This window comes from Bos mutus, chromosome 23, assembly GCF_027580195.1.
Source record: "Bos mutus isolate GX-2022 chromosome 23, NWIPB_WYAK_1.1, whole genome shotgun sequence".
NCBI lineage: Eukaryota > Metazoa > Chordata > Mammalia > Artiodactyla > Bovidae > Bos > Bos mutus.
Genome location: NC_091639.1, coordinates 75792 through 218407, shown reverse-complemented (window position 1 = coordinate 218407; position 142616 = coordinate 75792). Strand labels below are relative to the sequence as shown.

Here is a 142616-nt window from a genome sequence, read left to right as displayed (position 1 = left end):
CTTCTCACGTGGCCCCTTTCCTCGGCTCTGAGTATCTTTCTCTGGCCCGGGTGAGCGTCAGAGGGCTGAAGGAGCGGTTGATCTTTCTTAAACTCCCAGCCTCCTTGAGCCCTCCCTTTTCCCACCAAGGACCAGTGCTGTCTTTCTGCCGGGGAGTGAGCCAGGCGGGGTGTGGGGGGTGTACACAGTGGGGCAAGAAACGCCTCCAGAAGGGCCACGGTCGGAGCTGGGCCCTGGGTGAGGGGCAGCGGCCGGGCAGCCAGGAGAGGCTTTCCGGGAGAGGAGGCACCAGGCTGCTGTGCGATCCTGACCCGGAGGAGAGACCAGAGGAGGCAAAGACCCCTTATCTGCTGAGACGATTCTCTGCGAAGCCACCGTCATGCCCACCTGATGGGAAGGCAGGGGCAGGTGGTGGTAGGTGGGAAGGAGAATGGTAATTTCTAAAGAAGTGAAGCAACAGCTTTCAAAGATCATAAGATGTCCACAGATTCCAAACTTCTGACCATTAGCTCAAGGACTGGGATAAAATGAACCTTATAATATTTTGGACCAGACGCCCACTGACAGCTCCAGGGTCCCCACCCTCCAGAAAGTCTGCCCAGACAGCTGTGGGCCACACGCTGTCCCCTGGCAGACGGGGGTCACTGAAGAGTTCCTGGCTCACCAGGTGCCCGGAACAGCCCAGGACTCATAACTAATTCAGAAAACACTGACCCAGTTGCCCAGGTCAGCTCAGGGACAGCATCTCCTGGAAAAAGATGACCTCACTTGACCCCTGGAGCTTCTTTGCAGAGAGATGACATGGAAGATGATGATTCTCCCAGCAGAGGCATGCTTCATGTAAAAGGAAATGCTTGTCGAGGAGACTGAACCCGGACAGCCAGACCTGCCCTGTGGGTGGAGAAAGGCTTACCCCTGTGGTACCTGACAGATGCGGAGAATCACCTGAGACTAAGCTCAAGGGCACAGAATCCCTTGAAAGCCTCTTTCAGATGTAACGCACAGACAGGCTGTTTGAATAAAACTTGCTGTGAGACTAAGTCCACCTACAGTTTCTGAGCAGACAGAGCCCCCAGAGCAGTGTAATAGTTTATTTCCCCATTATTTTGATTTGGTTACCACTTAGCAAATCTGAAATTATTCAGATCTAGCATTCTAGGATTCCTAGATGCGAAGGACACGTAGGCTTCTGAGAGCATCGCACAGTCTCCAGCTGCAAGGATTTTAACAGCACAAGCCGGGGCAGGAGCCGGGGGCTGAATATCTGGGGGAGGGGCGCAGGCCCTGGGGTGGGGTTCTGTCTCATCTGTGCCCCCCCGCACGCAGCTTATCACTGTCCACGGTCTGGATGCTGGTGAACTGACACCCCCTTCCCGTTAGCAACAGCGACGAAACAGAAGGAAGCGTCGACACAGGTCCTCAGCTCTGAGACCCTCACGGTGGTAGGGAGCGAGGCGGGGTGCTGCTTGACACTGGGACGCGTGGCAGGGTGTGTGTTGTTTTTTTTTTTAAACAAGCTGAACATGTGAGATCTGATTTTTGGGAGGCTCACAGCAACCAGGAAGGAAACAGGCTGCCAAATGCAACAGAAGGAGGAAGTATTTAAAAAGCTATCAAGATGAGGGTTTAATAACACACACAGCCCATAAAAGACTGCTTTTTAAAAAAATCTTTATTAAGATTCTAAAATATCACAAATATAAATCTGCTTTGAAAAGCAATTTACAGCAAAATTCATGACAAGATTATGTACGACTGTCCAAGGACTGTTCAGCCTGGAGCAGTCCCAGGAGGGAGGTTGGGCTGTGGGAGGCCCTCTGCACCTGCAAAGCCCCCTCCCCAAGAGGCCAATGGCGAGTCTGCCCTGGAGGAGGCTGGCCTGTCTCTCCTGTACTTCAGCTGTGCTCCACACACTTGCCTTCTTAAAAGCCGTGAAAAGAGAAACCGGGAATCGGCCCTCACAGTCTTCCACATCGGGAAACAGGGCTAGACGAGACCACCCCCCACACACTGACACGTGTCCAGCTCCGAGTTGGGGCCCGAAAGGCGAGTTGCAAGATGATGCACACGGCAGGATAGACCGTGTGAGCTACACCAGTGAGCTCCAGCTATTTAGGGAGACAGGTAACAAAGATGCTGAGCTTGTGGAATCTCAGCACCTTCAGAGGAGATTTGCCTGTGGAGAAAGGGGGGTGATGTGACCGCAGGAGAATGGAAGGGCTTACGCTGTGTCTGGATTTTCACGAATAAAATGATTCACAGAAATAAAAGACAGTCACTGGTGCAGGCTTCCCTGGGGATGCAGTTCGGTCACCAGCCTGAGGACACAGCCCATGTCAGACCTGCACCTGTGCTTGCTCGCAGGGACCTGGGAAGAGAGCCTTGTTCACAGCTGAGCCCACAGATGCCTCTCTGCTCATGCTGGGTACAGCTGGACTCAGGTGGTCCCCACGGTCGTGGGCTTGTTGGGCACGTGGAACAGCTCCTCCGTTGCAAAACAACTGCCTGGCTGGATCTCCGCAAGGTGACCGAGGAGCTTCCGAAGCCGTGGTGTGAAGGAGCTCTCCGTGGTGCTTCAAAGACACTGGTGTCTGCCCGCGGTGTGCCCAAACCTCAGGAACAAGAAACAAGCCAGGGGTGCCCCCGAGACCTTCCCCGCAGACCTAAAACTCTTCCAAATAACAAGGGCCTAAATTCGACAGCATCCTCCACTAACAGCAGGCTAGACTGAACTGCTGAGCCCACGTCGGGGTCCCTCACCCAGACTGCTTCCTGGTTCATCTGCTGCCCCACGCTGTGGGTCCCCCAGACCACAGAAAGCCACCACACACATGCGCTATGCATGTGGACGGGCTGTGGCCCCAGCCAACAGCATCTGCCAGACACGGAGCTCGAGTCAGAGCAGTTTCATGTTGGAAAAGGAGACGAGGGAGCCGCACGTCTGCTTAGAGGGTGGGGTGCCGGCCACGCAGCAGAGCCACGCAGTGGGCCCGCGGTCTCCTGCCCCCTGGGGGTAATGTACCCCAGATGCTCACATCTATAAGATGCATAAGTCACTGTAGCCCACGGAGTGCAATCTATTGTCAGAAGGGGTTCACTCCGCGTGGCTAATGAACTGCTTAAACTGCTCTGAGGGCCTCAAGGTGGGCTTGGCAGAAGTGCCCCAGAGCAGATGAATCTGCACGTGTGGGGGCACGAAGGACCCCTGAGATTTTTTAAGTTTGTGTGTTTCTGTAGAAAAGTAAAATCTGTTGGAAGAATCAAATTCTTCTTGTGGGTACCTCTAAGGAGGAGAATTTGGATTGGCAAAGGGTTTTGCCTTTCTATACTGTCTAACATTTCCGTAGTTAATATGTATTATTTTATCCCTAAAAACGCCTGCCAAAAAAAAAAAAAGAAAAAGAAGAAATGACATTTCCAGGCCTCACTGCTTACTAAGCTGGATAAAAGCGACAATCTGTCTAATGCAAGTTTGCTGAATGACTTAAAGACACAGACTAGGATAAGAGAATGTTGGTTCGAACACCGAGCCTAGAAGTCATGGCAATTACTTCCTGCTGCTGCTGCATCGCTTCAGTCATGTCTGACTCTGTGCGACCCCATAGACGGCAGCCCACCAGGCTTCCTGTCCCTGGGATTCTCCAGGCAAGAACACTGGAGTGGGTTGCCATTTCCTTCTCCAATGCATGAAAGTGAAAAGTGAAAGTGAAGTCGCTCAGTTGTGCCCAACTCTATCAACCCTGTGGATTGCAGCCCACCAGGCTCCTCCGTCCATGGGATTTTCTAGGCAAAAGTACTGCAGTGGGGTGCCATTGCCTTCTCCAATTACTTCCTAGCAGGACAAAAATAAGCTGCTACACCATGGTCCAAATATCAGTACTTTTCCAAAAGGAACAATGAATAAGTGGTCAGGTTCACTTAAGCAAGTAGATATCTTAGTAATTCTATAAAAAGCTGTGTTTGGAAAAAGCCCAATAATTTTAAGGCCCTGTCAAACTGCCACTGGCATGAGGAAGCGTATAATATACAAAATAAGCAAAAACAGCTCCCTGGGCCTGCAGTTGCTCAATCTGCAGAGCCCCGTCCTGCCCTCGCTCGGGGCCTCCCCCAGGCCAGGCGAGGGCTCCTCCTCGTAGTGTTGCCACGGTAGCCGGTCTCCTAACAAACAGGACAAGAGGGGAAACGCTCACCAGGCTGCAGAAGCACATCTTGGGCTGTTGATCTGTCAATCTTTCTCTTTTTGCTATAGCAATAATTTCTATAGCATTAGAGATAAAAAGACAAACAAAAAATATCTTAACCAGTCAGTACGAAGTGACAAAACACGGTGCTCAGGGTGGCCCTAATGCTTTTGGCTTGAGAAACACCACAGGGTCACACCAGCTGCGTTCTGGGCCTGGGGGTTCGGGGATTGCAGACAGGAGGTGGTGGGCCACCCAGGTGGGGACCCCCGGAGCCGAGTCTGTCCTGCCGTCAGCGTCCCGAGGCACGTCAGCCACAGCGGCTGGCGCACTCCTCCTCTGGGCAGAACGGCCTCACACGTAGGTTCTACTTCCCTGAGAAACAGGCTGGCACTTGGGCGCCTTCGTGCCATCCTAGTGGTCAGCGACGAAGCACAGGTTTCTCGGTCTTCATGAAAGAAAGAGTTCACATCAGACTGAAGACTGCAAGTCAGTAAATGTAAACCACATGACGATGAGTTTTCACATTGTCATCAGGGTCCACAGAAGACCCTGAAAAGCATTCTTTCTTCTGGAAAAAGCTCATGTGTCAGGTTGATTTTCTACCAATGTTCTCCTCAGGAGGAAGTCCCCGTTCCCACATTTCACAGAGAAAGAGCAGGGGCCCAGCCAGCTGCTCTCCTCGCGCGTATTCACGCGCGCGCCGTCTCTGGCCCCGGGGCTCTCACTCCTGGATGGAGGAGTGGCGGGGGGGCCTGTGGAAGTCCTCCGGGCCGCCGACGTGCTCGGGCAGGTCGTAGCCCCTGAGGAAGTGTCCGCTGTTTTGCTGAGCAAAATAATACAGCTGTCTGGCCAACAGAGGCTCAACCTGCAGTGAAGATTGAACAAGACATCATGGCCATCTGGCAATAACCCTCCACACCTAAGGACACGGTCACACGTACAGTCAGGTGCTGCGACCGTGAAGACGTGTCACGTGAGGAGCCTTCTGGAGGACACACCGACCTACAAACAGGATCTACTGAATTCTACGCTTCAGGTGAACGGAAAGGTAATAATGCTGTTTGTAAACCAACTGCCGCTTGAAATTTACACTAAACTAGAACTAAATGAAGCACATTGGTAAAATGACCACATTAAGGGTGGATTCACGGTGCGTGCGTGCTCAGTCACAGCCGTTGCGTCCAACTCTTTGCAACCCTATGTTCTGTAGCTAGCCAGGCTCCTCTGTCCATGGGGTTCTCCAGGCAAGAACACCAGAGTGGGTTGCCAAGCCGTCCTCCAGCGGATCTCCCTGACCCAGGGATCAAACCTGAGTCTCATTAAAGTTTAAGGTAATCCAGTAAGTTAGACCAATGGACTTAATTTTCCACATCTGCCGTTTAACAGGGATGGTGGAAAAAGAGACGTTAACTGACCCCAGATGCCTCTAGTCTCAGTACGAGGGTGGAGCACATTCACCGAAGAGTATTCAGTGCTCAGCTTCTTCTGAATCACAGTAAGAAACGAAGCACATTCGTCCCGGCAGGTGTGCGAGTCCACATACAGTGGCTCGAGCATAACTCATCTGAAGCCACTGAAGCAAATCCAACTCATGGTAAGAGGAGCAAGGCTCCTGGGCGCACCCAGGGTGCCGGCCGACTCAGGCCAGCGCGTGCCAGCCCCGAGACTCAGACGCAGGGCTCACCACCGTCTTCCGAGGTGTTGTGTGCCCGCGCCGAGGTCATCCAGGCCTTGGACAGTTGTTAACAAGAAGCCGTTATCATATCAGTAACTGTTGGCCAGTAAGAGTTCACGAGAAAACTCCAAAGGTTTATGGGGACTACATTTCTGCTGGTTGGTCAGTTGTTTTTTGATTTTATGACCAAGAAGCAGGGGTTGTGTGGATACATATACATGTATGGCCAAGCCCCTTTGCTGTCCACCTGAGACTATCACAACATTGTTAGTTGGCTATACTCTAAAATAAAACTAAAAGTTTTTTTAAATTTTAATTAAAATCTTTCTTAAAAGACGTGACCTGAATTCTATTATTGTTTGGTGTGACTTTCCCTGCTGCTATTTGTCACCTGGGCCTGTTAATAACTTTCACAGGTCACAACCACACAGACGCTTCAATTTCAAATTTGAAAATCCCAAGTACTCAAAACTCTGCTTTCTGTGGCCAATCAATGCTACATGTTATTTCTCTAAACCTTCCTCTTTCCTTTTCTGTGAAAGGTGTTTACTCGGTGCAGGTGAGCCCACGCTAGACTCTGCTGGAAAGCGTGACCTGGCCTGAGCTGCCCAAAGGCCATAAGAGATTCCGCTCCACCAAACACACACAGCCCTCAGCTCCTGACAATTAAATAAATTCTAATAACCAGAAATAAAAGAGGATGGGGGCCTTTTGGAGGGGGCTTACACAATACTCAAGTCAGGGGGAAAGCTTCCCCTTAAGGGAAGATCAGCTAGAAGGCATTTTTAAAGTAACATTAAATGTCAAGAATTTTAAAGGGCAACTTTTAGCCCCATCCTTTTAAATCCCTATGAAATGGGAATATGACTATTTCCTTGGAAAGCAAAACAGATGGGACGGGTACAGTACAGGCCAGAGGTCACCCCCAGTGGTGATGGGCAGGTGTCCAGGGCGGGGAGGCTCTGCTCGCTGGACACCCTCCCTCCCAACCCGCCCAGGGTCCGGAGCGCTTATTTCCCATCTGAACTCCTCTAAGTGGGGCCCTGCCCTGATTCACGCGAAGGTAACCGGACACTCACGTGGGCAGTGATGAGCTTGCGCTGCCTCTGAGGATCTGGGAACTCCTCCCCGAAGCACAGAGTCACCTGGAACCTTGGCAGTGGCCGGCCGTGGTGCGCGAACGCCTGCAGCTCTGCAGACCAAGGAAGAGGTTCAGAGACCCACACGCTGGACACGGGGCGGGGATGGGAGCCCACGCAGATGTGGAGGCCAGACAGCAGTGAGGGCGGGACCAGAGGCGGGGTGCACATGAGTGTTCCCACGGGTCTCCCCCTGCGCATCACCTTCACCTCTAGGGGGCTGCACCCCAAGAGGGGGTGCTCGTTTTGCAGCTTTGGACCCACAAGGAGGCAAAGGTCTTAGAAGGAGTAGGGGAGCCCGAAAAGGAAATGGAGCTATGTTGAGCCAAAAGAATCGTTTACACAGAGGAGAATCTACTTTTTCCAAAAAATCAGAAGTTTCTGATTTGACCCAGAACCTCCAAGCCACAGTCTGTGGTGCCCACGACCTCCGACACCGCAGAGTGCAGGATGTTATCTTGGAGACCCAGTGACTCTGAGCTGCTTCCCTCAGAAGGGAGGGTGGGATGAGGCCCCGGCCCCGGGCCACACCGGCCCACGTTCACCAGCGCCCTGGCCCCACCCCCAGAGCACATGTCAGTCCGCAGAGGAGAGGCTCACATGGGCGCGGCCGCGTGTGCACAGCCGTGGTGGCCTTATCAGATGTGCGCGCGGGCTGCGGGGCTGTCCCCAGGAGGTTGCAGATCCTGAATGGGTAGATATCAAAGATTTCCACTGTTCTCTTCAACCGAAGAAGTTTCTAGCTAACTCAGTGGACCATTGACTTCCTGCTTTTTTTTTCTTCCAGAATTCAAATCAAACCTAACTGACTTCAGCAGAACATGTGCCAGGCTTCCACACTGCGAGGGGGTGGGGGTGACACCCACGCCTCTGCGTTGGCTCAGTTCTCTGAAACAGTTGGCTGAGAGGCCTGGAGGCTCGAGAAGGTTCGCGGGAATCCCTGACTGGAGGGGCCTGTCTGCACAGCTGCAGCTTTTAGTTCACAGTTTCCTCCTCGAACCTCAGAAAACACTTCAGACAGAGGTTGCACCAGCACAGAGCACAGCCCTGGGTCACAGGGAAAGAGCAAAACCGAAGCAGCTCCTGGTCGGAGACAACATGAGGGATGCACAGCCCCACATGAGGACATGAGGGACACACAGCCCCCCATGAGGGACACACAGCCCCCCATGAGGACATGAGGGAGCACACAGGCCCCCATGAGGGAGCACACAGCCCCCCATGAGGACAAGAGGAAGCACACAGCCCCCATGAGGGAGCACACAGCCCCCCATGAGGACATGAGGGAGCACACAGCCCCCCATGAGGACAAGAGGGAGCACACAGCCCCCATGAGGACAAGAGGGAGCACACAGCCCCCATGAGGACATGAGGGAGCACACAGCCCCCCATGAGGACATGAGGGAGCACACAGCCCCCCATGAGGACAAGAGGGAGCACACAGCCCCCCATGAGGGAGCACACAGCCCCCCATGAGGACATGAGGGAGCACACAGCCCCCCATGAGGACATGAGGGAGCACACAGCCCCCCATGAGGACAAGAGGGAGCACACAGCCCCCATGAGGACATGAGGGAGCACACAGCCCCCCATGAGGACATGAGGGAGCACACAGCCCCCCATGAGGACAAGAGGGAGCACACAGCCCCCCCATGAGGGAGTACAGCCCCCATGAGGACATGAGGGGACACACAGCCCCATGAGGACATGAGGGGGAAACACAGCCCCCATGAGGGAGCACACAGCCCCCCATGAGGACATGAGGGAGCACACAGCCCTCCATGAGGGAGCACACAGCCCCCCATGAGGACATGAGGGAGCACACAGCCCCCCATGAGGGAGCACACAGCCCCCCATGAGGACAAGAGGGAGCATACAGCCCCCCATGAGGACATGAGGGGACACACAGCCCGTCATGAGGGGGCGTATAGCCCCCCATGAAGAAGCACACAGCCCCACATGATGGGGCCCATAGTCCCAGAGGCTGACAGCCATGTCCAACAGAGCTCCCTTCCTACAGCTGCGGGGCCAGAGACACCCCAAGAAGTGAGGACCCCTTCTCCAGGATGAAGCCCCTCCCACCCACAGTGAACCTTCTGAATCCAAGACCTGTTACCTCAAAGAGACCCAGAGCCAGGCTCTTTCAGACTTGGCCACGGACCTCAGACTCCCGGCTCCTCCTCGAGCCCCGCGGCAGGCGGTCCACACGCTGGGCCCAGGGTGGACAGCCCCATGTGTCGCGAGGCCTGGGGGTTGCTGCCAGGGACCAGAGGCTAGCTCTCCCTCCTCCTCCCGGTTTGCCTCTGGGGGAGGGTGAGTCACCAGGGACATGTTTGCTTGGGCAACGAAAGAGAATCTAGAGCAGCCTCAGCAAATGTGAGCCACGAACCCTGGAGCTGAGCATGGTCTCTGCTGGCAGACTGCAGGGGCTGTGCTCCAGGTGAGCTGAATCAAGAAGCAGCTTTGGGGAAGGGGAGGCCCAGGAAAGCCCAGACACAGGCTGTTTCTGAAGGAGGTGCTTATACAAAAAGAGCTAAGGATGAGGGAGAACCAGCTCTCTGCCCAGAAGAGGCCTGATGATGGGGGCAGCCGAATGGGCACAGGACGGACTCCCCCACAAGGTGGCCCAGGACTCACAAAAGCCCAGACCCGATTTAGCTGCCACGAAATCAATACTAGGAAAACAAAACCTGGTGACTCTGGAAAATGTGATTTGAAATCTAGAAACAACTCATAATTTCCCCTCTGCAAAATCAGTTCAGCACACTCACCGGGGTCCCACCTGCTGGGAGACATCTGCTGAGGGTGACACATCTCACAACCATGAGCGTTGGCGACACAGCTCTACCTTAAACTTTTCTAGGAACCGTAAAAGAGCTGAAACACCAGCAGATATGCTTGCTGAGACCACTTGTGCCAGTAAAACAGGAGCCTTATTGGCCGGTGAGGAGTAGGTACATCCTAAAATTTTAAGACCTCAGCCTGAACCACAGCCCCGGGACAACCTCCCACTGTCCCCAGGCCCCCGCAGATGGGGTGACAGGTGAACCAACAGGAGACCTACTCCAGAGTCGGGCCTGGTGGGTGCAGGGCCGCAGAGAAGGAAGCCCTGCTGAGGGACCTGCTGCCATGACCCTCGCGGGGGCACACCAACCATCAGCAGCTCCACACTCCCAGGCCCAGCTCGCACAGGCGCCCCATTCCGGCCAAGCCTCTCCACCTCACCTGACAGGAACTGCTGCGTGTCAAACAGCTTGCAGGTCTGGTCTCTCTCCAGCTTGTTGGGCCGGTCGCTGCATATCGCCAGGGGCCCGTCCCAGTAGATTCTGCTCTGGCACAGTCTCTTGGCATAAAGCCCATCGGGGGCCATCCAGAGGACCACGCCCCTCTCCAGGTGGCTCAGCAGCTTCTCGATGTTCTTCCTCTGGCTGTTGTCCTCTGGGTAGGGAAACAGGACCTGGTCCAGGCTGCTGGCGTCGTAGGTGTGGCCGTGGGAGATCCGGCAGCCCTCGGGGCTGGATGTGGTCAGCTCCTTGACCAGGACTTCCCGGTAGTAGAGGCAGATGTGGAGCCGGCAGTCTGCAAGCACAGCGCTGACGGTCAGTGCGGGCTCCGAGCCTGGGGCTGATACTCAGCAGGGGGCCAGGCGACTGCCCGAAAAGAGCATCCTTGGTGGGACGCCTGTACCAAGGAGTCTGGGGGGAGACACTGCAAGGCCTATGACCCTCTCTGAGCCTGAGCCCGCCCGATGGTGGAGGACTTCTGCATCAGTCTGTGACGCTCTCTAACCCAGCATTTTTCCAAATGTGTGGGACACAGAATCCGGGGGAGAGCTCAGTAGTGGTGATGACAGCATTCATGTCTAACGCACCACGTCACACGCCACCAAACAGAGGTCGTTTTAAGCCTGGCCGTCAGTTTTGACTTTGGAAGAAGTACCCTACCTTAAATAATTCTTATTAGCAAAAAAGTACAATGGTCTTTCAGAAAAAAGGCAAATATGTCCACAAATCCAAAACTACACTAAAAACATCAGTATGATGTCATTTAGGAAAAGAAAATCACACACATAGAAACACACTGAAGTCTGGGGAAGGACAAGCCTCGATGACTGGTGAGCTCTGAGTGGCGGGACTGTTTTTATTTCACATTTTTGCTTTGCTGATTTTTACCTTATTTTCCCACTGTGCATATTCTACTCTTGTTATAAAATTACCTCGTGGAGGAAACAGCCCAAGCGTAAAGGCAGCTGAGACGCACCTTGCTCTCTGTTTGAGTCTGAGGATGGCTCTAGAGTCGTGCTTTCTCCAAAACTAAACAATATGAGCTCATTTCTGAAATATTGCTGATTTTAGAATCCTCTCTAAAATCTGACCAATGGCCTGAAAGGACCAACCTGGTTTGCCGAGGGCCCCAGACCTGAAATACGAGGGGCAACCGTGTGGGGCTCAAGCCTGAGTGGGTGGCCGACCTTGGATAAACGGCTAGGATGGTAAGCTGTACTGAGCGCAGCCAAAGAAACCCACGAAAGCCTCTCATTCCTCAAGGGTAGGTTTTGAGACTCAGACAATCCACATTACTGCCTCCAGCCGCCTCTGCCACTCCTGCCGCTGTGAACCCCAAGGAGTGGGTGTTGGCTACCCAGGGTTTCATTTCGTTGAACGTCATCCGAAATCACGAGGTCACAGGGATATAAATAGCTGTTTATTTCCTACTTTCTAGGCACACACTCAAGTCTTAGGTGCTTAAGGAAAGGGTTTGAAAGTTTCTAAAAACAACACAGGCCTTTCTGCTCAGACACCTCCGCTCCCTCCACCATCCAGGAGCATCTGAGAAAGGCAGCAAGCCTTCTTCAGAACCTCAGAACCAGAAAGAGCCCATTGGCCAGCCCAGCTCTCCCAGGAGCAAGGGAGGGCCCCAGCTGTGCTCTCTTGAAACCTGGAGAATCCAGCTTGTTTCCTGTCGCTGATTTTCAAAAAGGGCAGGGAGCAGGGTGAGAATTCCAAAGCATAAGCTACTCATTTTTAACAATGCAAGTCTCATTTTAAAACAATCAAAACATTATCTAAAAGATAAATATACATATATCACACCTGCTTAGTACAGCTCAAGGTGTTTTCCATAAAACAGGTGAGATGGCTGAGATCCAGGCCTCTTTTAGAGATGAAACTCTAAAGACCAGATCTGATCTGGATTTGTTTGTTAGACACACCACACTCAGAGGAAGAGCAAGATGCTGGTTGCGAAGGCACCGTACGTGATGGGGAGAAAGAACCCAGAGCTAGCATCCTGGGAAGCCCACAGGCCACCTGTCTGCAGCTAAGCCTGCAAGGACGATGAGGAGCCCTGCTGTATGGTATGAGAAGCTGCTGAAGGGTGGGGGGCCCTTGGCAAATGGAACTGGGGCAACTGCACATTCCTGGAGAGCTGACACGGCTCAGATCCACCTGGAGAAGTGGGCCAGCCTGGGAAGCTGGCCCCGGATGCTAACTCTTCTACCCACTCCAGACCCCAGCTGCGCTCACGGACCCCTCAAATCCACCCAAAGTGAGAGGACCCTCGCAGACGCCGCCTCCGGGGGGCCCCACTCACCTGAGAGGGCCAAGGCTTCGGCAGACCTTATGCTTGGCTCTATGGGGATCCCGGGGGCCTGGGACTCAGGCGGGGCACAAGCATAAAAGGTTCCTGTGACCTGGCAACCTGCATTTGCAAATAAAAATCAGATGCCGTCTAACAGAGTCCCTCGGACACAGAGGGAAGTTGCCTCTGCCTGAGGGTGGTCCGTCAGCCCCGGGGGTGCACCAGGCTGGGAGGGAAGGGCCTGGGCCCTCTAGTGCGACACTGCCCACCCACACACACCCCTCCCGAGAGGCGAGGAGGCTGAGGTCCTACTGAAAAACCGAGGCTGAAGAAGGACGGAGCCTTTTCGTAGCCGTAGCCGGAAGGAACCTTGGCGTTGCCTCTGCAATCTTCCTCCCTCTCTCCCTTCCTTCCTTCCCTGCTTTTTTGTCATTAACCCCTCCAGCGCCTCACAGTCACCTGTGTGTGTGTGAGTCTGCTGAGAATGTTTGAGACCTACTGTCCTGGTCACTTTCCAGGCCACAGGGCAGCGTTCACCGTGCACGCCAGGCTCAACCCCCAGGTGTCACTCGTCTCCTGGCTGGAAGGCTGTGCCCTGTCCCTGCACAGCTGATGGGCAGGGTGACTGAGTCCAGAGGCTGTGCGATTCACCCCATGTGCACAGCGAGCTCACCGCAGAGCTGAGCCCAGGTTTCTACATGAGTTCCAACCTCCAAAACCCTACACGTTGCTAGGCCTGGTTCATTAGTTGCTGCTCCTGGGTTCAGGAGGAAAGGGAACCACGTCTCCAGCCGGCACAGCAGCTGTATTGCGTGAGGTTAACAGAGAGTGTGTGCCAGAACCTCAGTTGGCTGGCGCATCATGTAAGGTCACTTATGTGTCAAGATTTGTCCACCAGCCTGCCCTCTGCACCAGGGTCACTAGTTCAGCGGAGCTGATGCACCAGACCCGGGTCTGAGCTGCATAAACCTGTCCAGCATCAGCTGACTCTCCCACCACAATATGGAAAACCGACTTTTGCTTCAAATCACTCCTAAAAAGCTAATAAAACCAAGTTTTGTGATTAAAAAAAAATATGTCACTCAAAACCAATCTTAAATCATAGGCTACTTCTTCAATTCCATAAGCCAAGAGTGAGCTGGACATGACTGGGAAAAGGAGCCGATACTACCAGAACATTCAAAAGATCTAGGTGTTGACGGGTCTCAGGATTGCTGTGTAAACAACTAACTCACAGGTCCTGACGGCTTCTGCTCTGATGCCCTGGACACACTGCGTGGAATTTTCTCTGCACTTAGCAGACGAGTGCTTCTGAGACGGGCCTCGTTCTGAGGGTGGGGGAAGGCCTCCAGGGGCCACGGCGTCCAGTCCAAGAGCAGCACCTGCCAGGCCCTCTTCTGCAGAGACCTTCTGTGTTTCCTTCACAGGATTTACACGGCCCTTTCCTACTATCACCTCTAATCCCAGGAACGAATGCCTGGACACACCGCTGCTTAAGAGAAATCCTCTGGGTCCCTGCGGGCTGACCTGGGTGCAGGAGGGCTGGGCCACAGCTGTGGGATGCCAGCTTTACAGATGTGTAGACAGAGACAGTCAGGATTAAAGGACGGTCCAGCCTTCTCTGGGAACACTAACAAAATCAACTACTTCTTGCCCAAGATTAAAAATAAAATTTAAGATTGTTCAAGGAGGGAGAAACATGTTAGCTTACTAAACATAAAGTCGGCCAGTCTGAATTCTGATGTTCCCTGTCCTGTGTAGCTGGGCTCTGGGGTCAGGGGACCTGGAAGTGGTCCCCAGCCCTCAGTCTCACTGGGCAGCTGTGGGCATACTGCTTACATTCTGTGAAAAGCAGGGCAGCTTCCTGGGGCCTGGCGTGACCCCTGGTTCCATGACGCAGCCCCGAGTCTGTCCAGGCACACGGTGGGCTGGGCACCGTGGACCTGGAGTCCTCTGGGACACGTGCCCTCCTTTACCGCATGCAGGGCCCTCCCCGGCAGCTCTGAGCAGGGAGAGAGCCACGCGACTGCCCTGAGGTTAGGCCAGGAGGGGCCCTCTGGCCACAGGCCCTGCCCTTACCATTTTCACAGGCTGGGCCTTGCCAGTGGTGGCCGCGGGGTCCGAAGGTCACGGGACACTGATACGGGATCTCTGCGTGCGGCTGGTCTGGGACGAACTCCCTCCAGCCCCGGTCATGGGGCGGGATCATGTAGTTGTGAACCTGCTGGAGGAATCAGAGGAGGGCTGGGGTGGAGAGCGGCCAGCTCAGGGTCAGCCTGGGGGAGCCCTCCAGACTCCTCGGGGACCGCTTGTGTGGGGGACAGCCAAATCCTCTTATTATCAGAAAAGCTGTGGTGGAAACTCGCCACGAAGAATCGAAAGCACAAATGAGACAGTGCTGTAAAGCGACGCTTTATGTGAGGCTTTATGTGACGCTTCATCATATGGCTAAACCAAGAGCCCTGCTGGGGGTTCTGCCTCCCTTCCAGCAAAGTGAATAAAACAGAGCTGGAATTCACATCGAAAAGTCTGACGGGGTCAGCTGCCCTGTGGTTTCACATGATAAAGCACTGCTTCCAAAATCTTTGGCTTCCACAAAAGGTCTGTTTCCCAGAAGATTTCAGAGTCAATGGGGAAATCTAACCAGCAAGCAGATACACCCACCCTCATCTCCCTCTCCTCAAACCAGCAGCACCAGGCAGAGACTGAAACATTCATCCAGTGACCTGGGATGTGGCTTGGCAGTTTGACAAACAGCAAAAACAGAGTTCTGTTTGCTTCTGTTCACAGGTCTCTCCCGCACGTAGGGTCTGGCCCAAGTGCCTCTCGCAGGCCGAGTCTCCCCTGCCCCTCCCATACCTGAGCAGGCAGTGAGGGGTAAGGAGTCGGCATGCTGTACGGGTGGCTCATGGGCATCTGCGGGTCCTCCAGGGTCAGCTGCTTCGCTCCTGAGGGTTTGGGGAAAAGGGAAATGCACAGTGTGAAAAAGGAACTGACAGGATGAAATGCCAAATCTTAGAAAAATACCTGAGAGTCTAATTCCTAGAATGCATAGCACAGTGTTGACAAATAAGGCATTTTTCTGCAATTCCCTTGGGCAATTGTTTGTCTGGGCCATTAAACTGGTTCCTACAAGGTGCCACAAAGCGAGCACAAGTAGAGAAGCCCGAGGACGATGGGCCTCGTGGCACGAGCTCCCCCAGCAGATGTCCATCTAGTGAGGTCACCTGTGGTTTGTTAAACTGGGCCCTGCTCTGGGTCAGAATCTTGGAAAGTGGGAACCTTAGTTTTAACAAGCAGCCCAGTTGACCATGGCAAAGTCTAAATGTTGACACTTCTCTTACTACAAATGGTAACGATGTGTAGATCATGAACCTTCCCTTCCTCAAAATGGCTAATCACGAGAGACAGATGAATAAGTAAAGCTTCAAACAGCTTTCCCATTTTTGGCTTGGAAATCTGGCCCATATCTTGGGAGAACAAACTAGAAAACACACACATATGCACATGCACAGCAGGAGACCAGGAGTCTGAGACATTATCCTGCACTGACACCACGGGAACTTCAACTTGTGACCCAGAGAAGCTGGGAAAACCGCCTGCCAGGCTTGAATGGGAGGCTACAAAAGCGGCAAAACAGGGAACCGTCGGGAGGCACAGGTGCAGGCGGCCCCGGCCCGGGAAGCCCACCTTTCTTGGCTCCCTCGGGGACGATCCGGTACACTTTGTAGGGGTCCGAGATGTCCAGCTGGCTCCGCTCCACCAGCTCCTCGAAGTCGTTGCTCTTGTTCAGAGCACACCGCAGGCGTGTCTTCCAGGTGGGAGGGTCTGGCTTGTCGATGCCTTCTCGAAACTTCCCTTTAAACAGTGCCCAAGCCTGGTGGGAAAGAAGTGGGGAAAAGTTAAAATGCAGGTCTTTCAAAAAAGAATCTGGAAATTGTATTTCTAAAGGAAAGAATGGCGGCAGGGGTTTCAGATCCACAGGAATGTGGGACAGAGACACACACACAATGTGTTTATGAAAGACAGGTAAGATTGAGGACCCGCAAGGCCCACCCACCCACTGGAGCAGTTAGGCTGGAAGCAAGGGCAGAGCTGTGGGCTGAGGGACCACCACATGGCACCTCTGGACGTTAGGGAGCCTGAGGCAAGCCTTACTCTTCGGGCAAGTTCCCTGAGGAAGTCCCCTCCACGCTCTGCCCACAGGTGGTGGGGCTGGGCCTTAAAGCACTGGCCGCTGGGTGAACTGCCCAAGGGGAAAACGGTCAGGACAGGGACACACACACAGGGCAAAGAGAAACCCCCAGAGAGAGGCCCAAAGGAGACCCTGAGAGGGAGAGAGAGGAGAAAGAGGAAGGGAGACACGGAGAAAACTTTCCAGGGAGATACTCGGGAAGAGGGAGTCACACAGAGACAGTGAGGTAGAGGGAGAGACGCGGCCGAAGGACTAGAGAGAGCCTTTAGGAGAGCGCTGGCCAGAGAGGGGGCCCGAGGGAGGGACAGCGTGGAGAGGGGCGCAGCGCACACGCCTGCCCGCGCGCAAGGAAGAGAACAGTCGATCCGCGGAGGCGAGGAGGTATCCAAAGTTCCAGAAAGAGGGCCCCAGGGAAAGACAGGCGCAGCCTTGGCCCACCCCTCTACCCGGCGGGAGCGCGGACGGGCATCTGACTCCGGGGGACCGCGCGCTCCACGCGCTCAGGCGTGGCACCGGGTCCGCCCTCTGCGAAGTTACCAGAGGAGCCGCGGGACACCCGCGCTCCCGCACGAGGCCCGGCGCGCGCGGCGCGGACCGGCCCCCGGAGCCCGGGTCGGGCTGCGCGCGGGCCCTGGCCCCTCCCAGTCCCGCCCTGGGCACCTTGAAGAGCGCGGCGTCCTCCTCGCGGTTGTAGTCCTGCTTGCCCGCGTGCTTCCAGGGGATGCGGAAGATGCTCTTCTCCTCGTTCTCCCACACCAGCCCCGGGTACTTGCCGCTGTCGATCTGGTCGATGAGCCACTGGCGGAGCTTCCCGTTGCCGCAGCTCACGGAGCTCATGCCGAACTCGCCGCCTCGGCTGCCGCCCTCCAGGTTCATGCCCCGCGCGCCGACGCTGTCCCTTCGCAACCCAGGCTCCGCTCCGGCACTCGCTCTGCGCTGCGGGGAGAGGAGGAGGCCCTCCGGCAATGACCACGAGGCCGCAGAGTCTCGGAGGCGGCGAGGCGCGCGCCGCTGAGTCTGTGACGCCGAAGACCCGAGAGAAGGCCCTTCTCAGCCGCCCCGGCTCGTGCATGCCCTTGGCGCGCCGTCCTGCCGCCACCCTGAGCCCGTCCGCGACCTCACCTTCTGGACGCTCCACTCGCATTTTCCCCCGCGGCCCGCGCGCTGCCCAGACTCAGGGCTCTGATCTTCGCGCACCCCCGAAATCCGGCCGCCACCACGCGTGGCCCTCCGTTTGCTCACTCGTACTCCCGCTCCCCTGCCCAGGCCCAAGCCGTGGACGGTCCATTTCCCCTGCCACGGTCAGTTTTCGCCCGCGCCCTCTCCCGAGCCCCCACTCCCGGGTGGCCCCGCGTGTTCCGCACGCGGGCTCCCCTGTGGCCTGGCTTTCCAGGTGCCGGGCGGCGGCAGCTCCCCCGCGGCTCTCTCTGAAACCCGCGCACTCTTTGCCCCAAGAATGCCCCGGAGCCCCAGGCAGGTAGCAACGACCAGGTGGCCCGGGAGCCACATGCGACAGAGGGACCTGGCCTCAGGCGGCGAGCGCAGCCTAGTCGTGGGGGATCCCCGCGCCGAGCATCAGCCGGGCAGGGAGGCCCGCGGGCGGAGCGGGGGCGGGAAGGTGCCGGGAAGGCGGGGGTCGCGGAGCGCGGGGCCCCTAGTGGCCTGAATTTGGAGCGCCTCCTCTTCCACCACCGGTTGGGAAGCCACGAGCTCGGGGCCGAGGTGAGTTTGAGCCCAAGAGCGAGGAGCAACAGAAACAGCCTCGGGAGGAAGAAGGGTCCGTCCCCCGCGGTTAAGCCTGCCGCCCGGTGTGGGTCCCTTCGACGACCCCCTCGGCCGCTGATGGCCCGGCGACCTCGTTATCACATCCGGTCCCGCGCGTGGCCTCCCGGGGCCCGGGCTCGGCCGACCCACGGACGCTGGGGCCGCGGGACTCCCCGGCCAAGAGCAGATGGGGTGGGCGTCGGGGCTCCCTCGAGGGGCGTGCTCTCTCCTGGCGCCGACGCTGGGGTGCCCTGCGCTGCCCCGAGGTGGACCCCGCACGGCTGGCCTCGCGCCGGCTTCCTGCGTTCCCCGGCTCGCAGCCCTGGTCCTTCCCGACCCAAGTCTTACCTCGCCCGGACTCGAGCTGAGGGCAGCGGTGAGTCCCAAGTCCAAGCAGTGAAACTAAGCCTCCGAGGTACGAAAGAGGAACTTTATAAAGCTTAAAAGCCGCGCTTGGGGCGGGGCCTACGCGGGGCGGGGCCAACCGGGGCGCCACCTGGCGGGGTGGGGGCTGCGGGCGCAGAGCTGGGCGCGCGGGGCTGGTCTGGGGGTTCCGGGCAGAGCGCCGGGCGCGCGGGGTGCGGCGAGGTCTGCGGACAGAGAGCCGGGGGCGCGGGGCCGGAGCTGGGCTAGGGGCTGCGGACGCAGAGCGGGGGGCGCGGGGCCGGGTCGGAACCCGGGCTGGCGGAGCGCCGGCTCCCAGCTGGGCTCGCGGGGCTGGTCTGGGGGCTCTGGGCAGGGAGCCGGGTGCGCGGGATGGGGTAGTGGGCTGCGGACGGACAGCCGGGGGCCCGGGGCCGGGCGGCGCTGGGGACGCACCTCGAGTCGGGCGCACGGGCCAGGGGAACCTCACTCGGGCGGTTTCCTGCCGAGGGCAAGGCGCGAGGGGACCTCGCCTCCGCGCCGGGACCGCTGAGCAGCAGCTCAGCTACGGCGGCGCTGTCAGGGCGGGAAGTGGGGGCGTGCAGGAGCGGGAATCTGGTGCGAAGGGGACTGGGCTTGCAGAGCTCGTAACCAAAGACAGAGGACTGTCCGTGTCGACCGACCGTGGGTGGGTGGGGGGCACCCTTGGCTGTCACCGAGAGCCCCGCCCCTCCGCCGTGTTTAGAGAACATCACACTCATTGAAAAGAAAAAAGGAAATGGCCCAGATACCTTGAGCTATAAACTGCGCTCACACGCTGTCTGCTCTTGAAATGCTCGCATCCTGCTGGTCGGCTCAACTGGAGGACTTCAGTAACTGAGACAAGCACCCCCAGAGCTTTAGTTGCGGCAGCAGGAAAGAACTGGAAGTGCCCTGGTCCACCTCTCAGTGGCATAGTTTTAACCTCAACGTGGGAGAAACAGTTTACAAGTGGGAGTTTAAATGGCCAGAATAAGAACAATATTTAAACAGAGGGATTTTACTTAATGTTCCAAGATCTAACCACCTCCCCCCCACCCCCCACAGCATCTTGAATGCTTCAGCATGTTTGTGTAGTTACCAATTTCAGGTAAACCGTCAGATCACTGGTTTCTATATGATTTTAGACCACCACCACCCTAGGTCAACTCGCAACTTTTGAAAAGCTTTTGATTTCACTTATTTCTCAGTTTTTCTTTTAAATATCAGGCCACTGTCTCCCATCCAAAGAAACAACCAAGCTCAGCCTAGAGCAAAACAGCCATGAGGTACAGAGTGGGTAAGCTTTTCCTCAAACTAACGACTTTCTCAGAAATTAACAGGATGCTCTGTTTTTATTCACTCAAGTAAGTTTTCCACTATCAGAGTCTATGTAGTAAACAACAGGGTATTTTTCAAAGAAAATTCTGGTCACGGCGGTTTTCCTTCCTTTCTTCTTTCATGGATTCATTCATTCAACAGATATTTTTGGGGCCCCTCTACCTGTCAGGAGCTGAGCTCAGCACTTGGATACTTCAGCCAACAAAGTGGACGTGGCTGCCTCCCCGCTGCCTTGCGCTTTAACCAGTGGATTGCTTTCCCCAGCGTGCTCACCAGCAACAGAAGGGAGATTGCTCAGAACAAATACGGCCAGCTAGAGCTTTCTGCGCTTCGCACACGTGTCCTCTGCCAGGACTCGGTTGTCTCACCGTTCCCCTCGTGCACTTTCAGACACTGAAAACCACATCGGCCTTGTTTTAAAATGTGATTGCAAACCTTCAACGCCATCTTCTGGCTTACTCCTGTGTCATAGTGATCTACCAGAAGTGGTAGTTTCTCTGTCATGATGAGGTGGATACAGAGAATCATGTGTTCTAATTATTGAACTCTTGAAGTCCTCACTGCCCCAGGAGGTGGGGAGGGAGGGCTTGGCCTCACCAGTTAGCTGCTCACTGCAGACTTTTCTTAGTCACGGCTGAAACAGAAGGGACAGAAGGTTTAGACTGACCCTCCCCCACACGCTTGAGGAGATCTGAGTGCCCCTCAGAGAAGACTAGACTTTACCTTCAAATGGCGCAACCTGTGAAAAGGTGAAAGCAAGTAGGAAATCAGTTAGTTGAACGTGCATCCGAAACAGAGCCCATCAGCGTGTTCTGTGAGGGGTTATTTGCTTCAGCCACTTGTCTGGATGTCCAAGTGCTGTCGTAGACGGCGCCACAGGAGCTCAATTTTCACTTCACATTTATCATAGAGAAACCATAAAAAAAGTTGAATTTACCTAAATTCAGTAATTTAGAAATCAATCTTTAAAATTATACATTCACATGCAAGAAAAGTATTTTAGAAAAACTCATACTAGATACAAAAAAAAACTTGTTTTGGATAAAACTATTTTCTCACTAATTTATTTTTCAAGAAGGGAGGAACTGTTGTTCAGTTGCTCAGCCGTGTCCGACCCATTGTGACCCTGTGGACTGTAGCCCACCAGGCTCCTCTGTCCATGGAATTCTCGAGGCAAGAATACTGCAGTGAGTTGCCATTTCCTTCTCCAGGGGATCTTCCTGACCCAGGGATCGAACCCACATCTCCTGCATTACAGGTGAATTCTTTACCACTGAGCCACCAGGGAAGCCCAAGGAGGGAACGACAATGTATTAAAAACAGTGCAACTACGTGTATCATTGAAAACATTTATAGGGCAGTGGTTTTAGGTGCTTATAAAAATCCAGGAAAATACTAAAAATGTTTGGTTGTTATGATGTAGTTCATTTAGATAAATATCTCCTCTAACACTCTTTGGCTGTTTGTATGCTGCTACTGCTAAGTCGCTTCAGTCGTGTCTGACTCTGTGCGACCCCATAGACGGCAACCCACCAGGCTCCCCCGTCCCTGGGATTCTCCAGGCAAGAACACTGGAGTGGGTTGCCATTTCCTTCTCCAGTGCATGAAAGTGAAAAGTGAAAGGGAAGTCACTCAGTCATGTCTGACTCTTAGCGACCCCATGGACTGCAGCCCACCAGGCTCCTCCGCCCGTGGGATTTTCCAGGCAAGAGTACTGGAGTGGGGTGCCATTGCTGTTTGTATGCAGTGCTAATTATTACCTTTGACCGTGGCACCCTATATGACAGTATTTTTATGTTATTATTGTATTATTAGTAATATATAGTAGGCCATGGAATTCTCTCGGCCAGAATACTGGAGTGGGTAGTCTTTCCCTTCTCCAGGGGATCTTCCCAACCCAGGAATTGAACCAGGGTCTCCTTTACCTGGCAGATTCTTTACCAACTGAGCTATAGGGAAGCCCCTGAGTTGGTGATGGACAGGGAAGCCTGGCATAATGCAGTCCATGGGGTCGCAAAGAGATGGACACGACTGAGCGACTGAACTGAGCTGATTGGTTATACATGCTACGTGGTAGCACAGTAACACAGTGTACGCCACTGGCGCAGTGCGGGGACGCCTCTGTGTGTGCTGGGCAGCACACCCCGGCCCTCTAGTGAGGCTGTGCGCGCGTGTTATGGTGCTCGAGTAGTAGACCGTCTGTGCCACTAAGGCATCACGGTGCTCTGTGATGGCATGGGGCTGGATTCTGCAGACAGTAACGTTTCTGTGTGGTGTCATTAACAACTCGACGCTCGGGCACGGAGGCAGCAGCCCTGGCTCCGACTCCCGAGGCCGGAACTGACCGAGGTTTTCCCTTCTGACTTCAGTGGCGCTCCTGGCTTTCCTGTCTCCCAGCGTCCTGCGGGAACCCAGGCCTGACACACCCTGTGTACAACCCGTCAAGACTCTTGTCACTTATGCGTCAACATCCAGAGAAACCTCAGAGACTTTTCCTCACTTGATCTCCAGCTGAAGCTGCCCCGGGGGCAGGGCGGGCAGCACCCAGGCTGTGCCCAGCTAAGGAGAGAGAGATGGCCGCCCTCCGAGACCCCTGCGGCTCCCCTCGGCCACGTTCCGTCCTCCCTGCCGCCTGCAGGGCCTTGGCTGCTGTCGAGATGGCTCCTAGGCGGGTCTGTCTGCTGGGGGCAGCACTCCCAGGGCAGCCAGGCCCCTGCTCCGGTGAGAGAGGAGAGGCCTTCCGCTGCAGAGGCTGGCTGCAGGGACCAGGGAGACTTCTCCCAACCCTAAACAACTGTTTCCTCGTCTGCTCTCAGAACCAGCGGCCTTTCAGGTTACAGTGAGTTCAGAGTAAGAAAAACGGCCTTTTCTTCAAGCCGCTGACCTAACTTTGGTCTCCACTTCATTCTTCTCCATACAGCTCCGTTCCACACTCAGAGCATCCTGCTCGCGAATATTTCATCCTCTGGGAAGTCTAACCTTATCAACCACTTCCACAGAACAGGAGTTGCAGTGGAATGCTCTGGATGGAAAAGACAAGAACCTTAAATGCTGTCGCCACCACACACCCAGTCTAAAGGCACTGAGCTGGACTTTCCACCATGACGAATCCCTGGGCAATATCAACAGTACCCCTAAAGCTGATCGTTTTTTATGCAGGTCTGTGTACACTTTTCCACTTAATTCAGTGGCCTGAGCTTCTTCCATGAAACAGAGCAGCCTGGAGCGTTCTCAGAGCCCAGGCCTGGCTGGGGACCCTGTTGCGTGCAGGCACAGAGAACAACCCCCTGCCAGGCATGCAGGAAGATGGGTCTGCGACTTTAATCAATTACATGACAGAAAGTCACAGAATCAAAGATACTGTGTAAACAGCTATTCCCTCTTGTCTCCTCTTCTTGCCAGTGTTCTGAGAAGCCTCTGTGACGTGTCTTCCTGACTCTGCATCAGCAGTGACGTGGCTTGAACAAGGGACCCTGTGATTCTGCCAGCTCCCTTCACCAAGCCAACAAAAGGGCAAATGGTTTGCAAAGACTTTGGGCAATTTTCTGAAAGTTGAAGCAATAGGTGAAAAGCCAATTCCTCCCATTTGCAGCTGGGTTATTCTCAAGCTCACCCCTTCTTCCAGCTGGACACTGTGGGGCACGCGTCACTTGACACATAAGAAGTGTCACCCTGAGCCTTGCGGGTCCTGTCGGGGGCAGGCTGTGATAACTGGCTCTGCCCGGCACCCAGTCCCTCCAGTCTCAGGGTCTTGGAACCACGCAGGCTGCCTCTTGTTTACACGTGGCCATCACCACTCTGAGAATTCAGGCCAAGCAAGCTGCATGCACCCAGAACGTTCCTGGTCACACAATGTAGAGATGGTGCTGGTTCTCTGAGCATTGTCTCACCATGACCCCTGCACCCTTGGTGGGAGGTGAGGACTCTCCATGGAAAGCAGGAGGGCCTGGGTGAGGCAAGAACCCAGGGCCCCAGGGAGAGCAGGGGCTCTCAGTCCAGGGTGCGTGGAGGGTGGTCAGAGGAGGGCAGAAGGGGGCCTGGGTGCAGAGAGCTGGAGCTGAAATAAGGTGTTTCCAGGCACAGAGACTGGGGGTGGGGGCAGCAGGTTTCGGGGTGAAGAGGACACTGGGGGCACACCTCCCCGACATGGTCGCTGGGGGTGATGGCCCCGCTCCCCCTAACTGCTCCCACGCTGGCCCCCTGAGCCACCTGGGCAGCCAGTGGTGAAGACTGTGACGTGCAGGTCCTGCCCTGCTCCCACCGCTGCCCCCTGGGTGGGGCTGTTGCTCTCGCCTCCTGCTTGCGTGTGGCCAGCGTCTCCTGGGGGGCCTCGCTGGGGGTTCAGTCCCGTCTGTCTTAGTTGAAGGTCCCCAGACTGGACGCCTGGTGCCCTCAGAGCCCATCCAAGAGCACTGGCCTGCATCCTGCCAGTGCCTCCCCTGGGCAGGGCTGGGGTCCTCCTCACCCCCAGCCAGGCTGTCTAGGACCCTGACCCCAGTGGCCAGCCTGGAGGAGCAACGGGGCTAAGTCTGAGGGATGCATGTTGTCTGTGTCGATTCCAGATAGGGGAGCAGCAGCCTCGTAGGAAGGGGCGCTCCTGCCTGCTCACAGCTTCCAGGACAGGTTGCAGTTGGGCTCCGCTCAGGGACCCTGCAAGCCCCCTCATCCTCACCTGTGCCCACCACGGGCTGCGCCTGGCCAGCTTCCCTGGGTCTGGAGGCCGGCACCTCTCTGGAGGTTCTAGCAGGGGAGCCGAGGGCGACGGTACAGGAACTCGGGGAGCCTGAAAGTGGGGCCGGGGTCTGGAGGGGGCTTCCATGGCCAGGAAGCAGCCTCGTCCCCGTTGCCTGGAAGTTGTCGGTTCCTTGCTTGCTCTGTGCTTTCTGTGTTAGACGCCCTTGACGCTCAGCTGTTTAGAGGCTCTGTACGCATTAAGTGATTTTAGCTTGAGTTGCTAACCTTAATTTGGATACTAAAAAACTTTCTTTCCGCTACTCTCCACAGCTTAAAAAATCTGAACATATTTTCTCTTTAATGCTCTAAGGTCTTCATTTATGAATGAGGATGTTTCACCCTGTTTCTGAAGTGTGAGGGGGCCAAGTCTGACTGCGTCTGAGGACACAGGTCGTCCACTGAGCCCGCCACGCTCCCAGGGCTGTGGGAGCAGATGCCCTGGGAAGTGCAGTGTGGATTCTCGGCTCTGGGGGGGCCAGGCCTGGGTCTTCCCTCAGAAGATGCACGCAGGACGCCGCAGACCACGCTGTCCTGCCCCTTCCGAGCTCGGTGGGTGGCAGGGTGGCGCCATTGCCTGTCCACGTGCTAGTGGGGAAATGAGACAGGTGTTAGGGCTCCATCTGAGAGGTAGACACTCGTGAGTGGGGTTGGGGCACTGATGCCAACAGGACCTGCTGGTCCGTGAGGCCACGCAGCTTGCTGCAGCCCCCGGCCTCGGATCTGTCACCGGCCTTTCTGCGAGGCCTCCAGGACCTGGCCCTCACGTGCCAAATCCCCGGCTCTGCTGGTCCTGAGGAACAGCTGCCCACCGCCCTAGCCACCCTCCTGCCCTCCCGTGCCTCCCGCATCTGAGCGCTTGCTGCCCAGCTCACCTTTGTCCAGCGACCATGGCGGGAGCAGAGGGGTGGCTGGAGGTGCCCCCCGTGGAGTCCCATCTGGGGGCTGGACTTCCAGCCTTCAAAGGTCTGAACGGTCTGTGTGGCCAGGGAGACAAGGCAAGCAGGGTGCTCATGGCCCCTGGGGAGTGACAGGGGTGGGCTGGACACTGGCAGCTGTCCAGCTTCTTGAGAGCTTGCAGTGGGTGGTCTTCATAAGGCTTACCCCGCCGCGGCCCCGACGCCAGCAGCCAGGGCAGCTCTGTGGGAATGACCGAGGTCCCCGCGGGTGCCCACTCTCCCCCTGCTGGCCCTGCCAGTGTCCGGCTGTCCTCGCCTTCTGTCCTCTCTGCTGGGTGTGGTCCCCCAGCACCCTGGGAAGTCTGACCCCAGCAGCTCCTCCTAGGTACCCCGTGTCCAGGAGGCTCTCATGGGTTACGGAAGTAGCCTGTGTCCTTCCTCCTGTTTAAAGTGAAATTTGTCTTGAAACTCCCCTCAGAAAATCCCTTTCTCTTCTAAAGGTTGTGCTTCTTCAGCTCTTTGCAAAATCGTCATTCAAAGCCAGTAGGCAGGGCACTTTGGATAAGCCCATGGACCTGAGTGTCCCTTTCTGCTCACTGAATTCTGTTCTGTTTTCGGTCGATATTGTCTGGAACCAGCTTATACAGAAGTAAGGCCTCACAGGAGCAGTGCTGTGCACACCCTAGTTACACTTCTTTGGCTCATGCACTTTGCTTGTATCTTGAACAAAGTGTTGCCAGCGTCCCTGATGGTCACAAGTGGTGAATGGATTCTTACAGGTTGTTCTCCGAGGTGTTTGTTCTGGGTGACCCGCATAGAATCTTCGGGAGGCTTAACATTTTGCCAGTTTGTGATTTATACCAATTTTTATTTTATAAATTAATATGTCATCCCTCTGGGGGATACATTTTTGTTGTTCCTTGACTTTGTAGCATCGATAATGAAAGTCTTCTAACCCATTCTTCTGTGCCTCCATCTTTATAAAATCCTTTTTAAAAGTTTACTAAAAAAAAAGCTCAATGAAATTTCCCAATTACTTCAAAATTTCTTCCTTTTGAAAATCAAGTTCAGGGTCCATCAGCAAAGTCCTTATTTGTTTCCTTTGCATCTCAAAGCATCCAGTTGATGAGTGTGTATGAGTGAGTATGATGAGTGTGCTGTTTTTTTCTCTTAGCTAACAGGATAATGCTCAGAAAAAAAAAAAAGCTTATTCTTGAAGCCCTGAAAATCACGCACAGGTCTCAGTGGGTGGTGCTTCAGTCCTTTGTAAGGAGGCCCCATGAACCCCCCATGTCCCTCCATCTGTTCATCCTGAGGTTTCTGTTCTGTTGTCCAGGTGTCTCGACCTGCAGCAGCAGAACCTCAGGCCCAGGCTTGGCCACAGGCTGCAACCCCCACTGTGGGACCAGGTCTCGGAGAAGCAGAAGCAGGTGCCCCAGAGATCCAGGCCCGAGCACCTGTCCAGGTCCCACCCTCCTCCATGGGTCAGGGACGGTCCTCCCCTCGCAGCAGTGGACAGTCCTGCGACTTCAGGGTCCCCTCTCTCAGTAAGATTCTGCTGTGGCCCCTCTCGTGGGAGGCAGGGCTTGTAGAAGCAGGGTCCTGAAATCGGAAGTAAGGACCCTACTCTCCCTTTCAGGCTGTAGTCATACCTTGGATCTCTGCAGAGATCTTCTTCTGAGATTCTCGGGGTTCCTGGAGCCAGGCTCCTAGGAACCCAGGAGGAGGGCCCGCCTGCCCCCAGAGGAAATCTGGTCAGGCCACTGGAAGGGGGCGGCACTGAGGGAACTCAGCGTCACAAAGATGGTGTTTGACCTGGAGCCTGACGGCGTCAGTGTTACAGAGGACGGGAAGGACGTTCGAGCTGGGGCCCTGTGGGAGAGCGTGGTCCGGACGAAGGGGGACTCGGGGAGAAAGGGCCAGGAAGCCCACGAGAGCCTCAGGGAGGGAAGCCGTGGGACCCGCACTGTGTGGGCAGGACCCTGGCTGTCCAGCATCACTGGAGTCCAGGGTGCAGACTTGGACACTGGGCCCAGGAAACTGCATTTCTGTCCACTTGTCTCTGGGGTCCCGGGACCACTCACTCTGGACACAGCTGGGAGAAGGGGGCCGGGGATCAGGAGGCCACTTCACAGCGGGGGCACTAGGGGTCGGAGGAGCCGGCTCAGCGGGCGAGAGATGGGGCGCTGCTTGGCCTGGGGGTGCCAAGACGCAGGCTCAGAGGGTGACCGCATTCAGGGTGGAGGATGGGAGCCGGACGGGGGGTCAGGGCCGTTGGGGTGGACTGTCCTCTGAAGAGCAGTGGAGTCCTCCTCAGAAGCCTGGGGGCGGGCAGAAGCCTGGTAGGCAATGAGGTGGGGGTACTCCAGCCTCTCTGGCATGGTGGGACCCCAGAGCGCTCAGGCTGGGGAGTGGAGGTCAGGAGGGACACGCTCCCCAACGTGGTCCTGTCACTTCCCTTCCAGGAGGTTTCCTGGCACAGCTTTGGGGTGGCCCTGATGCAAGCCACCCAAGGTGACTTCCTTCAAGGCTCCAGGTCCTGGAAGGACACGCGCTGGGGCAGGAGGGAGGAGAGGGTCGGGGGGGAAGGGCAGGGGTGCCCCGAGGAGGCAGCAGCTCTGTGGAGGCTCTTCTCCCAAACCGAGCCTGGACTGTGACGCTGCCCCACCCCGGAAGTGGGGAGCTGGCTGCGTGTGGTCAGGGACCTGCTCCCACGACTGTCCCCACGTGGCCTGCCCGTGTCGGGAGGTCAGAGGTCCCCACAAGGTGAACCTTTGGCTTAGGGGGCCAACCTCGCCTCTGGCCGGCAGCTGCCACACAGGGCTGCCCACAGAGAGCAGGCAGGACGGGGCGGGTGCTAGGGTTCTCCTTAGGGATGAACCCTTGAGATCAGGGGGTGCTAGGAGCACCCATGTCAACAGATGGGCGGGACACAGAGCCCCTCAGCCACCTGCCTCCTGTGAGCGGAGCCCAGTGCGACCGGCATGAAAACCACGGCACAGGAACAGCCCTGGGTCAGACGGTCCTTCAGGTTGGAGACCATTGGCCTCCGCTCCCGTCACTGTTCTGGCCGGTCACCCACGCTCGCTCTCCGGAGGGCAGCCCGTGAGGGCGGGGCGGTGTCCGCACACACCAGATGCTCACAGCTTGATGCCACCTCCTGCCCTGCATGTTCTTCTAGCCCCTCAGTCTATGCCAGCCCCACGCTCCCCTTCTTCTTGCTGTAAAATTCTCCTCCAACGTCTTTGATGCAAGTTATGCATCTTCACGCTGGTATGCTTTCCTGGATTGTCTGAAGTCTGGCTTGGACTGAAGCTCTTGGCAGGGAAACACAGAATTCCACTGTCAGAATTCCAGGATGGTCTTCTGGATGCGTTGGGTATTTGGGCAGAAATACAGAGATTTACTGGGCTTCCCAGGTGGCTCTAGTGGTAAAGAACCTACTTGCCAGTACAGGAAACAATAGAGATTTGGGTTCGATCCCTGGATCAGGAAGATCCCCTGGAGGAGGGAAAGGCTACCCACTCCAGTATTCTTGCCTGGAGAATCCCATGGACAGAGGAGCCTGGAGGGCTGCAGTCCATGGGTCGTAAAGAGTTGGACACGGAGCAACTGAGCATGTGTGCACAGAGATGTAATAAATACAGCGAGCCTGCTGCCCCTGACGCGATCTCAGTTGACCGTCGGTTCTCTGGTCTTCACCATGAAGAAGCTACTTTTATTAATAAACCACCAAGGACATTCTCCTGGCAGAAATCCAACACCCCCTCCTTTTTCTGAGTCTCAGGGCCTCTCGGCTCCCCTGCAGAGGCGGACCAACCCCTCCTCCACAATGGGCTCAGACCTCCTGCTCTGTCTTCATTGCTTTCATCTTCCGCTGGCATCCAGCTAAATTCCTTTCCTGCTTCTCAGCATCTCCTGGCCTCATAGTACTCTCGAATCAGCCCTGATCATCTGACCAAATACTTCGGAGACATCCATCTTCCTGATACAATCACCCTCGTGACCTTGGACCCAACGGCCTATTCTGTTCTCTTTAACCAGAAGCTCAAACCTCACTGATGTGTCTCAACTCCACCACCTCCGTCTCCTCGTGCCCGAGTACTGTGTCTTCTGTGGAAAAAGGCAGGTCTCGCTCCATCCCAGAATACTCTCCTTGCAGCCCAAATTCGAGCATTCACCCACAGCTCTCGACTGCGTCTTCCTGGACTGGCCCTGTCTGTGCTGCTCACTTTTAACAGGCTGTCCCTTTGCTTAGCAGGAGTTCCACCTCAGAGTTCATCTCATGTCTCTGTGCATGGCTTCTGAAAGTCAATTAATTATGTATTTAAATTGTGAGCTGCTATATTGAGGTCTGAATGACTTGTGAAAAGCTGTACCTACTTAATGTATATAACTTGAGTTTGGGAATAAGTGTCGTCTGGGACGTGATCAAGGCCACAAACATATCCATCCCAAAGCTTCCTCCCACCCCTTTTATTATTACTATTGCTACTACTATTGTTGTTGTTACTCTGCGGCAAGAACACTTAATACAGGCCAATCACCTCAGCCAAGTGTAATTGCGTCACGGCGCCGTCAGCCGCAGGCCCCAGGCTCAACACTGACTCCAGGACCTGTGCGTGCAGCTGGTGCCTGCGGCTGCCGGCGCTGTCTGAGCATCACCTGCTCTCCTCCTCTGGCCTCCACGGCCACTCTTCTCCCCTCTGCTGTGAGTGTGACAACTTGAGATTCTGCACACAAGTGAGGCCACACAGGATCTGTCCTGCATCCGCCCGCCTCCCCAGGTACGAGGTCTGCCCTCCTCCCTGGGTTCAGCATCTGCCCACCTCACCGAGTACAACAACCATCGTCAAGGTCCGTCCATCATGTCAAACAATTCCCATGTATGTATATAACACATTTCTTTATCCACTCATCATAAGCATTTTTAGAAATTGTCAGACATTTTATTCATGGATCAAATATTCCTGAGTACCTTTAACAACATGCATGGCACTCCCTGGGCTGTGAGGCCGGCACTGGCAGGTTGGCACCATCTTCAAACAACCGCACGCTAGGGCGCCCCTGGTGGCCCAGTGGTTAAGAATCCACCTGCCAACCCAGGAGACATAGGTTCGCCCCTGATCTGGGAGGCTCCCACATGTCCTGGGGCGATTGAGCCCCCAGTGCTCCAGGACTTCCGAGCCTGCGCTCTGCACATACTGCAGTCTACATGCCCCCGAGCACCCGCTGCGCAATGAGGAAGACCACCGCACGAGAAGGCTGCCCCGCGCCTGCAGACAGGCTGCACTCAGCAGCAGAGGCTGAGCGCTGCCAAAGACGTGCAGACAGCGATTTAACCCCCAACCACTCGCAAGTTGGAGGCTGACGACTAGAGTTAGCAAGTGCTGTAGTTGAGGCAAGTGTGTGGTTAATGATTATAGGCATATTTTAATCTTTGATTTGTATCTTCATCTTGCGATGCCTTATTTCCCCCGAGGTTCTAAGGGTAAGGATCGTGTTTTCTAATTCTTTTCTTTCTCCAAGGACTTACAATAGTGCTCTACACGAAGCAAGTTCTCAGGCAGGCAACAAGAATTCAAGAATTCAGGCAGTTTTTCAAATAAGACTAAATTAATTAAAAAAAAAAACAGACATCTGCGTTTGTACCATCTTAACTGTCCGTCTCCACCTCCACACTCAGGTGCTTTTCCCTCACGCCTCATTTCATCCCGACAGAGACTTTGGGGCCACGTTGCCCTGGACTGGCGAGGCTCCCAGGTGAGGCCAAGCTCAGGCCAGGCTCACGAGCTTCTCTGCATCTCAACCCTCATCATCTCTTTGTTTTTTAGGAGAGCAGATCATTAGAACTTTTCTATGGTTTCTCAACGTTTCCTTGTCTTGCATGCCCTTGGGCTCATGCTCTTGTAGAAAGTGTCAGCGTGAGGACTTGCCTGGTGTTTCCTCAGTGCAGAGTGGTTGAGGTGGCGCATTTCGGCAGGAATCCCATAGAGATGTGCGTGGTCCTCTGCGAGCATCACCTCGGGGTGCCTCTTCTTCCTGGAGATGGGCCTTCCTCACCGGTTACCACAGCTGCGGGTGCTCTCCACGATTCGGACTGTGCGGTTATTTTCTTTCTTTTAAACTGATCAATCTCTGGGGAGCGATAAGTTGCCTGTCTTATCATAAGACGTATCTTTCATAAGAGACTATGAAAACATCCTATTTTCCTCTCAAAGTCCCCTGACTTGTGTCCACGAGCAGATCTTTCCTGCAATGTCATTTACTGTGAAGTTTGCCTGTTGGTGATTCGGCCCTTTCCTCATTTTTTCCACGTTTGTTGGCTTGAATTCTTCTGTAAGGAGGAGCTGCCTGGCTCTGTCCTTTGCTTATCTATTTATGTGTTTATATCCATCACTGTGGACTCATGGACGCTTACTTTGTTCCATAGATTAGGACCCAACAGTTGTAATCCATAGGTTGGAAGCTCCTGTCTGCTGGCCGCTCACATTAGGCGCGTTTGCCTGGAGGTGGGAGTGGCCGGGCTCCTGTGCCGCCACTGTGTTCTCAGCTCCTCCCTCTCTTCCTCAAGCCGGCCAGGTTTCTGGCCCCACGCATCTCATCTCGGGTTCCTGGGTAGTTTCCCCCACTTCGCCCACAGCAGGTCATCTTGCTGGAATCAGCCCTTGGGGCGGTGGGGCTTGAACTTGACTGTTTCTGAGTCTTGTTTCACAACCACAGTTGTGCCCAATCCACACCTCCTCGAGCGAGGCCCCTGCGTCCATCCCTGGCAGAGGTGCCCCTCAGCCCCCACCTCGACCCTTATCCACCCCTCACCCCACCCTCGCCCATCCCCCTCCCCCCACCCCTGCCCGCAAATTGCTCTGGAGCCAAGCCTGCATGTGGGACACAGAAGGAATCAGGCTTTTAGGCAGTTCCAGCTTCTGCCAGCCTGGGGAGCCGGAAACTAGGAATCAAGCGTCTCATAATTCTAAAAGTAGCTGGTAAGGAAACAGAGTCCAGGAGAAGGTAAGTCACCCTGAGCGCTGTCAGAGCAGCCAGGACTCAGGACAGGTGTGTCTTAGGACATCGGCGGGCAGGGCCGCTAGGGCACATAGGCAACAGGTCGTCAGGGCTCCTCTGCATGCTCGTGGGGGACACACAAGCCCACGGGGGAGGCGGGGGTGGTGGTGGCGGGCGTCCAGAGCTGGGGTGTCAAGAGCTTGGGGGCATCCAGAGCTGGGGGCGTCCAGAGCAGGGAGCGTCCAGAGCCTGGGGACATCCAGAGCTGGGGGTCATCCAGAACTGGGGGTGTCGAGAGCTTGGGGGCATCCAGAGCTGGGGGCGTCCAGAGCTGGGAGCGTCCAGAGCCTGGGGGACGTCCAGAGCTGGAGGGTCTAGAGCTGGGGGTGTCCAGAGCTGGGGGCGTCCAGAGCTGGGGTGTCGAGAGCTTGGGGGCATCCAGAGCAGGGAGCGTCCAGAGCCGGGGAGGTGGGGGGCGTCCAGAGCCTGGGGGTGTCCAGAGCCGGGGGGCGTCCAGAGCTGGAGGGTCTAGAGCTGGGGGTGTCCAGAGCTGGGGGCGTCCAGAGCTGGGGTGTCGAGAGCTTGGGGGCATCCAGAGCTGGGGGCATCAAGAGCTGGGGCGTTGAGGGCTTGGGGGCCTCCAGAGCCCGGGGGCATCCAGAGCTGGGGGCGTCCAGAACTGGGGCATCCAGAGCTGGGGGCGGGCAGCCCCAGGAGCGAGTTGGAGGGCGACACACCGTCCTGAGCGTGACTGTTGAATTCACCTAAAATGAAGCACTTTTACTTGTATCTTTATTATTGTGAGACACTCTGATACCGGACTTCTCTAAGACAAGGCCTGAGTGAACCCCACCTCTGTGTGAGGGTGGTACCCAGGGCTCCTGGCGGACTCCTAGGGCCCCGGTGCTGAAGGTGTGAGGCAAGCTTACAGGGCACACGTGCTGTCTGTGTCAGCCTGGCCCCCGATTCACTTTGGGAGGTGAGAGCACAGAAAGCAGAGTTTACACCCCGAGTCTCCCCCTGGCCCCCCATTACTCCCTGCCCATCCAGAGGCACCACTTCACGGCTCAGACTCCATGAGGCACATGTGGGAGTCTGGAAAGCTGCCTGAGCACCCCGCCCCCTAGACTAGACGGAGCTCCGAGGCTTAGCTCCACCCGAAGGTTTATCACCTGGCCCTGTTAGTCTTTGACAGGAAGGTGACTTCTGTCCAAATTCCTTCTCTCTCCCAGTGAGCCTGTGTCAGCACCCGCCACTGCACAGCTCCCTTCTAGGGGCCAGAGCACCGCAGGCCAGCTGTGTGTTCTTAGCAGATCTCCAGATGGGTATGCCAGAACTTCTGTCTGTTTTAACGCAAAGTCTAAACAAAGGCTTCCCTGGTGGATCAGACGGTAAAGTGTTTGCCTGGAATGTGGGAGACCTGGGTTTGATCCTTGGGGCAGGAAGATCCCCTGGAGAAGGAAATGACAGCCCACTCCAGTACTCTGACCTGGAAAATTCCATGGATGGAGGAGCCTGGTGGGCTACAGTCCATGGGGTCACAAAGAGTCGGACATGACTGAGCGACTTCACTTTAAACAAATGAGCTGACTCCTCGCTTAGCCAAGAGAGTGATAGTGGCCCCTCCTAGAGGTGACCAGCATGGGCACTGCAGAGCCCTGTATGTGGATTTGAGCAGACAGGCCCCCAAAGAACTATTAGCAAGAAACTGTGACTGAAGGCGGCAGGAATGAAGAGCAAGCGGATAGAAATGGCAGAGCCTCCTCACTCTAAACACAAGCCTTGTGTCCGCCGCCTTTCCAGGTGAGGAACGTGCAGTGCTAACCTTACAGGAAGTCAGTGCCCACGGGTGAGCTGCCCAGAACGGCCGTTTGAAGCGTCGGTGCCCACGGGTAAGCTGCCCAGAACGGCCGTTTGAAGGGTCAGTGCCACAGGCATTCACGTCTGCAGCCCTGGCCCCCAAGGTGAAGGTGTTAGGAGGCTGGGACTTGGGGGTTGGAGTGATCGGTCCTGAGGATGGAGCCTCAGGAATGGGATTAGCATCCCCACAGATCACTTTCACTTTTCACTTTCACTTTCCACTTTCATGCATTGGAGAAGGAAATGGCAACCCACTCCAGTATTCTTGTCTGGAGAATCCCAGGGACAGGGGAGCCTGGTGGGCTGCCATCTATGGGGTCGCACAGAGTCGGACACGACTGAAGCGACTTAGCAGCAGCAGCAGCAGAGGGGACCAGGCAGCTGCCTCGGCCTTTCCGCCGCAAGAGGACACAAGCGAGGATGGAGGTCTGTGAACCGGGAAGGGGCCTCCCCAGATGCCACATCTGCTGACACCTTGACCCTGGACTTCTGCCTCTAGAACCGGGAGATATAAATGCTTGTCATCATCTGGTCTGTTTATGTTGGGTACAGATTTTAAAGGCCAGATCTCCTTTAGTACTGCTTCTCTTTTGGGAATTTGTATTTAGAGAAAACTCCATTCTAATCTCCACTACTTACCAGCTGTGTGGCCCTGTTAAAATCACTCGACCTCTCTGAGCCTGGGTCCTCAACTGTAACACAGACACAAAATAACTACCTGAGGGTGATGCCTGTGTCTCCACAGTGCTTATGGTCATTCTGAGGAATGTGTGTGCACCTGTGCTGTGCCCACGCGTACTGTGTGCACGCACACGCGTGTGTCATGTGTCATGTGTCTGTACACGTGCCCGTGTGCATACATGTGTGCACCTGTGCCGTGCCCATGCGTACTGTGTGCGCACGCACGTGTGTGTCATGTGTCATGTGTCTGTACACGTGCCCGTGTGCACACATGTGTGCACACATGTGTGCACCTGTGCCGTGCTCATGCATACTGTGTGCGCATGCACGTGTGTGTCATGTGTCATGTGTCATGTGTCTGTACATGTGCCCGTGTGCACACGTGTGCATACATGTGTGCACCTGTGCCGTGACCACGTGTACTGTGCACGCGCACATGTGTGTGTCATGTGGCCACACATGCGCCCGTGTGCATACATGTGTGCACAGCAGCACGTGTATGTTTGCATTTGCCCTCAGTTTACCTCCACCACGTAGTTCTGACGTGAAGGCAGGAGGAGCTGATGAGACCCAGGGGCAATACGGGAGGTCAGAAAGCAGGCGAGCTTCCAGGAGACCCCACCCAGCCTGCCCCGCGCCCTGCCTCGCCTGCGGGGACACAGGAGTGGTCTGAGGTCTGAGCGAGAAGCCACCCAGCGTGGCGGGAGCACACTGCTTATTTGCCAGATACCCAGAGGTGCCCCTGCTGGGGCGGCTTTTCCAGTCGCAGCACTTGAGTCCCCTCTTGCTTTACTAAGCTCCAGAGAACCTTGTTTCCTACTCATCACCACACGAAGCTCAAAGGGACCAAGAGACAGTCCCATCTCTTGGCACCTCAACCGCTTGAGAGGGAAAGTCAAGCAAGGACCCTAGTCTCAGGGAAAACAAAGTATTTCCATTCTGGTTGATTTCCTTTTCTCAAGAGAGGTGTTAGGCTGGGTGATAAGAAAGTCTTCAGTTTTGTTTTTTGGATCTGTCTAACTCCTTGTAAACTTTATTCATTAATGTTAAGAATAACATTGAGATTCAAAGGTCTGGAGATGAAATGGAAAAGTATAACCAGAGTAGATAACGCTGTTATGCCACAGAAATTATGGTGCAATGTTTCCCTAAGTAAACTTAATGTCCTTTATTAAATTCCTTTATTATAAGCCCTCAACGATTCTTGAAGCTCCTAGAATTTAAGCTATACAAGCCACACCATTTGCCCCTTTTCTGTCAATAAATTTTCAGAACCAAGTTGTACTGAGACCTCAACCAGGAAACGAGAACTGTGTACTCCTCTTCCTCCTCTTTCTCCCTGGTGGACAATGCAGCCTGTCGAATAATATTTTTGGAGATTGCAAAATTTTCCCAAATGGTAAAAGAGTATCAGTTTTACAAATGAGTTTGTGTTTTAAACATACATGTAAATTAGACAAACAGAACGTCAGTGATACGTGGTACGCAGGCGATGCTTGGCTTTGAACGTGTGCCTCGAGGGTGAGAGGATGCTTCCTGAGGCTCAGCTCAGGGAGTCTCAGCTTCAGCACCGCTGGCATGTTGGCACAGGTCGCGTTTGCTGTTGGGCTTGTTTATCAGCATCGCCAGCCTCTCCACCAGATGCTGGGAGCAGCCTGCCTCCACACGTGACAGCACTGTGCCCCCAGACATCCCGGTGGAGAACTATCGGTGAATCCTTAACTCTGGTAAAAAGCAAAACAAAACTAAACTAAAACAAAGGCTGTTCAATAAAAAGGGAAGAAACAGCAGCACATGCTACACCATGTATGACTCTCAAAACTTTATGCCAGGAAGGACACCAGACCCAGAGGTCACACACTGCATGGGCCTGTTTATGTGGCACATTCTGCAAGGCAGTTCACAGGGAACGCCAGTGCACGGGTGGGCAGCGGGGTGGGTGGGGGCTGCGGGCTGGTGGGAACGGCGCATCTGCTTTAGGTGACGGCTGCACAGCCAGGTTGGGTTCTCAGCCTCACTGAGATGAACGCTCCAGACAAGCGACGTCTACAGTATGTAAATCTGACCTCAATAAAGCTGTTTTTAAAAAATGGAAAAAAACACAAAACAATAGGAGGGTAAACGCACTGCAGAAGGATGGCAGCCCCGTCCCAGGGACTTCCCTGGGCTCTGGGCCGTGGTCCCCCAAACCGAGGCCAGTCCCCAGCATGCCGCTGACCACAGTGACCGTTAGAGCGAGCAAGATGTTTTTGCCGGTCAAACAGCTGCACCGTCTGTTAGCAGCTGATGCAACTCAACGGGCTGTGTAGTCAGTGCTTATGTGCGTCTTCTATGGAAAACAACGTGCACGCATGGCCACCCATGTCCAACCTGGCCACGAAGAAGACAGGCGACCAGCGGGGTCTGCCCTGGAGGACCTTGTGCATTCTTCACGGGGTGGGGGGGCATTCGTGATGGAGCATGCCCACTGTGACATGAGATGCAAAGGGGAAAAAGGCCTGAAAGCCCCCAGAATCCCCCATGGCAGACTCAAAGCTCTGCCACAGTGAAAAAAAAAGAAAAAAGAAGCCTATCTCCTTTGCTATGTGTTAAACAACAGCTACTGTTGCTATTCAAACAATTCTGGGGCCTCTTCTTGGGGAACAGAAATACTCTCCCTTACCTGGAATCCTGGTTATTCCCAGGGGTTTGGAGCCTTCCTGGTGAAGTTATAATTGCCTACCATAAATACCCAATACATATTCAACCCTCCATGAGGCAGCACTTGACATTTCTAGAATCTTCAGCTCTAATGGACCTGTGAAACGTGAACAGCGAGTTAGAGATGGAGGCTGTTGGGTAAATTATCCCAACACTTCATTGTGTTGGATAAAGGTGCTGATACTGAATTCATCCCCCACCTCCTTTCGCTGGAAGCTGTGGGGACTTTGTGGAAGAGAAGAGATGATTTCATTTTCAATTTAAATTTAACAATTTAAATTTCCCCCAAGGCCTCTCACGCAAAAAGATAACTTTCTGTTTTAATGATTCTACATCTGATATGTTACAAGACAGTGAAATTCTGAGAAGTCCTGTCCCTACTTGAAGGCCAGCAAACTGAGGACATGGGAACTCACACCAGCCCCGATGGAAGGCGCTAGGAGGAGGTTCACCCAACAACGCCTGCCAACGTCTCAGGAAAAGCAACTGAATGAATGATCAATAATTCTGATTAGGCCCAACCTCCAAAGTGAGCTGAGGGCAGGAAGGATGCTGACCTACCGATTAAACCCCACTGCTTTCCTAGAAAGTGTCATGTAGAGTGTTCTCTTTGACTTGCGGATCAGCCACAACAACGGACGGTGAAAGACAGAGGCTGCCTCACGCGTGTCCTGTGAAATACACACAGCGTCACAGGGGGCTTTGCCGAGTAGGGTCCGGGCAACGAACACGCAAAAACAAGCACGTTCTAACGCTGGGGGAGAAGGCGACGTTGCCAGAGCAGACCCAGAGTCGGGGCTTCCTTGCCTACCTCTTTTGGACAGATACATAAAGATAAGCTTCAGGAGTAATTTTGAAAGTTCTCTTTCCAAATGTTGACAGTTGTCGAGTGCCATGACCAGAGTGAGCAGCATGGTCCTCACCGCCCAAGTGATGCAAGCTAGGTGACTCGCTTTCTACGCTTCAAGTTATAAACTTACAGAAACCAAAGCGGGAGGCAGGGTTACTGGTTCAACAACTCAGCTAGGTTTATTCTAGCGAAGAGAATCAGAGATGTAGTCACCACCATACTTAACCCTTGTCCATGAAAATAGTTGCCATTGCCGCTTCAGATAGGTTGTTGTAACTACTTTTCAACTGCCCCATGGTTTCCTTTCCTACTCAAATTTTCTCTTGAAAAAGTCAGTTCTTTTCCATGGACCTGAGATCTATTTTTTTTAAGTTTTAGGGTAAAAGAATTTTGGATAAGAGGAGACCAAGTCTCTGGTCTTAAAGGTATGTTGAGGTATGTCTGATGCCTCGGTGGAGACTGAGGAGCCGCCACTGGTCTAGAGTTGCTGGAGAATGTGTGACTCACGCTGACCTGTCCAGCACGATGGCAGCACACTGCACTCCTCCTGGGCAGCCCCCAGGACCGCGGGCCCCGCTCCTGGTCCGTCCCTCCGCTAGACCAACTCCCCCTCCCTGTCTTTCTGGCTCCCGGGCCGCCTGCCCGCTGCCGCTCCCCTCTAGCTTACTGTCTGCGCCTCTGCCTCGGTTCTTCCCGAAGTGCCCCCAGCAGACCCCTCTCTACCTGCTGCCCTTCTACCCACTGGCTTCTCTGGGCCTCGTCAGTGACACAACCAGCTCCAGTCTACAAGCCTCAAGACAGTTTCAGAGCCTCATTCCTCCAGGAATGACACTTTCCTATGTGAGTGGATCATGTGGAGACCAGGTAACTGCAGCCTGCGATTCTGTGATTCAATTCTGCTTTATTAAATCATAAATCAATCCGCTGGGACCTGGCTGTGTCACATGGCAACACTGCTTCAACCTTTGTGCCCAAATTATTTTGGCGGTCATCTTTGTTTTGCTCACACGGAGAGCCCGTTGGTTCTGACGTGCTGTAGAGCAAAGAGCACTGGACTAGGAGTCGGACCTGAGTTCCAGGTTGCCTGAACGCCGGTGCTGGCCACTACGCAGCTCTGCTGGGAAGATGAATAGGTGAGCCTGCAGGTGCTCTCTGCATGGGAGCATTTTGCGAAGCAAAATGAATTGACCAAGCCAAAGTACTTTTCTGAATGCCATTGTAGATGCCTTTTATGGGCGGGGTGGGGGGTGGATAAATTTTCATAATCTCAGGAAGAACCTGTTGAGAGACAACCTAGACTGTAGACTTTTCCCCGAGAAACCTGGAGAAAAGGGGTGCCGCCATAAAGCAGGCACGTCTGCACGCAGTGACGCAGCAGAGCACCTGGCGCCGAGCCTGGGGCAGCTCAGCATTCCCGCCGCTGACATTGTCCGCGTCTTTTGCAGAGAGGTGTGCAGTGCCAGGACCAGCCGTGCCTCTCCGGAGAGAAGAAACGTGGCTTTAAGCAACCGTTTCAGCTGGTTCCATGAACTTTGTCCAGAGCTAGTTTCACAGCAATCAGCATCACCCTTTTCTGAGAAATGGATATAAATTGTGAGAAAGGCAATGAATGAAGAAATCCAGGAAACAGAACAGGGCTATCAGATAGCAAGTGCATGGATCAGAGTGAAAGGGGACAAGACGAAGGTCAGTGACATTGTAAGAAATACGTAGCTGTGTGTAAAAATCCCAGCCACAAGAACGCATCTGCAGTCGGAGAAGTGGAGCTGGGCTTTGGCTGCAGAAGGAATCCCAGAGGAGACCCTAGCACAGGCCTTTCTGTGCACAGAGCAGCCTGTGCCCTCGGCAGACCCATGGGCTTGGCTGGGCGGGGGCCTGGCCCAGGGCCGTGGGCACACTGGGGCCACTAGTGGTTTTGACTGATTGGCTTACAGAGAAGATACAAACGTGAAACATGTCAGCAGAATCGTACTTTCAGCTTGAGAAGCAAAACAAAACAAGACTCAGGTGCTAGTGGTGTTGCTGCTGCTGCTGCTGCTGCTAAGTCGCTTCAGCCGTGTCCGACTCTGTGCGACCCCATAGACGGCAGCCCACCAGGCTCCCCCGTCCCTGGGATTCTCCAGGCAAGAACACTGGAGTGGGTTGCCATTTCCTTCTCCAATGCATGAAGGTGAAAAGTGAAAGTGAAGTCGCTCAGTCGTGTCCGACTCTTAGCGACCCCATGGACTGCGGCCCACCAGGCTCCACCGTCCATAGGATTTTCCAGGCAAGAGTACTGGAGTGGGTTGCCATTGCCTTTTTGTGAGGCCTTGATAAGAAGAAAGAGGCTAAAATTCAATTCTCAAAACATTTGACTTTTATGTATTTATTTCTTAAAGAAAGGGCTCAGAAATGAACGATGTGGGCACACGGCGGGCTTGGTGCTCCGGGTGGGCTGAACTGGGTCCTGCTCAGATTCCCGCAGTTCCCATGGTGCTAGCTGCATGCAAACAAGGCCCTGAGCACAGTTCTGGGACTGGGCGAGTGGGCAGGAGCAGGGGGTCCTGTCCTCCGATGATGGCTCAGCCCACACTCCAGGAGCAGGGCAAAGGACAGACTGTCCCCTGGGGTCTGGGGACAAGGGGGGCAGGAGCTGGGGCCTGGGGGCTTGCTGACCCGAGGGGCACCCAAGGAGGGGTTTGGGGTGGGGAGTGGGTGGACTCAAGCTCCTACTATGGGCCAGGCCCCACCCCCAAGGAGCTGAGGGTCCCCTGGCCTAGGCTGTACCCACTTCCTTAGAAACGCACCGGTAAGGGACAAGGATTTACCAAACAGCACAGAGATCTCTACTCAGTATCTTGTAATAACCTATAATGGAAAATAAATTTTTAAAAGCATCAATATATAAAATTGAGTCACTCTGCTGTATACTTGAAACCAACACAATATTGTAAATCAACTAAACTTCAATTAAAAAAAGAAGAAATGCATTTGATAATTTCTGACCAAGAGGAAAGGCATGCTTTTAAAATTTTTTTAAAGATATTTATTTTTATTTCTGGATCACCAGGGAAGTCCCAGGAAAGGCATGCTTTATGGCTGGTATTCATCAAAGCCTCATAAACACTTAAATTAGGTTCCAACAGCAAACAGAAGGGCTTTGTGATTTTTGCAGTAGAGGAGATAGGAAGTTGTATGTATGTAGAATGATTATATATCTGAGTCTCTGAAATGCACTGGGAGAGGTGGCAATTTGAAGATGCACTGATAGCAGAGAGGGGGTCCTTCAGCCTCTGTTCACCTCTTGTGAAATGTGCTTTTGTACTTGAGCCTCTTGTGAAACGAACGTTTTTGTACCTGAGTCTCTTGTGAAATGTGTGTTTTTGTACTTGAGCCTCTTGTGAAATGAACGTTTCTGTACCTGAGCCTCTTGTGAAACGTAGGTTTTTGCACTTGAGCCTCTTGTGAGATGCACGTTTTTGTACTTGAGCCTCTTGTGAAATGAATGTTTTTGTACTTGAGCCTCTTGTGAAATGAACATTTTTGTACTTGAGCCTCTTGTGAAATGAACGTTTCTGTACCTGAGCCTCTTGTGAAACGTAGGTTTTTGCACTTGAGCCTCTTGTGAAATGCACGTTTTTGTACCCGAGTCTCTGAGTGGAAGGGACACCACAGGAGAACGCTGCTCAGGAAACAGAGAGCTTTCTCTCCAGGGCCCTCAGAGAGCAACAGTGCACTGCAACTGTCTTTGAAGAAAGGGCCAGAAAAAACAGACATGGGAGAAGTCAGAGACTGTTCAGTCTTTTCACTGGAGCCTCTACAGAGAGTGAAATGGAAGCACGTTGGCCACACCCCAGTTATTAGGAAATATGAAAAAGACAGATCAGAATGGGACTGGCCCCCTCCCCCCGCCACCACAGGCCGCAGTAACCCTGACAGTCTTGGCCTAGGATCCCTAACACAGCACAGACGACCAGGAGTCTCCACGTGATAGCCAGTAACGGTCACGAAATGAAACAAAAAAGAATACGGGACAGGAGAGAAACACGTGCTGTAAAAAACTTCTTATTGAATTTTATATTTATCATCATACCAATAAGTAAACGGGAACAAAATTAAAATAAACGTCACAGTAAAAAGGATAGAAAAAGCCATGGACTAATACTTTCAATTGCAATAAAAATGTATTTTGAAAAATGGGAAAATGCGTATATATATCTCTGTGTTGGTCTGTCACATTAATGAGTAATCATAATTTGTTTTAAAGTCTTAACTTTGGCAAATTTGTAGGTGATTGTGTCAAAGCTAAATTTCTCTTCATGTCAGGTTTTCAGCCTGTCTTTACGCATCGTTGATCACAGACCACTCGTTCTTTAATTTTGAAATTTTTCTTTCATGTTAAGTAACAAATAGGAGAAGTGTTAAAAGGATAAGATTGGGAGATTCAGAAATCCCATTTGATGTCAAATTCCATTAACAGCAAGTCCACACTTCTCTCCTGGAGGCTCAAACAGTAAAGAATCCACCTGCAATGTGGGAGACCTGGGTTCGATTCCTGGGTTGGGAAGACCCCCTGGAGGAGGACATGGCAACCCACTCTAGTGCTCTTGCCTGGAGAACCTGTGGGCAGCGGAGCCTGGTGGGCTACAGTCCAAACGGTCACAAATAGTCGGCCATGACCGAGCACAGCAGCTACTGTGCTTCTTTGGGAGCAATTCTGGTGGCTTTCAAATGCCCCCCAGTCCCAATGTTGTTTAGGTAGGTAACTGTGCAGCGGGGCTGCCCTTGATTACTTCAAATCTACTCTGCATGTTAGAGACCAAACTGTCCCCATGGGGCTCAGATCCCAAGTCTTTCTGAATGAGAAGTGTTAGTGGCTCAGTTGTGTCTGACTCTTTGCAACCCCATGGACTGTAGCCCACCAGGCTCCCCTGTCCATGGGATTCTCCGGGCAAGAACACTGGAGTGGGTTGCCATGCCCTCCTCCAGGGGACCTTCCCAACCCAGGAATCGAATGCAGGTCTCCCACATTGCAGGTGGATTCATTAGTGTCTGAGCCACTAGGGGAGCCTTTTTCTGAATTCACTGAAAAAGAAAAGGACAAGACGAAGGCAGCGTATTCTCTCTGCGCGTGCTGGCTGTTAGGTGGAAGTTCTCCATGTTCACGTCCATGTAGAAGACATTGTTAATTAAAGGATATGTACTTAAAACAACCACGTCTGAGGTTGCCATTATATTATTAAAACTACAGCACACACAGTGGTTACTGAGACTTAGATCAACCACAGAAATTTGGGAGGAGGAGTATTTTAGCACCTGTATGGTTTAGGATTGCTGGCTCCCGGTGGTAACGAAAGACAGATGAACTGTGGTTGTTCATTACTACGAGGCACGTGTCATCACTGCTCTGTAGCCGGTGTGTCTCCCCCTCTATCGGGAGTGGCGGGGTTGTGGGCGGGGCACAAGGACCCTGGACCCAAGTCCTGGTACTGGGTGAGGGGCAGGCACTCAGGTCACCAGGGGCACCCAGTGACCACACGGCCCGGAAGCCCCAGGACTGGAGCCTGGAGTTTGGGTGAGGAGTCCCGGAAGCCCTGACGGGGACTCACTTTGTGCAGAAGTTCCTCCTAGGGTCATACCTCAGCACCAGGTGACGCCAGGGTGCCCCACGCTCTCTCCTGGGCGTCCCCCACCCGAACCTCTGCGGCCCAACAGCCCTCTGTCTGCAGGGGCTGCCCCGCCAGTCACCTCTGGCCCCTGACACTTTCTGCTCTGGGGAAGCCAAACCAGCACTGCCCACCACCAGGTCAAGGTTCCAGGAACCTACCTGCGCACGCCACCTTTCCTGGTGGATTGGTCTTTGGGAAGGGGGCTGTGGGCGTCCCATGGGACACCCACCCCCACAGCAGCTCTTGTCCCCGCCTCCAGCCCACCCTGCTCGTGAGTCACAGCCTCCACACGTCTGCCTCCAGGTCGCCCAGCTGTCCCCCCACGCCTGCCCTGCATGCTCTTCACTGCCCCCTCCCTCGGCTTCCATCCACAGCCAGCATACCCTGCACTGGGGGCCCTCTTGGCCTGCACTTGTGCTTCTAAGCATGTTTGTTCACAGAACATTCTGGAGTGATATGTCCCCAGATCAACCGAAAAGCCTCTGAAGGCAGGGCTGCCAAGCCGCGCTCCTCCCCTCCCCCAGGCAGTCCCAGGCACCTGTGCAGGTGGGCACCGGGGCCTGACCGAGGTCCTGCCCCACCTTCATGGGGCAGGGCACGGTTCCCAGCAGACGTCAGATGACTCCTGACCCCGCTGGCCTTCCCTCGGAGGGGGTCATTCGTCCAGGTGGGCCGCGGGAAAGTACAGGTCGGGGTCCCACCAGGAGGCACGGACGCTTCAGGGACAGTTTCTAAAGATGAGGGCGGTGAGTCACAGGCCGGTTCCCAGCACCACGCTGCTGGGGCAGAGCGTGCAGGCGACCAGGCTCCTCTCTCTGGGATCCACTTTCAGCACCAACTGCCCACACTTACACTTCTTGGAAGCTGGGGGCGCGTCCTCCGTCCTGTCACGGAGTCTCTGGCCCTCCCCTGTGGAGGGCCTGGCCGGGGGGACAGAGTCTGGCCCACAGCGAGCAGGATGCCCGCCAGGTGGCTGCACTTCGGGTTTGGGAGTCAGGACGGGATGCAGCCCTCTGTACTTCTGGTCTCACCAGGTGCTGGCCGCTCCCCACATGGCCTCCTAAGAGCGTGTCAGCAGGGATGCCTGCGCCTCCAGGGATGCTGGTGTTCAGAAGGGAGGCGACCCTGGAGCGGCTGGTCAGGCTGCAGGGCCCCAGGCTCACATGGCCACTTTCTGACCTGAGACTGGGCAACACTCAAGTTCCCTAGAATCTGGCCTCTTCATCCAAAAACTGGGGATAATAGTAAAATCCCTGTGACGAGACTGCTGAGAGGGTGTGACTTCAGGAAAGCATCAGACACAAAGTGCTCAGTGACCGCTGACCGTCCAGAGGCTGGCCATGCTGTCCTCCAGACAGGAGGCGGGGTGCACAAGGGGGTCCCTAGGGCAGCAGGGCGCCAGCCAGCCCCACCCCAGCTCTCCAGGGGCGCTTCCTTCACGCCAGTCTCCCCACGGAGAGGCTCTCCACAGGAGGGAGCTGCCTCCTTGGGGCTTCCCCAGGTGTTCCAGAGACTCCAGGACCCCGCCGGCTGCTTGGTTTCCAGCCCATGCCGCACTCTCCCTACCCCGCACCACCGCCACCCTGACTACACATCTGCACCCGCAGCTCCGAGCTCCCGGCGGTGGACGTGGCAGGAGGGGACACTGTGCCGTGGGAACCAGGACGCCCCCTGTGCCCCCAACACGGAGCTGGCCTCAAGCCTTCCTGCCTGCCGGCCTGTCACGGCCGCTGCGTGCTGCACACACACCGGGGAACGGAACATCCCACAGGAGGGGCCTCTCTGGACACCCTTCTGAGGAAGCTGGGTGCCTGCGGCCTCTTGCCATGAAGGGCGCACCCTTTGCAAAGCAGAAGGTGGTATTTCTCTGGGGCACACGTGGAGGCCTCTTGATTCTTATGTTCTAAACACGCTGCCATCAGTGCCCTGGGGAAACCCAGAGTGACTGGCACAGGACAGAGCAGGCCCGCTCGCCAGGGAGCATGGTTCCTCTTTGTGCCAGCCTGGCCGCGTCTGGGGGCGAGTGGACTCTGAGGGAAGCGCAGAGCTGTGTGAACAGAGCACCTGAGCTGGGCGCCTGCCTGGGTTCAGCTCATCAACCGCCCCTGGCTTGACCCGCACTGTCTCCAGAACCATTCTGCCACCCCGGGAGGGGCTGCTCCCCCAGATTCAGCCCCCCGCCATGCCCGGGTCTCCTAAACAGGCCTGGTACGAAGGACGCTGTCAGGCTCCACCCACACACAGGCAACCTGGCTCCCTTGCCAATTGATGCCGCCCCTCACATCCTCTCAAACTGAACCAGAGGCTTCAGGAAAGGGAACTGCAGACGGCTATCTCCTGGTAATCGACCTCACCTGGGGCCAAAATACCCCATACCTGCAGGTGTTCAGCCATCGACAGTGAGCCCAGCCCAGCCCTGCAGCCCTTGTCGAGGTGGGGGCCTCGGGGGCGGGAGAGAATGCTAACCCCGCTCCTGGCCGAATTGTCACAGGCCATCACTGCAGCTGGGAGGAAACGAGAGGGCAAACGTACCCCAGAAATGCAGCCAGCATCCCTGAATTCAAGCCCCTGACAGCCCAAGGAGACCCCAATATATCCTCAGAAGGGACAGTGAATGTTCTCAAGCCTCAGGGACAAGTCAGAGACCGCTGTTTTTTTTTCTCCCTTCCTCTGGGCCATAAAAAGGAAAGGGAAGAGGAACTTCCCTCCGAGGTCTCGGTGATTTCTTGTTAAGCACATCTATAAATACAGGCATGTTGAAAGCACATTCTTGATAAAATTATTAATAACTCAGTGTCAGCATGGGAGGGGTCACCTAACGTGGGATCACAGGATTTTGTGTCTTAGTGTTTCCCTGTTTTCAAGACTAGATGCTGGTGTGCAGGGCGTCAGGTCATCAACAGCTCTGATCTCCCTTGATGCCCAAGCCACCTGTGCTCGACACGCCCCTTGGCTTTGCACACGTGACTCCCCTGAAGGCTGAGGAATCCTCTAAACTTTAACAAGACACAGCAGTGCCCAGACACTGGGATTCACGGTCTGTCTCTAAGCAGCAGCAACATGAGCACAAGTTGGAGTGGGGGTCCCTGCTGGGACAGACCTGGGGAGCCAGCACGCCATAAATAATAAAGCCCTGCAGGAACCATCGCCAGGGAGAAGCCTGATTAACAAAGGTTAACAAATGCACCCTGAGAGAGCCAGTGTGGGCAGAGGAGCACACACCGGGGTGGCTGCCGGGGGCCAAACAGAGACCTCCGCGGCTGCAGGCTGCGCAGATGCTCCTGGGTGCTACAGCAACAGCATCTGTCAGGACCACCACCCCCGCCCCCAGACCCCAGTCCCACGTCAGGAGGGCAGGGTGATGCCTCAGGACCAGTTCACAAGATGCTTCACTCTTTTTCTCAGCTTTATTGAGATATATTTGACTCAGAGCATTGTGTCCATTAAGGCTCCCAAAAATCCGGTAATGAAAGACAGCCTGGTTAGGGGATAAAATTAGTCTCTATTAACCTAGTATTTTCTCTTTCACAATAAATTAATAAATTGGATATCTAAATTGGATGTTAATCATCACAAGTCTAGTTCCTGGGAGTCAGTTCCGAGTTCATGGACAGACTTGAGCACCTCGTCTGCAAAGCTGGGTCCCAGCAGGGCCAGCCCCGTTCAGTCTGCCTTCAACGTGGTACAGCCCACTGCGGAAGAGGCCGACCCAGAAAGCAAGCCCTTGGGGGCCCAACCCCGGAGCAGCTGCCCATCCCCAGCCTCCCTAAGCCCCCTCGCTCCCTTGGGCCTGTTCATCTCCACCCACAGCCACGCCCCAGGCTATGACGATCACCTGGACAGCCACGATGGCAGCCCCCTGAGCAGCCCCCACCGTGGCCTGTCCACCCTCCCTGACACCCATCACTGCTCGCCCAGAACGCCTGGCGAGATCCCCGCCACGTCCGCAGGATGGAGTCCACAGCATGGCATCCACATGCTTGCAATGCTCCATGTTGGGACCAGCCCAGCAGCTCCAGGGCTAGTTGAGCCAACCAGTCGCTGTACGGCAGCACCAAGCGGACGGACAGCCTGGGCCTGCGTCTGCGGCTCTGTCTGCCCCCCTCACTGCAGCGCATGCCACGCTTGCCCCGGTCACACAGCGGCTGTGCCTTCTCTCCTGTACATGTGCTGGCCCCGCCAGACTCCCCTCCCCGCATGCAGCAATCCCCGCACCTGGGCTTCTGCATCCGTCTCTGGGACACCTTCCCAGGACGTGACCCTCACCCCTCACCGGAAGGGCCTGTTTCCTCCCCAAACGTAGCACCATGAGCACCCACGCTAGTGCTTACGGCCGATTTCCCAACTGTCAACACCACCAACTAGCATTTCTGAGACTCAGGGCGGGTCTGTGCGTCCTGCCTGGGTCCCAGAGCGCCTACTGAGATGAACAAGCATTTCTCAAGCGAACCAGCAAGTGACTGAACAAAGAGAAGCAGTGCAGGTCTCCTCCACCATCGGCCACAATTCCGAGACCAGGCTGGACAGACCTGCGTTTGGAGGACATCACAGAAAAGAGAGCCTGAGGAAGCTGCCAGGGCCACGACCCACTCCGCCTCGAGGCAGGTGGGTCACTGTCCCCCGTCCATGTAAACTAAACACCTGTCTGGGCTTCAACGGAGAAGGGCTTCTACCTCTAACATTTAAGTGTGGTCAACACCATCCCAATGGAAATGTCCATGAGATTTTGATGAGGACAGGAATTGCCTGCCAGCCACCACGCCCCAAACCACCCCCGAGAGGCTGGGGGAGCAGGTAGGAAGCTGTGCTCAGACAGAATGAACATGGCGCTGCCAGCTCCCCTGGGCCTGGGCCAGCCTCACAAGCCCCTGAGACCAAGGGTCAGGGCACCGCCCCCTCCTCTCTCTCACCCTTACACTGAGTCGGGACCAGAAGACCAGGCTCAGGCAAAGCGCACTAACATCTGTAGTTTCTGGTGAGTTCCTTGGCCTCTCTGAGCCTTGTGTGAATGAAATATCTGCTCTGTGGTTTACAAGCTTCACGGGGCAGTGTGACCTGCAGAGCACCAGTCACCGGGCGGCTGCCGTTGGTGCCATGAGCAGCGGGGCCCCAACAGGAGCCTTCCTGCTGCCGTTTGCTCATGCCCTGTGCTCAGCCTGGGTCTTCCGAGGCTCTGCCCCTGCACTTACCCACAGGTGGACCCTCAGGCCTCGGGGCCCAGCACCTACACATGCACTACTTGTGCATCCCCCAAGCAGGCCTGTTGAATCAGGACTGGCGTTTTAACACCATCACTCCACACCTGTCAGGCCTGCACCAGCACAGGGTGCTCTCCGAGACCGTGGCAGGAGCGTGCTGGCGTTGGACACTGAGGGCACGGGCCGAGCCTCCCTCAGCCAATGAGCCCTTGACTCCCTGCACTTAGCCAAACCTTTCCTTTAAGCAAAAATCACATTTCCATCCCCCTTCACCCAATCCCCGCGCCCCCCACCCCCCGCTAGTTAGATGAGAAAACACTGGGAAACCATCTTAAACTGCTGTCCACACCAGTTAACATTTTTGGCTTTAAGCTGAGCTTGGAATGAGAAGTCCCTGGGGAGCCTGGCGCACCCCCTCTCCGATGTCTCTCTGCTCACTGGGCACCCACTGTCTCAGGGAAGGGAGTTCTCATCTCCTGTTGTCAGTACATCTCCTTCTGGAGGAGGGCAGTGGCCTTAAAATACAGCAGGGCAGCCCCCGAACCCGCCTCGTGGTGCCCGTGGCAGGAGCATGTGGGCTCCATACCCGGGCTGAGGATGGGGAGGTGCACGGGGCCACACAGCCCGGGAGACAGTCCCGAGGAGCAGGGTGCACCCGGCAGGGCCCTGAGATAGCCTGGGGGCAGCACAGCTTTCAGCAAAGAAGGAATTAGGCCAAAATCGTTCTCTTGTCAAAGAGAGTGCGTAGCTCCCAACGTGGAGCAACACAAGTGCACATTCACACACGTCTGGACACTTAAACTGAACTCTGGTTGCTTCTCTTCCGGCAGCACCTGAACTCTGGTCATGTTTCAGGAGCATTATGGTCTTCTGAGAAAGGGCCAGAGCTTCAGAATGCCTGGGGCGGCTGTGGAGAGAGAACGTCACAGGTGACAAGCACTGAAACAGCATTCAGGTGCAAGAATGCATCTGGGCATTCACACCACACAGGCACTGAATGTTCACGCTGATTCCTAAATACTCCTGTTCACGTATTCACATTCCTTTTTGGTTTAAGGAAAAAATTACTTTAGAGCAAACTCTCAGCTATTGGTGGGGAACTTGCAGCCAGGCTTCCCTTCCCTGCTGTCCAGCTGGGGTTTGCACACACATGGGGCCCCCGGGGCTCACTGGGCCCGTTCTCTGCACACATGTAGGGCCCCAGGGGTTCATCTGGGCCTGCTCTCTGCAACATGTGGGACCCCAGGGCTTCATCTGGGCCCACCCTCTGCACATGTGTGGGGCCCCAGGGCTTCATCTGGGCCTGATCTCTGCACACGTGTGGGGCCCCAGGGTCTTACTGGGCCTGCCCTCTGCACACGTGTGGGGCCCCAGGGCTTCATCTGGGCTCACCCTCTGCACACGTGTGGGGCCCCAGGGCTTCATCTGGGCCTGATCTCTGCATACATGTGGGGGCCCAGGTTCTCACTGGGCTTGCCCTCTGCACACACGTGGGGCCCTAGGGCTTCATCTGGGCCTGCTGTCTGCACACGTGTGGGGCCCAGGACTTCATCTGGGCCTGATCTCTGCATATGTGTGGGGCCCCAGGTTCTCACTGGGCTTGCCCTCTGCACACGTGTGGGGCCCAGGGGTTCATCTGGGCCCACCCTTTGAAGGCAGGGAAAGCTGTTCTTACTCAGGGTTCCTTCCGTGGTGGGGTTCAGAGAAGGCTGTACAGGGAGAGGCCGAGCATGTTTTTTCGCACAGCTCTGAGTGCTTAGACCACGTGGGTCGACAAAAAAGGGCCACACCCAAGGCCACACTGTGGGCCTCGCCCAGCACAGCCAGCAGAGCCCGACGCCAGCGTCACCACCACCAGGCGCTCCCAAAGCCTGAGTCAGAAGCTTCGAGCAGCCCGGAGATGCACTCCTCTCCCTCTGGCTTCCAAAGCAACTGTGACCACACACTTTCAGCGCAAAGCTGCAGAGACAACTGGAAAAATGAAAAACAGCTTTTCAGAAACGATTTAATGAGGTAGCTGAGATCATCTCACATCCACGGCAGACAGAGGTGCTTAATGAGTTCACAGGCATTTAAACATATTCGTAAACGCAAACTGTGACCGTGCCTGATAACTGCTCTTTCTTCCCAAATCCCAAAGGTGCATGCATGCCTTGCAAAGAGGCCCAGGGAGACAGCGGCAGCAGGCCGGGAGGGAGGAGCTGGACGGGAGCTGAGGGAGGGCATCCGGGGTGCTCCCCACCCAACACCAGTGCAGGCGGACAGAGCCAAGCAGGACTCCGAGAAGGGCAGGGCTGAGTAGGGCCGACACCCCAAAACCACACTCAGGAGGCTGCCCCCATGGCCACAGGGCAAGCCCAGGATGCTCTGGAGAAAAGCTTCTTCACAGTCACCTCCCAACGCGGCCCAGTGGGTCTCAGACGAGGAGAGGCCACGAGATCAGTCTGGACACTGTGGCCTTCACGATGATACCCCAACACGCACACACCCGTGTCACACACATCCATGCATACACACCTGTGTGCACACACACCCATGTCTCACACACACCACACCCGTGTCACACACATCCATGTACACACACCTGTGTCACACCCACACCTGTGTGCAAATGTGCCTGTCACACCAATAACACACCCATGTCTTACACACATATCCCACACCTGTGTACATACACACCTGTGTCACAGCCCACACCTGTCACACACACACCCGTGTCACACACACCCATGTCACACTCATACCCCACACCTGTGTACACACACACCTGTGTCACACACACACCCGTGTTACACACCTGTGTCACACACACACCACACCCATGTCACACACTCATACCCCACACCTGTGTACACACACACCTGTGTCACACACCACACCCACGTCATACACACACCCGTGTCACACACACCCCGGCTCGCCCGTGGGCATAACAGTCAGCAGTGTCTGGCAGCACAGAAGCTGGGGGGCGGCTGGGGGGGTCTCGAGAGGAGCCTGGATCCACTGGACACCCCCTTCCAGTCCTCAGGCCAGGCAGCGACGAGAAGCCAGCGGAAGGTGTCCGTGGCGCCGGCTAAGTCTCTGGGGTGTAGCTGCCGTAGGCCAGGGGGCGGGGCCCGCAGGCCGGCCCAGCGCCGCGCGCCTGGCGGGGGCTCCGCGCGCCCCTGCTCCTTGTATTTACCCAGGATGCTCCTGGCCTCCTCGGCGTCCCGCAGCGGGCTCTCGCCATACTCCTCTCTCAGCCACTGGCGGAACTGGGGAAGCGAGACAGCGGGGCGTCACACCCCCGCGCCCTCACCCTGCCCGCCCGGTGCCCTCACCCAGTCAGCTCTGACGCCGGCCAGTGGGCGCCGAGCGACACAATGACTTCTTCCAGGCTTTGGCCTGAGGATGTGAAAGCCAGCCTCGTCAAGATGACAGCACTCGACCCCAGGCAGAGAGGCAGAAGCTCACCTGGGGCCTGCGGAAGGTGGACGGCTGCGAGGGGCTGGAGGGAGCCCGTGAGCCATCCGGCCTGGGGGTGAAGGTGGCGCGCAGTTACCTGGTGGACCTGGAGCTCCTCGAACTCCTGCAGCTGCCTCTGGAAGCCCAGGTTGGGGTTGGCACACGACCTGCCTGCACGCACGGTGTGCAGGGCGTCCTCCCAGCCAAAGTCGGTGACCGTCATGATGTAGGCGACCACCAGGGTCACGCTCCTGGAGACGCCCGCCAGGCTGCAGGTTGAGAGCCACATGGCAAGGGGCAGTCAGCAGACTCATGTAGGAAGCTGCCTGTCCTCGGTTATGAGTGGACAGCTAGCCAGTGCGTCCTCGGAAATCACTCAGAAGCATACCAGCTCTCTCTGCTTTACCACACTAGGGTCTTGGGCACTCCTCACCCACGCGGCCTCCGTCTCGGTTGGTTGTCTACTGGCTATGGCTCCAGACACTTGGTGCTATGATTCTTTTTCTCCTGACCTCCCCTTCAGATAGTCCCCATTCCCTGGACAGAAAAGTTGTGAAAGGACATCTGGGCACTTGAAGGGTCCAGGAGCCCAGCAATAGTCAGTTATAACCTCAGGCATTCAGACAGCTTCACACTTTTAAAGTCTGATTTTCTTAGGTACCTCTTCCCTGGTGGCTCAGACAGTAAACAATCTGTCTGCAATGGAAGAGAACCAGGTTTGATCCCTGGGTTGGGAAGATCCCCTAGAGGAGGAAATGTAACCCACTCCAATATCCTTGCCTGGGAAATCCCATGGACAGAGGAGCCTCATGGGCAACAGTTCATGAGATCGCAAAGAGTCAGACATGACTAACACTTTCTTAGGTACATAAGGGTAAAGTCTATCACTTAAAAAACTCATTAAATACAGATGCCCTTAGCCAACATTCTCTGATCTCCTCCACAGACCCAAGCAGAGTACCCGCGTGGCACACTCCACGTGCTCTGGGGGGTGGGGGTGGGGACGTTCTGCAGGTGATAATGGCCAGTTTTCTCCAGCAGGCTGAATAAGGCGACCAATTTTAAATGTGCATGCAAATTAAGGTGGTCACAGAGAGGTTGTGCTACGTCAGACTTGGAGTGCTCAGCAACGGTTTAAGATGGGGAAGTTCAGCAAATTTCTCATTTTTAGAAAAGCTTATCTTCAGATTGACACAACCAAATGAAACACGAATTCCTAGAACATCAGCCCTGCACTTATTCAAATATAAATAACAATAAAAACCACTCTCAAGTAGTGGTTCTTCCCTTGGGCTGTGTATCAGAAATACTGATAAATCTTTTAAAAAACTCACATCCTCTTGGGGCGCAGCTGGGGAGATGCTCACCCCCCGAAACAGCTCTGGCTGCACTGCAGAGCGCGCTGGAGCAAATGCAAGCGAGCTTCACAAACCCGCACTTCATGTTTATTACACATCCTGCTCTTTTTTAAAGTAAAATGGAAATCCAGTTTCAAGCGCATAAAACTGCAGAACAACACTGCTAAAACAGGCAGTCTACCCAGTGCCCCTGCCCGACTGGGGGTTCCAGGAGGCTCCCCTGGTCCACACGGCAGGCCCCTCAGCCCTCCGTGGGGCAGCAGCACCCCCAGGGTGGGCCGTGTGACTCCACAGAGCCTCCACTGCAACGGCAGCTTCCTTGGGGGAACTCAGATGACTGAGATTCTCTCGTGAACCCAGACCGAACCTCACTCAGGAGCGAGGGGGCCTGTCCGATCCGTGCTCTAATGACAGCAGCTTCTGCCCCAGAACACCGGCCTCTGGGCCCCTGGATGTGTCACCATTATGAATAGCAGCTTATGTTTTCACTGTTAGCCATGTCTTCAGCATAAGCACTGGCAGTGATGCAATGAGGGCCCGCAGGCCCCTGAGTGCTTGGCTGTGCCAGGCTGGGGGCACTGTCCTTGGGGTCTGCACCCAGCAGCAGCCTTCGCCACAGAACGTGTACACAGGTGTATGTGTTTATACCACACACACGGTGTGTGAATGGAGGCAACAGCTGCATAGACCTGCTGAATTTTAAAAGTCTGTTCAGCTCTGCTTAGAGCCAAGTACAAGCTCCAAACACATAAAAGCCCCAATCTGTAAATGGAGGAGAGATGGTTGTTCTGGTGTGACAGTAACGCAATGCTAAACACCCACATATGCAGCCAAAACCCTCCAGCAAGAAACAGTGCTTTGAATGGCTACTGAGCAGAGCCAAGTTCTGAAAGGATGTTGGGAGAGGATGGAAAAGGGGCTCCTTTTTTCCAGTAACCTTGACAGTCCCTGCAAAAACCTAACAAAAAGCGAAAATGCTAAGTGACAAGGAAGGAACAACTGTTTGGCTCACTTTGCACAAAAGCCAACCATGGCTGACACGCAGCCGGGGTGAGGTGGGTAGGTGCTGGACGTTCAGGGAGACCGTGAGCAGGGCAGAGCAGGCCCTCGCTGTCGGGCAGGGACACACGTACCAGTGAACCAGGCAGCCCTCGCCCTGGAGACGGCACTCATGGATGAATTTAATACTTTCTTTGAAGTGTCGCGTCCTGTGGGGAGGAAAAAAGAGAGAAGTGACATCTCTCTACTTTACTCAACGTATGAGGAAAAGAAAAACCCGCTGAGGTTTCTTGAAAAGGTCTTGAGTCCGCAGGTCCAGATCCCAGTCACTGTCCAGGGCTTTGAATCTGACCCACAGTGCTGAGGCTGGGAGGGGATGGCCCATCCACTGGGATTTTTGGAAGTTCTCTGCAAGGAACCCCTGAAACACGCAGGGCCACATGGACATTGGGGGCAGGTCCGGCCCAGCCCCACGGTCAGTCTGGGCCCCTCAACACCCAGCAGGGCAGCGATCCCCACAGTGACCTGCTTACCACCCACCAGGTGAGGGAGGTACCCACCCAGTGTGGGCTCTCCAGTTCACATCTGACCATCTTGGAGGAGGTCCTGACTGCCCATCCTCCAGGCTGGGGCAGGAGAACTGCAGCCCCCAAGCCCGAGGGGTCTGACTGAACGTGTGGCCGTGGGAACGTCACCTGCCTTCCCTTAGCCTCACTGGGAAATGGGAACTGGGCTTCACAGGCCGGGACAGAGAAACACACAGCAACGGGCTTCGCGGACTCTGAGGTCCCATGTGACCATGAGACTGCGATCTTTTCTCCTGATCCTTAGCTTTTATGGCTTCCCTGGTGGCTCAGACGGTAAAGAATCTGCCTGCAACACAGGAGACCCAGGTTCGATCCCTGGGTCGGGAAGATCCCTGGAGAAGGAAATGGCAACCCACTCCAGTGTTCTTGCCTGGAGAATCCCATGGACAGAGGAGCCTGGTGGGCTGCAGTCCGTGGGGTCGCACAGTCGGACACGACGGAGCCACTTCCCTTGTCAGCAGCTCTCTTCTCCCGCCCCGGTTCACGCCCAGCAGCGTCATCCAGACCGTGCGGTGGGTCGAGGAAAACTCTGAGGGGAACCACAGAGCCTGTGCTTTCCCAAGTCTCCTGCTTTGAAGTGGATTTTGCCCGTGGCCTGAAAGCACAGCGGCTACTGAGCACTGAGCGTGCAGCAGGGACTCTGCTAAGCCTGGAGATCAGAGAGGAATAGAATGTGGCTCGCAGCCACACGTAGGCCTGCGGTTCCATGAAGGCTGACCGGGTGAACAAACCTCAGAGGAACAGGGGATTCAGGTGGGGCACACAGACGCAGCCAGGTGTGGACTGCAGAAGAAACTTAGCAAGCTGCGTGTCCTGGATCTGGGCAGCAGACACAGAGGACTTTGGTGCAGGCATCTCTCACACGGCCTGAGGCTACTGTGCGCAGAGGGGCCAGGGTCCCAGCCACAGACTCCAGACTCTGAGCAGAGAGCCAACTAGACCACAAGGCAGGGTGAGGTGAGGGGTGTTTCTGCTGACCTCCCCGGGCACATGTGCTCCCAGGGTGAGTGCACATGGCAACCTCGGGCACTAAAGCGCCACCCCTAAACTGACGTGGTGTAAGACAGACAAGGGAAGACGCTGCGGTGACCCCGACATACAAAGACCTCGGAGCAGAGGCTGGGCAGAGGGCAGGGAGGGGTGCGGTGGCCCTAGGGGTCAGGTTGCCCAGTGCTGAGCACAGCGTCCACGGTGGGGTGCGTCCATCCCATATCTCAGGTAAAACCCGCCTTGAGCATGAGCTCTTCTGATGGCAAGTGCTGAGGCTGGGGGTGGCGGGGGGCGGGGCGTGGGGAGGGGAGAGGCTCATCCGTCCACACCCTCCCAGGCTGTCAGAAGCTCCCATCTTCCCTGCAGTTCCAGCCACAGAGAAGCAGAGGGGAGGCTGGGACTGGGCTCCAGGAGGACTCCCTTCCTGACAAAAGAAGGGTCTCTACCTCAGGCTTCCTGCAGGGCGCTGGGTGGCCAGCTGGTGCCCAAAGCTGAGCCAGCTGCCCTGTGACCACAGGCGACAGGCCTCGGGCTGCAACGGGGGCTCTGGGAGCTACTGCCCAGACCTGGAGCACTTGTCCTGGGCGTCTTGGGCAGGGAGTGAAGTAAATCAATGTCTTTATAACTTAAAACACTGTCAATCCTACTATTTACAGCCTAACCTGACATCAAAGGTGCAACAATTTAAGGACACTGAGCCTCTCCTGTGGCCGAGGAGCGGCTCCGCCTACCATGGTCTCCCCTGCAGACAAGCCAGCAGACAGGCAGCTCTGACTGTAGGTCCACAGCTGGGCCATGTGCCCGGACCCCAGGCTCATGCCCGCTGTAGCTGGCGGCTGAGGGCAGGCGCCTGTCTCCCAGGCCAGCCATGCTGCGGCACCAGGGTTCCCGAGAGGACTCGCCACACTGAAGCCCACACTCTGTGGTCCTCCACAGGCGGGACAGACCTCCTACCAGCAAAGGAAGAGGGAGTCAGGAGACGAGACACAGTAGCCTGAGCTTGTGAAGGACATGGGTGGCCTCAGAATATGCCGTGAAGGCCATGTCAGGCCAGAGGCTTGTCCTGGGGATGTGTCGGCCCTGTGAGCTCACCGACGTCTTGCACAGGTGACAGCTGAGCCCCCTTCCTGAAACCCTAGGGCAGGGGTGTGGTCAGCAGGGTGATGTGCAGACTGACCTGAGCCCAGAGCAAGCGTGTGAGGGGCCCCAGACGAGGAAGTGAGAGGAGGGTCCCACAGGCCTTTCCTCCGTCACCTCTGTCCGCATCAGGCATCAAGTCCAGGAAAAGCCCACGGACGGCTCCTGCCCACCACGGTGTCGGAACAAGGGCAGGAGAGTCAGGACGCTGATGGAGGGCCTGCTCAGAGCCCAGCCGTGAAACCTGACTCACGGACAGGACCGGGCATGAGGCCGCGCCAGACAGACATTCCTAGAAGCGCCTCTTCCGAGGAAAGCCAGGAGGCAGGCATTCTCAGGGCCCCCAGGGTGGGTCATTTCCAAGGAAGCTCATGACAGGAGCCCAGGCCTGGTCACTGCAGCCCCTCCCCCATCGTGGGAAATCCCCAGGGCTCAGGCCTCGCGTTGCTCAACCCCAGATCAAAGCAGAAGCCCAGATGGAAGCACACCCCCACAGGCGGCAGGTTCCCTATTCCTGGTCTCCGCGATGTCCCTTTACTTCCACGCAGAGACGTGGGGTGCGCTCTGTCGGGGGAGAGCTGGCAGGGTGCGTCCACAAGAAGCATGCCCACGTGAGTGTGCAGCTCCGTCAGCACAGCAGACCTGTGAGCCTGGCGAGCGCTGTCCTCCGTGGGGCTGGCAAACAGCCCAGCAGCAGCCACCACCCCCGGCTCCTCCTCTGTGGTCAGTGCTGGCCCTCCTCATGGCCAGGGCATCCACCCAGAGGCCGAGAGCAGAGCCAGCAGGGTCTTCCTGACCTTCGTGGGTCCAGCACACTCAGGCCACGCCGTGCCACGTGCATCCTCTGAGCCTGAACAGTCACTTCTCACTCCAAGATGGCAGGACCTGTGGGCTGTGGTCCCCACTGAGGGGTCTGTGGCGGGAAGGACTCTGCCTGGGGGAGGTCTGGCTCAGCACCATGTGGGCAGCTGGGCTCCCCCAAAGCCAGCAGAGACAGACCAGGCTGCTTCTCCTGACCCTCGTCAGAGCCCACACATGTGTGTGCACAGTGTGTGTACATGTGTGCACCTGTGTGTACAAGAGTGTATACAAGTGTGTGCAGTATGTATATAGGAAAGCGAAGGAGAAAAAGCCCAGGAAAGGCCAGCATCCTCAGGGGTTTTTCCTCAGAAAAGATGCTGAAAACAAAGTACGCGTGTGGTGCATTCTCCTGGGCGCCAGCTCTGGAGGGCGGGCTCAGGTCAGCGAGCTCCTCTCCTTAGAGCCGTCCAGCCCTGGCGCCACCCCCGGGGCCCTGCACTGACCGTGCAGCTCTCACCGCAGCTGAGGTGAGCAGGACAGAGACACTTCCCCACTCGGCAGACCTCACGGCCTTCAACGTGCTTCTGTCAAGGATTCCCCAAGTCCTGCATTTCCTGCACCGCCAACACGAGAAGAGTCAGGCGAGGCGTGCGTAGTGCACACTTCACTGTGCCGGACGAGGTCATTGTAAAAAGAATTAAACAAAACCCTCTCTACCACCTACTATCTCTTCATTTCACAAAGAACAGTTTCACCTCCAAAAAGAAAGAAACATAGTCTAAGACTAAAAACTAGGTTTCTAAGTTGAATAGGTGAAATCTTAGAAAGCAACACACATTTTCTACACATTTCTCCCTTCTGCTACGGAGTCCTCAGGAGTTACGTATGTGCATTTCTGTCTGGAAATAGGACAGTACTCCAGGGCCCACCTACCTCTGATGTTGCAGAACTGCTTTTTAACATTAAAGAAAAATGTAAATGAGAGAAAAAGAGAGCTGGAAGCACAAGAGACATAAACTAAAGAAAACACACACAAAAAGACAGGAGGTGGGACAGATAAGGAGGGTCTACTGCTGTTTATTACAAGCTCTCTGCATCGCTGACACCTCTTCTCCCCACAAAAACCCCAAGAAATTTAGACCCTGCTTGACTCTCAAGCCTCTGTTGTCATCAAGGCTCTGCTGTGAAGATGCAAACCTGCCAGCTCCTCAAAGAAGACAAAATGATAACTCTTCTCTTATGGTGTCTAAATACAGGCACCAATTTGAAAAATATTAAAACAAGAATGAATAAGCAGCGATACCTCCAACCACTCACTCTCAAGACACGTGAACACTCCTTTCCTGAATAAGCGGAAAATGGAAGCTAATTCTTTGGAGACACTTAGGGTCAGTAAACACTTTCACCACCTCACCTAAAGCTACAGAAATTGTGTGAGATAGACATTTCACAGAGGAGAGAATGAGGTTACAATGACTCGCCCGAGGAAGTACACAGAGAAAGCAAAAGCAAACACTCCCAGAAGCCTTGGTTCACTCAACCACTGCACGCCGGCCTCTGGCAGGAGGTGTGTGTGTCTGAGACAAAGCCTACGGTGCCTCTAATTCTGCAAATCAAGCAGAACACACTGGCCTGGGTTGGGACTGTCGCCACTATGAGAGCTTGAACTTTCCCGTTTCCTGACTTTGCGAGGCAGGGTGGTTGGGGGAACAGAGCTAAAATTCTGATGTGTTAACTGTCATCTCAAACCAGGTTTCTGCAATTTAAGTTCCTGGAAGATCAGAGGGGGAGTTTGTGAGGAGATGGCCAAGCCAGAAAACTGACCTTTTTGGAGCCTCTGCAGTGACTGAAAGCAGTTATTCTCCAAAGGTCATGGCCTTCTGACTGACGTAAGTAGCAAGAAGAATTCCTACAGGGATGTGTGGGGAAAGATTTAGGATACTAACCTTAAATCCTATCCTAAGTTGGAAACAACTTTTTAAATCTGTTTGAATAAGCAATACAGTTTTCTAGAATGTATTTTGTCCCCACATATAAGAACTCTTAGGCACCGAGAAGAAACTGCTCACCTGAAGGACCCTGGTTCTAGCCAGGTCCCAGAGCCTGAGGAGGCTTTGTGTCCTGACTGTCTACACTGGCTGGGGATACAGAAACTGAAGGCTTATGGTCAGCCTTCACATACTCCCCTATCTGGTGAGTAATGAGCTCAGGGAGGAGGTCACACAGTCAAGGGTTCTGCCTGTCAGCGTCAGTAGACTTTCTGTATCATGAACTCATGCTTACCATTAAATTGCAGGCTGTGCTTTCCAATGAAACACCTGTGACAGGCAAGGAGAAACTCAAGGTGTTTCACAGGCTGTCTCTTAAGATATGAACTACACTCGAATTCCAAGCCTAGCTTCACTATCTTCATAGAACTTCACTAAAGCAAGACACGTTTACAGAGCCATGGACACTTATGTACCCAAAGCCTTACTTGTGTGTAAGCTCTGCTATTACCAATGGATCAAAAATAAACATTTCCCCAAAGACACCCACATGCCTACGAGCCTATGAGCATAACTCCATCTCCGATGAATTATGGTCTGGACCCCCTTTCCCAGCTGCAGCACCCACCTGTCAACCACCTTCTCATCCAGATACAAGCAAAGAGTTAAAATAAGGCAAATCACACATCTTACAAGACCTCTGTACATGTCTGGGACAGGGGAGAACTAGTTTAAATCTTATGAGCTAGTCCTCTGGGCCCAGGTTGACTGTCGCTGGGCTGGTTTTGCCAGATTTGAGCAGACCTAGGAGATGCCAGAAGTCAGGGGACGGGCTACGGCAGCCTCAGTCCCCGGCCTTCCTGGGGCACATCCTCCTGAGCACCAGAATGGCCCTTCCTGTGACTCTCAGGCCACACCAATGCACTCTGAACAAAAACACACTCTTGTTTTCAAAAGTGCTTGGAGGTCACAAAGAAGACTTCCACACATGGCCTCATCTCCATAAATGCCAAAGGCAGGCCCTTGCAGACGAGAGAACTGGGGCTCAGGGGCCTTAGAATGACCTGCCCAAGGCTGATGGAGCTGGCCTTGAACCTGAGATTTCTAATGTCTGCACAGGGCAGGGTCGGGGTCCTCACCCCTGGACATCAAGCCCAGTGCTGCCCCCTCCAAAGCACCAAAGCTGGAGCGTCCCGGCAGGCAGCGTGGTCCAAGTACAGCGGCCATCTGCCCTGACTACAGATGCCAAGGGGTGCGGCAATCACACTGCTCCAAACAGAATGCCAATCAAGTATTGACAAGTTCAACAGCATGTCAGAATCTCGGTTTGAGATAAGACCAGAGCAACCATTCTAAAAATAGCCACCAAAACATGGGCAGAAGATCGCTGTGGTCTCGAGAGAAAGGCAGTGGCTCACTTCCTTCCGTACACACCATGCCCCCCAACCACTTCTGTTTCTCGACACGACTAGTAACCAAGGAAGTTCTCTGATACTTCTCCTCCTCCCATATCCAGGCTACTACTGTTTTCCTAGTGACCCTGTAAAGTCTTTCCTCTATCATCTTCAATCTTAAAGATGGATTTTCCTATGAAACATGGAGAGTCAGTGTGGAAACACGACCTTGGGTGGGAACTGCTGCCCCTCACCCAGGCCCCCCTGCCCCTTCCTGGTCAGACCTGCACCATCCGCCCTGCCCCAACCCCTGGTCTTCCCCACATCGGCTTATCTGACGATGCTCCCCTTTTCTCCAAACAGGTAGGATCTCACAAAATTCTTGCATAACCTGAGATGTCTCTGCTCTCCAGCAGTGGAAAACCAAGGCTGGCTGATGTTCAGCAGTGGACAACCTTCAGGGGGTAAGATTTTTATAGTCTACATTTCTGTAATATAGGACTTATAGGCAATAGAGCTTGAAAGCCATGAAAGCTGAATGCTGACAAGCTCTTGGACTCCCAAATCCTCAAACTACACAGGCTCTTCCTGTTGAAACATAGCTGTGTGTCGTCGGGAAGGGTCCTTGTGTCTGACTGAAAACAGGCAGCAAAAACGAGTTGGTCGATGGACGTCTGGGACAGCCATGTCTCAGCTCCTGAGCCTCTCAGCTGTCTGGCTCAAATCCAGGCTCAGGAAAAGGTCAGTTGGTCCACATAACCTCCAGACACCAAGCAGAGTGGTGTCCCAGCTGTTACCTCGTGGGTCTCCAATCCCTGTCCCCCGTCCACCCAAGCCCAGTTCAACGGGCCTCATATGACCGTGAGGATGGGGATCTGGAAAGGAGGGCGATTATGACTCTCTCCTTGGATGGAGATGCTTCCAGCTATGGGAAAGAGAGGGCAGGACCTTCCTAACCAGAAAAGCCTGGTCTCTCAACTCAGACAAGCTTCCCAAGTACTCTGGCCCCTGGGGTAGCCACTGGCCACGTGGGGCTGCTGGACATTTGAGACAGAGCTGGTCCAGATGGAAGGTGCTGTAAGTGTAAATAGCACCCCAGGTTTTGAAGACTTAGTATGAATAAAATGATGTAAAATACCTCATCCTTAAAATGCTGAGCACATGTTGCACTGGTAGTACTTTTGGGTATACTGAGTTGAATACAACGTATTATTCAAATTGTTGTGACCTCTCTCTTTCTTACTTTTTAATGTGGCACCTAGAAAATTTAAAATTACATGTGTAGCTTGCATTTGTGGCTCATATTCTGTTTCTATTGCACAAAATGCAACAGTTTACAGGGAAATGTGAACATGCTGAAGCATGGTTTGAGACACCCTTTACAAAGTCAGTCCCTGACACACACACCACCCGAGCTGCTCAGTGGAAGGACCAGCCACCTGGAGCACAGACGGAGGGCCTCCGGTTCCCAGCAGGGCAGCTGCCAGGCACTGAGGTCCCTCTGCTCTGGTGACTACACGTCCTTTCCCTTTAACATGTCCAGATAATACAGAAAGAAACCAACTTACAGGTTTTGAGATGGTGAATCCGCTGCTGGAATGCACAGGTATTTAACCCCCTGTGGAATGATAAAAACATATATAAAATAAAAAGATGATACTCAGTGGAGAAAAAATTTAAAGGAACTATTTACTCGGGTCAAAATATGAAAAATAAAAAGGAGAAGTTTTTCACTCATCCTTTGTTGCCAAGGAACTGAGGGGAAACTTTAATTAAGGTTCCTGGTTACTTTCCATGACCATATGCACACGAAAAGCGAAATAATTAGAGTACTTCTCAGTAAGTGTCTACTTACCGAGTTTCAAAACTACCACCTCCGATGCACATTCATATTCTCCCTTTTAAATCTATTTCACTTAAGACCCTGAATGGCCAGAAAGGCAGCACTGAGAACAGAAGCCTTGTCATGAAGACATGCTGTGTGTCAGTCCCAGGACAGGGAGAGCCGTAAGTCCACTGAAGAAGTGCTTGGACCTGCACACACTGGAAATGATTTGTTTTGCTTAGTTTTCAGGACAGTAAAAGTTTATATACCAAGCTAATTTTTTTACAAGAATGACTCAGTTTGGAAAAAAATGAACTTCATATTGTTCACTATAAACATCTATAAAAATGTTTATGCAAATTCATGCTATAAGAATCATGCTGAACTCGAATTTTATTAAAACCTTTTCTTTGAAGGGACTTAAGGTACAGTTCCCAAACTCTACAGTGTCAGGTGAAAATACAGAGTTCAGAAATCTCAGCAAACTTTTCAAAGCAATATGGCTCCATGAAGACTTATTAATGAATAAACCACTTTTAAAGCTTTTTCTTGTGATAGCCTAATCAAACAGAATATAGCCACCATGTCATAAAAAATCAATGGGGGGGGGACATACCAAAAACTAGAAAAATAACCGACCGGAGAGTAAATGCAGGAGAAACATGTGGAATCATGGTGCCGCCAACCACAAGTCCCTTAGCATTTGAAGCCATCAAACTATTATTTCTAAGTTATTTGCATTTTTTTGCAGTTGGACACTACAGTTATAGTGTCAGTTCACATGGCTAGGAATTTTGCGTTGCATTTGCTAGTGTTGCCTTGTAAGGAGCATGGGGTCCTCTGTGCTGTCGATCCCACACTCCAACATGGAAGCTACATGGACTGTTTCTCAAGCTCTGCTGCTGGGTGCGGACCTGGGACCTGGCTTCGTCGTCTGACGCACCTGCCTGAGGCAGATCTGGAAACGGGACACGGGAAGAGTCAAGCAGGTGAGGAGCACCTGCCCAGCAGGTGCAGGTGGCGGCCGGGCGGGGAGTGCTGGGTGGGCGTGGCAGCAGGTCTCAATGGGCAGTTGTGTACTGTGGTCTGCATGTTGCCCCTGGAGCTTCAGAAGACAGCCTGTCTGTCCAGCTCTTCTGAGGAGACCACAAGCCTGGACTTTTTCTTAAAAGGCCCCCTTCTGCTGACAGGGCTCAGAGTGGAAGCTGTTGTCTGCAACTAAGAGCAGGCTTCAGTTCAGTTCAGTTTAGTCACTCGGTCGTGTCCGACTCTCTGTGACCCCATGGACTGCACAGCCCATGGAATTCTCCAGGCCAGAATGTTGGAGTGGGGAGCCTTTCCCTTCTCCAGGGGATCTTCCAGACCCAGGAATTGAACCAGGGTCTCCTGCATTGCAGGTGGATTCTTTACCAACTGACCTATCAGTTCAGTTCAGTCCAGTCACTCAGTCGTGTCCGACTCTCTGCGACCCCACGGACTGCAGCACGCCAAGCCTCCCTGTCCATCACCAACTCCCGGAGTTTACTCAAATTCATGTCCATTGAGTCAGTGATGCCACCCAACCATCTCATCTTCTGTTGTCCCCTTCTCCTCCCACCTTCAATCTTTCCCAGCATCAGGGTCTTTTCAAATGAGTCACCAGGGTTAGGGGACACAATTCCCCTGCTTGTCTCCCACCATTAGAGAGGCCAGAAACAACATTTTTCCTGCTTCTCTCTCTCTCTCACATACACACATTTTTAATTTTGAGTCAATCATTATATCTTCTAACAAAGGCCCCTCTGGGTTTTAAAGACGATGAGTTTTATTGCTACTCATCCACAGAGCAGCTCATCACATGGGGCCAAACGTCCCACAGGCGAGCGGGAAATGCAAGGTCAGCTGCAGGGAAGAACCTGAGCCACAGGTTGCCCACCTCCCCCCAACGCCCGCTCGAGCTTCGCCTCGTGGCCCACTGTCTCCTGCCTCTCTGTCCCCTGGCCCTGGGCTCCTCTGCTCGACTGGAAAAAGCGAGGCAACTGCCTAAAGTTCTAACACACCTCCTGACCACAGAGGTCTGCGAGCCCGATGTAAAGAGAAGGAAAAGGGAAAAGGAAACGATACTGTTGGAGGAGTCATTTCACACCTTCCCTCACGGAGGCCACACAAGAGGTGGTGTAGATACACTCGCTGATCAGCTCATAATTCTCCATTGAAATGACTCACTCACTCTTTGCCTTTTGTTCCCGAGGGAGGGTTGGCTGTGGATTGGGCCCAGAAGCTTGTGCGATGCCCCCCTCCCACACGCGTCCCCGCTCCCTGCCGACCGGTCCTCCTGAGCCTCCACTTGCCCTGCTCCTGGCGCCGCTGCTCTGGGCGGCTGGCCACCCAGCCACACGCGGAGGGTCCCTCCGTGGGGCGACAGGTCCCGCTACATGTTCCAACCAACAGCCCCTCGATTCCAGCAGAATCCAGGGCCAGCCCAGCCCACGCATCTGGCGGAGAGAGAGAAATGGAGTGGAGGAAGAGAAGGAGGCGGGTAAACAGCTCTCGGCCCACCCTCGACGCCGGCGTCCACGCTCGACGCCAGCGTGGTGTGCCGGACGCACTCTGCTTCTTCGGGGTTCCCTGACGGGGTCTCCTTCCCTTTGGGGGTGCCCGAGGCACAAAGGGAAAGGGGCCGGCCCCACACGGCAGGAGAAAACCAGGCAACATGGCCAGGGGCGCCCCCTCTGGCCCCACAGAGGCTGAGGAGACTGCTCCTGGCCCCGCGGGGCCCTCGGCCGGGCCAGCTGGGACGGGTGTGTGGCCGCTACAGCATCCCGTCTGTGACGCATCTGCGGAGGAACAAGCAGCCCCGGCCACAAATCTGGGGACCCTCTGCTTCAAAGAAAGGCACAGAAAATATGAAATATAAGACCTTGTTCTTTCAAAGGCAATAACAATAATAATAGCCTTCCCTGGAATGATGCCTGGCACACAGCAGGTACTTACTAATGTCTGGGGAATGATGAGAACACGGTGAAGACCAGTTAACGTGAAGACCATATTAGAAGCATAGTAGAAGGAAAGAAAGCTATTGTGAAGTGCAAGCCTTATTCTGGTGACCACGATACCTAGAGCCCCACCACGTGGGGGGCACACCACACACACACGCTCCAGGTGTCAGCCTCCAGCCCGCCTGCCCCAGCTGCTCACTGTTACCTACAATAGGAAGGGAACAAACTATGCAAATGCAGTGAAGAAAGGAGTCAAAATTGCCAAAAGGCTCAGTTGCTCACCACCCAGGACGTCTACTTATCCTGGCTTAGTCATTAACAAAGCACAAAGCATCTCCTTGGAGGCCAGAGTGCATAACATGAGGTGCCTGAGAGAAGGCTTGTGATGCCTGCACACGTGTACAGTTCAGTTAGTTACTAATTCAGAAAGCAGCCAGGGTGCCGGCAGCCTGAAGGGCCTCAGCGCCAACAAGAAAGCTGGACACACTTGAGATCATCCAATATTAGAGGACAGGGCTCTGCAAATGTTTCAGGATGATGTGGAATAGATTCATCTGCTTGGACCGAAACAAAGGCCCACTCTGTAGTGCTGGAGTTCACAGAGACAGGAATAAGGGCCATGGTGTGTTTAGCTAAGCTATGGAAAGTTTAGCAAAAAAGAAAGGATATCTTATTGTAGGGCAAAATTCTACAGCAATCTGAAAAATTCGTAAGTAATACAAATAGCACCAATGTTTCCATTACTATAGCATCCGTTTGGTGGCATTTCCTCCCTCATATTACCCCTATTATTTTAAAACCCCTAAAATCAATTATGTTTTTTGAAATAAAATTCTTACTAAATAAAAATTCAGTATTTTCAAAAAGTGATTGGTGGAAAGGCAATTAACATTAAGCTTTTTTGGAACTGATAAATGTCAAGTTACAGACTATTAGTGTAGAGAGCTGGTCCTGAAGTGCAAAGACAGATTTCTTCGGGCTCCATGACACTTTGAATGTCCTCACATGTCCTGAGAATGGCATCAATACTGACAAAATGGGAACCAGAGGGAAGAAAAGGCAAAAAGCATATGTGCTGAGTGTTCACAAGGCCAAGTGCCACCAGTTAGCACGACACAATGTAGGGAGACACAGGAGAGAAGGGAGAGTGAGGCGGGGCTGCCAAGGACAGCCTTTTGGATGAAGCTTCTGATTAGGTTTTAAAGGAAGCAGGAATTAGCACTTGAGTGAGAAGAAAGTTCAGAAAGCATTCCAGAGGCTCGTCTTGAACAAAAGGTTAGAGCTTTCTAACTATATTCTCAAAAGTTCTAATACTTTTCAGTTTTCTGTTTCAACAAGCATAGTAACCACCAAGAGTAGGGTTTTCGCCTTTCTTGGGGCCTGAAACTAAAGATGACACTTAAAATGATACATAGGCAAGTACTTGAAAAGCAGGGCCAAGGGTCTGATTTCAGGACTCGTAAAGGGATCAAACTCTCGCTTGTTTCAAGTACAATTTCTAAAACTCACTGCTTTTTTCTTTCTGAAACATCATAAGTAAGAGTCTTCTGAAGAACCTTGCTGACATTTTACTTTTCAAAGGAAAGTCAAGCCCTGCAGAGCTGTCTTCTCTCTCCCAGGAAGGCTAACGGAGACCCCTTAGAGAACACTCCTTTGTGCCTACCTACAACCTATGAGGAAACGTCGGTGGGAGGCGAGGGGGCTCCTATGGGATGGATATCAGGAAATACAGGCGAAACGATGTAATCACAAGCCTCGTTTTCTCATTTCTCCCATTCAGTGTCAGCAGCAGAATGGGTGTGCACGGGGGTCCCCTGAAAAGACCAGGTTTCCTTCGACTGCTCGTTTGGGGGCTGCACTGCAGAGTCTGAGAAAATAAGCTGAGACCCCAGGAGAGCTAGTTTCACCACACTCCCAAAATGCTGAGTCTAGAACAGAAACAGAAAATTAAAAAGAATTCAGCTTGAACTGTCTCACACCTGATCAGAAACAAGCCCACCAATTTAAAAAAAGTCTGTCTCCTTGAGACATGCTCTCCAGTTGTTGTGTGGTATAATATACATAACATAGGATTAACCATTGTAAGCGTACAGCTCACTGGCGTTACATGTGTTCACATTCACATTCCCGCCATCTGTCTCTAGAACATTTTCATCTTCCCAAAAAGAAACTTTCCCCACTAAACACTAACTCCGACCCTGCCTCAGCCCCTCAGAACCTTCTACTTTCTCTACGAATTTGACAGCTTCTGAACTTTAATATAAACCTAAAGGTAGGTAAACCCTGAAAACATCAGTCTGGGCACACTCTTAAAGGTCACAGACCCAAAGGATGGCAACTGCTGACCTGAAGTTGCTTACAAACGGGTCAGGGTTGACGGCCTCGCGTCTGTTACTGCTCACCCGCCCCCGCCCCCGGCAGAGCCTCACTGTGGAGAAAGCCCACGTCCTGGCACATTGATCAGTATTTCTCCTCAGTTTAAGAACTGTCACCAGTTAGTGTTTTAAGGAGAAATAGTACAAATTATATGCACAGAGACTGCATCTGGACATCAGCGTAAAACCCTGAGCAGGGAAGGTCCAGAGGGTGGGGTCCCATGACCTCTCTGTTTAGCTGTTGATACCCCAGCAAAAGTCTCAAAGAAACTACTGTAGAAAACCACGCAGAAGGCAATCCTCCCTTAGCTGCACATAAAACGTCCGAAGTCCAGGCTCTAAACTGACGATGCATTTTCTTAACGTCCCTGTTGGCCACTGATTGTTCTGCACCAGCTAAATTTAGGAAACTCTACCACAAATAACAACTTCCAAGAACTCTGTGGTGCCCGGTGGGTGGGGAGGGGTGGGAAGGTCAGAGTGGAGAGACAAGATTTAGCCTTCAGTTTGATTTTGTGAGAAAAAATGCAAATGAGAGCCCTCCAGCACCTGTTGGCTTCTTTCAGGTTAGTCAAAAGATGACATGCATTTGACTTGTCAGGTCCACAGATGGAGAAACCAAGTGCTTATTTTTGCTCAAACTCCTTTTGCTCAAGTGGGCACAGTCAGTGTGTCCGAGCTCCTTGGGCCTCACGGGTGGGCGATGGGGAGGCCACGCCAGCCACACCACCAACCCTCTTCCAGGTTCTTCCTGCTGGGGGTGTGCCTGACGGGACTCATGAAAACGGAGCATTTTAGGCAAAATCTCCCCAACCGAGCAATTCTACAGGGTCACCTAACAGGTGCTAATGCTACACGACCACGCTGAAAGTCACTGTGGATGAAGCACTCTGGGAGTGATCAGTGGATGGTCGGGCTGTAAGAGACACAAAGGTGGAGCTTCATCTAATTGCCCATCTCAGCTGGTCAAACAGCCCGTCAGCAAAGTGAAGAAGACCCTCCCAAGCCCCACGTTCTATCACAACGCCACCCCCCGCCTCTGCCAACAGCTCGCCTAGCCCACCACCTGGCTGCCGTGTCTCAGGCGCCCTGTGCCCCCCAGGTCCCATGGAACCTTCTCTCCCTCAGGAGTCTCGGGGGCGGGGGTGCTTCCTCAGAAAGCTGTCCCCACCTTGTCTCCCTGCCCCAGGTGGACTCTAGAGACGACTGCCCTAACTGCTGCCAGGACAGGACAGTTTTGGCGTGGGAGGATCGGGCTCCCCGTCAGACTGTCCCTGTCGAGTTGGGTCCTCGCTCAGTTCTTGCTGCAGCCTAGTTCCTCTCTCTCTAGCCATCAATAATGGGTCACTGAAAGAAGGGAGGGGATCCATTTTTAGAATCTTAAACTCCTGCGTGCCTTGAGAGCCTATGTCCAGGGAGCCAGCGCCCCTGTGGCTGGCAGGATGCACAGCCCCGGCCGGGCAACCCAACAGCCTCCATGTGCATGTCCTGTGTGCTCTGAATGGCTCCGTGGGACACATGGGCCGGACCCACTAACCGTGGAAAGCCATCCCTGCGGTGGAGGCAGGCCGGGTGCTCAGGACTTTTCAGGTGTGCATTGCACTGGGGACACAGTAGCCCCAAGCTTCAGGCCTGATGTGGGCTCCAGGAACATGCAGGCTCTGTCACTGAGGTACGCCTGGCTGCGAACCCTGCCACCCAGCTGTAAGGACAGGAGCTGACACACAGGCCCATGTGCATCGGGACACAGCCTCGCCTGCCATCTGCGTGTCACCCACGGCTCCTGTCATGACATGGATGAGAGGAGAGGAAGACAGCACCCTGACGCACTCACCACCTGGCCCTAGCCCTGCTCAGATGGAGACGCTTCCCATAGTTCCGTGACGACCAGGAGCTCGTCTCTCGTGCGGGAGGCGTGGGGACACGGCGGGGTTGCCCGACTCTAAACCACTGCTCGTGCTCAGCCCCGCGCCTTGCTCCCTAGAGAGAGGGGCTGAGGGGTTTCCTTCCAGCACAGGATTCTTTTAAACAAGGAGATGAGATTCAATGTGTGGCACACTGAGTGGCTGGAAGTGCTAGTGAAGGAACAAGGCATGCGTTGTTGCCACCACAGACCAGGCTACAGAGAGGTCGCGGGGCCTGGAGGATCGTGTGCCAGCCGCCTGGACTATACGAGGCCCACCATCCTCACCTTCTGCAGGAAGGACGGTGCTGGATGCTGCCTCGGGGAGGAGCAGAGCGTTTGGGATGCTGTCCGTGCTCCCGCACCTGAGTCCGGACTCCACCCCTCGCAGTGGGACGAGACCTTCCCGCAGGCTGCCATCCTCCAGCGCAATACTGAGCCTCAGAACTTGAGCAGCTTTTCCTAAGCAGCATTCCAGGTCCCTTGGGCATGACGTTGCATCCTCCAAATGGGATTAGACCCCAAAAAGGGTTAGCAAACACGGACCCAGAGCAGGGCATTGTCCCTAGCCTGGCAGCTAGCCAGTCCTGTGGGGGTGGGGTCAGATCAGGACACACAAACGTGGTGCCCGCCAGTGCATGAGCCCATGACTCCCGCCTCCCCTGGGCGTCAGGAAGCGCGTCCTCTCTCTCTGAGGGAGGGACGTGTGGGGGTCAGAGACCACTGAGCTCCCTGGCGCATGGGTCACACTGCAGTGTGGGTGCCCAGCCCCCAACAGGACCGGGGGCTTCTCTTCACTTGGCTCTAAGGCTGATCAGCGTCCCAGGCCTTCCTTGAAGCGCAGTCTTCACCAAGCCCTCCCTCCCTCCCCACCAGCTGCCACTGAAAGCAATCTGACAGCTATTTTTATTTTGACAGCTGCATCCTCTCGCAGTGGGCACAGAGGGGAGAACAGTGTGGGGAGGCCAGCAGTCCCTGGGATGGGCAGGACCTAGAAATGCCTGGCAGAAAGCACTGGTCAAGAAGCCCCAGCGAGCGCAGGGGCCGCAGCAGGTGCTTGGGGAGGGGCCGGTTCAGGCGCACGAGTCGGGAGCGTGAGTGTGTCAGGGCGTCTGTATGAACGCAGCCTGACTTCAGTCACTTCAGGTCCATCTGTGGATCTGGGTATGGCTTCCACCTAGAGGCTGGGGGACTGGTCTGGTTGAACAGGTAAATTCAGGTTGGACCAGGCCCACCATCGCCAGGCCCCGACCACTCTGAGGGCCAGCACAGTCTGGAATGACCTTTAAATGTCTTGGCTTAAGGACAATTCCCCAGACCAGAAGGCCGAAGCTGAGCTCTGGGCTCCACTCTGCTGCCCTGGATCCCAGGTGACCACATGGGTCAGGGGAGCATCCCTCCCGGCTAGGGGAGTAACACTGGATGGCCTCTCCTTTCTCAGGCTCCAGCCGTGGTTCCTGTAGTTGGGACAAGGTCCACAGCTGGCCCTCCAGAGAAGGAGGCTCCCACTCAGACCCAGATGCACAGTGTCCACTCCGGCAGCCAGGGCTGCAGCAACCACGGCTTGCCGCCCCCTCACCACGCATTCACTGGTCTTCCCTTGAACGAGAGGGCAGAGCTGGTGGAGACACCCTGCCCAGTTACAAATGCTGAAATGACATCTGTGCTCCTTGTGGTGACAACTGAAAGGAGAGAAACAGTTTCTCAATCCAGACCTGGGGCCTGACACCAGCCTCTGCCTCGGGGCACACACAGGCTCCAAACCATCCCAGGAGTCAGAGCAAGAGAGGGGATGGCAGGACCTCGGCCACAGCGAGGCAGCCTACCGTCTGGGGCCGCTGCTTCCCCCAAGCTTCGGGCCAGGTGGGCCCGCTTCCCTTGCAGGCCTGGCAGGCTCAGGGCCCACGGGCAGCAGCTACCAAAGAATGAATTATAGGAGCACCTGCAGGTAGCAGATTTGCTTAAACCAGTCTTCAGTATACCAGGCTACATTTAAATTAGTATTTTTCCTGTGGCTAAAAACAACAACGGCCCCCATAGAGCCGTTTAACTCTGCTTTGGGTCTTAACCAACTAACCACCTTTAACTGCTCATTCAAACTTTTGACTGTAGAGTTGAAGGCCCTTCTCCCAAGGAGCCTGTGACACCCGCAACACCCGCGGGCCCGCCGCCGGCCGCCACAACACACAGGACTCCCACTGGTCTACTGCAGTGTCCTGACCTGGACCCAGAAACATGCTGACACTGAGGCCCCACGAAAGTGAGTCCCGTCAGGCTGTGGCCTTTCTAAGACAAGAGCGTGTGCTCCATCAACCTAAGGCATGAGGGCAGCTGCAGCATGCCCGCCGTCTCATTGCTGACAGTCCTTCAGCTCTACTGACTCCCACCTCCTGGGAAGGAAACATGAGTGTGTCACCTGACTTTGTTCATGAATCTTTACTGACTGCTTCACATAAGATGAAGCTCAGACTCCTCAGCTTGACAAATGAAACTTCCCCTGATCATCCCTGTGCCCCCTACAGCCTGGCTCCCTGCAGACCTGCTCAGCTGAGCCCTCCAGCGTCCCAGAGCCTGCCTGTGCCTGCACACCTGGGCCCCCCGCAGGTCCTGCCCCTCCCCAGCTGCCCCCTGCATCCTCCAGGGGCACTCCATGGTGCCGGCCCCATGGCGAGGCCTGCAGGACCCGGCAGGGAGGTGGCCCCAGCCCCTCAGCTCTGCGGCGAAGGCACAAGTCTGCATGTTTTTAGGATTTCCATGCCTATCTCCTGGTGCTGGGCCGCACCTTACTTCTCACTGTCTTACACCCAATCCCTGCTACGAGGTATGTACTCAACCAGCATTTGCTGAATGTGAAGGAATAACGCCCAATTTAGCCAAAAAGAGAACTGAAGATGGCACCACCCTCGTCCCACCATGCTGACCACCCTAGCCACTCGGTACCCAGCCGCCATCCACACGTGTCCTACGTCCCCAGGGCTCATTTCCCCCTTCCTGACCATTCAGGAAGGGCTGGTCCCACTTGAGACACACCTCCCCCGGAACCGGACATACCAGTCCTGCCAGGCTGCCTCATCACTCCTCTTCACAAAGTCTTCCCAACCTCCAGCCCATGGAGCGAGGCTCTTCACGAACAGACCAGCTAGTGCCCTGGCCACCTGCTCTGGCTCTCGCGGGCCATCCTGTTGCAGTGTGTCCAGGCTGCCGTTCCAGCTGGAGCAGCGGGGAGAGGACATGGTCCTCACCTCTCCTGAGCCCTTGGTTTGCGAGTCCCGGCAGACCCTACCCCTGTCATATCCCTCACTGAGGACTGGGAGGGGTCCGACCCAGGAGCACCCCCAACCCCTGCATGAGGAGCAGCGCTTGGCACTAATCTGAGGGCCCGAGCACACAGGGGGGCTCAGCAGGAAACGCTCATGAAACTGGGACTTGAGAGGGAAGTCTAGGAAGGAGAGTGCTGTGCGAAAGTCTTCACTAGAGTGGAGAGGCTAATCGGTAAGTGTGCAAAGTCAAGAGACCACCCACAGCTGAAGGGCAGGGGCTCCAGGGAGCCAGGTACTTAGCACAGCATGCTCACTCAGAGACGAGAAGGCCGCTTTCCTCTCTAGAACCAGTGGCCCCCGATGATTTCTGCCCCTCTGGGCCATCCAAGCTGGGATTCCAGCTCCAGACCTCCACTTGACACAGAGGACCAGCAGCCAGGGGCCGGCATGGGGGGGGGGGGGGGGCCACCGTCTTTGCACTTGACTGCCCCCACACATGGAACTCAGACACAGCTGGATTTAAGAAAGAGAGATTACTAGACAGTTTTCGATACCTACCATAATCATTTCTATTTGAGTCATTTCTATTTAAGTCTGGGGTTGGCTTCAAACAAATTTACCTCAACACATGAAAGCTGCAAACCTTTGGTACAGGACGTGCCACCGAAGCTCAGAGACTTTAGTGGAGAGATGGCAACAGCTGTCAGGCTGAGAACCGCCCCAGGGCCGACAGCGAGCAGCTTTCAAGGCCCTGAACCTCAACAGCAGTGACGAGAGTGCGGCGGCTGGTGATGCCAGTACAGTGACAGAACGCATCCACTCCAGCCACTCCGATCAGGATTTCTTGCCCAGTGTTGAACTTGTATCACCAGGGGATCTGTGAACTCTACAAGGGTATAAACTCACTCAACTGAAACAATCAGAGGAAAAACACAGCTGATGCTGCAAATAAAATGTATATAGCCAGAAAGTGTGTCTCGGCCGTCTCCCCCCTGAAGATCAGGATGGCTGAGAGAGGCGCTTTGTGGGCACTGACCACGGATGACAAGCACGCAGCATGTCTGAGGTCACACGTTTACATGTGAATCCATGGGGGACATTGTTACCAAACACAGAACCCGTTCCAGCCATGCCGAGACATCCAAGTGCAGCCTGCCTGTCACTGCTCTAGACTCCAAGAGGTGGCCACCTGTTTATCTTCCTTTCATGATCCCGCCATCCAAAAAAATACTATGAGGACCCTCCCATTGAGGAAAATAAGTAAGAAAAAAGTGACACTCTGTGTTCCCACCCTCTTCTCTTAACTGACTCCCTTTTGTCAATCCTAGGAGTATGACATGGTCCTTGCAAACTCTTATCTGTGCCTTTACACACACATATGTACGTGTATGCGTGCTAGGTCACTTCAGTTTGTCCAACTCTGCGACCCTAGGGACTGTAGCCCGCCAGGTTCCTCTGTCCATGGGATTCTCCAGGCAAGAATACTGAAGAGGGTTTCCATGCCTTTCTCTAGGGGATCTTCCCGACCCAGGGATCAAACCCAAGTCCCCTGCATTGGCAGGCGGGTCTTAACCACTAGCAGCACCTGGGAAGCCCCGTATGTGTACGTACTGGAGTCCATTATTAATGTAATTCACATAAGTGGGGTCACAGTGTGGGTATTATTCTACAACTTGCTTCTTTTGCTCAGCAGTTAACTGTTTCCTCTGCATACGCATAAGCCCTCCTCTTCTTTTTCAATGGCTGCAGAGTATTTCTTTTCTACAGAGGGTGGGTGTGCAGGTCAGCTCCAGTTTCCTGATTACAAGCAGACCTTGTAATCAGGCTCCCTTACAGGGAGCCTCCTGCCCACGCCTGTGTGCCCGGCACGAGGTGTGTGCTGTCCAACAGGCTCTTGCTCATGGAAATAGTTCCTGTGACTTGAAGGTCATGGACAGGACGGGGCTCGGGGTCCTAAGAGCCAAGCTGGCCAGGTCACCAGGTCGGGAGGAGGGCAGAGCTGGCTCTGCCTAGGAAGCCTCTGAGGAAGACAAGTGGGCACAGGTCTCCCTGTGAATTGGAATGTGGGCCTCAGCTTCCCACGGTCTGCCTCCAAGCCCCCGGAGCCTGAGACGAGGTCTCAGCGAACTCTGCCCCCACCTCACCTGCCTTGATGTGGGAAGTCTTCTTTTAACTAATCACCCACTGTCCGTATCTGAGACTGCACTGTCCTTGTAGGACCAGACTTCTGATGCGGACCCAAGGCAGCCGAAAGACCACTGAGACCTGTCAGGGAGTTACAGGAGCGTCACTCGGTGGCGGGAGCTTAGCAACAGGCTCTTCTGGACTGCAGGCCACACCAACTGCGCGTGCTGAGCATCTGCACACCGGGCTCCCTGACTGTGGGGGTGCCGGGGAGGCAGCCCTGCACCACCTGACCTCTGACCTCACAGAGCGCTGTGGCCAGTGAGACTCCACTCTTCTTCCACACCCTGAAGTCCGGCACATACCCCCAGAGACACGGCTTCTCACCTGGCGGTGAAGCTGAAAAGCACTCGGCATGGAGTCTGTCAGAAGCACACTCAGAAGCCAGAGCCGGGCTGAGCGCTGGGGAGACCAAGAAACCCACTGCCTGCAGTGGCCTAGGACCAGCCCAGGAGGACAGAGGTTAGACAGCCATTTGATGACCACAGACATTACAGGGAAAGGGCAGCAGGCCTGAGGCTGGCGGGCACTGCAGTGTCCTTCTCAGACCAAGAGCTGGGCCCAGCTCTGAGGGATGGGAGGACTCGTCGGGAGCGGGGGCAAGAGGAGGGAGAGAGAGAGACGTGGACAAAAAAGCAAGTCTCTTAAACTTCAAGTGCCACTGCACACCTTGGATGGGCTTGCTTACATCTGGGAAGGCAGCAAAGCTTCTGAGGGCGAGAAACGGAGGGGGCCACCAGACAGACAGGTGGCGGGGGACCAGGCCCCTCCAGGAGCCCCTCAGGCGCTCGGGACCACCGTCCACACAGACCGGCGTCTCTGGGAGACACGCACCTGTACGTACAGACACACAGACACGGGAAGGGTCAGAGCCAGCAGAAGTGGTCAGCTGCAAACAGAACCAACAGCGTTAAATTCTGAGCCTGGACACCTCAAAAAAAATGTTTTTCATGTTAAAGAAAATATAAAACAGAATCACCAGGAATAAATGCTGGCCTATAAAAACATCCTAATCTGGAAAGCAAAAACAAATGCATAAACGGTTCAAAATACAAGTCACAGCTCAAAATGGGAAGAATATCCAGGCTGAACTCAAGCTCAGAAGACCTGTCTGGCATGCACACAGTGCCCTGTTGTGAATATGTGTATGCAAACTATTTTTTTTCTATTTAATCTGAAAATAGAAATCACTTTAAAATTAAATTCTTTGTGTCATTAGCCCAGTGAAGGAATGAGAATACTTTAAAAGTATTTTTGTTAATAGTGAAAAATAGTTGTTTCCTGCAGGTGCTCTGGTTAAATACCAACATGAAAAATGAAACAAACTCTGAAATTCTTACATTAGAGAGACAGGCCTCTGGTTCTTTTCTCAGGGGAAGGGAGAAACCTTTCATTGCTCAATATTACTTCCTCAGCACCTACAAACAACACAGGGTTTCTGATTTGAAAGAGCGCTGTCTTTCTGACAGCAGTTTTCACCACCCCCTCAAATCTGGAGCAACCAGTAGGCGCTGAAGACACAGCTCACAAAAAAGGGAAACGTTTTTAGCAGAAGGCCCGGCCCTCAACGTGGAATCAGAGGAAGGGATGTTCCTCCTTCAATGTTATAATTACGGTTTGGGCTTAATTCCTATTTGAAATTAAGCTACGAGGCAATGGCCCTTCCCCAGCTCTGCCACTTGCTAGAGGTGACGTGCTAGGCCCCAGGTCTGGTTACACCACAGCAGCTAGGATGCTGCCATCGTGCAGGCTGGGCTCCCGGGCCCTGGGGATGAGCAGGTGGTCCCGTGGAGGCAGGGCCATGCCAGGAGGCATGACTTGGCACTCCCCCAGCCAGAGTCTCCAGATCTTTAGAACTTCCACTAGGATGTGACAGGACTAAAACCTCTCAATTTTAGACAGTAACTGCCTCCCCACGTCTAGCCCGCCTCAGCCCGGGTCTGCCCAGAGAAAGCTGGGGTGCATTCCATAAACACTCTGGGCTTTGGAAACCCCAGACAGGGAAGGAGGCGGCGGCTCTGTCATCTCCTGTGTCCTGTCCCACTTGCCCTCTCCAGGCTGGCTCTCAGCACGGCACACGCTCTTCCCTCTCACCCCATCCTGGTCCTGCTCTCCTCCAAGGGTCAGGACCAGCACAGCACAGAGATAACTTCCCAGATTCATCTCAGCCTGGTGAGACTATGGCTTCTGGAACTGAGTTTGAAATTTAAGAGAGACGACTACATTTATGCATCAGGCAGAGGGCTCAGTCAAGGTCTAGCACTCTCAGGACCCTGGCGGACTCCCTCTGTCCACTCCCTGAGGGCGAGCAGGCCCATTCACATCACTTTAATGCCTGTTTTCCCCACTTGTGCAATCAGAGAATCTATTGCTTTCATGTTTAAAATAAGAACATACTCATGAATCACTTGTGAAGTTAAAAATGAATAAAATAAGAAGGGCAGTGATAAACTATGCTATGCTATAAAACAGAGGTCCAACTTGAAGTAAACATGAAATCACAGGAAAGTACTTACTGAGTGAGATAGTAACAGCACCCAAAGCCTGAAACAGGACATCTCCAAATCAAAGAGGCAGTCTCATGGGGAAAAGGCACAGGGTCCCTTGTTTCTCACAGGGAATAAAGAGGATACGCAGTCACGGCTGGCGAGGGAACACAGTTTGCCCAGAGCACTGAGACTTTTACATCAACAGTGTTCTGTTTACACCAGGCTGCAATCGCATGGGCTCCACTCGCCAGCCCTCCAGCCCTCATTCTTGTGTGTAAAGTGGCGGGGGCGGGTGGGACAGGCGAGGGCGGGGCTCTTTCCTCCGAGACTTGAAGGCCAGCTCTGTGGGCAGAAGTGGCAGTGGCACAGACTCCCAGCCGGCTTCCTACGTGACGGCGGCTGTGGGCAGCGGGGTACAATGCCACGAGGCAGCCTGGAGGGTCAGGGTAGGCAGGACATCGATGCAGTTTATTAAAATAAAGGAAACCTAAGCCTCATCTTGGAGAAGGCAATGGCACCCCACTCCAGTACTCTTGCCTGGAGAATCCCATGGACGGAGGAGCCTGGTGGGCTGCAGTCCATGGGGTCGCTAAGAGTCGGACACGACTAAGCGACTTCACTTTCACTTTTCACTTTCATGCATTGGAGAAGGAAATGGCAACCCACTCCAGTGTTCTTGCCTGGAGAATCCCAGGGACGGGGGAGCCTGGTGGGCTGCCGTCTATGGGGTCGCACAGAGTCGGACACGACTGAAGTGACTTAGCACCAGCAGCAAGCCTCATCTTGTGATTAAAGAGCAAGTCAATCATGATCAGCTTACATTTAACTTATCACCTACGCCATAGCTTGGCCATGTGTTTAACAAACTCTTGCTGATACATGGAAAATGGATACCTATTTTCAAAGGAGATGTCAGCCTTTGAAACAACGATGCTTTGTTGCTGTGGTTTCCAATAAAACCATGCTGCAGCACAAATTATAGCACCTTAACAAAACCATGAGACAAAGCAGCAGAGGGAACTGCGAGCTCGGATCCAGAGAAAGAGCCCGTTCACCTCCTGTGGTCCTCTTATGGTGATGTCATCAGTTGAATTGCTTATTATTCTAAGTTCTCATCTTTTTGGATACTGACTGAAATCCGGCAGCTCTAATGGCCAGGTAAAACTGATGACTTTGAAATAAGAATATATTACCTACTCTTGTATAATATGAATTTTAGTGAAAACTGCTTGAATGACGATTCTTTCAGAATGAGCCACACCTCCCTTCCAGTACCCCACCCTGAAATAGAAACAAACACACACACACCCCTCACAACCATATTCACACTATTTTCTGAAAAGAGGTAGCTTGGGCTTTGTCAAGGCTAATAAACAGAGAGAGACTGTGCTCCCAGCCAACAGCTCAAACCATCGATTAAAGTAAAATTGAAGATGTTTTTGGAATCAGTGTACAGGCAGACACATCCTATTTACTTTAAAACCTGAAATACAACACCAGCTTCTTCACTGACCGTCTGCAGAGAGAAGCACTAGAACATCTCTAGGGACAATTTATCCTCAGAGGCCTTGTTTTCCGAAATGCAAATGATTGACAATTGAGCTCAAATGGAAAAAAAAATCAGGAAACGAGCAGCCTGAATTCTTTGGGATTCTAAAACAAGAGGTTATTTTGAAAGAAATGAAAATGGGTTTTAAATGTCCTTAAAATCTAAAGGAAAACACTGTATCAGCCTGTTCTTCGGTGTTCAGCCAAGAAAGCCAAGGTAGTGACATAACAGGAGGATGGTGAGAACAAGAAGCACCCCACTGCCGGCCCGGCCCAGCCCAGCCAGAGGCCCAGGCCCAGGCGTGGCCAAGCACGGGTTAGCACAGCCAGGACACGGAGCTGTTGCTGCAGAGCACAGACTGCCTGGCCAGCTGCCCCACCCAGGAGCACAGCACAGACAGGTGCACAGATCAGCAGCCTCACCTCCAGCATTGGCCTGGCGCTGTCGTGCACAGACAGAATGTGCGTCACCTTGTTCTTGCTCAACTGCTCTGCATCTCTGGCATCTGTCACAGAAGAAAGGGGGGGCATTTTAGTATTTTCTGCAAGTGAATACTCCTTAAGGAAAAAACACAAAATTACTTGCATATTTCTTTCTTAAAAATTCGTAATTGAATTGTGGTGCTTGAGAAGACTCTTGAGAGTCCCTTGGACTGCAAGGAGATCAACTCAATCAATCCTAAAGGAAATCGACCCTGAATATTCATTGGAAGGACTGATGCTGAAGCTGAAGCTCCAATACTTTGGCCACCTAACACAAAGAGCCGACTCATTGGAAAAGACCCTGATACTGGGAAAGATTGAGGGCAGGAAGGGAAGGGGACAACAGAGATGGCTGGATGGCATCACTGTCTCAATGGACATAAGTTTGAACAAACTCCAGGAGATAGCGAAGGACAGGGAAGCCTGGCGTGCTGCAGTCCATGGGGTTGCAAAAGTTGGATACAACTTAGCGACTGAACAATAAAGGGAATCTAGAGTTATTGCTTTTAGGTATTCTGCAGATAACTCAGTTTATTTCTGACTGACAAGTCTTTTGATACAAAGTGGTCATATAAAACTTGAAAAGTATGTAGACGGATAAATATTATAATGATGATTATTGCTGTTTAAAGGAAATGAACCACTAAGTCATGTTGTAGCTGATGCTTATTAAGTTGCAGACCCTCACATTAGCTATTCACATGAAACATGGAAAAAGAAAGATATTTCAAATATTTTTAATTACCTCTTAATGATTAGGAATCTAAATTAAAATTAAATACAAAACAATCTTCTAAGATACAGGAACCTGCCAGAGACTAATCGACCTAATGTCAAACAGCAGGAATGGGACCAGATGCAGGTATGACGTGGTTTACGAATGCACCCACTTACGCTAAACTAAAAACGGGTACTTAATGGAAAGTCCAGACAAAGCAGTTCATAAGTCATCTGGCTATGAAATTATTTGCATGTGAAACTAAGGAGATACCAAATTATATTCCCTTCCTATGAACCCACCCAGAGAAGAAAGCCACGCGAATCCCCTCAAGCTGGAACTTCTGCTAATCTACAGAACAGGGTGCAGCAGGAGACAAGGAGGTCCATTCCCCCGGGACACGTTTTCTAAAGTGATACAGGGTAAGATGATTGAAAACCGAATGTCTGATCATTCTGTTTCTGGAGAATATTAACGCCATGAGAAAACACTCAGGATGTAGCATTAAACAGGGGAAAGGGGAAGCAGGCACCAAACTACAAATACAATATGAACTCAACTTGTAAAAACACATAAAGACAACAAACACAGAGGGGACGCTGTTGTCAGGAATCGGCCTAGACAGTGACCATCTCGAAGAGACAGAATTACGTGTTAAGTTTTTTCTTTATCGTTTGTGTGTGTATATTCAATACAGATGGCTGTAAGAGTTCAACATGCCTAAGAACTACCTGGATTTTTTAAAAAGGCAGATTCCTGGGCTCCAACTTAGTTCAGGGTCTATGGCAGGGCCACATTCCGAATAAGCCTTAGTGAGTAAGAGTAGAAACGAAGAAGCACCGTTCTAAAACATTCTACAATAAGCATATACCACTTTTATAGTCAGGAAAATAATCTTTAAAAGTAATATAAAAATGCTGGCTTTTATTTTGACTCTCTTAATTGCTCCAACCACCTCAAACAGCCTCTCAATCCATTACATGGGGACTCATCTAGCCACCCAGCTCCCAACTACACCAAGTTGTGATCTAGGTGAGCTTTGAACTTGGCAGGAACTGGACTTATTTAGGGTCCACAGACAGGCATCCCCCACGTTTTAACTCAAATGTGATTTTCCAATCCCCACCAGGCTGTGCATTTTGGACAAGTAGTGGAACGGTCAAGCTGGAGCATTAGGCTCCCAGACAAGGTGAGGCAGCCAGCAGGAGGGGTGTTCAGAGCCGCTGGGCTGGGAGGGGCATGGGGAGGGTCTGCACAGTTGGAGGAGACACTGTGGGCCAGGATCTTCCAGATTCTGACTCCACCCAGGAACGAAGTTGGAAAATCAATAATTGTTTTGTTATTATTCAGTTGCTAAGTCGTGTCCCACTCTTTGTGACCCCACGAACTGCAGCACACCAGGCTTCTCTATCCATCACTATCTCCCTGAGTTTGCTCAAACTCATGTCCATAATAATTGTTTACATATATCTTCTTTTTTTCCTTTTTGTAAAAAGCAATGTTATTGAGACAGAACAGCAGTGGATAAACAGACACAGAGGACAGGCCCAAGGACATGGGGGTGGAGAGGGAGAGATGTATGGAGAGATTGAGGTGGGGACTTACAGCACCTCATGCAAAACAGAGCCTATGGGAATCAGCTGCCTGACTCAGGAGACCCGAACAGGGGCTCTGTGACAATCTAGAGGGGTGGGACGGAGAGGGAGATGGAAGGGAGGTTCAGGAGGGAGGGGACACCGATGACTGATTCTTGTTGATGTATGACCGAAAACAACAAAATTCTGTAAAGCAATTATCCTTCAATTTAAAAAATAAAGTGGAAAAAAAAGTGTTACTGAGATAATTCACCCTTTTAAAGTGTACAATTCAATGGTTTTCAGTATATTCAGAATTGTCTAACCATCACTACAACCTAAATTTAGAATATTTTCATCACCCCATGAATATACATTTGTAACACAGATTAAGGTAAACAACAACAAAAAAGGTGGTTTGAAGTCAAAATTACTTTGTTTTGAACATAACCACACTTGGTACCACACATCAGAAAAACTGACTGCTGTGCCCTTAAGAACACAGAAGTGGCTCCTGGAGACGCCCCTGCTCCTTCTGCTCCTCGCATTCCCAGTCCAGTCCGAGCCTTTCTATTCTGCGGTAGCGCCATCCGCACACACACACCGTAGGGCAGCTCTTCCCACAAGCGTGTGTCTGTCCACACGTGTGAGTGCACTACTGATGACGACATCCGTTCTTCAGGACTAGAAGCGGCTGGTGGGCGGCTGTCTACAGCCACGGGCACTGTGGGGAGGAGCACACGCGCAGCTTCTTCAGGACTAGAAGCGGCTGGTGGGCGGCTGTCTACAGCCACGGGCACTGTGGGGAGGAGCACACGTGCAGCTGGAACCGGCCTTGGGGGCTCAGCCCGCCCACCCGCATGCGCACAAGCTCTCCCTGAGCAGGGAGTCCTAGGAGAACTCAGTCCTCTGTTGCTCAAACCAAGGTCTGCCATCCGCAAGTGTGCTGGAACTGCTGGCAGAAGTCCTGAATTTGGCTGGTTTTCATTACAGTTTTTTGATTTGTAAAAATATTCACCCAGCAATTCTACATCCAAGAATTTATCCTAAATTCCATATTGTTTCCAAACTCAAAGACATTCCCCTCTTCCCACGAAACCATTAATAACAACTCATTAAATAACCATAAAGATGTCCATGTATTCCAGCCCAGCTCGCCTACCTGCCACAAAGCACTCGCTGCTTTCTCAGAACAAAAAAGCTTACTAATTTAGGAACTCCAGGACTATTTTTAACACCTTCTAGCAGCGATGAGCAGCTGTCAGTCCAGTGTGCTCAGAATACTCTTTAAGGTCAATTAGCTGCCCTCTGAGCCCAGCGGGGAAGACGACATGAATATCAGGGCAGAGACGTCAGAGATTGTTTTAAGAGTCAATGTGAACCTGAACTTGCAGATTTACACAACCAGAAAACAGACAGGAGTGTGTTCCAGTGCGTGTGTCCAGAAAGGGAGGCGTGGTGAGGGGGGTCTCCCTACCAGCACGGCAGGCTCCTTCCTGCCTGTGTCCGGCCCATCCATGGCAGCACACCTGCCCTCCCCCACACACGGGGGGTGGGGCCAGCCCCTTCCCCCTCCCCTCCCCTCCTCTCCCCTCCCTGCGCATTTTGCTCGGTGGCTTTCTACTCACCTTTGCAACTACAGAGCATTTTGAGACAAATAAGCTAAAAATGAAAAGTCAACAGCTAATAGCATATCAGTAAATATCAAAGAAGTTGCAGAGAAATGTGTGACAAGAATAATCGGCTAGAGATGAAACTGCCACTTATTTTCCCCAGGTGACTAAAAAAATAGGTCTCTGAAAGTTTATTACTAACTAGAAAATAAAAGTGATAAAGATGATAAACAGGTTATATGACTGCTAAGTGTGCCTTTTAGCCATCCTCTTTTGATAGTGAAACTCCAACATGTGTGTACAGTTAAATGAAGGTCAGAGGTCAAGGTGGACCCTGCAGGGCTCTCTACACCACTCTTTGAGCCATGGGCCAAGACGTCGAGGCACAAGGATAAGGCTGCCGGTGGTGTCCAGACCAGACTGCACACACTGAGTCCTCACCTCGACGCCGTCACGCATGAGAGCCTAAAGCTGAGCTTTAAAGAAGCAAGCTCACCACTGGCAAAAGACACCCGTGTCCTTCCACAGATGAAGGGTAACACAGTGTGGCCCATCCACACACGGTTATTCAGTCTTAACAAGGAAGGAAATTACGACACAAGCACAGCAACGAAAGAACAACGTCAAGCTCCGTGAAGTCAGCCAGTCACAAGAGGACCACGGCCACATGAGCCTGCTCACACGAGGCCCCTGGCGCAGTCAGACTCGGAGACAAGCAGCAGGAGGGTGGTTTCCAAGGGCTGGGGTGCAGGGCAGGAAGTAGTGTCTAGTGGGGACAGAGACTCAGCTGGAAAGGAAAGCGTGCTGGGGATGGGTGGAGGTGATGGCTCCACAATAGCAAGAATGTACTTAATGCCCCTGAACTGCCGCTTAAAAAACGTTAAACGGCATATTTAATAGTTTTTTGCATATTCTACCACAATAATGAAAAAAGAGAACTCACCTTTGAAGTTGCCAATATACAGGCCAGGCAGGATCTATGGGGAGAAAGACCAGACAGAAGTGTTACAGGTTTCAGTCTGATGGCATTCGTCACAGAGGCTGGGCCCTCCCAAGGCCTGTGCCCACCACACCTACCTCCCAGCAGCTTCTCAGACAGACCAAAAGGTCTCCTTGTCTCCAGGCCTCACAGTGTTCACCACATTCTGAGTCCAGCCCCAAACCAGAGTCTCCACAGCCCGTCCTCTCGTCCTGCCTCCTGTCCCCCAGCCCCTCTGCTCCGGGCTCCAGCACCCGTCCGCCACCATCTGAGGACTTGCACCTGCTGTCCCTCCCCTCCTGCTCCCCATCCTTCGGGCCTCAGCTCCAACTCACAACCTGGGGAGGCCTGACCTGAGCCCGACACCCGTGCCTAGGGGGCTCCTGCTTCAGTGCCCCCATCCTCTGTGCTCCCCTCACATGAGACTGTCGTGGGCATCACCAGGTGGAGGGCAGTCCCCTCTGCTGGGCTGCAGACCCAGAGCCCAGCCCAGGGCTTGGCCCATGATGACCATTCAGTAGAGAGTTGCTAAATGAGTGAGTGAACTGTCTAAACATGCAAGTTAAGAAGAACACACATTTACTCCAAAACATCTACTTCTTCTAAGGTTCTCAAGCCAGAATCAGATTTCTGGAAAGCCCCAGGGTTGACACAGAGATTCAGCAGATCTGAGATGAGAATGGGTGACTGCAGGTCACAGGTACCCCCACCTTGCAGAATACGAAGCCAACCTCCGCCCTGCAATACTCTGTATGGAAACTCTGAAATCCAAATGCAGACAACCCCCGGGAAGCTACACCGCCATTGTGATTTCCAAGTGTGCACAGCACACTGGCCGTGGTGACACTTCACTGCAAGCCCCGTGCCCTGGCGACACCCCGGTCAGCCACCACCAAACACTCCTCTTGGCCTGTCTGCTTCGCACTCCCTCTTCTCTCCACTCTCAGTAAGAAAGCTGAGAGCAAGGGCAGTAATGTTCATCAGCTGTGTGGATTCTTTCGAGCACTTTCCTGACACCCAGCTGCTGCTAAAAAGTGACTGCGGGGACCTACTAGGACACAGGCTCAGCGTCTGTGCTGGGAACCGTGGGACTAATTGACCAAGATGGGACACTCATGAGAGTGAAAAGAGATTCTGTTAATAATCACTCCAGGACAAGAGGCAAAACCCAGAAGGGACGTGGGCACTGGGCCTTGTGGTCACTCTGGCTGACTCAACAAGCTGGGAGCCAAAACTGGCTTGGAAAGCACCCCAGGGGACTGAAGGCCTGGGTCTGTTGCCGCCTGAAGTCACAGACTGAGGCAGGCAGGACTCTCCCTGGAACCAGGAAATACAAAACTGTGTCTCAGAGGAAACCCCGGCATCCATTGCCAAGGAGATAAAGCACTCAACAGGTCTCTCCTCCGACAGTTTGTGGAACTCTCCTGTGAGCAAGGGTGGAACAGATAGTGCACAATTCCTGTTCTAAGATGGAAGACCAATGCAAGCTCACCCAGGAGACAGCTCAAACTGCATTCCCTGGCAGCTCTTGCCTGTGTGGGGCTTTGCCATTTCCATCCCCAGCCCCCAGGGCCTGTCCTGTCTTTATGAGACATTCGAGGGCAAAACCAGCACAGTTCTTTTCACTGATGGGGACAAAGACAGCCTCCCGGACCAAGCGTTGCTCAGGCTCCTTTGAGTCTCCACTGCAGGCCTGGTCCTTGGCCACACTTAGCAAAGAATCCTGCTAAGCCAGTTGTCAAGCATCCACCTGCTCTTAGTATCAGCCAAGCTCCTCTTCCTCCACCCCTGGCATCTAACCAAGTTCCGTCAGTGATCTTCCATCCATTCATCTGCCCGTTATACTGGGAGTGGAACCCCATCTCTCACTTGTAATGTCTTGAATAAAAATCTTCATTGTCATTTTTAATGTGTTGAAATTATTTTTCTTTCATAATATCGACCACGAAAGTCTCCCAATTCACACAGCTGACAGTTACAACAGACCACACCATAGTCGCAGAGCAGGTCTGCCTGCCCGGAGAAGGCAAGGGCACCCCACTCCAGTACTCTTGCCTGGAAAATCCCACGGAGGAGGAGGAGGAGGAGGAGGAGGACGGAGGAGCCTGGTAGGCTGCAGTCCACGGGGTCGCTAAGAGTCGGACACGACTGAGCGACTTCACTTTCACTTTTCACTTTCATGTACTGGAGAAGGAAATGGCAACCCACTCCAGTGTTCTTGCCTGGAGAATCCCAGGGATGGGGGAGCCTGGTGGGCTGCCATCTATGGGGTTACACAGAGTCGGACTCGACTGAAGCGACTTAGCAGCAGCAGCAGCAGGTCTGCCTGCCCAGAGTAGCAGAACAGGCTCCAGTGGATGGATGGTTTACTGAGCTCTGGTCACACATGGACACCCTCTGGGCAATGGGGATGCAGTGTGACCAAGAGAGACTCGGCCCTGCCAATGTCCCACTTCCCTTGTTGAGCCCCTCGCCCAGGAAGGAGGAGGCACCGTGGCCACTCTGGGGTCCCCAAGGGCCTTTGGGGGCCCCTGATGTCCCAGAGGAGTGGGCCAGGAGACAGGAGGATGGGCAGGGGAACGGTGGAGATGGCCAGCCCTGCAAGAGGTGGGTCTCTCCTGGGAGCGGGCGTGGAGGAGGTGACACGGAGGGTGCAGAGATGGGCAGCCCTGCAGGTGTCCAGGGCTCTAGATCAAATGCCACTGAGATGCTGGGTGTGTGGGGCTGTTAGAAGGAAGTATTTGTATTTACTGTATCTCAGAAACATCCAAATGAGTACGAAGGAACGTGTTCCTTGGTGCTCACCCTGGCGGGGTGCTGGGGTCTGGAGGTCAGGAAGGACGTTTCCATATAGTGCACACACATTACTTCCATTTAGCTTCTTCAGAAATTCAAGTGGGCTATTTGGGGAAAAGATTCTATGACCCATTTTTCCTTCCCTTCTTTGTATTTCTACTATCTTCTCTACTAAACATAAGCAAATACGTTTCATATTATCTTTAAATAGAAGAAACAGGGGTGTGTGAATAGCTCACCTCTGGGCTCTGCTACCCTCGAGCCACGACTCTATGGTTCCTGAACGAACCCCTTGGCGCTCTCCTCCCGAAGCTCAGTCCCCTGTACTCCACTACCCCCAGCCCCGTCGCAGCCCTTGGCCCTTGGCTACGGGGCCAAGGACCCCAGTCTGGAACCTCATAGGCTGCAGAAGTAGCCACTGAACTTATCTATTTCATCAAATTAACCTTTGAAAGTCACATTCTCGTTGGGTCCTCTTCTAGATCAAAATGTTCAATGGCAAACCCTTTCCCAAGAAAATGGAGGCCAAACGGAAACTTTCACCGTGGCCTCCTGCCCCTGAAGGACCCCAATTCTCTTCAGTCTCCACCAAGCCAGACAGCCCAGACTCCCCGACCAGTTCCACCCTGGAATATCGCCTGCTCTGCTCCCAGTATTCTCACTAGAGAGGGCAGAGACCCTCACTGCTTGGGGTCCTTCATCCCATGAGTCTGCTCAAGGGTTACAAACCCTGCAACTGACAGCTGTTTACTGGTTTCCAAGACTTGGAAGCCCCTACTTTGGAGCCTGGTAGGCTGCACCAGCCCCCAGCCCATCGGCTCCCTGCTACAGCGGCAGCAGGCCTCCATGGCTGCTCCAGGCTGGAGCCGAGACAGCACAGCACCCACCAGCACCCTGCCTGGTAGCGGGGGCCCAGGGCTGGCAGAACCCACAGAGCTCACTGGCAGTGGCAGCAGCAGCAGCACCTTGGAGCAGCTGCAGAGACGCTCTCCCCAGGTCAGTCCTAGAATCGGCTCCTGGCAGAGTTGCCTGAATCTGGTTCTCTAGCCCTCCTGGCCTTCTGCCGTTTCAGCTCAAGCAGATGCATTTGGATTCTACTGCTTACAACTAGGCATCCTGATCCAAGAAGGCAATGGCACCCCACTCCAGTACTCTTGCCTGGCAAATCCCAAGGACGGAGGAGGCTGGTAGGCTGCAGTCCATGGGGTCGCTAAGAGTCGGACACGACTGAATGACTTCACTTTCACTTTTCACTTTCATGCACTGGAGAAGGAAATGGCAACCCACTCCAGTGTTCTTGCCTGGAGAATCCCAGGGACAGGGGAGCCTGGAAGGCTGCCGTCTACGGGGTCGCACAGAGTCGGACACGACTGAAGTGACTTAGCAGCAGCAGCAGGCATCCCGATGTAGGCCTTTCAACCCAGAAAAATGCACAAATGTAAATAAACTGCACAAATCTTCAAGCAAGTCACAGGGCAGCAAAGCCCTGCCCACCTGGGAAAGCAGCCCCACCAGCGCTGCAGGGACCACCAGGAGAGTCCGCCCTCCTCTGGGCATCACTCCTGCCTTGGTCAGCACTGGCTTCCACGCCTCCCTGGAATCCCAACCAGTCTGCTCCTCTGGAAGCCGTGGTGCAGGCCTTTGTCCAGCTCCCATCTGATCCACTGACACAACTTCTTAGAGATCCCCTACCTCTGGCTTTGTCCCCCAAAGGGCTCCTGAACCTGCCTTCAAGGTGCCAAGTTGACCATGTGACTCCAGATTAAACTCTTCCCAGGGCTCCAAATAGCTCTGGGAAATTAGATACCTCAACAAGAGCTGTCCTTCAGGGATGGAGGTTTCGATGCCTTTAGCCTCCGCCCCACAGCCCGAGGTGATGAGGCAGAGACACAAGTCAGGCTCCCCAGCTCCAGCACCTAGGTCTCATGGGAAACATCTCCATTTTCAAACACTGTCAACTGTATATTTTTAAAAACCTTAAATACTGTGATAAATGACTATGACCCCTATACGATGCCTGCATCATATCTGTGAATACGCTTTCTCTAAACCTGAGTGGTTGCTGCATGATCGGCAGATCACTACTTAGGTAAATGTCTCTTCAATGAATGAATGAACAACATGAGCCAGGTGGGAGGGGCCACGCAAAGAAGAGAGAGATGGAAAACCACTGTGGATGAGGCCTGAGAGATCCTGCTTTGCCCCTTTCTGCTCTGGGAAGGTCGGTGCCCAGGGCCAAACGACGGCAAGGACAAGAGGTCTGCCCTCACCAACATCAGGGAGGCAACTCACTCGAAACCATGCAAGCTGCACATTTATATGCATTTAAATATTTTAATTGTAAAAAGAGGACAGAGTTGTGTGAGTAAACTTTCAACTCCATTTTCCAGACGAGGAGAATAAATTACAGTTTCAAGGGCTGGAAATAGAAAGCAAATTGCATGCTAAGTTGTTCAGTTGTGTCTGACTCTTTGCGACCCCATAGACTGTAGCCTGCCAGTCTCCTCTGTCCATGGGGATTCTCCAGGCAAGAATATTGGAGTCGGTTCCCATGCCCTCCTCCAGGGGATCTTCCCAACCCATGGATCAAACCCAGGTCTCCTGCATTGCAGGCAGATTCTTTACCATGCGAGCCAACTGCTCAATCCCAATTTCTGTAGTTTCTTCCATCAGTTCAGTTCAGTTCAGTTGCTCAGTCGTGTCCGACTCTTTGCGACCCCATGAATCACAGCACGCCAAGCCTCCCTGTCCATCACCAACTTCCGGAGTTCACCCAGACTCACGTCCACCGAGTCGGCGATGCCATCCAGCCATCTCATCCTCTGTGGTCCCCTTCTCCTCTTGCCCCCAATCCCTCCCAGCATCAGAGTCTTTTCCAATGAGTCAACTCTTCGCATGAGGTGGCCAAAGTACTGGAGTTTCAGCTTTAGCATCATTCCTTCCAAAGAAATTCCAGGGCTGATCTCCTTCAGAATGGACTGGTTGGATCTCCTTGCAGTCCAAGGGACTCGAAAGTCTTCTCCAACACCACAGTTCAAAAGCATCAATTCTTAGGCACTCAGCCTTCTTCACAGTCCAACGCTCACATCCATACATGACCACAGGAAAAACCATAGCCTTGACTAGACGAACCTTTGTTGGCAAAGTAATGTCTCTGCTTCTGAATATGCTATCTAGGTTGGTCATAACTTTCCTTCCAAGGAGTAAACGTCTTTTAATTTCATGCCTGCAGTCACCATCTGCAGTGATTTTGGAGTCCAAAAAAATAAAGTCTGACACTGTTTCCACTGTTTCCCCATCTACTTCCCATGATAGAGTTATAAAACAAGATCCAGGAAAGCTAGAGAACTGGCCATTGACAGGGAGAGAAACTACATTTTTGTTTTCAAGGAGAATAAAAAGCCCATAAATATTTAAATATCTACATCAGTCAGCTTCAACTCAAACTTAAAACTCTAAATATTTGACTGGTAGGTTTCCCCAGTATAACTGGTGCTGGTAATCCCTAAGGACAAAGAAAGAGAAAATGAAATGAAACAATGTTCTAGCAGGCTCAGGCTCCTCCTGGCTCATGGAGGGTGAAGTGGCTGATCAGTGACATCACCGAGAGTTGGGGCTCAAGCCAGAATTGAGAACACAGGGGGAGTGAAGTCATCACCCCATGGCGAGAAGTAAGGACAGGTCAAAGAAAGTCTGTATGTGCCATGTGAGAATGTCCTAGGCTCTAAAGGAAGTCCTTTCCCTCTGCTGAGGGTGTTGACGCCCTATCGTCTACCTGGATGGCTGCTTGTCACTCAGATCTCATTTGAGATGACTGCTCTAGGAAATGGCAACCCACTCCAGTATTCTTGCCTGGGAAAACCCATGGACAGAGGAATCTGGTGGGTCCATGGGGTCACAAAGAGTAGGACATGACTGAGCGACTAAAATAACAACAATAATCTGTACTTTGCAATTTGCAAAAAAGGTCTTCTAGTATATTCTCATCTGTTTCTCCAAGAATCTGGGTAGTAATTGGGGGAGGCAACACTGTACTCATTTTAAAACAAATAAGGAGACTAGCTAAGCAAACCACCATCCCTACGAATCAAGGGCAATAAAGAAAGTGCTGCTTAGGAACACTGAGGGACTTGTTCAAGAACACACCCATGCAACAGCAGAGTGGTGGACACCCCAAATTAGGCTTTCTGACAGCTACGCCCCTTTCACAACAGTGCACTTCTCATAGCAAGGCAATGCAGTCAGGGAAGGATCTACCTCCCACTACCAAGAGCAAGTCTCCCATGAAAGACTAGGGTAGCCTCACTTCTACCAGGTAGGCTGCTTTCCAGGAAAACAGGGCAGTGAGGAAGAAAGAGGTCCCTTAACAACACTGATGAACTGAGCCAAACCTGGTGCTCACAAGCTGCCCCAGGATGGCAGTGCTCCAGCCCACTGTTAGGTCATTGGTTCTGGCTGACAAGATAAAAACGTGCACATTTCTCTAGTATGATGCTTAGCCAGAGAGATCTGATTGTTGTTTTTAATCAGTTATTATTGTACTTAAGACTAATAAGATGAGAATGAGGACTTTTCTTTACAGGTCCTTCCCCAAAAGATGTTGTGGTCAGACCCTGGAGAAAGCTTGGACTCAACTAGGAATTTTCAAAGACTCCACAGAAACACATTTGCTTGCAGCAACCTGTTGAGTTTAACCTGATCCTACTTGAGGCCTTTAGCAGCACAGCTAGGCAGTCAGTATGAAGAAAAGAGCCAGGCCACCGGGCCTTGAGTCCAGGCTCTGCCACTCACCCAGTGGGTGACTCTGGCCTGGGCACCTGTAAATGCCTAGGGATGGAATGGCGGTCTGGGGTTCGATGAGTTACCCTATGTGGTGAAGTTCAAAACAGGCCTTGGCACACACCTTGGCCAGTCTTGGTTGCCTAACCTTCCCCTCTCCTCTTTATCCGTATCAAACATGAAGGAAGACAGGAGATGGCTTTTTCCTATTTTACAACTAATTTGGGACTCTGGGGAGCTCTTTTCAGGTTATTTTCCAGCGTCTTTAGAAATCACTTGGATTAAACTGGCGTTCTAGTTTAAAGTAAAGACTTCTACTATCCTCAAAATCAGTGGCAGCTGGGTTCAAAACCAGTTCCGCCACTTCCTAGCTTTAAGACCTCAGTCATGCCACTTAATCTGAGTGTCCATTTCCCAATCTGCGTAAACAGTCAGATAAGGCGTACTGACCTCCTGGGGCTACAGTGACAAACCGCAGGCACATCATATGAGACTCAAAAGAAGTCCACCAGTGCTGTGCTCTTTTCTTTGTCTCCTCATCATCTTTAATTGCCCAGAATGCAAACACCTCTTCCCCTGCCCCTCTAGAGCTGTGTAGAATGCTATGTACACCTAGCTGACATGGGCACAATATGCTGCCACATAGGAGACTGGCATGTGTTGATGAGAAGACCCTCCACAGGGACATGGATCACAAATAAAAACTGCTGTATTCAAAACAGTAAGAACAGAATCTGCATTGCTTGGTTCATAAGTTCTCCTTGGCCAAGGATGACCGATTTTTGTGAGATGGGAAATAAATCTTGTGCCAGGCACCTCAGGACCCACACACACATTGCAAATTAAGTTTTCAGTTCCAAGGGCATTGTGTTCTAACCTACAAATGCTCTTAGAAAGGCATTTCTGTGGCCAGCACCTTATACTGCTTCCACTAGATCTGCAAATCAACCACTCCTGTTCTTACAGAAGAAATGAAGCCTAGTTCCAAGTCACACAATAACACATGAACACATTCTAGTTAAGGTTTTTAATTTCTGGCTTCCAGCAATCTACTTTGCCACCAAACAATCTTGCAACTTTGAGCAGTTCTTCAGATCTCAGCTTAAACATCTTTACTCCACATGATCCTTGGCCTGCACTGAACGCTGCTTCCAGGCTGTGCTCATCACATCTATTTCTGACTCTATCCTCTGGGGCCTCCACTCCTCTTGACCGTGTGTTTGTTCTCTCTCTCAAGTCACACACACATGCACACGCACACAGGCTGTCATGCAATACAGTAGCCATTAGCCACAGTGACTCTGAGTACTTAAAACGTGGCTAATCCCAAATGAGATGTCATTTAAGTATCAAATATACACCAGACTTTGAAGACTTAGTACAAAAAATATATATACAAAAAGTGATTTTTATCTATTAGTTAAATGTTGAATGACAATATTCACAATATATTTCAGTTAAATAAAATATATTATTAAAATTATTTTTACTTTTTTAATGTGGCTACTGGAAAATTCTAAATTACACATATAGCTCACATTATATTTCTATTGGGCAACTGCTGGTCTCTACTGAAGGTTTCATGAAAGACCTGTCTGTGTCATTTACCACTGCACCCCCCACCTTGGTCCCCACAACCAGCACCTAATAGTAAGCACACAATAAAAACTCACTGATTTAATGGTGTCTCCAAATCTCTACCCATGTTTCCCCATCTCTACCTTGGAGATACTGGTTCTACTTACAATACAAGATGATTATGATAATAACATTAATAAGAAACATACTGCTTTCTTTGAAAGGTAAAAATCATGTATGAAAAAGACAGCTTTGGCTAAAAATCTGAAAATAATTTTGAACACTTAGGCAATGATCTGTATCCCTAAGTATGTTCTTTCAGTTTTAATAGAAAAATACTACAAATTAAATGCTGAAAAAAGTGGAGAGTGAACACCTCAAGTGGAGAAAACTAGGAAAAACACCAAAATAAACCTGAGGCATAATCACAACTAATGGGAAGGCAAACTGAGCCCACTGCCTCGCCGAAGACCCTTCAAGGTTCTGCTTTCACTAAAAAAAAAGTTCATGGTGCCGTGCTAATGGAGACATAATGCAAGTATTTATCCAAGAAACAGTCTCTTTCCAAACTTGATTACTGTCACCCGCCTTCCCTCCAAAAAGCCCTCGCAAGGAATAGGACCCTGGTTAACAAAAACCTCTGGTATGCGGGCCTAAACCGCGCACTCGACCTTTGATAAACTAAGTCTCAATGACACGGTGAACGTGGCAGGTAAGCAGTTGGGCAGGTAGACAGGACACTCCCTGCAGCACCTTCACTGCCTGCCTCGGCCGCGGACACTGAAGGAACCCCGGGGCCCACGAGTCGGCCGTGGACCCACCCAGCAGGACAGCTGAACCTGCACGGACCCTGGGTGAGTGTGGTGCGCGGGGAGGAGAAGAGGACAGTCCACCCTCTGGTCCAGGACCACTTCAAAGACCCGAGAACAGACAGTTTTCGATGAAGGCTTTTTAAAAAAAGTTCTGTATTCTTTTCTTTAAGCCGGCAGTACCAGATCATAAAATCCTTCGCCGTGTTTGCCCCAGGCAGCTGGAGTCCGACCCCCTCCCCGGCAGGAGAGGCACAGCAGGGAGGGGTCTGGGCAGGGAGGGCTGGAGGGCCGGCCGAGCAGAGGCGGGGAGCAGCCGCACGACCGCGATAAAGCAGCTTCGAATCTGTGCCCCACACCGGGCAGTTACAAGCACCCCAGGATTTAGGCTTCTATCAACTTTTCTGTCCGTAAGAAAAAGTTATCCGCACACGGTAAAAAATCTGGGAAGAAGACATTACGGAAGAAGAGACACTTATCTCCTCCTGTTAGTAATGACGTGGGCGGTGATGCTTCAGGAGCTGAGTTGGGGGTGAAGCGGGAGGTGGGGGGACAGGGGGGTGGGGGGAGGAGAAGGGAGAAACCACAGCCCTCCCCGCTCAGGCCGCCGCGCAGGTCGAGCGCCGCCCGCCCGGAAGCGCGGCCCGGCCTCGCGGCGCTGGCTCCCGGCCCCGCCCTCTGGGCCCGGGCGCTCGGGGCGCCCCTCGCCGCAAAAGCCCCGCGCAGGGAGGCCGGGGGGGGCAGAGGGAGGCGCGGGGACACGTTACCTTGTTCATCCCATTCCCCATGGCGGCCGCGCGGTCTGGCCCGGGGCGCGGCGGCAGGCGCAGTCAGGGCATGCGGGGCGGGCGAGGAGGAGCGCGCTCCCGCGGACCAACGGCGGAGCCCGCGGCCGCCCGGCCGGTCCGACCGCTCGGCTCCTGCCTGCCCTCCGCCCCTGGACTTCCCGGCCGCCAGGCAGAGGCGCCAGCGCCCCTGTGGGAAGGGGTTCGCGACGTCCCCACCCACCACCGCCCCCCAGTGAGCTGGGCGCCTGTCACGCCGGACCCCCGGACTTGTGGACACGACTCCTTGGAGGCTGGGCCAGGGCAAAGGGATTTGTCTCCTGGGGACGCTGGGGGGCGGGGACAGGGACAAGACTCCTGGGGTCGGAGGCCTCCGGAATTACGGCTCCTCGGCGGCCGGGCCAGGAGACTGGGGACTGGCGCTCCTCGGAGGCCCGGGCCAGGGCGCACGCGCACCCCAGCCGCAGCTGCCGTGCGCGTTCTGAGTCTGGGCGGGGCCGGTGGTCACGCAGGCGCGCCCCGACCCGGTGGGGAGAGTCACGGAGGCTCCCCTGGGATCACGGTCACCAAAACTCCCGCAGGCCTTTCCCCGGGGAGACTGGGGGCCTGTTACCAGCAGTCACCGCCCTGCCTTGACTGCCTGGGTGAATCAGGTGCTAATCAGAGCCTTGGTCTTGGCAGCTCCCCTGTCTGGGTTTTCTGAGTGCGCCCGATTTAGGCCGGGTGGGGGGATTCCTACGGCCCTGCCCCACCCACGAAGACCGAGAAGGCTCACCCGGTGGCGAAAGGTGGGCTCGGTGACTCATCTCTGGGATGACCTCACCTCCCGACCCCAGCAGAGCAGATGTCCGGATTTGAGACCTCATACCGTGACTTTGGACGGCTAGTGCGTTCCCTTCTTCAGATTATATACTGGCTCGAGTAGGTGCTTGGGTGTGTTGGTTCAGGTGCTTCTGGAAAGCCCCTGCCCTTGCTCAGCACATGGTCATGTCCGCACCGTGTTTCTGCCCGGAGTGGAGTACTCTCTAACACAATTGTGTAAGTATTCTGCACTCCTGCTAAACTCCTGACTTCTTCCCTGCAGACAGAACCCTTGAATCAGGGTTTCATCTTTCTTTTTTATATCCTCAGCAATGCCCTGCACCTAGCGGACGCTTGATACTTGTTAAGTGGACAGATGCATCTCTGGTACGGCTGAGCTCACCGGGATGACCTCATTTCATCCGCTCCTCCTTCCTCCCAGAGTCACAGCCACGCAGACTTTCTGTGTTTCCTTGAACCTGCCACCCTTGGTCTCATGATCACTTGACCTTGTCCTTGAGCCTTTGCATGGCCTGTGCTCTCTAACCAGCTGTCTCACTGTGTCACTGGCTCTTCTCTTCGATGTCTCAGCTCAAATGCCGCCTCCTTAAAGAGGTTTTCCTAACCACCCAGTCCAAAGCAGATCCTCCAGTCACTCTCATATTACTCTGTGCAGTTTTCTTCATAGCACTTAACATGATTAGACACTCTCATATTTATTTATTTTCCTATATCTCACTAGAACACCCTCCAGAGGAAAAGGGCCTGTCTTTTAAGGGTCGGTTTTATTCATATGGCCAGGAGCAGCGCCTGGAACAAAACAGGTGCTCGAAAATATTGTTGAATAAATTAACGAATTCCAGAGGGCTGAGAAAACAGTCGTGTGGTTCTAAGGAGTGCTGACATTTTGCAAAGAACTCCACCTTAGTCATTTCCCCCCTTGTTGATGTCTTCTGGGCCAAACAGGTACCAGAGCCTCGTGTGTAGGAAATGCCCCCTCAGCGTGCTCCCACCTTGTCCCCGTGGGTAGGATGGCACGCAGACCAGACAGCACCCTCCCTGCCCCTTGCTTCTGGAGTGTTCCTTCCCTCCTGCCTTGACATCCTCTTTTCCCTCTGACCTCCCAGTCACCTGGGCAGCTCCTCCTCTGCTCTGTACCATTCTTACTTGTGTAGGCAGCACAGCATGGTTACTGGACTGCCTGGGGAATCCCAAGACCAACCTCTGATCCTAAGTCTCAGAGTGCTATTGGGCAAGATGATCAACTTTTCTGAACTGTGTTTTTTTTTTTTTTTTCCTCCTGAAAATTTACAAAGATCCTACCCTGAAATCAATGAATGACTTTTATTTTCCTTCTCTACTGTGCTATTGAGCTTGTAGTAGTCAGATGAACTTGTGAAATCACAATTCATAAGTTAGTATTTTGCCCATAAATAACAGATCCACACCCAGTTTTTCTTCTGCCATTCACTTGGAACATTTTCTTTCTCTTATTTCTCATAAATTTATTTTTCTAGCTCAGATCAGCTGCTTAGCAATCTCTCTTAAGCTCAGAACCAGCTCTGGCTGCCTCCTAACCGTCAGAAGTGGCACTCTGGCCTACATTCAGTATGGCCCTACAAGACTTACATGCCCAGAGCGCATTTCAAATTCTGCTTTTTGGTTAAATGAGAAAAGGTGAAAGCATTAGCATCAGAAGTCAGAAGAGTCAGTGTGTATGAGTGTGTGTGAGTGTGTGTGTGAGTGTGTGTGTATGTGTGTGTGTGTGTGTGTTGGGGAAGGTTTTCCATAAGAGAGAGTCTCCCTGTACTGCATCCACCTCCTTGAACCTGACCCCACCTAGTAATCGCCATTGTCTTGCAGTTCAAGCTAAAGAAAAGGAAAAGAGAAAGTCTGACCCATTTTGACAAATCCTGGTTCTCTCTCTTCATTTTCATAGACCAGAGATTTTCAAGTTCAGCTCTCATGCTGAGCTGGTATCAAGCAATTTCCAGGCTCCTTCCTGTCTTCCTCCTCATTCCATAAAGCCCCTGATAATGGAAAGAAGGGAGAAACAAAGACACCTAGAAGAAACTGGCTTTTGTCACATTTAAGGTAGAATTTGTTCATTTGTGTTCTCTCTTATTAATAAAATTGTTAAGGCATCATAAGCCTAGTGGAATTTCATGCTGCTGTTTCCCTATCTCTCAGCACAGCCAGCATCACAGATTTTGGCAGCAACTCTCCAACAGAGGTTTCATGTGTGCATAATGTGGAATGGTTACTAGTCATGTGGGCCAACCAGAACCATGCACATGTGGTTAAGGATAACCAGTTAGTGGTGTGTTTAGTGAGCAATAACTTTGAACTTTAAGGTGGGAGTGGGTAAAGGACCACAAGCAGAAGTTCAGCCATTAGAGCCAGCCGAGCCCTTTGGGGTGTTACTGACGGTTCAGAGAATTGAGATAAACCTTGGCGTGGGCAGAAAGTAGTTAAGTATGTTCCTTTGCTTTTTGAACATACTGTGGTCCAGAGTGTCTCAGCCTCGGCATTGCTGACATTTGGGGCTATCTCTTTTTGCCTGTGGGGTTGTCCTGTGCGCAGTGTGGTGTTTAGCAGTGTCCCTGGCCTCTGCTCCTGTGTGCCAGCGCCGCCCCCCACCAGATGATTGTCGGAAGAGTCTCCAGCCCCAGAGAGCAGGTGCGCCTCCTGCCACTACCCTCTGTGCAGTGGGGTTACAGGGATATCTTTTAGGGATGAAATGTCTTTATCGGTGTCTCTTTCCATCTGTTTCTCCCACTGATAACCGCTTAAATACATACTAATAGATAATGTCAACCCTCTGCAGCAGCCTCAGGCCACACTGTCAGATTAGAGCAAAGTAAGAACAAGAAGTTAAAATGAAGAGCTAATTAGCCAAAAACATGACTGAAAGTTTTTTATTTAAAAGCTGGGACCTAATGAATTGTGGACAGAAGTAAAAGGAAGTGGAATCTATAACTACTGAAGCAAAAACACAAAACATTTTCTCTGCTTCTCCAACTGCCTAGAAAGAGAATGGGCATCCAGTTGACTGCTTGATCATGAGGGTGGGCCCTTCAGTGACCTCAGCCTTTAAAAGGTCACTGATTTCCAGCCCTCCACACACACTCTCCTGAATATGAACTTGGTTTCCTCTTTCCACTTAAGAAGTTTGGAGACCTCAGATCTCAGAGCCCTGACTTCTGAAGAGGGTGGTGTCAGGGGAAGACAACAAGAGGAATGAATACCCAAGTAGGTAAACAGGGCAGAGAGACGTGAGAGAGAGCCTGGGAGAGGTAAATGGAGAGACCTTGGCATGCATATAGTTGGGAGCCTGTTGACGTGGAGTCCCCAACAGAGTTGGCAGAGGATGGCCAGCTGTGGAGGAATGGAGCTGTTCAGCAAATTATAGAGCAGAGCACCAGGCAAGGGGGAGCAAGACAGAGCCCAGGTTCCTAACGCTGGAGGAAGGTGACAGTGTTGTCAGCCTACGGTCATAGCATGTTGTGTGTAGGTAGTACTAGGTTTCCAAAATTGCAAGCTTCATGGGAGCAGGGACAAGTTGTCCTCAATCTTACTCTCCAACACCTGAAATAAGCCCTGCTGTGTGGGGAAGCGTTTAGATGTTTGTTGATTGAAGAGAGAAAATACGACTGGGAGATTGTTGCATTTATCCAGCTGCGAGGTTCACAAATAATTATCCCTTCATTTGCCAGCTACTCTGTCAATGCCGTATCTCCCTGGTGGGGCTTTTCTACAGCAGCACAGTTTCCCAGTGGGGTGGCTGTGATCTAGGAGTGACTGAAGTTCTTTTGAAATCGATGTTGTGTCTACTGGAGAGAAAGAGACAGAAGTAGGGAGGCGAAGGAAGGAGATGAAGGGAGGGGAGGCATTTCCCACAGTGTCTTCAGAGTTGCTGTAGTCTTCCTCCTGATTTGCAGCCATAGCTGTGGTCGGCAGAGCCCAGTACAGGCTGCAGTTCCGCCCTTGACATCCTGTGTTCTCTGAGCATTGGTTAGGAAGCATTCCTGGTTTATGAACATCATCTTGCCGCTTGGCTGTGGTTCTTTTTTTTTTTTGTCTGGGATGGTTTGCATTTCCTTCTATCTGGATGGTCTACCTGAGACAACAAACAGGTCCTTTAAAACTTTCTATGGTGAAAAAAAAACAAAGGAGTCTTCACAGTTGAGGATCCCAGCCCAAAGTATCTGACAAAATCTGAACAACCAGTGTCTTTTTAGGTTTAGTCGAATAATTGTCTTTTTCGCCTTTGACGGCTTGGGCCTTGCCTTTCACTCTAGCTCATCCAGGCACACACAGAGTTGCACTCTTTGTAGTTCTATTTTCATGATCTCCAAATCCTCATAAAATCCTATTCAAAATGACCACATGACTGCAATCCAGTGGAAAGGGATAGTCCCTAAGTGTCCCTAGTCAGAGGATCCCGTCTGTCTGCATTTACCACACCTACGTATCCAGCTGCCCTCTTGGAGGCACACTTCTGCTTCTTCAAATGCCTTTGGGGGTTGGGGCAGCCCGAAGTGATAGAAGGAAAGGGCTGCTCCCCTTCAGAGGAACTGACCCCCATCTGCTAAATGTTACTCTGCAGTTCTTTCCTACTGAAGAGCTCATGTTGGTCAGTTTTGTTTGTTTGTTTTCTTCCCCTTTTATGTGAAACAGAAATTGAGTGGATCTGAAGACATTAAAAGGTGTCTGGGTAGGGGGCTGGAGGGAGAAGGGGGTTTCCTCAGAGGATGGAATGTCCCAAGAGAAATCTCACTTATTGTGGGGGGGAAGTCCAGTTCATATTACATAATGGCGTCACTGTTCAACACTCTGTTGACAGTTTATTAATGTTTGTCGGTATTTTGATTAGTCATTCGTCTTTAAAGCCCTGCGCATTACAGAAAGACCATTACACATGAAGTGCTCCTCGGGCTCGATGACAGAGCGGGATCGTTTTCTTACCCACGGCAAGCACTGGTGGCTTCTCACTGACCACCTCTTGGTCTGCAGGGGGCTGTCTGCCTCCACCCAGACAGGACGGGTTCGGTCAGCGCGGCAGCTGCCGTCCAAGCCCACACGTCCAGTGCTGTGTCCCGCACTCTGCCAGCCCTGCCACGCTGCATGCCCTTTCTGTGCAGGGCTTCCACTCCAGGCTGCAGGCACAACCGCTAGCACAGGAGTAGCTGCCGCAGGGAGGACAGGGTTACTCAGTGAACAGGAAGTGAGGGTGTATTTCTCTCACATCCAGTAACCCCTGAACGAGGGCAGGGGGCCTGTGGCCATGCACGCCCTGGTTCACCAACACACAACTTGCACACCGCACAGGCTGGAGCAGCTCTCCATCTAAAAACACCTGTACTTGACTTTATACTGACGTCTTTATACTTGACTTTATGTAGTCTTTATACTTGACTTTATACTGACGTCCATTTCTCTCCCATTCTGCTCCAAAGTATAAGGGAGTGCTTATTTTACCACTCTTGTCATTAAAGCGTCCATGATGGTGTTTTAACCCTATCAAGGGCACAGTTTTGAAGGGGATATGAGATCTCTGTCTCTAAACAGAGAAAACTTTGTGACTTTTAAATGGCAGTCCCCCTCCCGCTTGTCACAGTTCTGTGAGGCAGACCAAGGACAAGTGCACTGTCTGTTAGAGACACAGATGACTGATCCATCAGACAGTATGACCTGTGGATATCTTTCCTCAACGCAGTGCTTTCAAAAACATGTACAGTTTTTTGAAGTATAGAATTTACCATATTGTTTTGGTTTCAGGTGTACAACAAAGTGATTCAGTTTTATATATATATATACACACACACACACACACACAATTTCAGATTAATTTTCATTACAGGCTATTACAAACTATTGAATATCATAAAAATGTGCAATACGAGGTGAACTTTTGCTTTTAAAATCTCACTATTTTCATTGCAGTCATAACAACCAAGCCAGTGGGGCAGGAAGCTCTCTGCTTTGTGGTTGTTTTATTCAAGCCATGTATGAAGTTTCTTTCTGTTATAAAGGTACGTGTGTGGTTTTTTCCTTGAGTAACAGCAACTCTAGAACTTCAGAGTCAGTATAAGTGTTGTTCTGATCGCCAGAATCACACATCTGACGGTGATAGGCTCAGAGTGAAGGGCCTCCTCTGTGGGAGGCAGACTGTGCTCTCTTCTAGTTATTGAATAAAGTTTCACAGAGTGGAGGTAATAATCCCTTAGCCCTCTTTACCTAGTTTCTAAAGAAATACTTGGTCACTTTCTGTTCCTTTTAGTCGTAAACATTTTCTTATTCATAAAATGCTCAGTTGTCACGTAAAGAAGAGGGGAAGTTGGGTCCTTGCACTCGGCGTAGAGTGTCTTTCACGAGCGGACCCTTTTGTCCAGTGTGCCCTGGGTCTCTTTCTTTCTGAAATAGGTGTCCTGCTTCCTAGGAGCCCTTTACTCCTTGGCCGCGGGACAACTGGTGACCCTTGATCTGTGGTGTGTTTGGGAAAACGTACATTGGCTTTAAACGAGAGACAATACTTAATTGTTGTTTAAGCAATTGGTTTAAATTGTTTACACTGGCTTCCTGTTTATTTACAAATGGCTTCCTGTTTGTTTACAAATGGCTCCAGGCGTGCCACGTTGGAAAGGAGCCCTGCTTCCTCCACTACAGGATGGGTCTGGCGGTTTCCAGCAGGCACTGGTCTCTCCTCTGACCTCGTCATTGGCAGCTGGCACTTGCCAGAAGGGAAGCATTGGTTAAAGAAAAGTCAATGTTAGTATTTCTCCCTGAAGAAAAATACATATTGATCTTTCCCAAAACAAATCAATAGTTGTGTTAAGTTCAACTTGAGTATTTGCCATAGAAACTGCCTCAGAGCAACCATGAAAGCCTAATAGATTTTCCTTAAAATATTAAATCGAAGAGATCACAATGCTTTAATGAGTATTTATTTCAAGGGAAATAGGCTCCTAAAAGTGGTTAGATTTTCATAAAGCAGGAGGTTTGAGTACAGAAGTGTTTTAATTCATACCCTTCTTTCTCCTCTCACACCCTCACCGCTTGCTCTCTGTCCTCAGCCCAGTCACTGCTCTGCAGGGAACAGGGTCATACATGTCCTCTGCAGCCCCGTTTCCAAGCACCGAGGTGGCATTTTTATTCGTTCAACTACCATTTGTTGAAAACCTACTATGTTCTACATATTGTGCCAGAAGCTGAGGATACAGAAATAAAACCCAAACTGTTCCCATGCTTAATTCACATTCATTCATAAGTTGTTTGGAAATAGGGACTTAATACATGAATGATTTCCATGTAACGTGGTACACTCTGAGCTTGTAAAGCTTGCTTTTATGGTAGAGGAGGTGCTCAAAACTGCCTCAGTGACTCTTCTTTTCTGTGAACGTAGGTGGCCTTCCATTTCCCACTTCTTGTGTGCGAGTTCTCTTCAAATGTATACACTCGTGTGCAAGTTCTCATCAAACACATACACTCGTGTGCATTTCAAGGACAGAGGTTCTGGTTATTCAGGGCTTGTCTTATTGCCACATCCAGGAACTCTCAGTTCATAAAATATTATTTTCAAGAGTGTTGGAACATATGGAATGATGCGATTCCCTCATGATTGGACATAACAAGGGCAGCCCTAGACTGTGCTCTTGCTTATGAGCCAAAACTGACAGGTACCATTGTCAAGACAAGACTGGACCTACAGAAACTGCAGATAAATGAAAGTGGCGTACAATATACAGGTTTGGGAAATATTCAGCCTGTGAAGAGAAAGCTTTTTCCCTTTTTCTTGAGGGAAATGTGGCCTTGAGAGATAGAAAGTTATGAGCTAAATCAGCAAATCAAATCTGGTGTATATTGAAGAAAATAAAATTGCAGAACTTGAAGGGCCTTTGAAGACCATCAGATTCTAGTCTAAGCTGCTGGACAACTGAGGCACCAAAATAAACAGTGGTTTCTTAGGCCCACACAGATACGCAGTAGCAGAATACACCTGCTGTCTCAGGCTTTCCCTCGTTATCCAGCCCATCCTCAGATACTCACGCGCCTTCCCCCTAACCAGTGACCAGAAGGGCAGCTCACCACAACCCAGCCTTTCAGCCCTGCTCCCACTCCAAGCTAATCTTGTTTGGGTGGGCCAGTACTTGTGATACCATGATGTCCTGAACGTCCACCCTAGAAGGCTGGGTGAGATTCCAGCCGAAGGTAAGGAAGGCAACCGCTTCAGGTGGAAAGAGGTTCGTGAGCAGCAGCACAAAGTTGGCAGTAGTTTTTTCTGGGTTGCAAGGCAGGTGGTGGTGACGGGCAGGGTAGGTTAGGACAGTATAGACATCACTGAGCATCACTGATTAGGAAGCTTAGCCTGTCATCAGCACTGATGGAGGAAGAGGTGCGGAAGGGTGAGATCCACTCAAGCTGTTTCTGTAGCCTGGGGGGATTTACTAGCGTTCTAAACAAATGAGGCTGCAAGAGGGTATAAGGGAGAGTCGGCAGGAGCTGCAGGAGGGTATAAGGGAAAGTCGGCGGGAGCGCCAGCCAATGGTCTAACTGCACGGCAGACTGTGACACCTGCTGTGCAGACCCAAAGGTACAAAATGCAAAAGGAATGGTTTTTATCCCCGAGGAGCTTGCAGTTCCGAAGGGAACATGGACAGGGGGTCAACAGTTGCCATACTGTAACCTAAGTGCTGGGGGTAGGCGAGGGAAGCCCCGGAGTAGCACCACATCAGCGCTGCAGCGGGAAATGGGATGCAGTTGGCTAGCTCACGCGACCACAGTGAGGCATTACCTCGCGGCAGTGTACCCAGGCTGAGGGCCACAGCAGATGCTGGCAGCTCACGTGACCACAGTGAGGCATTACCTCGCGGCAGTGTACCCAGGCTGAGGGCCACAGCAGATGCTGGCAGCAGGGGAGAGCGCGGGGGAGCCGCTGCCACACCTGCTCCTGAAGGGGAGACCGCCAGAGGCCCAGTGGAGGCTGCAGCCGCGACACCAGGACACCTGACTGGAGCTGAGGGTGGGGAGTGCTGTGGGCTGAGTTGTGTCCCCAGCTGTATGTCGAAGTCAACCCAGCACCTCAGAATGTGACTGTGTTTGGAGAGAGGGTCTGTACAAAGGTGATGAAGGTAAAATGAGGTCCTGTGGGGGGGTCAGTCATGCCTGGTGTCCTTATAAGAAGGGGCGACCAGGGCACAGACCGCAGAGACGACTTCTTCGGGAGGACGCGGAGAACTTGGCCAAGGAGAGGATGCAGAAGGCACCAATCCAGCTGACACCTTGGTCTTGGACTTCTGGCTTCCAGAACCGTGGGACATGGATGTCCTGCTGTTAGAAGAGATGACAGCTGTTGCCTGTCCAGGCTGTGGTGCTTCGATATGGCAGCAGTTCTAGCAAACTAATACAGAGAAGGAAGCAGCCATGGCAGAACCACGATTCTGTCAGGGAGGCCATGGGGAAAGGTACCCTAGCCTCTCTTTCCAACGGCTCTGCGATCTCACTTAAAAAAAGCAACCTGGAGGCCGGCCAAGGAGCCCAAGTGACTTGCTCCACATTTGTACTCTCCCAGGGCTTTGCAGGACAGAGAAGGGTGAGAATGGATTCAGGGGGACAAATAGAAAATGATCAGCAGAGACATCTCATCAAGTTTTGAGAAATCGAGAAAGGCTACATGGAGGAGGTGACTCTTGAACTGAGTATGGGAATAATAAAGGGGTTAACATGAATAGAGCACTGAGATTTCTTACACCATAGTATAAGTTATGTGTGGTGCTGTTTTCACCACCAGACCCTTGTGTTTACTATTTCTAGCTCAACCTAGCAGTTCAGAAAGGCTGGCATTACTTTCCCTTCTTACAGACAAGAGGCTGAGCAAACAGCTCAACCTGCCTCAAGCCTGTCCAGCTCAAGAGCGGCCCATCCAAGTTGCATCCTGGTAGCCGTCAGCCAGATGATGAAGCCTGGGTGAAGGACAGTCTGAAAGAGGATATTATAGACAAAAAGGCATGTTGCCAAGAGAGACAGTGGCATGCTGGGGACCTGCGGAGGTTTAGCAAGGTGACAACCAGAATGCAAAGTGTAGAGAAGCTAGACAGCAGTGCAAGGGGGGCAGGGCAGTGTAGAGACATCTTCATATGCCATGCCAGGAAATGCCGACTCCTTCTCAGAGAACTTGGGGACCCTTTGCAGGATTTGGATTTTAAAATGAGCATCTTCAGGGCTTTATGGAGGATAGCATTTTAGTAAGTGAGAGTGAAGACGGGGAGCTCTCTTAGAAGGCCATTGCCAGATGACAAGTAATGAGAACCTTCAATAAAGATTGGCAGTGGGGCCTGGTTTGGGAAAGGGGAGGAGGGAGAATTCGTAAGACTTGAAGACTTACTAGATACAGGAAATTGGAAGAATTGAAGACCAAAGGTTTGCCCCCAGGTTCGTAGCTTGGGTACATACACATGTGGTGGCACCAGTCTCAGGGTGGGAACACAGGAGGACGAGGGCTGATGGGAGAGCGACAATTGTCTGATACGCTGAGTTTCACATGCCTCTGGATCATCCAGGTAGAAAATACAGAGCTAAATTACACCAGGAAATACAGAAAACCCAGTGGTAACTTAAATTTTGTTGCATCTTATAAATCACAATATTTTGGTTGCTCTAAAAAGTGATTATTTTTCCTACCTTTGTTCTGAGAGGTAAGCAAATACCACCATGATTAGGTCATAGTTATAAGCATGTTATTTCAGTACCTTTTAAAACATGAAACTGTTGTTCCAATTTTACGTAAAGTACTAAAAATAGGTATTGGGAGATGGGACGATAGTAGTGAAAGTTGAATAAAATAATTCTTCCAGGAATAGCAGGTGGAGTTACAGAAATGAAACAAAAGAGTGACCCGGAGAGGATGGGATAAATGCGCACACGATGAGTCTCAAGTTTGCCCGCTGAACACCAGTGTGGTGGCTGAGCTGCTCAGAAGCCACACTCCGCCTGTTACAGAAAACAGCAGTGAGGGGACTTCTTGGTGGTTCAGTGGTTGAGTCCACCTGCCAATGCAGGAGACACGGGTTCCATCCCTAGTTCGGGATGATTCCACATGCCATGAGGCAGCTGAGCCTGTGTGCTGCAACTGCTGAAGCCCATGTGCCTGGAGTCCATGCTCTGCAACTAGAGGGGCCACCACAGTGAGAAGCCCACTCACCACAGCTGGAGAGAGCCCTCACACAGCAGAGAAGACCCAGCACAGCCAAAAAAAAAAATTAAAGACAAAGGAGTAGTATCTTATAAAAAAGAAAGACAGTAACAGTAGACATAAAGGGCAGATAAAGGCAACTCTTACCCATGGGTAGAGCGCATTGTACACATCATGCAGTAGGCCTCTTTCTAGTGTGACGTTTCAAATTAGTCAGCTCAAAGAGGCAGCGCATAACGAGGAAGTGAACTGTGCAATAGTGAAACTTGTGAAGATAATAAAAACGCCTATGTGTTCTAAAAAAGAGACTTCAAGGATGGCTTTATGAGATTTTAATTTGAAATCATTTATTTTATCATCCACCTCAACCTCAGTGGTTTGGTAGTTCTGACAACCCTAGTTGTGGTCAGCATATGCTCCTTGGAGCCAAGAAGTGTGTGAGAGAAATGGCTTTCAGTGGTCCTAAAAGCCCTTGGCAGAAGCCTTTGTGTGGTTACACTGTTGGTGCAAAAATGCCCCTAATATATAGCTGGCTAATAAGAAAGATAAGGCACTAAATATTGTATTTTCTTTATTACAATAAAGTGTTGTATGCTTTTCTATGTTCTAATAAAAATAGAAAGACAAGGAGTTGTGAACATCCAGAAAACAAGGAGTGTTTCTCCTACTCTAACAAGTGAGATCTAGATAAACCGTACAGTTGTAACTTGCCTTGAACCCATCAAAGACCTGAGGTTATAGGTTAACCAAACAGCTCCAAATCCAAGGAAAGGTAGGCCCTTTCAAGGCCTACCAGCACTTGCCCACCAGTGGGGGGACACAGTGGAAAGACGTCAGGCACCAGACAAGTAGGTAAGAGCTATGCTTTCTGTAACAGAAGGCACCAAAGGACATGAGGAGCGCCTGCGCCCTTCTGCAGGCTCATCCCACAGACTTTCACCACTTTCCCATCAGTGCGATCAGGGGTGGGAGGGGCAGGAGATTGAATAGAGCCCCCTCTCCCCGAGGGGGTGCAGACATGGAGGAGGAGGTGCTTCCACTCCAGGAGAACCGTGAGCCCCATCCAGATCTTTCTTCCTTGTGTGACTAAAGCTCTATGTCACGGGGAGAGCTTTGAAACATTGTCAGCCCTGGGGCACTAGTGAACGTGCATTGTGTCTGAAGAAAGTAGAAATAAAGCCCTCTATCTTTGGGGGAAGGACAGAAGACAGTCCTGCCCAGGACCCTGTACCAGGATCTCCTGCCACTGGGAGACGGCAGGGACTGCAACACACAGGGTTACCAGATTTAGCAATAAAAATAGAGCTAAATTTGAGTTTCACACGAACAATAAAAAATTTGTGTAAATATGCCACCTCCCAGTGGTAGACAATTCTTTCTTGTTCCTTAATGCTTACTGTCTTTGGATTCAAAACAGGGGAAGGTCTGTCATCCTGGTTCAGTGTGAGTCTCAGAAGGTGTGCCTGGGGCTCCAGGACTGGGCTTCTCCCGCTTCCCAGGGAGTCACATTGTTCTGCATATCTTTGGTAGGTCATGTGTGGGTAGGGTTGTCAGAAAAAAAAATTGTTTTTACATACATAATACATAATTTTTAGCATTAGTATGGGTTATTAACTTGATGCCTACAGGTCTATGATTCACTTACTGTACTCCCATTTTAACTGATCCAAAACTAAAGTTAAAAGAGGGTGTGTGAGTGCTAAGTTGCTTCAGTTGTGTCCAACTCTTTGTGACGCTATGGACTGTAGCCTGCCAGGCTGTTCCGTCCATGGGATTCTCCAGGCAAGAATACTGGAGTGGGTTGCCATTCCGTCCTCCATGGGAATCTTCCCCATCCAGGGACTGAACCCTCGTCTCTTATGCCTCCTGCACTGTTAGGTGTTCTTCAGCACTAGCACCACCTGGAAACCTTAAAAGAGACGAGCTCCGTATAATCACGTGCTGAGTAAGTGGGAAGAGCGATGTTTGTATCTGGCGGTGTGGCTTCAGGGAGCCAGCACCCAGCTGTTACTCCAGTGTGAGCTCTGCATGATGCACTCTTACTCTGCATTCATTAGAGAGAATCACTGAACAACCCCACACGGAATTCAAACAGCCATTTTAAAATAATAAAGTTATTTTTAATAATATTAATGAATTATCCATATGTTGAGCTGAATAATATAATCACAGATTAGAATTTATTGTTTTTCATTTCATACAGTTATTTCTAGACATCTACTGTGATTCTAATTAATTCTGCTAAATATTTGTTTCTGATTGGCTGAGTGTATCTAAGTTGATGGAGGAAGCAGCAAAGAGGAACCACAATTCCAGATATAATTCTGAAGAATAACAGAGAGCAGTACAGAAATTTCCTTGTCTTAGAGTACAGACTAACAATGACAACAACAAAAACATGATTATACTGGGCACATATCTGAGAGTATTGGGAGAGCATATTTTCCTTTTAACTCAGAGAATATACAGGCTTAATTTAATGAATCTAAATTCTTGAATTACAAAAATTCTTTTAGTTCTAGGGGAGATAAATTGAATTTACTGAGATGTTATGTGTATGTACTAATTTTCTCCTGCTGCTTTAACAAGTTACCACTTATACAGTTCTATAGGTTAGAGGTCTGACTTGGGTTGCACTGGGCTGAAATCAAGGTGTTGGTAGGAGGCATCCTTTTTGGAGACTGTAGAGGAGAATCTGTTTCCTTCTCATTGGTTTGTTGGCAGAATTCAGTTCTTGCAGTTGTAAAACCTATGTCCATGTTTTCTCTCTGGCTGTAAGTGAAGTTGCTCAGTCATGTCTGACTCTTTGCGACCCCATGGACTGTAGTCTGCCAGGCTCCTCTGTCTGTGGGATTTTCCAGGCAAGGACACTGAAGTGGGTTGCCATTTCCTTCTCCAGAGGATCTTCCTGACCCAGGGATTGAACCTGGGTCTCCTGCGTTGCAGGCAGATTCTTTACCATCTGAACTATCAGGGAAGCCCCTCTGGCTGTAAGCAAAGGGCCATTTCCTCTTCTGGGGATCCCTGGATTCCTTCCTCCATCTTCAAAGCAGTAGTAACATCAATCCTTTGCACATTGTGCTTCTCTGACACTCTTCTTTTAGTTTTCCACTTTGAAGGCTTCACTGGGTCTGGATAATATCTCTATTCCAGGGTTCTTAGCCTTAATCACAGCAGCAAAGTGCATTTTGCTGTAAAAAGCAACATATTCACAAGAGGTTAGGATGTGCACATATTTGATTTATTCTGTCTACCATAGAGCATCAGTCAAAAATTTTGAAGCTGTAAATAGAAAACATGACTAATAGCGATTTAAAGAAATAGAAATTATTTCTCTGCAATAAGATGGAGTCTGGAGGCAGTGAGATTCGATTTGGGTGGTCCAGCAAGGAATTAGTCTCTTTCATCTTTCTACTCCACCATCTTTAGTGTTTTGACTTGCTGCTATTGCTGCCGTCCCAGGCACTGTGTCTGCTTTCAAGGCCATAAAAAAGAGGGAGAGTTATTATAGAATCTCTCCTTCAAACTTAATTATGTATCCTTGGTCAGTATGGGGTCAAATGGCCACCTTTGTTGCAAGAAAGGATAAAAAATAGAGTATCGGGTAGAGATAAACTACATTGTCTGGAAAGTCTTAGAGCAATTATAAGTCATCTCATGAACAGTCATGAGAGATATCTAGGGGGTTTAAGCAAAGAAGAGTGAGGGAGGGTTCTTGACTAGGCAGTGAACAATGAGTTATCTCAGACTCAAAGGAAAAATGAAGCAACCAATAGTCAGGAGAGAAATATCCAGCACGTCTCCAAGGAACAGGAGCATTCCTGAGCAACAGGAATTGGTGAACTTTTCCTGAGATAGTGCAATAATGTAACTCTCCTCCAGCAACTCTTAACATCTGGGTTTTCATTTCCAGATTTTAAATGCCTGGGAGAAAAACTTTGATTGGCCCATGTTAGGTCAGATGCGTACACTGGGCTTATTAATTATGACCCTGAAATCAGGGACATTTAGTGTAGACGAAATATGCCTGGAAATCTAACCTTGTGTTTTGACTATTCTAGAGAAATGTTAATTATGGGATGAACCTTTAGTCAAGTGATGTCTGTTACATTAAAAAAGTAAACATGAATGAAACTTAAACTTGAACTTCTAACTAGATGACTGGGTCATGGTTTATTATGTGATATTGATGGCTAACACAGTGCAGCACCAAAAGTTTTACCAAATGACATTGAAATATATTTAAAATTACACGAACGCTTGCATCTCTTTTAACTCACTTTAAGAGGACTACAGTTACTGTGCTAGAAATGTATAGTGATGATGCTACCAAAACTATGAAGGATGTGAATAACATGTTACACTAATATTTCAGAGGTGGAAACCTTTACAGTTTGGAGAAGGCAATGGCACCCCACTCCAGTACTCTTGCCTGGAAAATCCCATGGACAGAGGAGCCTGGTGGGCTTCAGTCCATGGGGTCACTAAGAGTCAGACACGACTGAGCGACTTCACTTTCACTTCTCACTTTCATGCATTGGAGAAGGAAATGGCAACCCACTCCAGTGTTCTTGCCTGGAGAATCCCAGGGATGGCGGAGCCTGGTGGGCGGCCGTCTCTGGGGTTGCACAGAGTTGGACACAACTGAGTGACTTGGCAGCAGCAGCAGCCTTTACAGTTACCTATTTACCTGTATGGGAGTTCTATTAACATCATACTCAGTGGTGAAAAGCTGAAAACTTTTTATCTGAGATCAAGAGCAAGAAAAGGACACCTGGCAACCCTGGGCAGTTACTGAAGAGAATCAGTCGTCTCAACAGAGTGTGTGGCAAGATACAACCTCACACAGTTGTGAGAATTATGAGATGTGTATGAAAGTGGTTGGTGTAGCTAGGAACTCAGGAATCCACTGGTTACCTGCCTTTGGTTCAGCGGGTCTAAGCCTGGACCTGGGCATCTGAGTTTTAAAAGATTCCCTGGGTGGTTGCACTGCACACGCAGGTTCAAAGAAACATGTGAACGACTCAGTGCCTTGCACATGGTAAGTACTTGGTAGCTGTTTTATGTGCAGAATGTAAGGATTCTATTACATTTATTAAGGCTGCCATGACTTTTTAAAATTAGGAAAATGATAAAATTTGTCCTAAATAAGCAGCTCAGATTATTTTAACTATGAGAGAAAGAAAGAGAGATGGAGGTAAGAACAGAGGGATGGAGGGAGAGAGACAAAACTAAAATGAACAAAGAAAAAATATAAATGCTATTTATGGTCAACATTTGTACAATGGGATTTAAAGATTAAATATGAGAGATGTCAAAGGTCTTCAACTCATGGTCATGTATAATGCTTTTGAGGGAAATCTGAATCATTTTTGCTTTACAATGTGTAGAACCAAGTTACTTAGTTGATATGTGTGCTTTATCACTGATGAGCACACAAATTTCACTTACAGTTTGTTGTATTCTACTTATCACCATAAATAGGTTAAAGCTTTGTTCTTTGTGAGATGACCTCCAAAGAAATTCAACTGCTATGATACAAAGATAGTTGCAAATCTGGGGAAATGGAAAATATCTCAAAATAATCTAGCAACTGTCAAGGATTTATTACACTATACATTTTTAACATAAGGAAAAGATCTCATTCCATTTTGCAAATAGTTTTCAGCAATAAAAAGTCATATGTAAAGGTTATAGTGCTTAGCATATAGTGTTCCCAATATTTCAGAAGTTTGTCTGCTTTTCTTTGTAGGAAAAAGACAAAACAGCAAGCGTTAGGGAATGGAGAGAATCTACTTTCCAGAGTCACCATGTAACAAGACTCAAATATCCAGGTGTCAACAATAACAACAAATTATAAGGCATATAAGAAACAGGAAAGTATGACCCATGCAGAGAGACAAATAAATGGATAGAAATGATTCCTGAGGATGACCAAATGCCAGACTTACTAGACAAAGACTTTAGAGCAACTTTCTTAAAGATGCTCAGAGAGTTACAGGAAGACGTGGGCAAGTCAGGAAAAGCAATGTATGCACAAAATAGAAATATCAGTAAAGAAACATAAAGCACAAAAGGACCAAAAACAAATGCTGAAATTGAAAAGTGTAACAGAAATGAAAAATCCACTAAAGGGATTCAAAAGCAGATTTGAGCAGGCAAAAGAAAGAATCAGTAGACTTGAGGAAAAGACAATCGAAATTATCAGGTCTGAGGAACAGAAAAAAGGTTGAAGAAATGGGAATAGAGCCTAAGGGATCTGTGGAACATCATCAAGAAAAGGAACAGAGGCATCATCGCAGAAGGAGAAGAAAGAAAGGGGCAGAGAGATATTTGAAGAAATAATGATATAAAACTTCCTAAACTTGAACTAAGATAAGAATCTACAAATCCAAGAAGCTCAATGGACTCCAAGCAGGATACATTCAAAGAGACCCACACTGAGACAAGTTATACTCAAACTGTTGAAAGACAAAAACAAAGAGAGTATCTTGAAAGTAAAAGAGAAGTTATTCATCACACACACCCAGCACCCCCAACAAAATTAGCATAGTTCCCGCCAGAAACCTTGGAGACCAGAAGGCAATGAGTTCAGATAATCAATGTGCTGAAAGAAGAAAACCGTCAACTTAGAATTCTACATTTAGGAAAACTCTTCCTTAGAAATAAGGGAGAAATTAAGATGTTTCCAGATAAACAAAAGCTGAGGGGGGTTATTAGCATCTGACCTCACTGCAAGAAATGATAAGGAAATCTGCCAGGTTGAAATAAAAGGAGGTTAGACGGGAACTCAGAACAGAGTTGTGTAGGAGCAGAGGTTTTGCTTTGTATTAAACTCAGACAGGTATAACCTCAAACTAGAATGTTAACACTTTAGGATATTAAATGTAATCCCCATGGTAACCACAAAGAAAATAGTTATAGTGTGTGCACAGAAAGAAACTGAAAAAGGAAGGAAACTGTTTCAATCAAACACAAAGTAATACAGTAATGCAGGAAATGAAGGACAAAGACACAATAAACCCTACAGAAATGAACAGTAAAATGACAGAAACAAGTCCCTCCTTATTAGTAAATAGTTTAAATGTAAATGGATCAAGCTCTCAAATGAAAGACAGATATTGGCAGAATGAATTTTTAAAAATAATCCAACTGTATGCTGCTTTCAAGGATTCACTTTAGATTCAAAGACATAAAAAGATTTAGAGTGAAAAGATGGAAAAAGATATTCTATGATAGAAACCAGGAGAGCTTGGGAGCATATGCTAATATCATACAAAATAAGCTTGAATCAAAAATTCCTGTAAGAGACAAAAAATATCTATATAATAATGTTTCAATACAGCAAGATTATATAACAATTGTAAATATTTACACACCTAATAACAGACCCTCAAAATATATATGAAGAAAAATCTGGCAGAACTGAAGGGAGATATAGACAGTTCTACAATAATAGTTAGAGATTTAATTTCCCATCTTCAATAATGAATAGAACAACCTGATAGGAGATAAGGAAACAGAAGACTTGAACAACACAATAAACCAGCTAGATCTAACAAACATAATACACAGAACACTTCACCTAACAACAACAAAACCAGAATGCATATTCTTCTCCAGCGTGCATGGCACATTCTCCAAGATAAACTGTACACTGGACCACAAACTAGTCTCAATAGATTTTAGAAGATTGCTATCACACAATGCCTTTTCTAAACACAAGTTGAAATTAGAAGTTAATAATAGAAATAAAATAGAAAAAATTTACATATATGTAATAATGTAAAAGTATAGTCTTAAATAAGAAGTGGATCAAAGAAGAACTCACAAAAGAAATTAGAAAATACTTAGACTTGCATAAAGGTGAAAATATAGCATGTCAAAATTGATACAATGCAGTGAATGCACTGCAAAGAGTAAAATTTATAACTGCAAATGCTTATATTAAAAAAGAAGAAAGACCTCAAATCAACAATCTAAATTTATCCTTTAAGGAACTAGAAAAAGAAGAACAAACTAACCTCAAAGCTAGCAGAAGGAAGGAAATAATAAAGATCAGAACAGAGATAAATAAAATAGAGAATAGAAAAACAATAGAGAAATTCAATGAAGCAGAAGTTGGTTCTTCAAAGAGATCAACGAAATTGACAAGCCTGAAGCAAGTTGGAGTAAGTCAAAAAGAAAGACTCAAATCACTAGAATTAGAAATTAAAGTGGGGACTTTACTACCAAACTACAGGTACACCAAAGAATACAAGAGGGCACATGAACAGCTGTACATCAACAAATTGGATAACCTATATGAAATGGACAAAAACCTGGAGACACAAAACTTAGCAAGACTGAATCATGAATAGAAAATCTGAATAGAGATGTAGCTAGCGAGGAGCCTGAATCAATAATAAAAAAATCTCCCAACAAAGAGAAGCCCAGGACCGGACAGCATTTGAAGAAGAAACAACACCAATCCTTCTCAAACTCAACGAATTTAGAAGAGAGTTACTTCCAGATTTATTCTAAATGAAAGTGAAAGTCTCTCAGTCGTGTCTGACTCTTTGCGACCCCATGGACTATACAGACCATGGAATTCTCTAGGTCAGAATACTGGAGTGGGTAGCCTTTCCCTTCTCCAGGGGGTCTTCCCAACCCAGGGATCGAATCCAGGTCTCCCACATTGCAGGTGGATTCTTTAGCAGCTGAGCCACAAGAGAAGCCCAAGAATTCTGGAGTGGGTAGCCTATCCCTTCTCCAGGGGATCTTCCCATCCCAGGAATTGGACTGGGGTTTCCTGCATTGCAGGCAGATTCTTTACCAACTGAGCTATCAGGGAGAGGTTAGCAATGCTCTGATACCTCAGCCACGGAACACTACAAGAAAAGAAAACTACAGATGAAGGTCCCTCATGAATATTGATCCAAAACTCTTCTAGAAAATAGAATCAAACTGATCTTATCAGCATGCTGAAAGTATTATACACCATGGGCAAGTGGTATTTATTCCTGCAATGCAACGATGCTTCAGCATATGAATATCTTTCATATGCTGAAGTACACCCATTAACACAGTGTGGGGAAATTACATTATCATCTCAATTAACATAGAGAAAGCATTTGACAAAATCCAGCACTCTTTCATGGATCACTCAGCAAACTAGGAATAGAAGAAAACTACTAAACATAATAAAGGTCATATATGAAAAATGTACCGCTAACCTCACGCTCAGTGGTGAAATACTGAGAACTCTTCCTCTGAAATCAGAAACAAGACCAGAATGTTAATTTTTACCATTTCTATTCAACAGAGTATTGAAAGTTCTAGCCTTTAAAAGTTTTTTTCTTTTCCGTTTGGGCTGCTAGAGCAGAATACCATAAATCCAGTGGCTTAAACAACAGACATTTGTTTCTCACAGTTCTGGAGTCTGGGAAATCTAAGATCAAAGGCAATTTGCGTCCTGATGAGAACTCTATTTTTGGTTTGCAGATTGCCTCCTCACATTGCTGAGAGGAAGAGACAGAGAATCTCTCTTGTGCCTTTTGTAGAAAATAAGGGTATGCATTGCATTCATGAGGACTCCACCCTCTAGACCAAATTACCTCTCAAATATCAGAAGATCAAGGGTTAAGGCTTCAACATATGAATTTGGCAGGAGCATTTGTTCCATAATATAATCGTAGCTATTAGTCAAGAAAAGGAATAAAAATAATCAAATTAGAAAGGAAGAAGTAAAACATCTATTCACAGATGATAGGATTTTTTTTTGTCAAAAATGCTAAAATTTTTACACATACATACAGAGTGAGAAGCAAAAACTGTTAGAATTAATACATAATTCCAACAAAGTTGCAGAATACAAAATCAACACACAAAAATAATTTGCTTTTCTATACACTTGCAATAAACAATCCAAAAAGGAAATTAAGAAAAACAATTTGAAGACATTATGTAGAGTGAAAGAAATCAGACATAAAGGGATAAATATTGCATGAATCAATTCACATGAAATGTCCAGAGCAGGCAAGTCTACACACCAAATATAAATTAGTGGTTGCCTCAGGCTGCGGAGCAGGAATTGGGAATGGGGAGTGACTGCTGATGAGTTCAGTTCAGTTCAGTCGCTCAGTCTTGTCTGACTCTTTGCGACCCCATGAACTGCAGCAAACCAGGCTTCGCTGTCCATCACCAACTTCTGGAGCTTACTCAAACTCAGGTCCATTGAGTTGGTGATGCCATCTAACCATCTCATCCTCTATCGTTCCCTTTCTCTCCTGCCTTCAATCTTTCCCAGCATCAGGGTCTTTTCCATCAGGTAGCCAAAGTATTAGAGTTTCAGCTTCAGCATCACTCCTTGCAATGAATATTCAGGACTGATTTCCTTTAGGGTTGACTGGTTGGATCTCCTTGCAGTCCAAGGGACTCTCAAGAGTCTTCTCCAACACCACAGTTCAAAAGCATCAGTTCTTTGGCACTCAGCTTTATTTATGGTCCAGCTCTCACATCCATACATGACTACTGGAAAAACCACAGCTTTGATTGACAGACCTTTGTCAGCAAAGTAATGTCTCTGCTTTTTAATGTGCTGTCTAGATTGTCATAGCTTTTCTTTCAAGGAGCAAGCATCTTTACATTTCATGGTTGCATGAAATCATTGCATCTGCAATGATTTTGGAGCCCAAAAGATAAAGTCTGTCACTGTTTCCATTGTTTCCCCATCTATTTGCCATGAAGTGATGGGACTGGTCACTTCATGGCAAATAAAGATCATTCAAAAGTATGATCTTACTTTTTTTTTTAATTTTATTTTTAAAATTTACATAATTGTATTAGTTTTGCCAAATATCAAAATGAATCCATCACAGGTATACATGTGCTCCCCATCCTGAACCCTCCTCCCTCCTCCCTCCCCATACCATCCCTCTGGGTCGTCCCAGTGCACTAGCCCCAAGCATCCAGTATCGTGCATTGAACCTGGACTGGCATCTCGTTTCATACATGATATTTTACATGTTTCAATGCCATTCTCCCAAATCTTCCCACCCTCTCCCTCTCCCACAGATTCCATAAGACTGTTCTATACATCAGCGTCACTTTTGCTGTCTCGTACACAGGGTTATTGTTATCATCTTTCTAAATTCCATATATATGTGTTAGTATACTGTATTGGTGTTTTTCCTTCTGGCTTACTTCACTCTGTATAATAGGCTCCAGTTTCATCCACCTCATTAGAACTGATTCCAATGTATTCTTTTTAATGGCTGAGTAATACTCCATTGTGTATATGTACCACAGCTTTCTTATCCATTCATCTGCTAACACAAGCTGGAATCACATTTTCCGGGAGAAATATCAATAACCTCAGGTATGCAGATGACACCACCCTTATGGCCAAAAGCAACAAGGAACTGAAGATCCTCTTGATGAAAGTGAAAGAGGAGAGTGAAAAAAACTGGCTTAAAACTCACCATTCAAAAAAGTAGGATCAGTAAGGGCACTGATCTTACTTTTTGAATGGTGAGTTTTAAGCCAGTTTTTTCACTCTCACTGATCTTACTTTTTTGAATGGTGAGTTTTAAGCCAGTTTTTTCACTCTCACTGATCTTACTTTTTTGAATGGTGAGTTTTAAGCCAGTTTTTTCACTCTCACTGATCTTACTTTTTTGAATGGTGAGTTTTAAGCCAGTTTTTTCACTCTTCTCTTTCACTTTCATCAAGAGGATCTTCAGTTCCTTGTTGCTTTCGGCCATAAGGGTGGTGTCATCTGCATACCTGAGGTTATTGATATTTCTCCCGGAAAATGTGATTCCAGCTTGTGTTTCATCCAGCCTGGCATCTCACTTGATGTGGTCTGCATACAAGCTAAATAAGCAGGGTGACAATATGCAGCCTTGACGTACTCCTTTCCCAATTTGGAACCAGTCCATTGTTTCATGTCTGCACATAGACTTCTCAGGAGGCAGGTAAGGTGCTCTGTTATCCCCATCTCTTTCAGAATGTTCCACAGTTTGTTGTGATCCACAGAGTCAAAGGCTTTGGCATAGTAAATAAAGCAAAGTGGATGTTTTTCTGGAATCGTCTTGTTTTTCTGTATGATCCAACATATGTTGGCAACTTGATCTCTGGTTTCTCTGCCTTTTCTAAATCCAACTTGAACATCTGGAAGTTTTTGGTTCACGTACTGCTGAAGACTCACTTGGAGAATTTTGAGCATTACTTTGCTGGCGTGTGAGATGAGTGCAATTGTGCAGTAGTTTGAACATTCTTTGGCATTGCCTTTCTTTGGGATTGGAATGAAAACTGAGCTTTTCCAGTTCTGTGGCCACTGTTGAGTTTTCCAAATTTGCTGGCATATTGAGTGGAGCATTTTAACAGCACCATCTTTTAGGATTTGAAATAGCTCAGCTGGAATTCCATCACCTCCATTAGCTTTGTTCATAAGTGATGCTTCCTAAGGCCCACTTGACTTCACATTCCAGGATGTCTGACTCTAAGTGGGTGATCACACCATCGTGGCTCTCTGGGTCATTAAGATCTTTTTTGTAGAGTACTTCTGTGAATTTTTGCCACCTCTTCTTAATATCTGCTTAATATCTTCTTCTGTTAGGTCCATGCTGTTTCTGTCCTTTATTGTGCCCATCTTTGCATGAAAGGTTCCCTTGGTATCTCTAATTTTCTTGAGGAGATTCTCTAGTCTTTCCCATTAGATTGTTTTCCTCCATTTCTTTGCATTGATTGCTGAGGAAGGCTTTCTTATCTCTCCTTGCTATTCTTTGGAATTCTGCCTGCAGATGGATATGTATTTCCTTTTCTCCTTTGCCTTTCACTTCTCTTCTTTTCTCGGCTATTTGCAAGGCCTCCTCAGAACAACCTTTTGCCTTTTTGCATTTCTTCTTCTTGGGGATCGTTTTAATCCCTGCCTCCTATATAATGTCACGAACCTCCATCCATAATTCTTTAGGCACTCTGTCTAACAGATCTAATCCCTTGAATCTATTTGCCACTTCTACTGTATAATTGTAAGGGATTTGACTTAGGTCGTACCTGAATGGCCCAGTAGTGTTCCCCACTTTCTTCAATTTAAGTCTGAATTTGGCAGTAAGGAGTTCATGATCTGAGCCACAGTCAGCTCTGGGTCTTGTTTTTGCTGACTGTATAGAACTTCTCCATCTTTAGCTGCAAAGATTTTAATCAATCTGATTTCGCCATTGACCATCAGCTGATTTCTATGTGGGGCTTCCCTTGTGACTCAGCTGGTAAAGAATCCACCTGCAACACGGGAGATGTGAGTTTGATAGCTGGGTTGGGAATATCCCTTGGAGAAAGGAAAGGCTACCCATTCCAGTATTCTGGCGTGGAGAATTCCTTGGACTATATAATAGTCCATGGGGTCACAAAAAGAGTCACTTGGACTTCAAGGATATCAAACCAGTCCATCCTAAAGGAAGCCAACCCCGAATATTCATTGGAAGGACTGATGCTGAAGCTGAAACTCCAATACTTTGGCTACCTGATGTGAAAAACTGACTCATTGAAAAAGACCCTGATGCTGGGAAAGATTGAAGGCGGGAAGACAAGGGGATGACAGAGGATAAGATTATTGGATGGCATTACTGACTTGATTGACATCAGTTTGAGCAAGCTCCAGGAGTTGGTGATGGACAGGGAAGCCTGGTGAGCTGCAGTCCATGGGATCACAAAGATTCAGACACAACTGAGCGACTGAAGTGAACTGAACTGATGTCTATGTGAGGAGTCATCTCTTGTGTTGTTGGATGAGGGTGATTGCTATGACCAGTGTGTTCTCTTGGCAAAACTGTTAGCCTTTGCCTGCTTCATTTTGTACTCCAAGGCCAAACTTGCCTGTTACTCCAGGTGTCTCTTGATTTCCTACTTTTGCATTCCAGTCCCCTATGATGAAAAGAACATCTTTTTTTGGTGTTAGTTCTAGAAGGTCTTATAGGTCATCATAGAACTGTTCAACTTCAGCTTCTTTTGCATTGGTGCCTGGGGCATAGACTTGGATTACTGTGATATTGAATGGTTTTCCTTAGAAACAAACAGAGATCATTCTGTTGTTTTTGAGATTGCACCCAAGTACTGCACTTTGGACTCTTGTTGACTATAGGGCTACTCCATTCCTTCCAAGGGATTCTTGCCCACAAGAGTTGATATAATGGTCATTGGAATTAAATTTGCCCAACTTGTCTAACTCAATGAAACTATGAGCCATGCCGTGTAGGGCCACCAAGACAGATGGGTCATGGTGGAGAGTTCTGACAAAATGTGGTCCACTGGAGAAGGGAATGGCAAACCCCTTCAGTATTCTTGCCTTGAGATCCCCATAAACAGTATGAAAAGGCAAAAAGATATGACACTGAAAGATGAACTCCCCAGGTCGGTAGGTGCCCAATACGCTACTGGAGAAGAATGGAGAAATAACTCCAGAAACAATGACTAGACGAAGCCAAAGTGAAAACAGTGCCCAGTTGTGGATGTGACCCAGATGATAGTAAAGTCCAGCGCTGTGAAGAACAGCACTGCACAGAAACCTGGAATGTTAGGTCCATGAATCAAGATAAATTGGAAGTGGTCAAACAGGAGATGGAAAGAGTGAACATTGACACTTTAGGAATCAGTGAACTAAAATGGACTGGAATGGGTGCGTTTAATTCAGATGACCATTCCTTCCAGAGATCAAGCTATTACCGCATGTTTCAAGGCCCCAACTATAAATCTAAATATCAACATAAACCCTTTGGTGAGGCCTCAGGCTGTCTTAACTGACAGGACTTAGAAGTTAACTCCCAGGAGGCCAGCAGTAGCTGGACCTTCCTTTGAGAAGTACAAGTCTGGATAACCTAGACCTGCTGAGCTCATGCTTTACTGCTCACAAGGCAGTCTTCTCTTTCAGAAGTTTCACTGTGATCTACTTGTGTTTAAATGAAACAAACAGTAAATTCAGAGAAACAAAATAGTGTATAATGAAAAGCAGTCCTCTCATCTCTACTTTGCTTCCCTTCAAAACACAACCCATGTCCTCAAATTTTGTATGTAGCCCCAGACACACTTTAGTTGTGTATGCATATAAGCAAATGTGTTGCTTGTTTGAAACCTTTACTACAAATAGCAGCTGAGAATTATAAGTGGAAAAATGACACATTAACCACTGTTTTTTTTTTTTTTTTTTTTTGAGGCCACTTTTTATTCTCCTTTTTTTTTATTGTGGAAAGTATACACATAAAATTTGTCATTTAAAACACTTTTAGGTGTACAGTTCGGTGGTATTGATTACATTCACAATTTTCTTCCACCATTATCTCTATTTCCCAAGCTTTTTCAATTGCTCCAAACAGAACCCTTTCCACCCTGATTCAGCCCTTGATGACCTCTAATTTACTTCTATCTCTGTGAATTTACCTATTCTAGATACTGCAAATAAGAGTAATCGTGATTTTTTTGGTCCTTTTGTGTCTGACATTGTATTTAGCATATGGTTTTCAAAGTTCATCTGTGTTGTAACATGAATCTGAGCTTTATTTCAATTTATGCCCAAATAATATTCTACTGAATGTATATACCACATTTTATGTATCCATTCATGTATTGGTGGGTACTTGAATGGTTTCCACCTTTTTACTATTGTAAATAATGCTACAATAAACATTGACATAAATTATCTGTGTTCCTGTTTTCAGTTCTTTGGAGCATATACCTAGGGCTGGAATTCCTGGATAATGTGGTAATTCTATTATATATTTAACCTTTTGCAGAGCTACCAAACTGTTTTCAACAATGACTGAACCATTTAAAATTACCCATCAGCAATGTAAAAGTGTTCCAGTTTCTCCACATTTTTGCTGAAATTTGTAATTTTCTATTTTTTAAATTATAGTCATCCTGGTAGGTGTAAAGTGGTAAGCCATTTTGATTTGCTTTTATACTTTGGTCACCTGATGTGAAGAACTGACTCATTGGAAAAGACTCTGATGCTGGGAAAGATTGAAGGCAGGAAGAAGAGGGGAAGACAGAGGATAAGATGGTTGCGTGGCATCACCAACTGGTTGGACATGAGTTTGAGCAAGCTCCAGGAACTGGTGATGGACAGGGAAGCCTGGCGCGCTGCCGTTCATGGAGTTGCAAGAGTTGGACACAACTGAGTGACCGAAGTAACTGAACTGAGTGACCAGTTGTATTTCTTTATATTGTATTTCTTTGGAGAAATGTCTATTCAAGCCTTTTACTCATTTTATTTATTCTTCAGTTTTTGTGTTGTTGAGTTGTAGGAGTTGTTAATATATTCTGTATATCTATCCCTTATCAGATAATGATTTGAAAATATTTTTCTCCCATACTGTAGCATGTCTTCTACTTTCTTGATAATGTCCTTTGATGCATAAATGTAAAATGTTTGATATTCAATTTATCCATTTTTCTCTTGTTGCTTGCATTTTTGGTGTCTTATCTGAGGATTCATTAACAAATTCAAGGTTACAAAGATTTTTTCCCATGTTTTCTTTCTAGAAGTTGTATCATTTTCACCCTTATGTTTAGATCTTGACCTATTTTGAATTAATTTTTGTGTATGGGTTATCTAATTTGTTGGTTACCACTGTTCAGAGTGTTCACTTATAATTTTGTTATTTCTGTAAAATATATGTCCCCACTTCTTCTTTTGATTTTAGTTATATGTGTCTTCTCCCTTTTTTTTTTGTCAGTATAGCTAAATGTGTGTCAATTTTGTCATTTTTTTGGAAAAACTATTTTTGATCTTGTTGACTTTCTATTTTTCTGTTCTTGATTTTATTTATCTCCATTCTAATTTCCAACATCTGCTGGGTCATAGAAAAAGCAAAGGAATTCCTGAAAAACACCTACTTCTGCTTCATTGACCACACTAAAGCCTTTGACTGTGTAGATCACAACAAACTGTGGGAAATTCTTTGAGAGATGGAAATACCAGAACACCTTACCTGCCTCCTGAGAAACCTGTATGCGGGTCAAGAAGCAACAGCTAAAACCAATCATGGAACAACTGACTGGCTCAAAATTAGGAAAGGAGTATGTTGAGCAACAGAATAAAGAACATGGAATTGGACTATAACCCAAGGTGTAAGATAAATATCTATGATTCCATACTAAGATAAATAAGTGGTTGAATGAATGAATAACTGAAGAAATAAATGAAGGGAAGAAGGAAGAGAATCTTACACATACATAGAAGAATGACAAAAAAATTATGTAGACACTTGGCCTTCCAGGAGGTATAGATTAATTCTTCCTCTCTGCCCCATACTCCTCTTTAGCATGGGCTCTGCTTGATGGCTTGCTTCCAAAGAGAAGAATGACAAGGGAGGGGTAACTTTATGGTAAGGATACTTGGGAGCTTCCGCAAGCCTCTTATCCTTATCCATCACAGGGCAGACAGAATGAAAACCACAATCACAGAAAACTAGCCAAACTGATCACATGACTCACAGCCTTCTCTAACTGAATGAAACTATGAGTCTTGCCATGTAGGGCCACCCAAGACAGACAGGTCATGGTGGAGAGTTCTGACAAAACTTGGTCCCCTAGAGAAAGGAATGGCGAATTACTTCAGTATTCTTGCCTTCAGAACCCCATGAACAGTATGAACAAGGGAGAAAGGACACTGAAAGATGAACTCCCCAGGTCAGTAGGTGCCCAATATACTACTGGAGAAGAGTGGAGAAATAAATCCAGAAAGAATGAAGCAATGGAGCCAAAGCAAAAACAATGCCCTGTTGTGGATGTGACTGGTGATGGAAGTAAAGTCTGATGCTGTAAAGAACAGTATTGCATAGGAACCTGGAATGTCAGTTCGATGAATCAAGGTAAATTGGAAGCAGTCCAACAGGAGGTGGCAAGAGAGAACATCGACACTTTAGGAATCTGAGAACTACAATGGACTGGAGTGGGTGGAGTTAACTCAGATGACCATTATATCTACTCCTGTAAGCAAGAATCCCTTAGAAGAAATGGAGTAACCCTCATAGTCAACAAAAGAGTTTGAAATGCAGTACTTGAGTGCAATCTCAAAAATGACAGAATGATCTCTGTTCATTGCCAAGGAAAACCATTCAGTTTCACAATAATCCAAGTCTATGCCTCAGCTAATAATGCCAAAGAAGCTGAATTTGAATGGTTCTATGAATACCTTGAGAAACCTACATGTAGGTCAGGAAGCAACAGTTAGAACTGGACATGGAACAACAGACTGGTTCCAAATAGGAAAAGGAGTATGTCAAGGCTGTATATTGTCACCCTGCTTATTTAACTTATATGCAGAGTACATCATGAGAAACACTGGGCTGGAAGAAGCACAACCTGGAATCAAGATCACCGGGAGAAATATCAATAACCTCAGATATGCAGATGACACCACCCTTATGGCAGAAAGTGAAGAGGAACTAAAGAGCCTCTTGATGAAAGCGAAAGAGGAGAGTGAAAAAGTTGGCTTAAAGCTCAACATTCAGAAAAATGGCATCTGATCCCATCACTTCATGGGAAATAGATGGGGAAACAGTGGAAACAGTGTCAGACTTTATTTTGGGGGGCTCCAAAATCACTGCAGATGGTGACTGCAGCCATGAAATTAAAAGACGCTTACTCTTTGGAAGGAAAGTTATGACCAACCTAGATAGCATATTCAAGAGCAGAGACATTACTTTGCCAACAAAGGTCCGTCTCGTCAAGGCTATGGTTTTTCCAGTGGTCAGGTATGGATGTGAGAGTTGGACTGTGAAGGAAGCTGAGTGCCGAAGAATTGATGCTTTTGAACTGTGGTGTTGGAGAAGACTCTTGAGAGTCCCTTGGATCACAAAGAGATCCAACCAGTCCATTCTAAAGGAGATCAGTCCTGGGTGTTCTTTGGAAAGAATGATGCTAAAGCTGAAACTCCAGTACTTTGGCCACCTCATGCGAAGAGTTGACTCATTGGAAAAGACTCTGATGCTGGGAGGGATTGGGGGCAGGAGGAGAAGGGGACGACAGAGGATGAGATGGCTGGATGGCATCACTGACTTGTTGGACATGAGTTGGAGTGAACTCCGGGAGCTGGTGATGGACAGGGAGGCCTGGCGTGCTGTGATTCATGGGGTCTCAAAGAGTCGGACACGACTGAGTGACTGAACTGAATTGAACTATAATGCATGGTTTTTATTATGTTGAGGTATGTTCCCTTTAAACCCATTTTCTGGAGAGTTTTTATTGTAAATTGATATTGAATTTTGTCAAATGCTTTTTTTCTGCCTTTATTGAGATGATCAAATGGTTTTTGTTCTTCAACTTCTTGATGTGGTATATCACATTGATTGATTTGCCAATGTTGAACCGTCTTTACATCCCTGGAATGAATCCAACTTAATGATCATATATGATTTTTAATGTATTGTTGAAGTTTAGTTTGCTAACATTTTGTTGAGAATTTTTGTGTCTGTGTTCATCAGGGATATAGGCTTGTAATTTTCTTTGTGTGTGGTTTCTTTGGTTTTAGTACCAGGTAATGTTGGCCTCGGAGAAGGCAATGGCACCCCACGCCAGTACTCTCACCTGGAAAATCCCATGGATGGAGGAGCCTGGTAGGCTTCAGTCCATGGGGTTGCAAAGAGTCAGACACGACTGAGCAACTTCACTTTTACTTTTCACTTTCATGCACTGGAGAAGGAAATGGCAACCCACTCCAGTGTTCTTGCCTGGTGAATCCCAGGGACGGGGGAGCCTGGTGGGCTGCCGTCTATGGGGTCACACAGAGTCAGACATGACTGAAGTGACTTAGCTTAGCAGCAGCAATGTTGGCCTCATAAAATGAGCTTGGAAGTGTTTCTTCCACTTTTAAATAATTTGGGAATAATAGGTATTAGTTCTTCATTAAGTGTTTGGTAGAATTTACCTGTGAAGCCATCTGAACCTGGGCTTTCATGTGTTGGGAGTTGTTTTTTAATTACCCATTCAATTCTGTTACTAATAATAGGTTTATTCAGATTTTCTAATTCTTCATGATTTAGTCTTGGAAGATTGTATGCCTCTAGGAATTTATCCATTTCTTCTAGCTTGCTGAAGACCTGGCGTTACCTGATTCTCTAGTTTATAAAGAGCAGCTGGATTATATGAAATCTTTCAACTTTTACGTGTTGGCAACTATTCTAAAAATTGAAACCTTACGCAGAAAGAATGAAACATCCAACAGTGCCAGTTTGCAAGCTCTGCTGCATTATGAAGGGTCCATGTGCTCAGGAGAACACAGGTCTGAGTTAGGTCACATGTTGAAGCTGCATGGACATTGACTCTAATCACAGCATATGGAGGAACATCTAACAAGTACATCTAGACAACAGTGGAATAGTCGTTCCCCCTCAAAAGTGCAGCTCCTCCCTGGGGACCTGCAGCCAGCACGTATGATAGATGACCATCTCTCAGCTGTGCTGCAGGTGAGATTGGACTTCATGAGTCTCAGGCTCCTCCCATGTTGAATCTATAAATCTACATACTCACAGCAGGCTGCTATATGATGAGTGTCTTTTCTTTGGATTACAAAATAAATTGTTGTTTATAAAGAGCTGGTAAGGGCAAAAGGCATAGGCAGCAGGAGGAAGTGGGCTCCAAGAAGCAGCTGTCACTGGACAGAGATCAACACAGTGACTTGGTTATAAAATAAGTTTGAAACATCTTCCTCTCAAACTTGTCTTTATCTGAAAAAAAAAAAAAAGCCAAAATCTTTTACTATTCCCTTTTGGTTATCTGATTAAAACCAAGCAGAGATGTGAGCTCAAGCTTTCTTGTCCACCATTAAAAAGGAACCAGTTTGTGGTTTTAATATACTTCCCAAAACATAATAAACTTTAAAATGAAAGTGTGTTGCCCAGCCTGAATGGCCATAACTCAGTCACGTGTATCCGTGTTACTGTCTGCGATTTGTCACTCATGCCTCTTCACAACAATCACTCCTCGGAGAACTGTCTCAAGGAGTATCTTCACAGTAAATGAAATCTGTCTTATTAATGTACTGGTTTATGTGAAAGCATATAAAAAGCAAATGTATACAAGCAAAATTATCTCCAGGGATTAATCTCGTGTTCACTGCTGTTTTCTTGTACTAGAATGTAAACCATTTCATTTAGTGTAGCATATCCAGCACCTAGAATAGTACATGGTAAGTGCTGAAAGAATTCTAACATTTGAATGGAATTCTTCTCCTTTTGGCTTCTGAACTACCAATGTTGATGCTAGAGACAAGCAACAAGGGAAATTCCTCAAATCAAAAGAGTTGGCAGGGTGTGCAGCACGGAAAAGGCACAGAGAGGAGAAGAGGGACACTCTCCATGCCCACAGAAGGACACTGGTCTCCAGCCCTGTGACTTTGCTGGCTCCCAGGCTGGCCCAAGGGTGGATCTGGATTCATGGCCCCTTTGCTGAAGCCATAGTGTGGGTGGCAGAATGTTTATTGGGGAGGCAGGATTCAAATGCGTGCACAGTCTTTACCAATCATTATTTAAAACTTTTGTTGGACTCTCAATGTTTGATGCAACGTGAGCAAAGGAGTATTAGGCAAAGCCTAGTTTCAGTTTTGGCCCACGATAACGTTCTCAGTGACCTACTGAAATCATCAATCAAGAGAGACATCTCCCTGTCCCCACCTATACCTCTCTCAAACCAGCTTTTCAGAAGTGTTGGAAAGAACCCTCCCCCTTTCCTCGTTTTCCTTTCCTAGCTCTTGAGCAATGGTAACTACTGGTGCTGTCCATTACAGATCAAGTTCAACATATATAGTTCTCTTCTTCTCCCCCTCTCTCCTCCCCTTGGGGTGCTCTCGCTCTCTCTCCCTCCCTCCATCTCTCTCTCTCTCTCAAGATTTTTTAAAACAGCCTGGCCACAGGATGCACCTGCCTTCCCCTCCCGGGGCAAGCCCAAGGAGCCAGGTGCTGCCCCTGCGGGGGCAGGCTACAGCTGTTCTGCCTGTGGGTGTGTGGTAACTTGAAGACCATTTGGGCTTTGGGCGCAAGCCAATCCTTTTGATCTGACCTTACGAGTAGCAAAGCCAACATGTTGACCCACATCTGGCTTCTGTGTCTGTTTGTCAACCGAGTGTGATATAGTACCATTCTCAAACATCAAAAACAATAGTGGATTCAGTTTTCCTCAAAAATGAAAGATATTTAAAAGCTAGTACTTTTAAGTAATAATTCTACAAGGCTTTAGCAAGGCTCAAATCCAGCACACCAGCTTTCCTTTCAGAGAAGCGAGGAGCTTTTCATCCATCTCACCTGGAAGACAAGTGTCAGGGGCTCTGCAGGGATATGACGATTGGCACATTTCATTCCCACCTGAGGCTTGAGCCAATTAAGAAATAAGATAGAGGAGCTGATATATTAATAAAGAAACAGCTTGTATTTGCAGGCAAGTGTGGACCCCCGATTCAATCACAGGCAGTGTCAGAGTCCCCTCTTGTGGCAGGCATGTCCCTGCAGGACAGTCAGGGAGGAGGGTCAGGGGTGGGGGCAGGGCATGGGGGGTCAGGGGCCTCCAGGGAGCCTCTTGTGCTGAGGAAGGAGGCCGAAGGGGCACAGTGCACACGGTCAGAGTCCCCTTCCGAGTTCCGTCACCTGAGGGGTGGAACCAATTCAGGAGTAGGTAAGAATCATTTCTGCTCAACAATAAAAGTAGAACAAGAGCCGTGCACATCCTACCAGTTGCCTTCAGACAACTGTCAAAGTGGAGTTGCTATGCGCCTGGGTGGTTTGGAGCTGGGAGCAGAGATGAGATGGGCTTGGTTAAAGCAGATCCTAGGTGTGGAGAGGTGCTCTCTACAGGGCTCACTAGCTGGCTTGCTGGTTTGTTCTGCCTTTTTTAATGAGATACAAATTACACACTATGTAATGATATAAATTACATACTATGTACATACAGGCAAGTACATAATACTGTTGGCCTTTTACATGTCAACACTCTTATAACAGTTTGAGATATAGAACATTTTCTGGGCTGCTTTCAAAAGATGTGTCCCACGCCTTTTGTTTCCATTTCCATAAAGTTTGCTTTCCATGCTTACCTCACAAACACAGTCTTTGTTTAGTAACTACTTTACTAATTATAGCAATAGTTTCTGCTTTGAAGCATTGAAAAATCAATTTTTAAGTCAACAAATTCAACTGAGCAATAGATGATATTCCTTCAGGGGAGTGATTCTCTGTCCTGGGCACTTGCTCCCTCCCTCCTAGAGAGAAATTAGAAGTTTTCTCCCCTGTGGCGACAGCATCAGAGTTAGAATTACCTCACCAATGGGAGATTTCTCATACATTAGTCAACTAATGTCAGTCGGAGCAAAATAAAATAAAATTTCAAAAGTAAACCGCTTCTCCAGGACATGTGTATTTTGCGAACACTTTCAGTGTTCTAGAGGAAAACACATCGTCGACTTTGTAAACGGGTATATTGTCCTTCAAAAACACAGGTAGTATTCTCATGCTGAGACATTTCTCATGAGCTTCCTTCCCCAGTGAATTTTAGATCCAAGTTAACTTTGAAATTATTAGTTTAAGGTGGTTAGCTTTAAATTTTTAAAAATAAAATGCCAAATATGCCTTCCCTTTAAAAGGCCCCATGAGGTACAGAGCAGATACATTCTAGGGAAAGGATACCTTGCCACAAGCTGTATATCTATATATTTATATATCTCTATCTCTATCTATGTTTAATATGTACACCTATATGTTATGTAAGCGTATATCTATATACACATCTATATCTATCTATAAAGATAAATATAAAGTTACATACAGTATTGCAGCTCTCCTACCACAGTGTGTTCATATGCTGACTGTATAAATGCTGACCCATGACCCTCTTTGAGCACCTACACAGGGGCCCACAGGGCTCAGGCCTGGCTTTAACAAAGCATTTGCTAGACAGGCCAGGGAGAATGAGAGTCCTCAAGTATGAGTGCCAAGTCGCTTGATTAGTGGCCGACTACATCGCAGTAGCACTAATATAGATGACACACAGCAAGTTCCTTGATGCAAACATGATGCTTAGCTCTGAGCATGTCCAGGTCAGGGCCAGACTTCTATTGACTATGTCAGCAACAACCGAATTGTAACAGCCCTCATTTATGCATTTACCCTTGGTTCTCCTCTTTACTCCGAGTAGTAGGACAGCTGTTAAGTGCTGTACACACATAAACCAGTGGCTGCAAAAGACTAATTCTCTAGAAAACCAAGCTGGGCCACTGCCACTAGCTGGCAGCCAATAGCTGAGTCTCTTCTACAAAATTAGGGCAAAGAATGAGATGTGGGTTGGGCTCATTTCAGCTCTAAAGCGCCACAGGTCTCCATTTGCGGCTTTCTTTAGGCTTTAAGGTCATAGCCACTAGAAGACAAGCTGCAAGGCTTCCCTGTCTACCTTGGCTCTTCTTTTTTCAGTATCTGCATTTTTAAAGGAATGTAACGAGCTTTGAGAAAGACCTCCAAATCACTGAAATCTCAGAAATGATGTCATTCTATTCCCACTTCCTTTTTGTTTGATGCCTTTAAGACAATACATGCTCATCCCAAGGGTCATGATCAGCCTTTCTTTCCATCACATGGATTCATACAATATTCCACGTGTGCAGCCAGAACTTCTAGGAACTTCTAATTCAGAATCATATGGCTTACTCTCTTAGGCTGATATCCTTTTAGTTTCATTTTAAAGCCAAAAAAATGAGGTTCTCTTGGTGAGCCTTTCCTTAAATTTTTACTTTTAGTTGACAGTATTCATTTGTGCATTCATTCAAAAAGCATGTAGTGAGTACCCGTTCTGGGCTGGAGCCCCATGGAGACGTGCGTGACAGCACTGATCACGGGCCTATCTCAGGGCTGACGCCAGAAGGCCTTTCCCAGGCATGTCTCCATACCCCACCCTTGTGGAGGAAGAACTCGCGGCACGCCTGGGTGATATAACCTCCCTAAGCCCCGTCCAGTTTGGCCACAGTAGATTGGATGGAAACGGGCCACCACAGTTCTTTCCTAGGAATTCAGAATTGAGACCCAGAGGAAACAGGCTTATCTCCTTCCATATAAAACAAGGTGATTGTCAAAGCTATTTTCTGTCAAGTGGCAGCTTCTGGAAAAATGAAGAAAGACGCCGGCTGACAGGAGAATCGGAGATAAAGATGGACAGAGGTGGTCTCCTGGGTGTCCCCCATAACCAAGCTGATGTCTCTGGACTTTTCTGGCTCCCAATTGTATTTCTGTTAATGATTTCATGAAGCCCTCCATACCCCGTGTTCTTACCACAAGCACCCTCTTTTGATTAAGGTGGTGCCAGCGTGCTTCTGTTGCTCACATTCAGCAGTCTTAACATGACGTTCTGCCCGTGAGCAGATATTTGCTCAGTAATGCAGATTGGAAGCTACATTTTACAATACCTTCTAATGCAGCCGGACTCTGAACTCCTGAGTTAGGAGCCACAGCGCTTTATTCTTCCCTGTGCTCCTGGTGCATTGTCGGAACTCAAGGGGCCGAATGTTGACTCTGCAAGAAGAGCCTCAAGACTCTCGGCAGCTTACTTAACCATTCCTTTTCCAGGTTCCTTCTCTGAAGGAAATCATCTGATATAAGTGTTGATTCTACAGAAGAGGAAGCTGAGGCCCAGAGAGGTAAAAACCATTTGCCCAAGGTCACACAGCTAGTGAGCAGCAAGACTGAAACTACACCTCACATCTCCAGGCTCTGGAGCCTGTGTTCTTTCCACAGCTCTGTGACACTCCTTCCTGCCGAGCCAACCTCCACTGACCCCAGTGGATGATACAGACAACAGCCCCCAAACCAGCCTCCCTTTAAAACTTCCTCAGTGTGGGTTCAAAAGTCAGCCATCATATAGAAACTCTCCTGAAAAGGAAACTCATGGTGTTGACCATCTCTGAGCTTGGCTAGCCACAGATACTGTTCAATGGGTGAGGAGGAGCTACCCAAAGCTGGTGTGTGATGAGCAGACCCAACATGAGGTAACAGGACAACTCACAGAAGCACTTTCTGGTTTTATCGTCCAGTGAGATGGGATTTTTCCTCTACCCTTGTCAGTCATAAGAATAAATGAAGAACTGATTACTTCAACAGTGATGAACAAAAACATTTTCTCACACACAATTATGTGAAAGGCATATCTGAGTGAAACCTAGGAAGAACTCAAAAATAAGCAAAATAAGTTGACCTGCTAATGAAGAGAAGGAAGGAAAAAGTTTACTTTAAAAAGAAAGGCAAGGGAATGATAAACACAGAATTTAGGATAGTGGCACAGTTCCTAAGAGGGCCAGAACACGAGGATTATACTATTGCCAAAGTACTGGCTTCTGTACTGGTGGTGATGGGTAGTGGGACCATGGGTGTTGTTATATAATTAAAAGTACATAAATGAGTAAGCTAATAAAAGAGAGCCAGATATGGGCCAGGGATTCCTTGGTGGCTTAATGGTAAAGAATCCGCCTGCAGTGCAGGAGATGCAGGTTCGATCCTTGGGTTGGGAAGATCCCCTGGAGAAGGGAATGGTTGACCCCTCCAGTATTCTTGCCTGGAGAATCCCGTGGACGGAGGAGCCTGATGGGGTATAATCCATGGGGGTCTCAAAGAGTCGCACATGTCTTAGCAATTAAACAACAACAAGATAGGGACCAACGGTGAGTGTGTCACGAGCCTTGGTTCATGGTTATGAATAATCTAATTCTGTGAAGATGACGTCCATGGACTAGAAAGAAAATGGAAAAGAAAGAGTAATTATGGTCTCCAAATAGGGTCATTGTTTCTCTCAAACTAGGAAATAGACATCTTTTTTTTAATCTAAAGGAAAAGATATTTACTATTTGAATTTTTATTAGCATATAGTTGCTTGAAAATAAACATTTTATGACATATCAAATATCTTTGCTTTATTGTTATTCTAGCTGTTGTGACAACCACATTGTCACTGTCAGGTAGAAAATAAAGATCTCTTTAATTTGTTTAACATCTGAGTTAAGCTCTATGTGCTGATAAGTGAGTGTTAGCCTTATTCTGTGGAATACAAGAAGCAGCACAGTTTGTGTATGCTCCACGAGAAACGCGGCTTCCTGTGGTAGCTCAGTGTCCGCTCCACGGGCTACAGCTTGCGCTTTCAGTTGTGAAATAATCGAGGACAGACGTTTCAGGTCCTGCAATGTTTGTTAGATGAATGCAAACATGTGTTCTCAGACTTTCTGAAACAGCGTTCAAGAAGCAAACAAAGAAGGAAAACAAGGAAACAAAACTGATTAGGAAAACTGGAGATGAGCTCTGAGCAGCAGCCAACGGCCTTGTTAGCGCCTTACGCTCTGTTGGTAGTTGCTTGATGAAATGAGAAGCGTTGTTCCACAATCCATCCTAGAGCTCACTGCTTTTTAAAACACATGAGCATAGGCAAAATAAATTGGTAAAATAATAACACCTGGGTACATCTGGTGGAGGAAATATGGGGGTCCTTTGAGCTCTTTTTGCAACTTTTCCGTAAATCTGAACCGATTTCAAAGTAATGTCTATAAGTAAATAAATGAGGCAAAATTTTAATATAGGCATCAGAATGCCAAAGGAACAAGACTGACAATTTGAAAGTTTCATTCAAAGACTTAGACATCATAATAAACATTATTTTTATAACTGTAAAAGAGTGGCGGCTTTAAGAAAGTGTAAAAGAAACTATAGAATTGAGTTTAAAAATGAATATTTATCTTAGGGTCTCACACAGTTTATTCTCACTGCAGTTTAAACACAAGTTTAAGGAGTATTTGTTGGTGGTGGTAGTGGTTAGTTTTTGTTTTTTAAGGTGCAATAAGGGGAAAATAATGCATCTCCTCCTAATAAGGCCTCTTTGCTCAGTTACCTTGGTATTACATGAGAGCTGTAATCTTCTTTTACCTAGTTCTTCGTGAAACTGATTCACCATCAATAAATGTGACGTTTCATTCAGAAAGAAAGGAAAGGAACTTACAACTAACTTTCATAGAAGAATCAGTGTTCTCTTCCTCTGGACAATTCTAAAGAGGAAGGAAATATAGAATTTCATGTTCTCAATTCTGCTGAAATTATGAATCATCACACCTTTCCTAACAGTTGCTCACTGTAAGAGCTTTAAAATGCCCGCATGGGCTGGCCCATTGGTGAAATCTGATGTGCCCATTTTTCACCCATGTGGCCAGGGCAAATAGACTCAGATCTCACTGGAGCGTCTCTGGCCCACCATGGGTCCCCCTCCCCCGCCCCAGGGTTTTTGTTCCTCTACAGTTGAGTAGTTTTCAAGACAAGGAGCGGTAGCTAAAAGGAGGCCGTGTATATGAAGAGAAACCACAGCAAAATCTAAAGGAATCCACAATATTTAAGTAGTATTTTTTCCTTCTCCTTTTTTCTATAGTCACTGTAGGGGACATGAACCTAATTAACAAGATAGATTAGAGGGAGAGAAAGAGGTTTCAAATTAAGTTTTTTCTTTTCACATGTGTGCACCGGAAGCAAACCACCAACACTGACAGAAAAAGGAACAAAAAATCTGAACATACATGTGATAAGTAAAGAGGTTGAATTAGTGATTAAAAACCTTCCCACAATGAACACATAGACTCTGATGGCTTCAGTGATGAATTCTACCAAGTGTTAAAGCATAACCATCTCCAACTTCTCACAAACTTTTCAAAATGCAAAATATAAAGGAACTTTCAAGTTATTCCATGAAGCCAGTATTACACTGGTACAAAAAACACCACAAAAAAAGAAAACAAAACTATAGACCAATAATTCCTCAAGGATACGGACACAAAAGTCCTCAACAAAATACTAACAAACTAGGTCCAGTAACATATAAAAAGGATTAATTCAAATAAGGTTTATCTGAGGAACCTAAGATCGGTTTACATTGTAAAAGCAATCAGTGTAATATACCATAATAAAAAAAATAACTAACAAAACTTCATGGTCATCTCAATAGATGGAGAAAAAGAATTTTATAAAATTCAGCATCATTTCATAAGAAAAGCTCCAAAAACCTAAGAATATAAAGGAAAATTTTCAATGTTATAAAGAGTTTCTATAAACACTCAAAATTAACATTATACTATACAGTAAAAGGCTGAATGCTTTCCCCCAAGTTAGAAACAAGGCAGGAGTGACCACTCCTGCCACATGTATCCAGCTTGTACTGGAGGGTCAACAGGGCAACCATACAAGAAAGAGAAGTGAGAGACATCCAGATTGTAAAGAGAGAATTAAAACTATCTTTATCTGCAGATGGCATAATCTTCTACACAGAAATCTTAAGTAAGTCACAAAGCAAAATATTAGAGCTAATAAATGAGTTCATCAAGATTATAGGGTGAAAGATCAATATATAAAAGATAATTGGTTTTATACACTAGTAATTAACAATCTGAAAATGAAACTAAGAAAATCATTCAATTTATAGCAGTCTCAAAAAGAATAAAATGCGTAGGGATAAATTTAACACAACAAATATAAAACCTGCAAACTGAGAGCTACAAAACATCACCCAAAAATGAAATAAGACCGATGTTAATGGAAAGACATTCCATGCTCATGGGTTGGAGTACCCAATATCTATTGTTAGGATGAAAATATTCCCCAAATTGATCTACAGATTCAATGTGATGCCTATCAAAATCCCAGCTGGCTTTCCTTTGTGGCATAAAATTCATATGGAAATCAAGTGGCAGAGAATATCCAGAACAATCTTGTAAAACGAGAACAAAGTTGAAAGAGGCTCTCATCTTCCTGATTTAAAAGCCCATTACAAAACAGCAGAAGGCAAGAGAGTGTGGTCCTGGCATAAGGATAAACACAGGGATGAATGGAAAGAACTTGGAGTCTGCAAATAAACCCTCACTTTGTGGTCAATCGATTTTTAGCAAGGGTACCAAAATTGTTTAAAGGAGAAATCTTTTCATCAAATAACGTTGAGAGAACTGGTTATCTACATACCAAAAAATGAAGTTGGCCTCCTACTTTATATACAAATGTTAACTCCATTTGGGTCAAAAAGCTTAATTTAAGAGCTAAAACTATAACACTTTTGGAAGTAATTCAAGGAGTACATTTTTGTATCCTTGAATGAGGCAAAACCTTCCTAGACACAACACTGAATCACAAGTGAAAAAAGAAAAAATAGGTGAACTGATCAAATTTTAAAACTTTTGTTCTTCAAAAGGCACCATCAAAGTGGAAAGACCACCCATATGATGAAAAAATTGTTCACAAACCATATGTCTTACATGGGACTTGTGTTCACAACAAACAGAATTTTTATAACTTCACGATAAAGAGAAAACTAACCCAATTTTTAAAACTGGACATTGGATCTGAACAGACAGCTCTCCAAACAAGATCTACAAATGGCCAACAAGCACATGGAAAAATGCTCAGAATCACCAGCCCTCAGGGAAATGGAAATCAAAGCCACAACGGGAGAGCACGTCACACCCGTTAGCGTCACTATAGTCAAGGAGGCAAACCATAGTACATGCTGACAAGGGTGTGGGGAAGGTGGGCCCTCCTGCTTCACTCATGGGAGTATACAGTGATGCAGCCGCTCAGGAGGACAGTCGGCAGCTCCTCACAAAAGTAAATACAGAGTTCTCACACGACCTAGAAATCCCACTCCTAGACAAATACTCAAGAGAAGTGAAAACATACACCTACATAAAAGTTCATAGTAGTAGCATTTTTTAAATAATAGCTGGAGAATGGAAACAGTTCAAATGTCCATCGATGGATGAATTGGTAAACAAAATGTGGTTTATTCGCACAATGAATCATTATTCAGCCAGAAAAGGAATGAAGTACTCATACATGCTGCGACACAGATGGACCCTGAAAACACTGCGAGTGAGAGAAGTCAGACAAAAAAGGCCACGTACTGCATGAGTCATTTATATAAAATATGTAGAAGAGGCAAATCCACAGACACAGAAAGTAGATTGGCGGCTGTCAAGGGCTGGGGGAGGGGAATACAGGGAGTGACTGCTAATGAGTAAGAGAGGTTTGTTCTAAATGAGTGGCTATCATTACACAGCCCCTTGAATGCACTAAAATCACTGGATATAACACTCTAAAAGGTTGAGTTATATGTATACGAATAATACCTCAATAAAGCCATTATATAGAAAAGTGCTTACTCTCTCTCTTTTGTCTTGCCCTCGACCTAGTCCTTTCTCTAAGGTCTGTGCTGGAAGGTCACACGCATTGCTGAGAAGGTGAGAAGGTGCAGATGACTCAGTGAGAGTCTTCGCTGTGACTGAGCCAAGGCCGCTTGTGGCACCATGCGCAGGACACGGTCCTCGCCTGCCACCTGAGTCACTGTCATTTTGAGTGGCACGCTCACTGTGATGGATGTGGGCGAGCGTGGGTTTGTATGGGGCCAGTGTTCTGAGAAACAAAAATACAGGAGTGTCAAACTCAGAACCACCGCAGCCCTAAGAGGAGTCTCGGTTAGCGTCTGTGTTTGCTGCTCTCCTCTCGGGCAGAAAGAATTCAATCAGAGCAAACGTTCATATGAAGAATCTTCTTCTTCAAAACCCGAGGCAAACCAACCAAAAGTCAAGCAGAATTTCAAGCTCCAGCTCTACTTTACTTCCTGTTCATTCCAGACCGTCAGGGAAAACAGATGATCAAAATGGTACTCTAGAGAAACTGCAAGATCTTTCAGCATTGAAGACAATTTTTCTAAGGTGATGTGTACTAATGGAATGGATACATTTTCAAGCAAGAGTTAGACTGAAAGTCTTTTAATTCCTGGATTAATAAGTTTCTTACAATACTATCCTGCCTCTCTTCTTGACATTTCACTGAAAGTTTCAGAAATAAGAGCTTAAAGAAACGGAGAAACACAAAGACATGTGGTTCTCTGCTTTTTCCTAAGTCAGCCCAGAAAATTCCACTGCTGTTCAGGGCTTACTCTGCATAAATGTGTGCTGTGAGTACCTATATGTGCACGTAGACATGAGACTGAATGCTGTGAATGTGCTTGTGTTTGGCCATTTCAACCTATAAGATAGAAATTTCACATCGTTCAGCCAAACACATACATACATTTAACATTTGTCAAAGCAGAGTACGTGTATCTGATGATCTCAAACCAGTAATCAGAGGTTGGGTTTCCAGACGTCTCGTAGTGAGGTCGTTCCTCTTATAATGTTTGTTTTATTTGACATCTTTCCCTCTGTCAGATAGTCTAGGCCTATCATGGGCCTATGATTTAAAAACCCTGTTTTAGGATTTGGTCCATGTCAGAATGTGATAAGATTGTGTAAAGGAGGCAAGAGTTATCTCATCAATGGTGATGAAATATGTCAATAATTTTACAAAAAGGTAAAATGAGACTCTCAAGCAATATAAAATGAACATGTACCAAAGATCTTGTTGTACTCATTAATTAAATAAGGGAACCAGTAAGATGTTACAACCAGTTCAAGGGAGAATTCTAAGAACTAGATAGTGAGGAAATAAGGAACTATAAAATGAATAGTACATAATGCAGATAGTCTTATAACTGTTCTTCTCTTGGGCAATGATCAATTGCCTTGTAATAAGGGCTCAACTAAACTGCATTTGTGTGAACAAGAATCACTTGCACCATATTTTCACCTACTTTTTCCCCACTTGAAATATTTCACACATATTTATGACAAATGAATAGCTGAGCAAGACAGGCCTCAGGATACTACAGAATGTATCAATCTTGATTATTTTCATCACTAACTGGACATATATTTCTCCTCTGTCTCTCATTGTTGAAGTAACTCTGTTATGTAGCTAATTTTTAAAAACATGCTCAACGTGGATTATTCTATACAGGAGGTTAGCTTGTGTTTATGCAAAAACCGGGAGACATGAATTCCTCTATGAAGTGGCCATCATCACAGGGAAGTTTTAGGGATGTCCTGAATGTGCTGACAAGAGCAGAGGGAGGAAAATGACCTGATACCTAGAGAGGCAGCTTCTGCTAACAGCTGCGCCATCAGCCAGCAGATTGTCTGTCATCACAGAAGGGAGAAACCCACGACGCATGCTGCAGATCAGCCTCCAGGAGAGGGGAGAAGCTGAGGGATGGGGCGGGCGTTACTCCTCCCACACGCGTTTTCTTCTATCCTCAGCAGCCCCGAGCTGAAGATTGTTGATCATTCCCGTGTTAGAGAAAAGAAGGAGACAGGGCTTGGGGAACTCATGATACCACGACGAGGAAGCCACGGGGCAGGACTGGGCACCCAGGAACTGTTAGGGCCCGGGACTGGGTGCAGGGCCAGCGCCTCCTCCGATTAAGCACAGGCTCCCTCTGAGATGCAGTGAAGGGCGCCGTGGCCTTTGTGGCTCCCTGATGTATAAGTGCTTGGAAAGTTATTTTACGGTTGTGTTGATGCA

At 49.9% G+C, this 142616-nt stretch overlaps 2 protein-coding genes and 1 long non-coding RNA gene across 9 annotated transcripts; 1 reads left to right on the top strand and 2 right to left on the bottom strand.

Annotated features, from left to right (window-relative positions):
* Window positions 1-1672: 1672 nt before the first annotated feature.
* IRF4 (interferon regulatory factor 4) lies at window positions 1673-19063 on the bottom strand. 3 transcript variants are annotated; one of them, XM_070360902.1, is made up of 9 exons: window positions 18886-19063; window positions 17434-17709; window positions 16269-16455; window positions 15438-15526; window positions 14658-14802; window positions 12591-12698; window positions 10224-10577; window positions 6939-7051; window positions 1673-5049 (listed from the first exon to the last, which is right to left on the bottom strand). In XM_070360902.1, the coding sequence occupies exons 2-9, from the start codon at window positions 17647-17649 to the stop codon at window positions 4906-4908; spliced, it is 1356 nt and encodes a 451-aa protein (XP_070217003.1). In that variant the 5' UTR covers window positions 17650-17709; window positions 18886-19063; the 3' UTR covers window positions 1673-4905. The 3 variants fall into 3 exon arrangements, with proteins under 3 accessions (XP_070217003.1, XP_070217004.1, XP_070217005.1); XM_070360903.1 differs by having other exon boundaries at window positions 14658-14799; XM_070360904.1 differs by lacking the exon at window positions 12591-12698.
* Window positions 19064-43585: 24522 nt separating this feature from the next.
* Window positions 43586-97354, bottom strand: DUSP22 (dual specificity phosphatase 22). 3 transcript variants are annotated; one of them, XM_070361320.1, is made up of 9 exons: window positions 97188-97354; window positions 86423-86456; window positions 81515-81597; window positions 64098-64147; window positions 59651-59761; window positions 55767-55841; window positions 53373-53544; window positions 53013-53085; window positions 43586-50738 (listed from the first exon to the last, which is right to left on the bottom strand). In XM_070361320.1, the coding sequence occupies exons 1-9, from the start codon at window positions 97206-97208 to the stop codon at window positions 50692-50694; spliced, it is 666 nt and encodes a 221-aa protein (XP_070217421.1). In that variant the 5' UTR covers window positions 97209-97354; the 3' UTR covers window positions 43586-50691. The 3 variants fall into 3 exon arrangements, with proteins under 3 accessions (XP_070217421.1, XP_070217422.1, XP_070217420.1); XM_070361321.1 differs by lacking the exon at window positions 59651-59761 and having other exon boundaries at window positions 43591-50738; XM_070361319.1 differs by lacking the exons at window positions 43586-50738; window positions 59651-59761 and having other exon boundaries at window positions 51816-53085.
* A 235-nt stretch (window positions 97355-97589) lies between these two features.
* LOC138985072 (uncharacterized) lies at window positions 97590-105259 on the top strand. Of its 3 annotated transcripts, XR_011462313.1 has the most exons (5): window positions 97590-98243; window positions 98337-100100; window positions 100590-100685; window positions 103953-104041; window positions 104635-105259. It is a non-coding gene; the product is annotated as an uncharacterized lncRNA (long non-coding RNA). The 3 variants fall into 3 exon arrangements; XR_011462312.1 differs by lacking the exon at window positions 100590-100685; XR_011462311.1 differs by having other exon boundaries at window positions 98337-100685.
* The last annotated feature ends 37357 nt before the right edge of the window (window positions 105260-142616 follow it).

Coding starts and splice junctions, on each gene's coding strand:
- IRF4 (XM_070360902.1), bottom strand. CDS start 17,649: ATGAACCTGGAGGGCGGCAGCCGAGGCGGCGAGTTCGGCATGAGCTCC. Junction 16,456..17,433: donor AGGACGCCGCGCTCTTCAAG/GTGCCCAGGGCG, acceptor CTTTCCCACCAG/GCTTGGGCACTGTTTAAAGG. Junction 15,527..16,268: donor CCCCGAGGGAGCCAAGAAAG/GTGGGCTTCCCG, acceptor CCAAACCCTCAG/GAGCGAAGCAGCTGACCCTG.
- DUSP22 (XM_070361319.1), bottom strand. CDS start 97,208: ATGGGGAATGGGATGAACAAG. Junction 55,842..64,097: donor GATTCACCATCTCAAAACCT/GTAAGTTGGTTT, acceptor TCCTCCCCACAG/GACGCGACACTTCAAAGAAA. Junction 53,545..55,766: donor GAGGGCTGCCTGGTTCACTG/GTACGTGTGTCC, acceptor CTCAACCTGCAG/CCTGGCGGGCGTCTCCAGGA.